The 132,010-nt window shown below is 38.2% G+C and overlaps 2 long non-coding RNA genes across 3 annotated transcripts; one reads left to right on the forward strand and one right to left on the reverse strand.

Moving 5' to 3' along the window:
* The first annotated feature begins 27,872 nt into the window (after positions 1-27,872).
* Positions 27,873-121,612, forward strand: LOC308341799. 2 transcript variants are annotated; one of them, XR_013966725.1, is made up of 5 exons: positions 27,924-28,124; positions 28,264-28,299; positions 84,366-84,463; positions 110,223-110,489; positions 121,493-121,612. It is a non-coding gene; the product is annotated as an uncharacterized lncRNA (long non-coding RNA). The 2 variants fall into 2 exon arrangements; XR_013966724.1 differs by lacking the exons at positions 84,366-84,463; positions 110,223-110,489; positions 121,493-121,612 and adding exons at positions 38,706-38,887; positions 58,265-58,470 and having other exon boundaries at positions 27,873-28,124.
* Positions 43,920-58,553, reverse strand: LOC308341800. Its single transcript, XR_013966726.1, has 5 exons — positions 58,404-58,553; positions 58,086-58,311; positions 53,517-53,734; positions 45,035-45,100; positions 43,920-44,754 (listed from the first exon to the last, which is right to left on the reverse strand). It is a non-coding gene; the product is annotated as an uncharacterized lncRNA (long non-coding RNA).
* Positions 121,613-132,010: the final 10,398 nt, after the last annotated feature.

Consider the following 132,010-nt stretch of genomic DNA (forward strand, 5'->3'; position numbering starts at 1 on the left):
TAAGAGCCTCCATTTTTTATTGCACCTCATTAATAGCTTTTTTGATTTTAATCAGGTTAGATTTTCATTCTTTTATTTCTCCAGAAAGGTTTTTATTTCTCCAGACAGGGTTTCTCTAATATCTTCCATGCCTTTTTTGAGCCCAGCTAGCATCTTGAGAATTGTCAGTCTTAACTCTAGGTCTCACATATTACCAATGTCCATATTGATTAGGTCCCTAGCCTTTGGTACTAGCACTTTTTTGTGGTGAGTTTTTCTGCTTTGTCTTTTTATCCATATAAGGATATATGAATGAGAGGATAAAATACTAAGGATGGCAAAGACCCCAGAAAAACTGTACACTAACCAAATCAGAAGAGACCCCAAATCAGGGGGAGAAGAGAGGGGGTAAAAAGAAATTAAAAAAAAATTTTTTTAAGTATATATGTTAGATTGGTGAGTAGAACAGAGCCACCCACTTGATTTGGGGTATATTTTGGTCTCTTAGATGAAAATACCTCCCAAAATTTTAAAGAAAGAAAAACTTAAATATATACAAAAATAAGGGTAAACATGATGGAGGGATGGAATATAACTATAAAGATGAAAATTTAAAAAAAATTCTAAAAAAGGAATTGGTAAGGTAAGTTGGTTGGAATAAGAAAGAAAAAGAAAGTGGAGAGAAGTTGCTCAGGCTGGAGACTAGAACAAAGCCCTGTGTTAGATTTAGGGTATATTTTGATCTATTAGAAGAAATTGTATCCCAAAATTTTTTAGAAGAACAAACCCTGTATGTATACAAAAAATAAATTTAGATACAATGAAGGATATAGTATGACTATAATAATGAAGGTTTAAGAAGATTTTTTTTAGAAAGGTATTGTTAAGATAAACTAGTTAAAAAACATTAAAGGTGGAAAGAGGAAAAGCTAAGAAAATTAGAATAAGAAAAAAATAAAATAAAAAAATTTTAATTAACTTTGCAAGACTAAAGAATCATGGGATAAAAACCATGAATTCCATGCTTTGCTTTCATCTCCTCTGGAATTTCGCTGTTCTCCTTCATCAGTGAGCTTGGTCTTGCCTGGATGTTCTTGCTGATCTTCTGGAGGAGGGGTTTCTTGTAGTGATTCTAAAATGTCTTTGCCCAAGGCAGAATTGTGCCGCCCTTGCCAGGGCTGGGCTAAGTAATCTGCTCGGGTTCACTCTCGGGAGCTTTTGTTTCCTGGATGCTTTCTGTAGAGCTCTGGAGGACGGGAATGAAAATGGTGGCCTCCCAATCTCTGGCCCAGAGGAGCCAAGAGCTCAGGGCCCCATTCCTCAGTGCAACCTCAGAGAAAAGCTATCAATCACTCCCATCTCCCTGGTCTCCGGCTGTGCTCTGAGCTCACCTGGCCTGTGACTGAGTGTTTCTGTCTCTGGCACACAGCCCTGTTTGGAGTCTTCAAACCCAGCAGATTCCTGCTGCTCTGCTCTTCTAGCAGAGGAAGGTGGATCTCCCTGGATCTGCCACCTTGGGGTCCCTGCTCCAAGAACAGTGGCCCAACTATACCACAGATCACAGTTTAAGGTAACCTCAAGCTGAGAGCTCACTCCTCTGCTCTGTCTCTGTAGTCAGCTTCCTGCTGTGATACCTGTGAGCTCTGCTACACTCAGATACTCCCAGTCCTTCTGTGACCCCATGGGACCTGAGACCACACTTTCCCTGTGGGGACCCCCGAGGGCTCCATCCTCGCTTAGCCTCTGGAGTGATGTCCCTCAGTGGAGCAGACTTCTAAAAGTTCAGATTTTGTGCTCGGCTGCTCTGCAGCTTGCCGGGAGCTGGCCACTCTCTCTGCGGTCTATCTTCCTATCACTTCAGATTCACTTCTCCACACGTCCTACCTTTCAGAAAGTGGTCAATTTTCTGTTTCTAGAATTGCTGCTCTTCTCTTCAATCTCCTGTTGGGTTTGTACGTTTTCAGAATGGTTTGATAACTATCTAGGTGAACTCCTGTGACCCGATGTCATCTCACTCTGCTACTCCTCCACCATCTTGACTCTCCCCCTGATATCGAGAGTTTGTCTTAATTAGGTAGGCAAATATCTCACAAAAAGACCTCATAGCTTGTGATCTTTGAATCGAGATGCACAAAGAAGGCCAAGCTTTAGGCTTCTCAGGCTCAGATAAAATACAATAACCTTGACTAATCTTATAGCAACAAATACTTTTGCTGTTATAGAGCAATGTTTATCCAATATAGGACATTTGTGTACCATCTTCACAGTGTCTGCCATGACCCAGGAGCAATAGTGCTGATATTAGTATTTTTTCTTATTGGCAATTCAGCATGAGGTGTCCAGGTCTTAGGACGTGGAGGCCAGCTGCTAGTGAAGACATGGATCCACCTTTCATTCTGGTCTGGGGTCAACTCCTCTTAACTCACTTCATTCAAGGTAGGCTTAGGGAAGTTACTGTCTTGGGGATCATGAATCTGCATCTGGAAATTGTTACATAAGCTGTTACATCTGAAGCAATGACTCTTCTGCAAGTTCACTGGCAAAAATTCCCTTCATGTACTTGACCAGCTGTGGAGTAGCTGTTCTGATTAAGACCTCCATGGTGGAGCCAAGAACTCCAGGAGAAGTTTCTGTCATGGTGCCTGAATACTGGACTGTACATCTCTACAGACCAATACTAGATGCCACATAGTTCATGGAGTCCTCATTACAACCTGAGGTAATTTTTTAAGTTGTCATCCTCCTTCTTGTTTTCTGTGATTGAGCCAAGTGCCATTTCCCAGTCAAATTTCTGAGCCCTTAGAGCAACAGGCTTTACAAATAGGCCCTGGCTATGAGGACTATAGCTTTTTAAACCTCTGATGACCCCCTCTCAAATGGAAAGCAATTTTTTCTCACATAGTTCAGCTGCCAATGGCCCAGTGTAGGAATTTCTTCTACAACACCTGACCTTCCTGTGCAGCCCCTGGTTGGACATTCTCAGTGATGGAGCATTTACCAGTTCTTCAACTCGCCCTTTCTGTTTCAGCAGCTTTCGTTACTAGAAAGTTTTTTCTGTAGAAAACTCAAATCTGCCTCCTTGTCCCTTCAAACTTTTGCCTTACTTCTGCTCTGTGGAGCTACAAAATATAGGTCGATTCCTTCTTAAGTTAGAATTTCAAAATATTAAAGAGTTTTCTTGTTCTCCCTAGATCTTCACCTTAACATCGTTCATTCTTGGAAAAATGTTTATTGTGTAGATACAAATGCTGGGTTAGACGGTGGGTGACAGAAAGGTGATTCAGATAACTCTTTCTCATGGACTTTGCTTACAGAACTGGCAACACACTGACCAACTTCTTGATGAACATTACTGTCCTTTGTTTCTAGATTAAAAGCCCCTTGAGGGAGACCATGGCTTCTCATGAATATCCTTGGAGCCTCCTATTAGACACATAAAAAGATGCACAAGAAATGCTTTCTGACTTCCTCCCTTTCTCTAAAATCAAGGCCCCTTATACCTGATCACAGTATCATTCCCTTGGTTTTACCAATACTGAGCACACTAGAGAGATGATATTGTTTGACCTGAACCTGACATAATGTGTGGGCTCACAAGACCTCTGCCCACACAGACTGCTATAAGATTTGGTCTCACATGTCATCTCATTTAAACAGCCTAACAATCTCTAGAGGTAGATAGTGTTATGCCTAGTTTTTACATGAGAAAACCGATGGAGATAAGAGAGTTAAATTGACTTAAGCCATGGGTGTTCTCTAATTCCGTATTCAGGACTTTTTTGAATAGAGACCCTAACTTCTGGTTTTCTACCATTTTCTGCATTTGCACCTGAGTTTTTATCCCAGTATAGAACTATATATTTTTTTCTTTTTCTTTGCTTCTCTCTTTTTAAAAAATTAACATATTATGTATTATTTGCCCCAGGGGTACAGGTCTGTGAATCATCAGTCTTACACAATTCACAGCACTTACCACAGCACACACTCTCCCCGATGTCCATCAGTCAGCCACCCGATCCCTCCCCCACCCCCACCCCCAACAACCCTCTGTTTGTTTGTTTCCTGAGATTAAGAGTCTCTTATGGTTTGTCTCCCTCCCCGGTCCCATCTTGTTTCAATTATCCTTATGAATTATATCTTATTAGTTCTGGCCTATACTTCTTGAGACCTTCTGGAGTCTTAATATGTTTATTTTATCATCTTTGCTATTCCTTTCAGTTTATGTACTTGTTACCAATGTGCTGGGCTTATTCTTTTATATAATTTATTGATGAGAAATGTTCCTGGTCCAAAGGCAAGGAGAAACCTTGCACCCAGATGACATTGAGCCATCAATGCTGTTTTGGGTACATGCCTTCAACTCTTCAATCAGGTAGCCCACAGTTTTCCATCTTTGTAAGCTTTATCATGTGTTTCTCTCCTGATATTTTCCATTTCCTCCCTACTGCCACACACCTTTATGTACTATATGTTTTAAAATATGGGGGAGAAGGTGTGTTTAAGAGAAAATGAAAGCCTTGATGCAAACTAATACATTTTCCCAAAGGAAACACTCATTTCAATGTATACATGCAAAACTTTAAAACCTGATTAAAAAATGTATGAAGAAGCTCTATCATGTGGAGGATGTTACTTAGGAGCTGAATTACAGGATTTGCCTGTCTCTCTTTTTCTCTTGCTTTGGGCAATCTAGTCTAATTACAAAACTTGCCTTTCATTCTGTTTAGTGTTTCTCAGCTATGCATGAGAAAAGTTAATCAAAAAATAAAATGAAAAACTGTGATGGCTAATCGAAGTCCCATGCATAGATTTCTCTGCTTTTGCCTTGCCCATCCGTGGGGATGAACTCTGAACTGTTATCTTTAAAGTATCATCAGATACATTGTGCCTACTGGTCTCTGCTTCTCTTAAAGAAAGAGAAAAGATTCCTTTAATTTCAGAAGTTTGAAAAATTAGAAGTGGAAAGAAAATCAGGGATTTTTCTATCTTTATTTATCCTTTACCTGTAATTGTTGGAAGCTTTTGTAATCATAGAAGACACTAGACCAATAACCTTAGCAATGGGTGATCTCTTTAGAGCAGATAGAAGAATGCCATCTACCAGCCCATCTTATCCTCTAATATGCTCTGTAGGAGAGTAAAATAAGTCTCTTTCCCTCTACCCATCTTAGGTTCATTGGTTGAGCCTTGCAAATGAGACTCACAAAAGACAGATTAACAAGAAAAAGAAAAAAAAAAAACCTAAAGGGTTTATTAACAATTTCATCTTATGTACATACGGGAGTACTTAGTAATGAGTAACTTGAAGGAGTGGTTAGAACCTGGGTATATATAACATCTTAACAAAAGAACAATACATTTTTCGAGAAGGCACAAGACTAAGGAAACCACTTTGAATGTCTAGGGTAGTAAATTGTTGTAAGGTTAATACATGGGGGAACTAATGACAGATAAGGTCTAGTTAGTGGAGTTTGTTATATAGAATCCTCTGGTGCCCTCTCTGGGCTGGTAAGGGTCTAGAGTTGTCTTCAGTAATGTCTGTCTTTCCTGGTAAAAGTGAACCCTTCTACGAATCCATATCCTGCTTTTAAGCAAATAGGGGAGGGCAGTGAAGTTTTCTTATATCTGTTTCTTCTCAGTTGCCTTCAGCTCAAAGTAAACCTGTGCCAAAAAGGCACATTTTGGGTTGGCATATTCTGCTCCCCATGACTGTGTGGCCATCCTCTTTCTGGCTTCCTCATCTAGAATGTAGCCCTGAACGTCAATCACTAGAACCAATCCTGGCTGTAGTTTTGTGTGGGTTTATGTCAAGGGCTGAGATGTCATCTGAGATCATTTCAATCACCTCTGTGACAACATTAATGCAACCAAAAACAACGTGACCAAGTTAGATCTTTAAATAAGTTAATTAACCCTGATAAAATCACAGAACCGTTTCTTTGTTGTTTGGGAGATGAAAGAAAAAGTATTGTAAAATGGTGGGAGATTGATGAAGAATTTGGAGAGCTCTGATATTGTTTGGAAGGGTTGATGGCAGCAGTAGTGGGTTGATGGTGGACAAAAATAACAGGTTATCAATGCTAGTCTGTGGCATTTTGTCAGATAAATGGAGATTTCTGGATGGTGTGTGTCCATTGCTCCTGTGGCCTAAACAACCCTATGTTTCTCCATTGTTTGAAGTGAGTAGTGTTGAGAAGCAACATATGCTTCTTCCCTTCCATGCAGAGCAATGAAATTTGGAAATATGTGCTAATAGAGAAAACATAGTTTTCTATGGCAATTTATCTCCAAGAAAGGACAACTTCCTGGGATAGTACTAATGGTTGCTAAAACCTCACTGAGAAAAATAATTCAATCGCCGAAATTTGGGCTTAGCTCATGCTGTAGCTGGCTCAGTAGAGTGGCAAGGGACCATCAGTCTGCTTTGGAGTGAGGTGTGCTTGGGAATCATGTGGATGGAGCCTCCCTTTACTGATACTGGGTAAGATAAAAGAAGCCTGGGGACTTTCAGAGTAATATATACCATTCACATAACACAGCATTGTGGAAGTCTTATGAAGTTTTTTTTTTTTTTAATGCTCTTTAAACTTGGTTTCCTAACAAGCATAACAACCTAAATAAAATGGAAGATATGTTAGAGTCCATTGAACAAATCTGTGAATGCTTTATCAATAACAACAATATGACTGAAGTCCTGTGCACTTTTTTTTTTCTTTTTGGGTAAACCTTAAAGACCAGGGACCTCAAGGCATTAAACATATGACCTCCTGTTTTAACTTCCTGGCTGACACAAACTTGGTATTCCAAATTTTGGCCAGCAGCTGACTCAACAATTGGGAAGCCAATTGACCAAAAGTTCTACCTTTGACTGTTTCAAGGTCATATATAGGACAGACAAAGTAGTTACAAATGTTTAAGAGAACCACCAACAACATGGAGTGAGAGGTAGAGTCTGGAGTTGTTTTGCACACCAAAAGAGACATTTTTCTTAATTGAGGTATAATTGACATACCACATTATATTAGTCTCAGGTGCATGACATAATAATTAAATATTTGTATAATTTTCAAAATGATCACCACAATAGGTCTAGTTAATATCTGCCACCATACATATTAAAGAATTTTTTTCTTGTGATGAGAACTTTTTTTTTTTTTAAGATTTTATTTATTTGTCAGAGAGAGAGCAAGCAGGAGAGTCAGCACAAGCAGGGGGAGTGAGAGGCAGAGGAAGAAGCAGGCTCCCCGCTGAGCTGGGAGCCCTGTGTGGGACTCTATCCCAGGACCCCATGATCACACCCTGAGCCCAAGGCAGGTGCATAACTGACTGAGCCACCCAGGCATCCTGTGATGCGAACTTTTAAGATTTACTTTCTTAGCAACTTTCAAATGTGCAATACAATATTATTAACCATGTTTGCTACACTATACATTATATTCCTAAGATGTACTTATTTTACAACTGGCAGTTTGTACCTTTTGACTCCCTTCACCCATTTTGCCCACCTTCTGCCTTGCACCACTGCCTCTGGTAACCACCAATCTATTCTCTGTACCTATAAGATCAGTTTTGGGTTTTGTTGTTGTTGTTGTTTTTGTTATTGTTCTCTTAGATTCTACATATAAGGGAGATTCTATAGCATTTGTCTTTCTTTGACTTATTTTACTTAGCATAATGCCCTCAAGGTCCATCTGGGTTGAAAAGGCAAGATTTTATTCTTTTTTATGGCTAAATAATATTCCACTGTAGACAATTGACCTTTGAGCAATGCAGGGGTTAGGGGCACTGATCCCACCCCTATCTCATGCAGTAAAAATCTATGTATAGTTTTTTATTCCCTAAAAACTGAACTATTAATAGTCTACTATTGACTGGAAACCTTACTTACGTAAGCTGTTGATTAACCATATTTTTGTATGTTAAATTATTATATACTGTATTATTACAATAAAGTGAGCTACAGAAAAGAAAATGTTATTAAAAATCATAAGGAAGAAAAAATACATTTATAGTACTGTACTGTATTTATTGAAAAAAATCTGTGTATAAGTGGACCCAATCAGTTCAAACCTGTGTTGTTCAACTACACATACACTGCAATTTCTTTACCCATTCATCCACTGATGAACACTTAGGTTGTTTCTATGTCTTGGCTATTATAAATAATGCTGTAGTGAACATGAGGGAGCATGTATCTTTCCTGGTTAGTGTTTTGATTTTCTTTGGATAAATACCCAGAAGTGGAATTGCTGGATCATATGGTGGTTCTAGTTTTAATTTTTTGAGGAACTTCCATGCTGTTTTAAAGAGGCATAATTTATAACTGAGATCCAGTGAGCTGTTCAGGACTCCACTGAGGTCTCTTGCTTTATTACCGTGAGCGTTTTAGCCACACAAATAGAGGATAGTGCTAAATTGCAAAATCAGCAATGTGGTGTCATGAAAAGATCACTGATTCTGGAATAGGGAGACCTGAGTCTTTGTGCTGTGTGATAATCATTAATCAGAATCTTCATTTGTGAGCATTCCTGTATCACTATATGTAGGCATCTTTGGATAGACTTTCTCTAGCCTGTGTAATCTTGCAGCCTCCAAAATATTATCCCATGTTCAAGTGAAGAAACAATTTTGGAGAGATTAAGTGACCCTCCTAAGGTCACTAAGCAAGTAAATAGCGGAGTTAAAATTCAAGCTCAAGACTGTCTCCCGAGGCTCTGTCTCTCCTGAATGTTCCATGTTCTTCCCTGTAGCGTTGTCTTCCTTCTGCCATTCCTCCTTCTTGGAGTACCCTTCTTGTTCACCTCAGTCTGTATGACTTTGGGTTATTCTTCAAGCCTGACTCCGGTCTAACATTTTTAGGAAGACTTCTAGGAACACTCCCATCCACTGGTCTCTCCCCATTGTAATGTCACAACCCTGCTTAGTGCCTCTCCCTTCTTGATGCTAGCTTACATCTCTAGTATGTTCTCTGTTGCCTTTGTCACTTCCTATTTATTGTGAATGGTGTTTTGGATGTGATACCTTTCCCTTTCTCTTCTCTTTCATTTATAAATTTGGAAAATATTTGGGGAAAATCATTAAAATACAGAAAAGTATCATATATCTTACTACCCCAAACTAAGAAAGTTTACCATTTAAAATTCCTGGCTTCAAATATTTTTCTTTAAATTAAGAAATAGCATCTTAGCAATCAAACTGAGGTTCACATCACACATTTACCAATCCCATTCACCTCCTCCTTCACCAGAAGTAACCACTAATCTGAATTTAGTACCTAACCTGTCAATCTCTTGTTTTTTATTTTTGGTTACACAATGTATTTTTGTAAAAATACATAATGTGATTTTGTAATCTGTTTTGGTAAAGAACATAATGTAATTATTGCATATATCTTTTGAAAATTTGCTTTTTCACTCAATATATTTTAAAAAATAGCCATATTGATATATTTAAATCTAGTTTATTCATTTAAATTGTAGTATTCCATGGGGTTATGGACATTGGGGAGGGTGTGTGATATGGTGAGTGCTGTGAAGTATGTAAACCTGGTGATTCACAGACCTGTACCCCTGGGGCTAATAATACATTATATGCTTATAAAAAATAAAAAAATTTAAAAAAACAATTAAAAATTGTCATATTCCATTTCATGAACATAAATGTCTATTTCTCTAATCCTCTGTTTATGAACATTAAGGTTCTTATAGGAAGCTATTTCAGTGTATTGGTTTCTCCTTTACTATTCGCCACTAAATTCTCTGATTGAGGGACTGTGGATAACGTCTCTTTGAACTTAGCACTGTCATTGCAACTCAGTAAATGAATGTTGTGTGTGTTGATGAAAATAGCGGAACAAGTCTTCAACTTTGAGAACATGACTGAAAGCAGGTAGAGAGTGGTCTCAAAGAATTTAGTTGAAAAAACATTTTTTCCTTGTATTTATGGAGATGGCAAAGTAGGGTAATAAAAAGCTACTTGAAATAATACTGAGGGGCATGTGGGTGGCTCAGTCAGTTATGCGTCTGACTCTTGGTTTCTGCTTGGGTTGTGATCTCATGGGTCATGAGGTAGAGTCCCATATCAGGCTCTGTGCTCGGTGTGTGGGGGTGTCTGCTTGAGGTTCTCTCCCTTTGCCCTTCTCTCCACTAATGGGTGCTCTCTCTCCCTCTCAAATTAAAAAAAAAATAGAAATAATAACGAGATGAGAAAGGGTAAGTTAGTAAATTTTTTTTGTGTGATCCTAATCAAATTTGTAAAAGAGTAGCAACGGAAAATATATAAAATAATTGATGAAGCTACAAGCAAAAATGCTTAGAAATGTGCTTAAGTATGTCAGGGCTGATTTATGACTGGACAGCAAAAGTTCTGTATCTACTTCTAAGTAGGCCATCTCTAATGATTCACCTTGGAGAAATCTAATTACCCTTGATCATTTGACCTTCAATGTGTCAACATAAACATTTCTCAACCTGGTTTCATGGAGATATGGCAGCTGTGCTTAACAGATAACATTTTTCTTTAGAAGTATTAAAGGCCATGGTCTATTTCTTTAGTTTTGTATCTTCCCTTCTGACCTATTGCACTTTTGTTACTTTCTGATTGTTGTCCAGAAGGATCAGATCCAATAATGGGGAGAAGGGTGTGAAGTCAGGAGGTAGGGGTTATTGCCAGGAAGAAATGAGTTTAAACTTGTGAAACCTTAGGGTAATATCTGTCACAGGCTTAGATCTCAATACCTGTTCATTACTACTCCTCTCTTTTCTATTTCTTAGAGCAGATATAAAATAGTTATTTTATAGGCTCTCTTCTAAGTCTGCCAGGATGAATATAGAGCTCTTCATGTTTCTTTAGCCCAAGATTATAATTTGTTCTGAGAATTCTGGTGGGTGAAGAGCAAGAATCTCCACAGTGAGAAGAAGTGAACTTCAAATACTCTCCATCCCTCAGGGTTATCAAATGATCAAGCAAGGACAGCAGGCTTGGCTTTGATAATTAGAATGAAGCTGTATTAAGCTGATTATCTCCTATGTAGTTTCTCATGATGTTGGCTGTAATCTGATAGCTATAGAACCACTCTCCCTTACTTGCCCATCACTCAGCACTCTACGATTCAACCTTTATTCGATGAATATAAAGCACTCATGTGGTGCCTGAGATGATTCTAGGTACTTGGAATACATGGATGAACAAACAGGAAAGAATCCCTGCCCTCCCATGGCTTACATTCTAGCTTGGGAGGACAGGAAATGAACAAAAAATAGGATAAGTAAATTGTATAGGACATGGGAAGGTGGTAAGTGCTGTGGAAAAAGAAAAGGTAGATCCAGATAAGGGAGATCAGGAGTGCCTTATAGAGGTAGGTGGGCCAAGGTTCATTGAAAAGGTGAGAAGAGAGCAAAGACTTGAAGGAGGTGAGGAAATTGGCTGTGCAGATGAGTGTAGGCAAACGAGCTCTCACCAAGGCTGGGACTGTCTGGATTAGGTTTGGGCAAGAACATCAAGAATACTTTTTTTAGAAGTCTATTAGCCATCTGCATATAACAATCTGGAGTTCAGGAAAGAGGTCTTGTTTAAAGATACAAATGTGGAGTTTGGGGCATAGAGATAAGAGTTTAAAACCAAGGGATTGGAGAAATCACCAAGGGAGTGAGCGCACGCAGAAGAGATGACCAGCGACTCAGGGGTGGGAGCACTCCAGCATTAGGGGCTTAGGGTGCAGAAAAGAAATCAGCCAAGAAAAATGAGGAGTGACCAGTGAGGTAGGGAGAGAGGTGGGTGAATCACAGATGCCCAACAGAGAAAGTGTTTTAATGAGGGAGTGATCAGATATACCAAATGATGACAATGAGTCAAGTCAGATGAGGAGTAGCAGTTGACTCATGGATCTAACTCTGTGAAGGTCATCTGGTAACATTGATGAGAGCAGTCGTGGGATGTGTGGAAGGGAAGGGTTAAGAGAGAATGGCAGGAGATGAGTTGCAGATAGCAAGTAGACTAATAGTCAAGACTAGTCTCCTAAATGGAATCTGAGCCCTCTGTCTTCCAGTACTCCTTCATTGGCTCGTTAATGTGCCCCAAATACCAAAGTCAGAATTTCCTTACTTCCCTTTAGGAGAGCCCCTGTATTCAACCACTGAAAATGTAAATGTCTTGAAATTGGTATCTCAATTACTAACATCGTGGTATGGATTTGTCTGTTTGCTCTGATTCCTGGGGTGACAATGATATTGTAGAATTTCAAAGCCATAAGTGATTTTAGGTATGACATAGTCCAGCCCCTATTAACAGAGGTCTATATAGTGACTTGCTCAAGGTCACATACTTGACGGATGACAGAGCTGACATGAGGATCCAGGATTTCTGTTCTAGTGCCTTATCTAGTGCCTTTAGTCACATATTTTATCTTGAATTTGATCCAACATGTGTGTAGGACAAGTGAAGACGTTATGTAAATGTCTGTTATGTGAAAGAATGAATGAATGAACAAATAGAAGAGCAAAGACGAGGCAAAGTTGTAACAGTGTGGGAAAACCAGTCGCGGGTTCATCAGGTTGATGGTAGGAGATCTGCTTCCAGGTTCAAGAGAAAAAAAGTCAGGGTGAGAAATTATAACGGCTAAGGGAGCCAGAAGTGAGATCTGCTCACTGCAGCATAAGTGCTTTTTACCTTGAAAGCATCGGAGATGTTTAAAATTATTTTAAAAATAAGTGCAAACTGTTAATGAGGGTTAATGGAAGGGACTGAAGATAGAGCAGCCCTTTATTAACAAGAATTGGGATGATGGCATTTTTTTAAATCCTTGCTGACAACATAACAAAACTACTGACTTGGAGGCAGCAAGTTTACAACTGCCTGAAAATAACCAGATACAAGAGGTTTTCAACTTGCTGGAACTCTTATTATATGCTTGAGTGACTCCTGGAACAAAAGAAAGCTGCACATGATTGTTTAGGAAAGTGTAAGATAAACAAAGCGTATGTTTTCTAACATCTACTGACTGTAATCTGATAGCCGTGTTATATCGGTCTCTGCTCATTTTAAGGTTCTGTGATGAAGACGACTTCAGTGGTTCTTAAGTTCAGTACATAAATAAATGATGTTAAGACTCTACTTTAACTTATGCCCCTCAATTTTTCATACGTATTTGCTGCTTTTCTTTCCGAAAAGAAAATATACATTACTTGTTCTGGAAACATTCCATCCTTTTTTATGCTTTTCCTTTCTCTTTTGAAAGATCCCCCTCACACTGCATAAATAGAAATGTCCCTGAGATTCATTTGATTTCATGGATGGCAGAGTACTCATTTCAAATATCTTTGGGAGAACCAGATAAAATAGCCACACTATACTGCATTACCTGATTTAGTGCCAGGGACCGTTAGAGGCCCAGATGGCTATGGGAAATTGTAATGGGAAACTCAAGTTGGTTTTCACTTTAAGTTCAGCGCTTTGAAACCAGTGGAGTTGAGGGTAGTCAAAAGTTATTACTATCTGATTTGACTGTTCACTGTTCCAAGTGAAATAAGCCAGTGGTGGCTCTGTTTTGCCGGTAGGAAGGAAAACGTTCCCTTCACCTTGGTGTTAAATGGCCGTTCTCGAGCGAGCAGTGTCAGCAGAGAACTGGCTGGGAAAGGTGACTTGTCCTTTCTCTCTCGCAGCCATCACTTTGTCAGGGTGAGGGCGTCCCGGTGAAACAGTTGGGGAAATCTTACACCTCTGTTTATCGGGCTGGATCTATTCTTGGGAGAAAAAGAAGCCATCCGTTTCCAAAGCTGTCAATCTGGTACCCCAGCCACCACTAAAAGCCACTTAGATTTATTTCTTCAGTTCTTTACACTTTGTGGCGAGTTTATTGTAAAGATGTATTAACCAGTAAGACGCCTTTAAGATAAATTGTGTTCAACTTTGGAAGGAGATAACAACTTTTGCAAAGTTGCCCACGGTAGTTTAAGTAGGAGAAAAAAGTAGAAGTGCTTGATCCTGCTGGAAGATCACTATGTCTATCTCAACCGTCTGCTCTCTTTGTATCAGCAGGTGGTTTGCTTCGCTTATTCCCTCTTCTCACTGGCTCCCTTCCCTTCGTATTTAACATTGTTTCTGCTCATTCACTCTTGCATCTATTTATTTATTTGTTTGTTTATTGATTTGTTTGTTTGCTTCTATTATATTATATTTGGCTAGTTAGTTCCTATTCCCCTGATTTTTGGCACCTACAAGGAGGAAGTAGACATTCAAGTAATACTGGACCTTTCCCTCTGTATGTGGTCATAGCCAGAGCAGGCTAGCATTCCCAGAAGAGGGACATAACTCTTGATCTTATTAGCGGAGATTAGGTGATTTCCCTTGGTTTCCAGCTGTTTACATAGAGTTCCAAGGGAAACCAAGGAGGGACGGTTTCCCATGGCAGCTAACCCTAGGTTTGAGGCAGGGGGATGGAAATGACCTTTAGTTCCTTTTTCTCTGCAGACACAGAATCACTCATGTGAAGTCTTAATATATAAGTTTAAATGAGCCTTTAACCATATTCGAGCTACTGACAGTATTCGGAGGTCTGACTAAGCCATGTCTCCAGCCTAGAGAATTACGGGTATAGGACATCCATGGATGGGAATCCCTGGAAAGGTATGACCAGTCCTTAAGAGCTCTGGATAATGTAGTCGATAACCGATTTCTCTTTTTGCCAGGTGGAACAACATAAAATTAGAAAAAAAAAAAATTCCAGCGTGCTCTGGCAAGCAATTTTGAGTCTGCTGCTTTAAAAATGATGGTAAAATTAAAAGATGAGAGAAATACATTCAAGCGACTTTAACAGTCGAATGCTGAGCAGTAATTACACATCAAGTCTGGAATCACCAAACTGAAACATAGGCTTGTCTCTTCTTTTTATGTGTAATCTGAGGTTTGTTGAAATTCTAAAGCCTTTTGTAAATTATTGGGAAATGACAACATGTGAAAAAGCAGAGGAAAACTTAAAATGGTCTATTTTAGGTTTTTCTTTATTTAGATTTTCTGTAGGTTCTTAGGGAACTTCTGAAGCATTTTGTTTATATTATTATTTCTCCCTATGTCACTAGATATGCTTACTAAGCTTAGAAAATGTCCAAGGGCTACATGACATGGGCATGACATTGAAGTCCTTTTACTACTATATCTCGTTAGACTCTAAAGCGCCATCTGGTAGACGTTAGTTTCTCTAATGCCCCTTGAGCAAGTCTCAACCCTAGGATGTTATCCACTAGCAGAGATCCTTTTCCTACCTTTGCTTCATGGATTGACATCTTCTGATCCTTTAGTCTTCATTCAGTACTTGTTTTCTCCAGAGAATACTTAATGAATGAGTGAATAAACTGGGTACCATTTTGTAAATAAATCTCAGCCCAGAATTATGACTAGATGCCAAGAAGCCTCTTTCTCTCCTAAATTTATCCTATATTTTTCCCTTAAATTTGGCTCTTTTTTCTTTTCTCCTTTCCTTTTTTCAATTCATGATATTAATTTTTGACCTATTATTGCAATTGGAATGAGAATGCAAAGCACATGGAAATAAAAGTATTCAACATCTTTTATTCATTAATGCAATGTTTTCTGCTTTGTATTTTAAAAGCTTCAGTGAATAAATGTAAAGTCTATCTAAAAGACAATCAAGAAATCAAAGACCATTTAAATGAGGCTGCCATGATTTAAGAATGAAAAAAAAAATGCTCAGTTTTAGTGGTGAGGAAGAGGAATAGGAAAATTTCAGAAAACTCCCTTGGTTTGGTGGAAAGAGCATGAACTTTAGAAGATAGTGGGAGAAGGTGAATCATATCTAAATATCTGTAATATTCAAGGCACTATATTAGGTAGTGCCTCTACCTGATACCAACCCTCTGATGGAGGTACAATTAATCCTATTCTATAGAAGGAAAACCGAGTCTCATAGACTCAGTACTTTACCTAAGTTTGCACAGCCAATAAAGAGCAGGACTGAGGTTTTTTTTTTTTTTTTTTAAGATTTTATTCATTTATTTTATGAGGTAGAGGGAGAGAGAGAGAGTGAGAGAGACTTCGAGCCAGGGGAGGGACAGAGGGAGAGAGAGAGAATCTCAAGCAGATTCTGTGCTCAGCATGGAGCCCCACATAGGGCTTGATCTCATGACCCTAAAATCACGACTTGAGCTGAAACCAAGAGTGTGATGCTTAACTGACTGAACCACCCAGGCACCCCACAGTAGGATGGAGATTTAAACATAAATATGGTCCCCAAACCCATATTCATTGTGGTGTATCATAGTCATAACTATATCAGAATATCTATAAGAGTGAGGTAGGCACAGGTTTGACTCCAACCTTCAGAGTTACTAACTTAGACCTGGTAGATTTCTCTGTATATTGATACCGAGTGAAGAACAGTTTTAATGTTATATATTTAATATTACATATATTTTACCAGAGGGAACTCCAGCATATGTCACAATTAGAAATTCTGCCAGCATATGCCACAATTAGAAAATTGAAGAAATTAGATATTAGAGTAATTCTCCATAGTCTCAGCAACAGCTAAAGGCAAAAAATGTCATATGAAGTTCTACCCTCTATGATGACTCTGCCCAGAGTTGGGTCTTTGTTGTAGAGAAAGCCTCTGGTCTTTACCACTCAAAGTTGTAATGTGTTATGTAAGTGATCTTCAGACATATCAGTAACCTCTCTTAGAGAAGAATCTTTTTCTCACGAATGGCTGTGGACTCAAATGAGGACATATCAATGAATATACATAGGAACCACATTTTATTAAGGTTATGGAATGGTATAAATTAAACATGATACAAACTTTGGAAGAAGTCAAATTGAGGTTACAACACTACATCAGGGACACTACTTATCTCTGTTTGGGCTTGGCTAACATTTGCTCACTTCCTGACTTTGTATTTAATCTGAGAAATCCTTGAGGGGAATGTTCTTAGCCTGGGGTCCCATTCTGTGGAACTCTTCTCTGTGAAGTTTAAGAACATCTTAAAAATGCTACCACTTGTGCTGTTCTGGACATTTCAGCTAACTGGTTGAAATCTTCACTTAGTCAAAAAATGTCAGTCTGTTTGGGAGGTCCATTTTTTGGTTTGGGATTTTAATCAGTTTTGTGCAAAAACATATGGGCTATCATGGGCCTGGTTCTGAGATGTCTTGGAGGGGTGATGAGGAATATATTCTTTTCTGTTTTCATGTTGATCTTCAGTTTCACTGTCTGCAAATTGAAGGATTTAGCCTACATAAATGATTCTTGACCTTTTTGGAGCCAGAGCCACCTTTTAGAAGCTGATAGAATCTATGGATACTCTTCTCAAAAAAATATCCATAGCTGCAATTCCAAGGGGTTGACATACTACTTAAAGGACTCCCAGGAATCCAAGGACCCCTGGCTGGAGATTCTATGGACTAAATTATCTCTTGGGTCTCTTCTCATCCATTATATTATTCATATTTTCTATGATGATTGAGATGATTGTTATGATGTTAGTAAAAATGGAATATGAACTATTTAGGTAGACATAACTTTTATAGCTATAAATGACAAATGTCATCTGATAATTTCCTTTTTTTAAAGTAGGCTGTGTTTTTGCCTGAATTTTTTTTTTGTTAGAGGATTTTACTTATTAATTTGACAGAGAGAGACACAGCGAGAGAGGGAACACAAGCAGGGGGAGTGGGAGAGGGAGAAGCAGGCTTCCCGCCAAGAAGGGAGCCTGATGCAGGGCTTGATTCCAGGACCCTGGGATCATGACCTGAGCCAAAGACAGACACTTAATGACTAAGTCACCCAGGTGCCCCCATCCTCCCCCCCCCCCAGTAGAATTTCTGAACCATTTCTGCTCTTTAGAATCACCTGGGAGAGCTTCTAAAAATGCCAGTGCCTGGCCACACCCCAAGTCACTTAAATCAGAGTTTCTGGAGGTGGATTCCAGACATCAGTTTATTAAAGCTCCTCAGTTGGTTTCATCGTGCAGCCGGGTTGCTAGTCAGTGCTCTGGCAGGATTAAAACATCTTCAGAGCTTCCAGATAATAGGAACATCAACCACCAGCTGAAGATGAAAGGGCATTCCTCTCTATCCCTGCTCGCAAATGTCTGGTATTGAGTACCATATTTCCAGCTCAAAATATGGGTTTAAAAACTCTTGCGTGTCATCACACCTCCCAATGTGTTCCGATCTCGTCTAAGCTAGGCAAGTGTTACAAATACTGAGTGGCCTTCCTGGTCCCATATATAGAGGTGGGAAGGACTATCTTAGGACCTGCTCTGCTCTGCCACAAGCACACATCAGTAGAGATTTGTTTTCAGCAGAACAATTACCATTGTCATATTCCGAACTGTGTGCAAATTGTTTTATTATAAACTCACTGTTGGTCCCTATTTAACTGGGAAATCATTTGTTCTAAATTTATCTACTCTCTCTGCATGGCATTGACATTTGCCGGCAATGCCAGACTTGCTTCACTTATAAGAAAAAAGATTCTATGGAGAACAGGCAGTGCTCTCATCTAACTGATTAATAATCTCTAGAGGATCTTTGGAACTGACATGTTAAACCTTGCTGCTCTCCTGCTAATTTTGACTTTCACTGAACTCAGAAACACAAACAATGGTTTTCATGAAATGGAGCAGTAAAAGCTTTCTTCATCAGACCAGCTCTCCAAAGAAAGGATGCTCACTGCCAAGGCTTAAAGATGAGAAATGAGATGTGTTGTGAAAAGTTGTTTGTTTTCAAGAGTTTACAAGTCAATTTGGGTTACTTCATCAGCCAAATTTTTATCTCTGCATGAGGCAACCATTACATGTTTTCAGCTTGAAAAAAAGTCCACCTTTGCTTTCCAGGGCATCTGTAGTATGTTGAAACCATTCTGCAATTTAATGCAGACAAAGACTTTCTAAAGTCACATGGTCTGTTTGAGTAATAGGAGTCCATTAAGAATGAACGGAGACATCCGGTATTACTGGGATTTCTCCCTTTGTGGGTCTCACAATTTTCCTACCAAGCTCTGGTGTTTTAAGATGACATTTTGCACATTGGATTTAACTACCTGAGAGCCTCTGCTACAGAATTGCCAATAGCCAGTTGATAGCCTGGAAGGACCTTACTTAGTCATGAATATCTGCTTACTACTTCTTTTTTATAAAGACAAACTCCTTCAAGAGGATGTCTTGATTTACAGACATCCTTTTGTTATTTTCTTGGAAATGTTATTCAAATCTAGAACTAAGGGAAAAGTCAGATATGAATCTTCAGAGTCATTAAGCGACACAATCTGAGTGTAAATTTCATGGCACCAGTGAGGGCTCCAGATCTTGATAGTGACTGTTGCTAATCCAAATATTGCCACAGAGGAAAGGACACCCATTAATAATTATTGTTCTAGACACATGGAAGCACCAGGAAAACCTTTGCGTTAGCCTTGGTATGTTTGACTGCAAACAACAATGGCATGCATATGTTTATGTGATTATTTCCTACACTTATTTCATTTGGAAACTGGCTAAAATTTATGTTGCCCATGCTTGATAAAGAAAAGAAGTAAACAATGAAAACAAAAGGCAAACTGGTTTAACATGGACTTGCCAAAAGGCTTGCTTTTGAATTGGTATCATTCACCAGAAAACAAAACTCTGATTATTATTTGGGCTTTGTTTATAGCTCAGCAGGTAGTAGGCTGTCAATAATAAACATAGACAGAATAAAATGAATGAATGAAAGGGTCTGTAATGTATATTTGAACATAAGAACCACATTTTGAATAGAAGATCATATGTGCTTTCTTTTCTTTAAAAATCTATAAAATTTATATCAAACCTCACAATTTTATTACAAGTTTTCATGATTAAATTATTGTCCCATCTACTCAGGCTGCTTTTAATATTGCCTTTGTTCATGTAACCATGGCAACAGCTTTGGTATCTATACTTCAGGTTCTGATCTCTCATTCCACAATGGGTCACTTTGCTCTGCATCATTCGTAACAGAAATCATCTGAGGGCACAGGCAGTCTTGGAAAGGGATTATATTTTTCATGTCCTTTCTGTTAAGGGCTGAGTTGTGTCCTCCCAAAATCCTTACGTTGAATCCTAACTCCTAGGACTTTAGTATGTGACTGTATTTGGAGATAGGGTAATTAAAGAGGTAATTATATTAAAATCAGAGCCCTATTAGGATAGGCCCTGATCCAATATGACTAATATCCTTATAAGTCATATTATTCAGACGCAGATGTGCACAGATGAAGACCATGTGAAGACACAGGTGGAAGATGACCATCTACAAGCTAAGGAGAGAGACCTCAGAAGAAACCAACTGCAACATCTTGATTTCAGACTTAGGTCTTTAGAGCTGTGAGAAAATAAATTTCTGTTCTTTAAGTCACCAAATCTGTGTTACTTTGTTACATGGCAACCTTAGCAAACTAATACAACTACCTTCTTTTCTAAATTTTTACTCTTCCTTCCCAAATATCACTAGCCCTTGAAAGTTTGAAATATATTCTGAGCTTCATGTTTATGCAAACTTTCAGGTTTGTTTGCTTTCCCTGCATCTCCTAGACCACCAATAAATCTGACCATATGATTTTTCCCAGATTATCTCCTTCTCTGATACTAACAGTCACATATTTCCTAGTTTTTGCAACATATCAAATAGGAGATCTTTTAGGAAGTTCCTGTAAATCAGAAAGGGTTTGTTTATCATAGTTTTAGCTAGGTCATCTGTAGAGGAAGGTTTTCCATCTATGACATGTAGCTGTATCATTTAAAATGGAGTTTGGGGAGAAAATACCAATAGATTCAGATTCATTTAGACTATGAATGTACATAGTTGCACATTCTTATTCTTCTGTCTTGTAAGCTTGCCCATTCTAACATTCTATAGCAATGAAAAAAATACAAAGACACTGAAACAGATGATTAAAACTTGGTATTTGGCCTGGGATGAGTGTCCACTGAGATTCAAGTTTGGGCTGGGGGGAATCAAGGTCATCCTGGTAGGGCAGGCAATCATCCAAATGCCGTGAAGAACTAAGGAAGCCCAGGGAGGCCTTTGTTTTCCAAATCTTTCCTCAACTCACAAGCCAGCGTTAGACAGGCTATTGTCAGAGAATTTATGTTTCGGGTCAGGAAGACTTTCAGTCATTAAAAATTCTTCAAAAATCCAAAATATGATCAGAGGAGCCGAGCAGTATTTGGCTCTATGGTGGTAATGCAATGAAAGTGACTTTATTTAGGGTTATCATTAGTCTGACAAATTGGAAAAACAAATGAAACAATCCTTTCCTTTGGATGATGTTGGGGGCTACTTGAGATCATTTCCTAATTAGGGATTAAAAGCGGTAGGTCTCTGGGGATTTGGATGTTAAGCCTGGACTTCATGTGCCACAAGGTTTAAAGGGCAAGTATGATGATGGGCATGTCATGCTCTGTTCATTGATAATTTCTAAAGGCTTCCTAGGAGGGCAGTGTGCAAACAGCTCTGTATAATCATGCTTAATGAGAAATTGTATTTTAATGTATAATCATGAAATGGTTACTTAGATAGTCTTAGAAGTCTGAAATTTGTCATGTTCCTATAGGAAGCAGGCACATGTGCGGATATATTCCTTGTCATTCCATTAACCATAAATCTCTGTTAATAGGCACTTCTGATATATTGATAATGAAAGGATGACTAATGTTTCTAATGATGACCCAAAGGCATGACAAAATTCTTAAATGCTTTTTGAATCTTCAAAGAGAATAAATTATATTTCTCATGGCCCAAATTTATTTTTATCATATTCTAATTCCCTGGAAAGTAGTAATTTGTGTATAGTCTGATACACATATTCAACATGGTAAATGCAAAAGTAGGGGCTCTGGAATCAAAGAACTTGATCTATGTCATGGCTCTTCATTTGCTAGCCCAGTGATTTCAGAGGAGTTCTGTAACATCACTCACCCTTGGTCTTTGCATCTGAAAAATGGGCATTTCAATATCTACCTTGCAGGACATTGTGAGAACTAAATGATATAAAATATAGTGGAACCTGCTTGCCACAGATAGGGGTCAGAAAATGTTTGATTCCTGTCTTCCTTGTCTAACACATTAGTCAAAACACCCCATTTGCTGACCACATCAGCTAAGGAATTTGCTCCCCATCTAAACAGATTAGGGGCATGGAAAAAAGCTTGTGATAAGAATAGTAGGAGAATGTGTCCATTGGAGGTGGGGCTGTCTTCTACCTAGGCTTGTTTTCAGGGCGCTGGCTGCTGTGGCTTTAATTTGCAGGCTTATTTTCTTTAGGATAATGAATTTTTATTTAAATTTGGTGAATTTCCTTTGAGCTCCTTTTAAGTCATCTGAACACAGGAAACACTTTTTCATGCTTTTAGAGTTTTTCTGATTGACTTTGTTCTCCAAAAAGGGCTGATTTTAATATTCTAAGTGATAAAAAGTGCCTTTGACACGATTGAAGCAATTTAATTAGTAAATCCGGAAATTATAAAGGATTGGAAATCACACCCTCCATGCTTTTAATAAAACAGAGTAGTGAAACTTCTGATAGGTACATACCACATGTCGAAAGAATTCTGCACCACACACATTGAAAGAAACGAAGAAATTGAGATAACTTGGGGAGCAACCTACTAAAGGAATTACATGAGTAGGCCATTATGTGATCAGTATACATCATGGGTCAAAACTTGTGGTTTCATAATTTAGACAAAGTACATGTTAAGCATTGAATAATGCAAAATCATTAAAGCCACACGTTGAGATTCAACATCAGGTAGGAAAAGAGGGCTAGCATAATCGTGAGACAGTCTAATTTTTGAATTAGTTGACCTCAGAGTATCTTAATCCTGGAAAAAGTAATATGCAAAGGATCATTTAATATTGTAGCTAATAGGACTTTTAGTATCAGGCTGTCCTTCTCATGATGACGGCGTATGAATTATTTCTAGTCAGTTTACTATGAGTACTTTCCTATAGTATGTCATCACTAAACAGGGAACATGGCTGTAACTGCTAGGCATAAACATAATAACATGTTCAACTGTAAAACTATCTACAGTATATAAATACTGATGCTGTACTCAAAAGCACCATCATTTTTTATTGCCTTGGTAATGGAGTGTTCCAGAGAGACATGTATATGGATGATTAGTGATTGGTGGATTCTGTTCTGGTATTTTCAAATATTAAAGAGCAACCTTGATCACTAGTGGTTGGAGGAATCAAAGAGTAGCTGATTCTTCCTAAGAAAACAAATTAGAGGGCCAAACTCTGATAATGTTTCATTATAAATTGTAGGTAATGATAGGAATATCAACAAGTACACTTCAAATACAGTAGGTAAAAACACATACTATTATTAGTATTGCTAATAATACTAATAATATTAGGGCATCCTAAGAAGAATTATAATGTAGTTTTTACTCATAATAGCAGTTTATAAATGATGGGGAAAATTGGGTAATTGGATCTTTTTCAATGTTATTTTAATGATATTTTTGTTCAAGATGATAGGGTACTCTAATTGATGGTAAAGTTTTTGAAATGTGAGATTAGTCAATGGCAGGGTAAGTTTAAGAGACACTTGGAGATTTGGAGAGCTAAAACTTCAACCAGAGGAAGTGAAGCATGTGCATGGGTAGAGAATCAGAAGAGAATCATACTAATGAGCTTAAGATATAGTAGGTTGACCTAATTCTTATTCACAATGATCTTTCCATGCTTTTGCTTTTGCACTGAACCAGTTTTTGCAAAATGTGAGTATCTGGGGATGGAGGATGTTTCAGAGAAACTCTGAAATGGGTGGATCTGTTCTAAGAGTTGAGCAAGGCTTGTGAGTCATGGTGCAACTCCCTAAAACTTGGTGAGGTCAAGCTGACCTTTGGGACATGCCTGCTGTATATCTTCTTTATCTCTGTTAGACACTGATAAAAGCTGGTCATGACTTGTTCATTTGAAGGGTCATTTTTGGTATCATCTGAGCAGAAAATTCCTTTGGATCTTCATTTTTGTTCAGAGATGCCACATTCTCTAGCCAATTTCTCATAATGTATGGAAATTGTGATTCCCGATAAATTATTACTAATATTAGAAGAAGGTAACTTTCGACCTATTACCAATGTTTCAAGCTTTGGCAACTCTGTGGTAATTACTAAAATCTCAGTTGTAGTCAAGATGTATATGCCACTACTTCATTTTTTTTTTTTTAAGATTTTTTTTTTTTTTGACAGAGAGAGAGATCACAAGTAGGCAGAGAGGCAGGCAGAGAGAGAGGCAGGCAGAGAAAGAGGGGAAGCAGGCTCCCTGCTGAGCAGAGAGCCTGATGTGGGGCTCCATCCCAGGACCCCGGGATCATGACCTGAGCTGAAGGCAGAGGCTTAACCCACTGAGCCACCCAGGCGCCCCATGCCAACTACTTTGAATATTCTTTGTAGATAGTTAAGTTTTCCAATATTGGCAAAATAAAATATATCATTTCCCCAAATTTCAAAGAGTACATAGAGTTTTGGGCACTGTTGAGAATAAAGTAGAGGTCTTTCACACATGTGAATATAAGGTCACTGTAGAAACTGCCTCTAAATCACTGTACAATTTTTGGGTACCTCACCTTGAGAATAGTTACAATCTGTGCAGACCACTGCTGGCATCTTTGCTGTAGGAACTAAATTCTCTTTAACATGGAGCTATACTTCCATTAATAAAGAAATGGGATGGCACATATGGTTTGCCTAGAGCTGGTTGTTTCATTACTTCCTTTCTTTCTTTCTTTCTTTTCTTTTTTTTTTTCCAATGAGTCTTAAAGCCCTAATTTGCTTCAGCTGCTGTAAATTGGTTTCTGATAATTTTCACATCTTCGTCTTGCATTGACATCATAAATATAAGGGCACATATTAAATCCTTAGTTGTATTTGTGGGAACCCATGACCTGCCAGGACTAAAGTCTGTGTTAAGGATATCTCTAGGCATATTTCTCCTCACATTATGCAAAGAAGTCAAGAAGGTCTAAGTAGGAATAAACATTGTCCAATCAGGAAGAGATCAGTTTCAGAGAAATAATTAGACTCTGTCTTATGCACTACCATGCGATTATGAAACAAATGATGCACCATGAAATGTCTTTATGTTATTTTCTAGAGTCCTGAGGGTACTAAAATGACATGAAGGTAAAGAGAAGAGAGTAACTTCTTTGTTACTAGGGGGCAGAGTTGACTGTCAGTAAACCTGTGAATTAAGGTAGTATTTATTTTTCGGCATCCTCTTACTTCTTCTTTTAGTGCCCCATTTCTCTTTCAAAGTGTTCTCTTCTTTGCTTACAGCTACAATCAATTAAGTTCCACCAAGAGTAGCTGGGAACGGTTTATATTGCCTTTTTGGAGGGCTTTTTTCTTGCAATTTGGTGAGAGAGTTTTGATGACAAAAAAAGTTCAAAATAGAAAAAAGAATGAATTTCTAATGGTGGAATTTCAAACTTCACACTTGACACTTAGATACAGAGAGCTACCTGTCAGAAGAAATCATTCTGAATACTACCTACTCCAAATGGGCTCTGCTTGGGTAAAGCTGCCCATGGGAGTGCAGCACACATGCTTTGGAATTGGCATGCCTAAAGAGGGGACTAAAGAGTTTCTTTCTTCCATGCTGATCATGGCAGATCTTAGGTAGGGCCATCAGGTAACTTATCATGCAATTAATGAAAGCCTGGCTATCTTGGCCCACCTGGAAAAGGTTTTGAGGGCTATTGTAGACCCAGAGCCTCTTTGAGTCTGCTGAGGCCGGTTGGGCCCGCATGACAACGTGACTTCTCCCTCTGCCTATTTGTGCTTGCCATCTCTCTTCTCCAGGTGTTGCTACTGTGGGAACTCTGTAGTCAACATCCTGCATGTGAAACTCTATCCCAGAATGTGCTTCCTGGAGATCTAAACTAACTATAGACAAGAAACTGATTTGCCTTCTCAGAAATCCTATAGAGTTTTCCCAGTGGTGGTAGTGATGGCCGTAAAAGGGGACACAGCATGGGACAAAGGGAGGGGCTCAGGGCAGATTTCAATGGCTCAGAAAGAGCCCTCAGGAGAAAGAAGTGGGGATGATATGTAGCCCCTCTAGAAAATCCCCATGCCCTGGAACCACCCTGCCTAGGTTAAAAAAAAAACTGGCTCTATCACTTATAAGTCTGGTTACCGGGCCAGTTACTTAATCTCTCAGTGCCTCAATTTCCTTATTAGTACAATGGAGATAAATAATAAAAATGATGATGGTATGAGACGTAGATGACTTAAGATATATATATAAAAGGCTGATAATGGTTCCTCATATATAGTAAGGGATAAGTAAAAGTGTTGATAATTAAACTTATTTTTCTGTAAGTGTTTGCACTGGGAAGTTTCACAGGAGAGCAATTTCTATTTTTTTTACTTTCGTATTTTTTAAAATTCAAAAAATATTTCACTTATTTATTTGAGAGGGAGAGAGAGAGAGACAGAGAGAGAGAAAGAGAGAGAGAGCACACGAGCAGGGGGAGGGAGAAGCAGGCTCCCCACTGAGCAGAGAGCCCAACATGGGGTTTGATTCCAGGACCTGAGCCAAAGGCAGATGCTTAATCCATTGACCTACCCAGGTGCCCAGGAAAGCAATTTCTAGGGGGTAGTTGATTTTCCAAGTCACTTACAAATGTTACCATTGTTATTTAAATCAGTAAACTTTTAAAACATCTTATGAAGATACAGTGTTGATAGCTTTGATGTTTTCCTCAAATGCTACCTCTACCTCTCAGTTACTGGTAGTGGTTTTAGGTTGAGTTAGACAGTCACCTGTGCGAGAAAAAGGAAAATTGATGAATGAAAATAGTATATTTTACTCCTAGTTCACTTAACTCATCTCAAAGGATTTAAGAGACTTGTGACTATACATTATTTTCTTTTTTAAAGCTGAAACCTATATTTTAGTCAGACTTCCTTAGTTTTTACCCAGTGTCCTTTTTGTGTTCTAGGATCCCATCCAGGATACTGTATTACATTTAGTCACTATGTCTCAGGCTCTTCTTGGCTGTGACAGTTCCTCAGACTTGTCTTGTTTTCGGTGACTTTGATAGTTCTGAGGAGTGCTATCAGGTATTGTATAGACTGTTTCTCAGTTGAGATTTGTCTTATGGTTTTCTTATAATTTGATTGGGGTTATGGGTTTTTGGAAAGAAGATTACAAAGGCAAAGTACCAGTCTCAACTCACCATCTCTCAGAGCATCATCTCAAAGATGTGTACTATTAACATGAATCATCACTATTGATGTTGACCTTGATCACCTGGCTGAGGTAGTGTTTGTCAGCTCTTTCTATTGAAATGTTATTCTTTTGCCCACTTTCCAAAGTCTATTCTTTGGCAGGAAGTTACTATGTATAACCCACACTTGAGAACAGCAGAGTTACATTTCATCTTCTTATGGATAGAATATCTACATGAATTATTTGGAAATTTTCTGCCTAGGAGATTTGTCTCTTTTCCCTCATTTATTTAGTCATTTATTTTTATCAATATGGATTCATGGGTATCTATTTTACCTTTTGGATTATAATCCAAATGTACTTCATTTATTTTGTTGCCTTAATTTTTCTTTATTTTTTGAATATTTATTTATTTGTTTGTTTGTTTGTTTGGAGAGTGTGTGAGGTGGGGAGGAGCAGAGGGAGAAGAGAGAGAGAAACTTCAGTAACCTCTGTGCTCAGCATGGAGCCTGACCCGGGGTTCCTTCCCATGATCTTGAGATCATGACCTGAGCTGAAACCAAGAGTCCAATGCTTAACTCACTGAGCCACCCAGCTGTCCTTATTTATCTATTTGAGAGAGAGAGAGAAAGAGAGAGAGAGAGCTTGCACGAGCAGGGGCGGGGAAGGGCAGAGGGAGAGAGAGAATCCCAAGCAGACTCCTCACTGACCGAGAAGAGCCCAGTGTCGGCTCAAACTTACAACCTTGAGATCATGACCTGAGCCAAAATCAAGAGTCCAAATTGTAACTGACTGAGCCACCCAGGTGTCCCTGTTTTTGTTTTTGTTTTTTTACATTTTAAGACAAAGTTGTTTAAGTGGAACTGAGATGATTTATTTTCTCTGTGGCCTGTGGGTCTCAAAGAACCTAGATAGAGAAGGTAATGCATATCAGCAAGTTTCTATTTAATCTCTAGACAACTAGCATTTTTAAATAAAGAAGATAGCTTCTTTTAATTGGTAATATTTCTTACTGAATTAGAATTACTCACAGAATTATTTGTTTTCTCTCTTGTACAGCTCCAAGGTGTTGCCTCTTTGACTTCAATTGTATTTGTAAGTAGCTTTCTTTTTATGCAGACATTTTTATTGTTTGGAAGAATTCAGTAGCTTAGGCATCAGTAAATATTAGGGTAATAATTATGAAGTAGTATGATTGAGTTGGTTATCACCCAGGGGTGACTTAAAGTTCAATGTTAAGAGGGATGCTTATGCATTTGATTATGCTTAGTACAATTAACTATGTTAAGCGGCTACTTTAGAAAGTGTATTATAAGGACTTCATTCTAGTCACAGTGGTGTGACAATTCTGACAGTCTTGAACGTTTGTGTATTCATAATGAAGAAAATATGCATATTTTTAAATGACCCAGGTAGTCACATGACCATTTTATCAATATCAATTTTTACTATAAACCCACAAGATATGTAGAACGCCTTTCAAAGCTGGTCTTTATGAAAATATTTTGAACATGACAGACAAATATTCAAGGGTACTTAAAATGAAAGACATATTCATTTATTTATTTAAAGATTTTGTTTATTTATCTGACAGAGAGAGGGAGAGAGGAAACACAAGCAGAGGGGAGTGGGAGAGGGAGAAGCAGACTTCCTGCTGAGCAGGGAGCCCGATGAGGGGCTGGATCTCAGGACCCTGGGCTCATGACCTGAGCCGAAGGCAGATGCTTAATGACTGAGCCACTTAGGCACCCCTATTCACAGGTATTTAAAATTAAATACAAAGGTCTGCTTCTATGCCTCTAGATCAAGCCAAACTCAGTTTGGGCACTTTAGATAAATACAGCTCACTGGCATTCTTTGGAAATTAACCGTAATTCTGCATAGTAAACTTCTTTTGGTTTTGCAGATATTATATTAGTTACAGGATTTCGGTGCCCCCAAACATTAATGAAAATGCTAATCACATTTACGTCTTTTGAGTGTCTAAGATATGCTAGGCACTCCTGGGGAACTTTGCAAATAAAATCTCTATGATAATTCTGCCAAATTAGCATCATTGCTATTTCCTTCTCACAACTGAAGATAGTTGTCACTCAGAGAGCAAGTGCCTGGCCTTATTTTTTTTTTCTGTCAACACACCAAACTGGCTTCAACTCAGGACCCCTGGGCTGGTCTCTTTGCTTTGATTAATCTGCTCCATTCCAGCCTTTGCCCGGGCCCTGCATCATTCAGATCTGCTCGTTGAGGTCCTCCCTGACTACCCAAATGTGCTATCCCACTGCAGCCTCCCTCCACTCACTCTGTACAGATTTAATGTTATTTAAAATTATTTTCTTCCTTTATTTGATTATTTTCTTCTCCCCACTGGAGGGAATTTAACTTAGAGGATTTTGCCCTCACCAAATGGGGACTGTAGTCTTGTTCCCCACCACTGCAGTCCAGAGTAGGTATATCATACATATTTGTTGGCTGAATTAACAGATAAATCCTATAGACCTAGTGAAGGCTAGAGCTGGGATTTGAATCCAAGTCTGTTTGGCTTCAGGGTCCATGTGCTTTCCGCTCTATTACTTTGTTTTCCAGCTGGGTCTAGTCTTTAATATCTGAATAAATATCAAATATCCAGGCCTGATCCATGATATTTGATCAAAAACACATTTAAGTTTTGGCAAATAATAGATTCTACTAAAAATAAAAGCCTATTGCCTCAAAGATTCCATAATATTGTGCTTCTCTCTGCCGGTGAGGAAGTGACCCCAGTTAACAGGCAACTGTCATAATAATGCTAAATATTTGTTATATTTTTATAGACTTACCATACATTTCACAGACTCTGAGCACTTCAGAAAGTGATTCTTTGTTGATTAATTTGAAGTGTTGTAGAGATATAAAAGTAGGAAAAAAACTACTTTGTATTAAAAAAAAAAAATCTTTCACCATCCAGAGTTTTTCCAAGTTTGGATTATCCTTCCCAATAGTTAGATGGAATTACTGAGGTTTCACTGAATCTCTAAACTCTTTTTCTCACCAACAGATGTGTACAAATGTCTCTTTTTGGGGGTTATGTAAACCATCACGATTTTAGGAAATGAGGCCATGGTTGAGACATTTGAAGGAAAACAAAGTGTTGCGGAACAGCTGACTGCATAACTAAGAAATCAATCATGGCCCAGGCTGCTTTATTGGCATAATTGGCAATGATTTATAGAATGATGGCAGGGGTCCAAATGGGCATGTGTATCCTTAATACCATTATAGCATTCTGGCATGGATCTTCGTCAACACAACATAATTGGACTGGGGAAGAAGTTTTAGAGACACCTATTTAAATTAGCTAATAACCAACAAGAAAATATTACCCAGGAATTTATTTTGTTGAATAGTGTGAACACTTGTGAGGTGATTTAATGAAGTCCTCAAACAAAATTGTGCAAATAAAGCAGAAAATATCTCTCAAGTGTTTGTGTGATATCTAGTGTTTTACATCTATCTGGTGTGATAATGCTTTACTAGCCAATATTGTCGTATGAAAAAAGTTCTGGACAGAAAATAATTATGTCCATTGAGCTCTGAGGACACGGAAAAGGACTTAGAGACAGTGAGTGTGCCATTGGCCAACTGATGGATTTGGTTCATTTCAAAGGAGTAATGTAAGGTTTATTTACTGTGCCGCATCTTGTAACTTACTTGTTAAATGTATTCAGGAAAGATGGCTTTAGTGATTTTTCTGGAAACTAACTAGTGGGTTGTGAGAGATAATTAACAAAACTTCCTGTTTCTTCTCTTGGAACAGATGGATATTTTTGAAATGCAGCAGAACACTGAGCTCAGTTTGAGGGCATGCATAGTTGAGTTGCTTCTATTTGTATAATGAGGTGCTACTTGCCTGTATTCCAGAGGTCTACAGCCTTTTATCTGCAGAGTCATACAACTGGTTTCCACGGGACTAAGCAGCTAAATGTAGCAGCCAATATTGGCTTCAGAACCAGACTTTTAAGGACACTGCCCCAAAGCAGCACCTTTTTTCCCCCCTCTGGTTTTTTTTTCTACCTGATAAAACACATCTCATCTACCTTATTATCCTAGCTATATGGGTGCCAGCATTTGAAAATGGCCTAGTTCTCTGGGTGTAACTTCCTGAAAGGGCAGATATGAAGCAAAGGTTCATTGCTTAAGTGTCAGGGTTTGGAATCTAGAATCAGTAAAATTGTTAAAAAAACAGGGCGAGAGAGAGAGAGAAGGAGGGGGGGAGAGAAAGGACAGCCCATGCACAAAAATTTCCCTGTTGATTGAATATTCAGATGAGAACTGCTCCTAGTGGTTTTGGCAAATGTGGATCATTATAACAGAAAGCAGGGGCTTTTAATGGCGTTTTCATGTTTCTGATATATTTCTTAGACCCAAATGACCAATGTAGGTGTAAATTCTATTGATAACTATTGAGAGAACATTGCATCTTTATCTATTTGCTCTTTATGAGGGGAGAATTTACCATGAAGCTAATAAAGCTTGGCCTTTTATTTGCAAGGACCCCTCCCCAATTCTTCCAACGAGGAAAGATAGGAATCTGTACGTAATTTTGTACTGAGTTTTCTTAAAGAGTCCCTTCCCTCCCCCAAAATGAATAAGGTTCACATCCACACAACCTAGATCAGCTCCTGTTTGGAAGAAGGAGGTAGAAAGGGCTTTCTGGTTTTTAGAAGATAAACGATGTCTCAGTAGTTTCTGTGGGAGAAGGAATGTGGTTTGACTTAGCCCACTGTCTTTAACTTAACTTGATTGCAAATGAAAAACCAGACAAAAGGATGGAGAAATGTAGAGGGAGCCATGAGACTACCATGAAATTTGAGAGCTATTCAATTTTTTACTGTCTTTGAGCAAGAGAGATAAATAATGGGGGCTTATGAAAGCTGCTTTTGGTTGTAACTTTGGATGGTGAGCTCCTTGAGGGCAAGCTGAAATAAATGTTCAATTTGCATTTGAATAGCTTGCTGAGCAGTGGTCTCCAACATCAATATTTAAAAGAAGCCATAGTGGCTCATTTAGATAGCTTGGGTCCTTAAATAACTAAAAGAGAAGTAGAGCTTAAATTGCTTCAAGCCAAGTGATATATTTTCTGACTCGTACACTATAATAAAGTGTAAGAATACACATTTTGGGTAAAATGCACATATAGTCCATTTTCTTCCTTACTCAAAAAAATGTGGATAGCATATTTATTATTTAAAGTCCATATACTTACTGTGATATTAAGCTCTAATATAACTTTTCAGTTTTATCTTCTACCACCCAGCATTCCTCCTATCCATGTTCCTTTCTCACCAGAACACACAGTACCTCCAAATATTCTGCCCTGTTTTCACACTGATTCTTGAGGTTGAATGCTTTCACTTCCTACTTACCAAATACAGTGTCTTACACACAGTAATCCTGTAATGAAAGTCTGTTACATTATTACTTCATCTATGGAAAAAAAAAAATAGCACTTGCTCCAGGCAAGCATGGAAGGATTTGCTCCTATACTGAGCATAATTTTTTAATGCTTGTTTCAGGAAGAAGTCCATATTCTTTGATACACAATACCGGAAATAGTTTTGAATCTAGTCTTTGCTTCCTTCTCCGGTTTCATCTCTTACCATCTTTGTTAGTTGTTCATGACTTGTCCTGCCTCCTGGCCTTCACACATATTGCTCAGAACACCTGGAATGTTTCTTTTACCCCATCTATTTCAACTTCCTTCCCTTGACTAATTTGTTCTGGTCCTTTAAGGATCACTCAGCTCAGGGGTCACCTCCTCGGTCACCACCTCTCACCCAGATTCCCCCCACCCCCAGTCCGCTGCCTCCATGGGGTTCACTGTTCCTTTTATAGGCTTTTATGTCCTCTTATGGTTACTCTATAATAGCAATGATCACATTTTTGGGGGGGGGAGGAAATTTGCTGTTTATTTAATTGTATTTCCTCATTAGACATAATAGTTCCTGAAGAGCATGATGTCTTATTTACTGTGGGATCCCTGGACAAAATATAGTGCTCAACCCAAATATTTATAGAATAAATATATTCCAGTTATCTATAGACAACTAGTTATGAGAGTTATAGATATAGACAAATGCATTTTGCTTACATATCCTTGAGTTCATTAGAAGAAGCTTGCTAAAGTGGAGAAGTGTTACTATATAGCACTTATACTGCCAAAAGTATAAGTTAGATGTCAAGAAAATTCTCATACAAAGTGTAGGCACATATCCCTTCTATCTCTCCTGAGGAAGAAAAAAGCTGTCTCCTGCTGTTACAACTCTTATAGTAATACGTTAATATCACAGTGGGTAACATGTCTTAAAAGAATCAGAAATTGGTCCAAGGACACAGGGAAAATTGCTACTGAAAATCATTTAAGTTTTTGTACAGAGAAGCTTTTACGATATCACCTAAATGAAAAAAAAATGTTTTTAAAGCTATATATCAAGAGCTACATTCTACATGAAAATGAAAAATAACAACAGAAGAAGAAGAATAGCACTCTGTTCATTTTATTTTTTTTTTTAAAGAAAAGAAAACCAGGGTGTATTTTGCCCTTTGAATCCTGTTTTCTTGTAATAAAATACTTAAATACTTAAACTTGTGTTCTGGTGTTACTGAATCTGTACAACATATTCTTATATTTAAAAACAGCATTGCAGAGAAATTGGTGCAGTTGTTGTGTTTCAGCTGGGTCACCCAAGGTCACTTCAAGCATTCTAGCAAGATGGCAGACTGAACACAAACCGTCTGGAAAGAAAACTAAAAAAAGGAAACAACCAAAAGAAAAAGAGGGATGTCATTGATAGATGAGTTATTTCGACAAATTTCTGAAAGATAGAAGGAGAATAGAAGCCTGTTGATGACTTGTTTCTCTTCTTAAATTGAGAAAATGGTAACCCAGGAGAGTGGAGCAGGAACAGTGACAATGGAAAGAACTGACCTGCCAGGAGAAACTCTAAAGGAACTTTAGTTCAGAGTTAACAAATAGAGCTCATCCATCCAGATATTTCACCCTCACTCATGGGTGTGCTTGAAAGACAGAACAGAGGGAAGGAAATTATCAAAACAATCGAAGAAAAATATCCACAGCTGAATAGAAAGACACAAGTCTTTGTTCCTGAAAAATCCCAACCAATGTTGAGATGAATGATTGCAAAAAGACCTACACATCTAAACAGCACCATGACACTTCAGATATCAGGAATAACCAGCATGTCTGAGAAGCTTCCAGAGAGAAAAATATATGTCAGAAAGAAAGGAACAAGAATTAGGTTGACAGGTGGCAATCCTAAGTATGTGGGATCTTGAAGACACCAGAGCAATACAAAACCTGCAAAGTTCTGGGGGAAAAATTAGAACCAATCAAAATATGAAGAGGAAAACAGCCTTTTTCAAACACCTAAGGACTTGGAACATTTACTTGCAGGCAGTCTTGCTTAGAAAATTATTGTGTACTCGGGAAAAACGAGGGTAAATATCCAAGAAAGAGAAAAATGATCATAAAAGAAGCTGTGGAACTAAACCAAGAGTCTAGAGAAAAGATATTGCAGTGACAATTGAGCTGAAAGCTTCTGAATTCCCCCTGGGAACATGACTCCAGGAGGAAAGGAATAGATTTTAAAGATTAGGTAAATGGGTTAAAAGGTGATGTCATGAATGACAGGGGTGAAACAGGCATTTTTCTTCTCTTTTAAGAAAACAACAAAGAGAATTAGAAAAGGGGAAACAAACCAAAAAAACTGTACAGGAAAGTCACAATCCAAATAGGAAGCAAACCAAGGTGTAGCATGAGTTTCATCTCTATAGCAATACAAAATAATAATAATAATAATAATACATGTGACTTGCATGTTAGAAATATTTTCCCTTGAGTTGCCTGGTCATATAATATTGGGTCCTGTATCGCATAAGGTTTGGTTACAAGTAACAGAAATCTCTGAATATCAGAGGCTTAAGGAAGATAGGTTTATTTTTCTCTTGCATGAAAGAGGGAACTTTAGAGTTGATATGATGGCTTCAAGATGATGGAGGATCCCAGGATCTTTCTATCTTGTTGCTCTGTCAGCCTCCACCTGTGGCTTCCAAATAAAGGTAATTGTTAGAAAAACCCACATAATAACTATTAAAAGAAGATGCTCTGGAAGTAGAGCTAGGATGGAGCCGGTCAGAGCAACAATTGTTTTTTACTATTCACTGGTTCAGTGTATATATATATTTTTACCATGTACAAGTATTATTTTGATTAAAAATAATACAAAAAATAAAAAAAGGGAAAGATTCATTTTATATTCCTTTAGTTCTAATGCCACTTTCTCAAAGAAACCATGCTGATTGCCTTTCTGAAATGTCACAATCACTCTTCTTATCCCTTAAGAAACTCTCCAGTTCATTATCTTGTTTTTACTTTTCTTCATTAGCAGTTGTCAGTATCTGCAATCTTGAAATTTTATTTGTTTATGTCTAAGTTGACACCTCCTCTAACGGTAATGTAAGTTCTATAAAGAAAGGGGTATTTTAAAAATTGTTCTTTTCTGTGTCTCCCATCCCCACAATAGTCCTTGGACTATAGTAGGCATTTCATACAGTTTCATTGAATAAATTAAACACTGAAACAAATATTTAGAAGTCACAAGGATCAGAGGGAGATAAATAAGAAGTTTGGACAGGAGCTTATCTATTTATTTATTTGACAGAGCACTAGTGGAAGGGGGCACAGAGGAAGAAGCAGACTCCCTACTGAGCAGGGAGCCAGATGTGGGGTTCGATCCCAGGGATCATGACCTGAGCTAAAAGGCAGACACTTAACCAACTGAGCCACCCAGGTGCCCCTGGACAGGAGATTTATCTGTAAGAAACCTATAGTGTATAGTGGTATTAAAAAAATATATTGTAAGAAATGCTTTAGATCTAAGTTTCACAAGATAGCATTCTAGTTTACTGAGGTATTTTTGCAAAATGGTCTCTATGATTGAAACAAATTTGGGAAATGTTACATGCTATATATACCCTAGAAGACTTATAATGGTACATTGGTATAGAAAAAGTTCTGAAGAGAATTACAATAAATAAATATATTTGCTTAACTCAGCATTGACATGAACTCTTATGTCATAATAATTTTACCAACATCTTTTAGAGCTAGACCTCCATGGAGCATATTTTCAGAAATGCTGCTAAATGTGTTACTTAAAGATCACATAGGGCTCACTGTATGTAAGTTTTAAGGAATTCAGAGAAATAGGAACAATAAAGATTCAAATGTGGTGGGGCAGTGATCATGGGGTTCTTGTCATAACATGTGAAAAAAAAAATAAGAAGTGTGAATTTGTCCTCATACTTCTCTCTCTGGACAAATGATTGTGCTTGGAGAGAAGAATGTTGGGATGGAACCGCATGGGTGAGTAGAGAAAATGGCTTGTCTTTTTCACACACACTGAGGGCCAGGCTGTTAGCTACTTATTAAACTCAGAAGAGAAGTTCAAGGTAGTGTACTTGCACAAATATATCCTCTCATTGTTAAATCACTCTACTAGAAGCACATGAAGTACGACTGAGGCTTTATAAAAAGACATGAGAAATTAAAGCAATCAGAAATATTTAACCATTCTGATATACTTTGTACTCCTCCAAAACATTCACAAAGGTCTCCCAATCCTATGTTTATTTCTAAAGATTGTCAAATGAATTAATGCGTTTTTAAATTATATGTCTCTTTAATTTTAATTTTCTTAGCATATGGTGGGGGTTTTTTGGTAACAATTGAAATAGGTAGTTACCTTCTAAACTCTGCCACAGCCTTATCATTATGTTATACTAATCATAATTCCCAATCATTTTGGTCATGTTTTTTGTGAGTATCTATTTTATGGATCATAATTATAGTATTAAGTGCTTATTAAGTATGCTTAAGGATTCTTTTCATTACTTCTAACTTCGGGGGTAAATTAAGATTAGTTTGTCCGCTTCACTGTTTAGGAAACAAAAATTTTTAGCTATTCCAGTTAAATTTGGTCTATTAAAAAAATCCACAAAGGATTTATCCAATAACATCACATCTATTCTTTTTTTTTTATCACACCTATTCTTAAAGACTCTCATATTTCAATTTTATTGACCAATTTTCAGAGTGGTTAGAGAACAGCACAGATAAACAAGGGTTTCTTATTTTTTTCCTACAGTTGGGCCCCCACATATGGAACTCAAGTGGTTGACTCATTTAAGAGTCAGTGATTCCACTTTGCTGGGCTTTTACATCAAAACATTATGTACATGGAAAAGCCATTTGAATCTTCAGTTAGGGCTCATTCTGGACTGGCCTCAAATCAAATCCCTGACTTGGGTTTTGCCAGGAAATTTCTCAATCTGATCAGTGCATACATATCGAGCCATTTGAAATTCCCATTTTTATTAGCTCAAACTGGTTGACTCTCAGCAATTTAATATGTTCAACCTAGTAGAGGTAGTAGAGCCCAAGAACCATCTTAGCTCCCTCTGTCCCTAGGGCAAACTAATCTTACATGCCACCTCTAGCTGCTACCCAGTCAGGTAGCATATTTAACTGTTTCAGCAAGAAAGAAGTGGTAGGACTTGCTCTGGTGTGAAGTGATAGTTAATTTTCCAAGTCTGGCCAAAACTAAGAAAACACTATTCTTTTGGTGGATGAGTGAAAATGGAAACCTAATGGCATGACCAACTATCAGATGCTTGATGAATATCACTTCTGCCTGTTGTGCTGAAAAATCCCACGTCCAACAACTTAAAGAACTTTAAAGAAAAACTTGCCATGGCCTATCTTGTCTTTCTCTGGGCCAAAAAATATTTTAAAATCTGATTTGATTGATGAGTTACATTGTGTTCGAATGTCTAGAGTATGGCAGAAATGCTGCTGTGCGAATTCCTCTGGACTCACCTGGGTTGCTGATAGGTCCGCACAGGGGCTTGGCACTAGGTGATATGAAATATGAATGTCTTGTCATGCTATTTTAGCTAACCTCAAGTAAAAAAGCATCTGAAACATCAATATTTTGGGTCAGACTTTCCTAACTTTAGGTCACAGAAGTGAACATTTCAAGGTTCCTCAATAAATTATTATATACCTTTGACTCCATGAAGACTTGCACTCTACAGAACTAATCGGTTGTGTGGGGTGAAGATTGGAGAACAATGTTCCTTGTTGTTGAACAAGAGAACGGCATGATCAGATCTCACTGGGAGCAATAAGAATAATAGATTGAGCAATGTTGCAAATTGTATTTTACACAGATAGAAGCAACATTATATTCCCACCCAAACTTCTACATGCATGCCATGCCCCCATCAAGAGGTAGAGTACACATTCCCCTCTCCCTAGTTTCCCATCCCCAGCCTTTGAAACTGGGTGGGTCTCTGCAATTGCCTGGACCAATAGAGTTTGGTGAAAATGACACTCTGTGACTTCTAAGGCTAGGATACAAAAATGTCATGCCCTTCTCCCATAGGACTCTCACTCTTGGAATCCAGATATGATGGCATAAGGGAGTGTCCAAGAAACCCATGGAGAGGCCCACAAAGGAGAACTAAGGATCATTGCCCAGGGTCCTGGTCTAGCTCTAGTCAATAGCGAGCACCAACTGGCTAGAATGTGAGTGGACCGTTGTGAAAGTGGATCTTCCTACCCCAGGTGAGCTATTACAGCTGCTGTGACACAGAGACATGAAGAGCCGTCTTCACCGGGGTCCCGGCCAAACTCGAGATTCATAAGCAAAATAATGAGTTACTATTGCTTAAAGCACTATATTTTAGAGTGGTTTGTTACATGCAATAACCCAAACAGCTAATTTTAGTCGGCCTTAATTGAGGCACAGACAGTACCCAAGGAGCAAACTGTGCCTCCTCCTCAATATATTCCCCCCCTCAGCTTTCTTCCCCTGGTCTAAATCATCCCAGTTCCCTCTGCCTTTCCTTATATCACTTACTTCTTCTTCATTGTTTTGATTACTCTTCCCTAAATCCCCTCTCAGGTTTTAAGACCCCAAGCTAGACACATTATGTTAATAAAGGCTTGATTAAAGCTGAGAGTAATTAGAGGATTAAGTGTAATTCCTACATTCTATTATCTTATTTATAGAACTTGATGGCAGGCTCTAAATTTTAACAGCAAGTGCTGAATTTAGGACTTAACCTGACACCGTATTCCTTCCAACTTCAACAGACTTTAACATTTTCTGTTTAAATTAAATATTGCCAGCACCCAGAAAGTTATACGGGAGACCACAACAAACGCCCACCCAGTATCTCTTGTATCAACTTTTCACCTTCACCATTTTTGCTATAGATTAAAAAGACAACAATAAAATGCAGATACAACTGACCAGCCCTCTCTGATTCTGTTCCCTCCCCCAGAAAAAAAATACTACTGTCCTCAGGGGGTTGTTCATCATTTCCATAACTGTTTCATACAATTATGATACATGTTTATATCCATAAATAGTATATAATATTGCTTTGTTTTAAACATTTATTATAGATGAAAATTTTACATATCCTTCTGCATCTTATTTTTTGGATATGTCCATTTTAGCTCCTATGTGGTATTTTATTGTGTGACTATAGCCGTAATTAATCAGATCCACTGTTAATAAACACGTAGGTAGAATCATATTTTTATTGTCTCAGGTCATGCTGTAATGCACATTCTTGTACATGTCTTCTTCTGTACATGTGAAGAAGTTTCCTTAGGGCTATACCTAGAGGATGAATTGAGAGTATTAAGGATACACACGACACTGGATTTAGAACATATTGACAAATTTTTTCTTTGAATGTGTTTCTGCCAATTCAATTTCCATCAGAATTGTTGAAAATTCCTGTTCCTTCAAATTCTTACCAAAATGTGGGATTATAAGACTTTCTGATTTTTGGCCATCAAATGAATATGAAATGCAATTTAATGAGTTTTTCATTTCTTTGTTTACTAATGTTGTAGAGTTCTTTTGTACATTAATATTCTTTTTCTATTTCTCTAATTGATTTTTGTCCTTTTCTATTCATTTGTAAGATTTACATAAAAATCTTGCAGATTAACTTTTTGTTAACTATGTGTGTTGCAGATACTTTCTGTCAGCTTCATATATTGCATTTTAACTTGGTTCAATGTCTGTTACTGAACTGAAATTTTAAAAACTTAATGTCAACTTTATTTATCTTTTCCTTTATGGTTTGCATTTTTTTCTGTCCTTACTAAATGGGTCTGTTCCTTCCTGGAAATCATTAAGTATCTTCTCTATGTTTTTTCCAAATGTTTAACCATTTACTTTTTACATTTGGATCTTTCATTTTTTTTTTCCTAATTTATTTTTGATATGATGTGAAGTAGGAGTTGATCTTTTTTTCTATCTGGATAATTCATTGGTTTTGACCATGTTTTCTTTTTTTAAGATTTTGTTTATTTATCTATTTGTCAGAGAGAGCCTGTGGGCAAGCAGGCAAAGTGGCAGGCAGAGGTGGAGAGAGAAGCAGCTCCCTGCTGAGCATGGAGGCCGATGCGGGGCTCGATCCCAGGACCCTGGGATCATGACCTGAGCCAAAGGCAGTGGCTTAACTGACTGAGCCACCCAGGCGTCCCTTGACTATGTTTTCTGAATATTTAGTCCATCTTCGCTGATCTGTAACACCATCTCAGACATAAACAACATTTCTGTGTAAGTGTTTGTTGATTCTGGTGTCTTTTTTCTGCTTTCCTATTCTGTCTAGACTTGTATCAAAGTCACTGTCTTAATTAATGTAAGTTTATTGTAATATATGATAGAATAAGTCTTTCCACCTTATTTTTCAGGATTATGTTAGTGATTCTTGTTTTTTTTCCTTTTCTCTGTGAATTTTAGGATCAGCTTGTCATGCTCATCAAAAATACTCTTTGGGATTTTGATGCAATTAATTTGTGATAAAATTAACATCTTCATAATTCTGAGTCTCTCCATTCATGACTGTACTGTATTCTACCTCCATTTATTTAGGTCTTTTTTTGTTGTTGTTCCCTTATAAGTTTTAATAATTTTATCCATAAACAGAGTTGATTCTCATTATTCATGGATTTCATATTTGTGAATTTGTCTCCTTCCTAAAATTTATTTGTGACCCTTGGTCAATACTCACCGTACTTTCATGGTCATTCACAAACATGTGCAGAGTAGCAAAAAATTTGAGTTGACCAAGATACATCCATGTTCCCAGCCAAGTTCTGGCAAAGTGATGTTTTGCTTTCTTGTTTTAATTCTCATATTATAAACATGAGTATCCTTTCTGCAGTTTCATACTTTTGTGCCCTTTTTTGGTGATTTTACTGTTTAAAATGCCCCCCCCCCCACCCCAAGCATAGTACTGAAGTATTACCTGGTGTTCTTAAGTGCAAGAAGGCTGGGGTGGGCCTTTTGGAGAAAATACATGTGGTATATAAGCTTTGTTCAGACATGAGTCATAATGCTGTTGGCTATGAGTTTAGAGTTAATGAGTCAACAATATATATTTAAGTGAGGTCTTTTAAAACAGAAACACACATGAAACAAGTTATATATTGATCAGTCAGTCAAAATGTGACCAGAAACTTTCAGGAACCCTACCTTGTATTTCCCCTAGGAGCAATGGTTCACTATTTGCTACTTGAGTGTTTGTGGCAACTTTATAGAACATAATGACTATAAATAATGAGAATCAACTACATCCTAAACATTTTTTATTATATTTATTTCAAGATACCTTGTATTTTATGTAATTATAAATAGTATCTGTTTTTACATTATATTTTCTAATTTGTTTTCACTGGTGTTGACTGTATTGATTTTGACATGCTAATCTTGTGTCCCAACTTTGTCATTATACTACTAAGCTGTGTGAGTCTTGGTGAGTTTATTAGCTTGCTGGGACTGCCCTCACGAAGTACCACAAACTGGGTGGTTCAGAACAACAGAAATTTATTGTCTTACAGTTCTGGAGGCTAAACATCTGAAATCAAACTCTTGGCAGGTTCCTGATCCCCCTCAAAAACTGTAAGGCACACTTTCCTTTCCTCTTCCTAGCTCCTTTTGGTTGCTGGGAATCTTTGGCATTCCTTGGTTTGTAGCTGCATGACTCCAATCTCTGACTTTGTTGCCACATGGCATTCTTTCTTGTGTGTGTCTATGTCCAAATTAGCCTCTTCTTAAAAGGGCATCAGTCACATTGGATTAGGGCCCACCCTACCGAGGTCATCTTAAATTGATTATAGCTGCAAAGATCTGATTTTCGATAAGGTCATATTCACAGGTTCTAGGGGGTAGGGTTTCACCGTATCTTCTGGGGAATGTAATTCAACCTATAACAGAAAGCTATTTTATCTTTCTGTACATCAGTTTTCTTTGGAAATAGTAACTGTGTTATTCTCAATCTAATAGCATTAGATTAGTTAATATTATTAGTTAATAATATATGGAAAATACCTAGCACTGTGCCTGGCCCACAGTAAGAATACAATATGTATTAGCTAACTAGGGTCACTTGGGTGGCTCAGTCAGTTAAGTGTCTGCCTTTGGCTCAGGTCGTCACCTCAGGGTCTTTTGATCCAGCCCTGGGTCAGGCTCTCTGCTCAGCGGGGAGTCTGCTTTTTTCCCTGCCCTTCCCCCTTTCCCTCCCCTGCTTGTGCACTCTCTCTCAAATAAACACATAAAATCTTAAAAAAAAAAATACATGTCAACTAGTTAAATTACTTTTATCTAATCACTTTTTTGAACACTGTTCCTGGTTTCAATAGTTTGTCTGTAGATTATTTTGAATACACTCTATAGATAATCCTGTTGTATTGAGATGGCAATTTTGTTTTTTCTGGTTTTTATACATTTTATTTTACTCTCCTACCTTATTATTGTAAGATGTCCATGATAATATTGTATAAAAGCCGTGATAATAGGATGATGGACATCTTGTTTTGTTTGTAATTTAAGTGAGAGTTATTCTATAATTTTATAGAATTTATTAAATACAATGATTGCTATAGATTTACAATGATGTCATTTCTCAGGTTAAGAAAGTTTATTTCCAGTTATAGTTTTTAAAGGGGTTTTTGTTTTTAAAGATTTTATTTATTTATTTGAGAGATAGAGAAAGAGCATGTGCTCAAGCACACACAAGCAGCGGGTGGGGGGAGGGGGAAGGGCAGAGGGAGAGGAAGAAGCAGACTCCCCGCTGAGCAGGGAGCCTGATGTGGAGCTCGATCCCAGGACACTGAGATCGTGACCTGAGCTGAAGGCAGAGGCTTAACCAACTGTACAACACAGGAGCCCCTAAAGGGTTTCAAAAATAAATTTTGAATGAGTATTAAATACTTTTAAAATGCATTTCTTGAGACAATTATGGTGTTTTTCTCCCTTCAATATCAAGTCCCAAATTCTAGGAACCAGCAGCAAATGAAAGTTTGGGCTATGGGTTAGGAGGTGAGTGAAAAATAGTTGAAATCAGACTGGATTGAGAACAAAGGAAGAAAACACAAATTAAATCTGAATGAGTGTCTTATTTTGCAGGTGCAAAGTGTTTGGATGTGGAGGACTAGCTTAGAGTTGGTAATAATAATTAGTCATAATAATAATAATAGCCACATAATAAGTAATAGTTCACATTAACATTCCTTACCAAATCTTTCCAACACAATGGAAATAAAAGGACATACGTTTCCTTTTGTAGTTTACAAAGTACATTTATTTTTTGAGCTCATTCTAAAGAAGCACAAGCATTTAAAAAATCTGAAATAATGGAAGAAAAATGTTTATAACACTTGGACACAGGAGACAATATAATTCCAATTTCATGCTTAGTCACAAAATCATCCTAAATAACTTGTTGAAATTCAGTCTGTAGTGTGGTATAAATTTTGTCGTGGCCAACTCAACCCCAGTGGCTCAGGCTCCATGTGAGTCACTGGGAGGTTGATCATTCCCTCCCCACCCACCCCTGTTCTTTCCTCCTAATCAAATAATTTTTATTGTTATTTGAAAGTTCCTTGCACTGTGATAGATCATCTCTTTGGTATACGGACAAGGTAAAAACCTGGCTCAGGTCCATATAAAACATTCTGAAACCTATTTGTGATGACCGTTTGGACAGGCTTTGTAGCTGATGTATCTCTTTAGATGACAACTGGGTCCTGGCCTGAACTTCTGTACTCCTCTTCTGTTTATACCATCAATGAGTAATCTCCTGTTGTTTACACCTCAGGGGCTGGTTGCCTCTTGACTTCAAATCCTCAGAGTGAAAAAAGCAGAGGGGAAGCGAGGAGCTCATGGTAATCTGGAGTCATTTCAGAGTTTCTGTGAAGTGAGAAAAACTCAGCGTAGTTTACTTCTTTACTTCTGAGCTATTAGTCCTAGTTGTTGGCACCAGAGTTATCCATGATTGAAGGCTATAAGTGCAAAAATCAGAAGGCAATTCAGGCATCTTTCTGGTCGGGTTTAGGACATGCTTCAACAAGTTCCAGTGGAAAAAGGAATATTTCTCTCTGCTTACAACTTGTTTTTCGGGTTCCTACAAAAAAGCAAATGCTCTGTTAAGAGTTACAGATTATACTGAACTTGTCTTCCCATTTTCTCCTTGCCCCTTCCTTCTTTCCTTCTTTCACCTTTCCTCTTTCCCACCAACACACACCTCGCAGGGGTCCATCCTGTATGTCAGAGATGGGTGATATGTACAAAGTACCTAGCACAGTGTCTAGCTTACAACAAGTACTCAGTCAGTGGCCACTACCCCTAATGAGAACATCGCAAATTTTGGTGCGATTCGTTATCACATGCAGTGAGCACCTTACCAAGGAGAGGTTTCCTCATGATGCCTTTTTCCGGTTAGTAGTTGATGTTTGTGATAGCACCGTTCACTGGTTGGAAAAAGGACAACGACAAAATTATGCAAAATCCAATTTCTAATGATGTTTCCAGAGGGTGGGTGAAACAAAATCTCTCTGCAAGTCTTGATCTGAACATTGGGCTAATGACGACATGTGGCCATAGATGATTGGAAGATTGTAAAAGGTTAATGGGTGACTCTTTAAAAATATATAAAGACTTTTTTCCCCCCAGTTTGGAGGACTGCTTTTTCTAAGTTCGCACACAAATTCCTTTTTATAGCGGGTAGGCTGCCTTTCTCAGCTGCACACTGTCATTCCTAAACAATCCTAGAGCTAAAAATTTTAAGTGCTGTCACCCCAAATTGCTAGACAGAACTTACTCTTTAATTTGTCTGTCACTCTGTCTGTCACTCCCCTTGCACTTTGTGGCAAGGCATTGGTTCAACTGTCATCCCTTGAGTTCCTTTCCAGTAAAAAGAGAGGGCCTGTTTTACTCCTGTGATGACCAGAGTGGTCACCTATAGCTGCCCATGGCTATTTTGACCTTCAGCTTTGGTGGGGGGGGAGTCCTGCTGACAAAGTACAAGTAACAAATCTTTATTCTTTTTACATGAATGATCCCTCACCTCAAAACTGTCAATTAGTTGTAAAGACTCAAAAATTGAGAAGCAATGATGGGGATAGATTTAGAAACTGGTCACCCCAACATTTAATTATGATTGTACTTTAAGCAAATGACTCACCATAGCGCTGAGCTCAGCAATGCTTCACAGAGGTAGGTAAGAAGTGCATCTGGCTTCCCTAATGGAGGATGTAAGGAACTTATAGATCAATGGGTGGGAAAGACCATTAAATAGCTAATTACTCTTCTTGACTTTCACTGATTTGGTATATCTAACCTGGGGGAAAACACTTGGAGGGGAATAATTTACTGTGTTCGCCTGCCTTTTTCTCACTCTCTGAGCATGGAATTTCTGGAGGCAGAACCTGCTAAAGGACGCTATCGGGTTCCACGGGGAAGGAGAGACTGTGTCACAGTCAAGGCTGAGTGATAGGGTCCCAAGAAAAGTCAAAAGTAAACTTTGGTTTAATCTCTACTTCCTGATAAATCCTTTCTGATTGTTGCAGGAAGTCTTTGGGTGAGTGTAGGGGTAAAGAAAAAGCATCTCCTGCAGTCCAATGTTATGACATTATCTCTTCCTGCTCCCAAATGGGGATCTTTGACCCCTGTCAATGTGGAGGTACATCTTCCTCTCACCTGCATCTGCCCTGGCACTAGGCCACAAAGCATGTTTGGTGTGTGTGTGGTTTCTTACAAAGACCTTAATAATGCAGGGTTTTGTTCTGTGGACTCTTTGTATACAGGGTTCTTCTATCTGTGATTTTGGATTTAGACTCGAGGGGAAGGAATGGGGTGCAGGTTGAGGATGATCCTGGTGCTCTTCTCTGTCCTGTTCAAAGACCACACTCTTCTCTAAGCCCCCTCCTTAAGGTTGGCACTTAGTTTGACCTCTGTGCCTCCTTGACCCTCTGTCCATATTGTCATGTTCTCCACTGAGCTCAAATTCTACATCCTGGGGGATGAGGGGAGATAAGGCTGATCTGCAGTCCCACTGCCCATGAGACAGAGCCCCAGATGGGTTTGATTTTGCAGTGAATGCACATCTTGGGCCTTTGTTCTGGGACCTCTGCAAATGACAGCCATCTTTTTTTAGTGTTATAAATGAACAACTTGATTTTTAAAACAAAATTATTCAAGGAAAGAATATGAGGAGAGTTTGGAGGACATAAAACATTTTAAATACTTCATCTACTGATGATTTCATTTAAAAAAATATGTCAAGTTTTGGAAATGTGAACAGGGTAACTTTTTCTGGATCTTTAATGGAAGGGTCAATAGTTGGAGAATACATACCTACCTCTGCAAAAGTTATTTTTCGGATAACTCTCTAGGAGGTGGCACTATTAATTTTATGTTAGTCTTCTTGTGTAGAATGTTCTAAAATAATGTTATTCCCACAGCTCAGTTTACATTTGTCCCCTAATCTCCCACCCATCCTCCCATGTGAGGAGCTAATATTTTTCTGACTGGCTTCCTTTTGTCTCCTTCTCCTCAAATTTCAGTCAAAGTCCATTTTGGGAACTTGTGCTTATAGTTTAGAAAACTTTATTGATGAGAGGCTTTGCTCGAATATATAATTAAGGAGTCAGAATTCTATGTCCAAGATGCTTTTTAAGTGCCAACAAAGTGTTTTAATTTACATACTGAAGTCTTTGTTTTGTTCTTAAACCTTTTGGACTTGCTTGATACATTTATCAAGTATGATTCCAAAAGTTCTTACGTGGGCAATGTGCAGTGTGTGCTTAATAGATAACGTTAGTAAACTCACACTCAATCATAACACTAAAAGCCACTTACATCTGGATTTACTGGCAATAAAAAGAGACATTACAGAACTTTGGGAATTTGATCAAGGCGCCAAATACTAGTCTTAGATTACAAAATTGTAGAATCTAACTACTTGGGAAAACAAAGCAATCAAGGACAGACTTTTGGTAAAAGCTTTGCACTGTAGATTAATAATTAATGTGTTAAATGTACTTTGTAATAAACTCTATCATCATGGATTACTTTTGATAGCTAAATTAGCAATGATACCCCAGTGTGGCTTCATTGACTCAGGCTTTCAATTTTACTTGCTAGATTTATCAGGTTAAATGACAATGAACCTATTATAGGCCTATTTTAACTTGTTTAGAAATCATAATTAATTTAAAAATATTGATGGCGACTGCAAAAATTATACAAAAATTGGCAAAGTAACAAATAACAGGGAAGGTCTTTAAAAGAGAAAGTGGCATAATCTAATTTTAAGGTAAATAAGTAGCATTCAGACGGGAAAAGCATTTCAAAGGAGATAATTAATGTTTTTCATTCAAGAGAGTGTTGAAGGTAGTGCTATCTGATTATTATATGTGGATAATAAAGATGAAATATTCAGTAAGTTAGTCTAAAAATAGTCAAAAGTTTCAGAAACAAGTAAATCATATCTTATAATTTGTGTATATATATATATATATATATATATATATATATGAATTATGTTACACCAACTCTGAGGTCAGAAATTAGAAGTAGCCATAAGAATTAAATGTTTGGGAGACTGAGAAAAATATCCATTGTGATGTGTTTAAGTCCAGAACTCTCAGCATTTTTTTCAGAAATTGAATATAAATCCCACCAGAATCCTTTGGAACACACAGAGAATGGCAAACCAAATAGACCATCTCTTAGAAAAGTGAATTTTATTTCCTCAATCTTTGCCTTAACCTTAAGGAAATTGCATTTATTTCTATTTTCATAGGGTACTCCACTTTCAGAAGAGGGATATTCAAGGGTCATGCTGGAGTTAAGGTACAGGGTTACTGCAAAAATCTGTAATTCATCACTTGTTTTGAGAGTCCCTTTTTCCCTACCCCCAAGAACAATAATATCACACACACTTAGAACTTTACTTGTTGCAAAGGATTTTTGTTTTTCCATTGTATGATGTTCATTATTTTAAAACTCATGCAAAGCAATACTATACTTTTATTATGGTATTAATAATACTATGTATTTATTATGGGTATATGTAAATAGATTATCTGAGAAATAACAACAACAGTGGGGACTTCCATAGAAGAAATAGAGATTGAAGTCTTTATTTGAAGATCAAAGGGGACTGAAGCCACAGCGCATCCTCACACACACTATTTTTTTTTAGACTGGAAAGATTTGTAAAGTCTTTCCTCTATGTTCATCTCAACTAATAGTTGAGAACATACTATATTTCAGCTACTTGGAATACATCAGTGAACAAAGTCCATGACCTCACAACTGATACCCTTGTGGGGAGCACAGACAAAAAATAACAGACGTAAAAACCAAGTAGATTAAATAGGATGTTAGAAGATGATAATTAGTATGGAGAAAGAAAAAGATAAGTGTGGAAGGAGGTGAGGGATTACCCATGGGGATATTTGGGTGAAGAGCTTTCCAAGATGAGAGATCAGTGAAGGCCAGATCCTCAGGGTTGGTGTGCCTGTCCCCTCAAGGAATTGCAAGGTGGCTCATGTGGTTAGAGCAGAATGAGGAAGAGATTAAGTAAGTCAAACAATACAAACCAGGGTGAAGTCTTTGGTTCTTCCTTGAAGGGAAACGTGGAGCTATGACAGGAGTTTGAGCAGAGGAGTGACACAATCTCACCTGAGTTTGAAAAGCTCTCCCCAGCTGTTGTGTTGAGGTAGAGTATAGAGGACAAGGTTCTCAGGGAGGCCAGTCAGGAGCTCAGGCACTAATCTGGGGAGAGCTGAGGTGGCTCAGACCCAGGAAGGTGTAGTGGAAATAGTGAGTAAAGGACACAGTTTGAACATATTTTGAAGGAACAATGGACAGGATTTCCTGAGATTGGATGAGGGTAAAAGAGAAGGACGTAAAAGTGAAGAGGAAGGTAAGGTAAGGGTAAAAGTGAAGAGAAACTCCAACATTCTTTGACCTAAACACCTGGAAGGATGGAGTTGCCATCAATGGAAATAAAGGGAAGGCTGAGCCACCCAGACATCCCCGAATATTGTCTTTAAGTATATCTAGGTCAACAGCCAAGTAGGAAATGCGATGTGAGAATCTGGAGTTTGGAAGAAGAGTCTGGAGTGGATATATGTGTCTGCATTTGGGAATCATCAACGGGATGATGGTGTTTAAGGCCCTGAGGTGGATGAGACTGCCAAAGCAGTGAGGGGAGGGAGAGAAGAGAAGATCAGGGACCCTGTCTCTCTTCATGCTGCAAGCATGAAACGCACACTTAGTGAGATAGCTATGTAATTGCAATATCGAGCAAGTGCTATGAAGGAAAACTTCATGGGGCTCTGGGGTGTAAGATGGTCAGGGTGAACCTCACACAGAATGCGGCCCTTTCAAGGAGACTGGAAGGAGAAGTAGGAAAGAGTCAGCCTGAAGAAGCAAGAGAGGTTGAGTGAAGAGAACCAGGGCAGAGCAGTTGCATGAGCAAGCGACCTGGGGCCATGGGGGCCTGTGCACGTGGAACAGAGCCCGGGTTGGGGGGGTGTGGGGGATAGGCAAATGTGGTAAGAATTTGGTATGCCAGGGGGTGGGTGACATGAAATGTGGTTGAAGGGGAAGGTAGGGACTGGATTGAGCAAGGGGCTGCAGGTCACATGAGGATTTTGAACTTCCGAGCAAATGCTAGAAAAAAAAGACTATAAAGCAATGAATCAAAATCCTTTAGCAGAAAAGAGGTGAATAATGAAGAGGACAGTGTAACCGAAGTTTCTGCTTAAAATGTGTGTTAAACACGAGGGAGAAAGCAGGATGAATGAACAGCAAAGTGGCAAAACAGGCTCTTCAGGTACAATGACTGAAACCAAAACAAGGTGGGATTGTGAGTAATATTTAATTTTACGGCCATTTCATTTAAAAAACCGAAAACCTCACAAAAGCTGGACAGGAATAATAGAAAGCAGGTATGGTGTGGCTGGAGATGTGACCCCCACATTGAGAGTTGTAAAAGCCTTTTTTTAAATTGGAAAGCAGAATGACACCGGGCGTGTAAAATAATGAATGATATGGAAGCAACCAGGTGGCCGGCCCCGTTTGTCCTCTGTTGTAATGTTAGAACAGGTCATGGTTAACGAGTGGTGACAAGCTGTTTTCCATCTACCCTGAGAATCCAAAAAGAAAAAAAAAGAGCCTCTACCAAGGATTGAGAAGAGGTTGGAGCAAGAATGTTTTGATATGACGATACGTGATAATAAATTTTGTGGGCTTGCCTTTCCTGAAAGTCTTTAGGAGCCGGACGGACTGCAGGTTGACAATGTTTAAAATAAGTTAAATACAGTGAATCTTAGGGTGCTTTGCTACTTGGACTTATTTGTTGTAACTGCCCCAAACTAGGAAACCGTTCCAGGAGGCTGGAATGAGGAGACTTAGTAGTTAGCACAGAGGGTGAGTAGGGGGAGTTTTGTAGGAAGAGTTACTGGGGCAACGAGGGGTACCTGCAAAAGCACCGGTGTATCATTCAGGGAGTTCTGTGGGTTCTCCCACAAAATATGCAGTTAAATTTGCCAATTTGGTAGGCGGAGTCTCATCTGCTTGGGAAAGTATACAAAAGCAGAAGGACGCAATTCTTCTAGCCCCGTGTTTTCGTGACTGTAATGGATAGCTAGTCCTGAATCAGAGGGAAGATCTTAAAAACCTTAAAAACCAAGTAAGATTACTTGACAACCAAATACTAAACAATCTTACAGAAATGTCTTAAAGAACAATCTCATTAGCTCCTTCCTTCCTCCTTCCCTCCCTCCCTTCTGGCCTTCCTCCCTTTGTTCAGAAATGGTAATTGAGTTCCTTCTTTGTGCCAGGAGCAGCACTAAACTTTTGACTGCTCCTTATCCTTATGGAGTTTCCTCTAGTGGGGAAAACAAATAGTAAACAAGGAAATGAACAAATCTGATGTGTCCTATGAAAGAGGGAGCAGTAACGATCAAGCTGGGGCAGGGGAGCCATGTGAGATCAGGGATTTAGGGAGGTTTTCTCTGGGAGTTTACATTCGAACTAACACCTGAGGATGAGAAGCTTACAGTCTGAGGCTTTAGATCATCCCCGTTCACATGCCCTGTGCTAGGTCAAGTGACTTGGATGTAATTTTGTTCTTTTAAAAAATCTTACGTGGTGAAGCTTTTATGTCAGTTTATGACAACTTTTAGAAAGCCTCACAGTCCTGTTACTTAAGTTATAGCTTCCATTTACTTGCGGGCATAATTCTTGATCATCTATTTTTAAACATCTTAATGCAATGGAAGCCTGGTACCTGTAACACTTAGAGTTCCTGGTACAGGCTCAATAGGAAAAGAATTGTTTGCTAAATAAAATGTTCACCAACAGTTTGCACGTTTAACTGTAGGGGGAGTGAATATTCCTAATAGGAAAAAGTCCACTGCAAAAAATGAATCTAATGGTTACTAGGGGTTTGGAAATATCATCAAAATATAAATATTGCTATATTACCAAGATTGCATATTATTCTGTATTATTAAATCATAAAAAACTCAACCTTTATAGCAATCAGGTTTTGAATGCTCAATGTTCTCATGCCATTTAACTGGAACACATTTTTCTAGATACAAATGGATATATTAACTTCTATAAAAGTGTTATCTTTTTACAGTATATTTAATTCAGATCCAGTTTCTATTTCCACTAAAATAATTGCTTATAATACACACATTCGATTTTATATGACTAATTAGAACAGTGTATGGGAAAAAATAGGTTTGCAGGTAATATTGAAATTAAATATGTTAATCTGTACCTCTGTGTGCACATTTTATATGAGCTTTAATTTGCCAAATAAATTATAGTTCTGTGTTTATAAGGTGCCCTTGAAAGAGTGTCCTATTTTTGAGCACTAATACCATGGGGAAACAAATATACAAAGCTTTTAGCTATAGGCTACACTTGCATAAATTAAGGCAAGAGCTGTTGGTTGGTAAGTAGAGCTATGGTATCCTTAGCTTTTTAAACACTCTGAATTGTTAACACAATTTTTTTAGTATGGTTACTAATATTAAGATAATAAATAATATTTAGTTTCAATATCGCACCCTTCAGCCAGGGCATAAATTCATTTTGAATGCTGTGTTGAATTAATGTATAATAAACATACTGCAGTTTGCTATCAGGAATTCTCAATGAAATGCAGGAAGTCAGTTCTTTGCTTATGCATTAGCACTGGCAGTCTTGCTCTGTTTAATTTTAGCTATTTATAAAATTGCTCTACTGACAGTCCTCTTTATTTTAATGTGATTGTTTTAAGGTTAACCAGAAATGGTACAGTGTGTTTTCTGAAGTAGGTTATAGTGCTGATGTAGGAATACGGGTCCTTCACAAAAATCCCTTTCACAATTAGCCACCTGCAACCAGGACACCCAGCTGCCTAATTGGGTGAATTGTGGGGTTTCCCGTGGGGCAGGCAGGGGCTTGCTAAGGAGCTGTTGAGTATCTCAGAAGGGAGCTGGAGCACGGAGGACTTGGGAAAACAATGTTGCTGATGGAATTAGATTCTGATAGCAGTGGCGGCAATTGCCAACTACTTCTGAGACAAATGACAGCTGTATTTAAAATGTTATTTATTATTATCTAATAGGTTGGCTCCTTTTTATGACATTTAAATAACTTCTAGGACTTTCTCTTTAAAAGTGGCTCCGGGGCTTGAATCTTGATGGAGTCCAGTGTATTCCCCAATTGGACCCAGGTTTGCAACCCAAGGGAGTAGTAAGGAAGTCTTCAAAAAGGATAAAAGCTTATGTTACTCTGTATCTGTCAGCTCAGATTACCAAGACAAAATATATAGATTGGTTGCCTTAAACAACAAGAAATTCATTTTCTCACAGTTGTGTAGGCTGGAAGTCCAAGATCAGGGTGCCAGCATGGGGCGGTTCTGGTACCAGCTCTCTTTCGGGTTTGTAGCTGGCTGCCATCTTGCTGTGTCTTCACTAGCAGGGAGAATGAATGCGCTCTGGTATTCTTATAAGGATGTTAATGCTCTTGGACCAGGGCTTTTCTCTTATGGCCTCCTTTAACCTTAATTACTTCCACAAAGGCCCCATCTGCAAATACAGTCACATTGGGGTTTAGGGTTTCAGCATATGAATTTTGGCAGGACACAGTTCAGCCCATAACATACTCTAAATTATTTAATATAGGATTTTTTAAAATAGGGGTTTTAAAATAGGGAATCAAAATGGGAGGCTTTTGGTGCCAAAGAACCCCTTGGCAGTTTGGTAAGCCTATCGACTCCCTCTCAAAATAAAGTGTTTAAATGCATAAAGTAAGTTACATAGGGTTACAAAGGAGACCAATTATATGGAAAGGCAGTTAGCAAAATATTAAGACGTGATTTAGAAATATGTTTCGTTTTTATTAACACATTAGTTAACATGCTCTAGTAGTTTGTCTAATAACTACCATAATTTTGATGTAGTGTTGGATAAAATGATATTTTGAAATATTTGTAGTAACTGTAATTTGAAAATGTTTGTGATTTTTATTGGTGACAAAATCACAGTCCTGGTAATACCATTGTGAGCGGTTCCTAACATCCATAATGGAAGGAAATGTAACATTTTAATCAGAGATAATGTGATAAAAGTAAAATTTTTGTTTCTGTACAAATTCAAAGACTTTCTTACTTTTATGTATGGACCACAAGTTAAGAACTCCTGGACAGGTCACTTTTTGAGACGTGTTTGCAATGTTAAAAATCTGTTTTTATATTACTAATGCTTATAATCATAAAAAAAATGTCAGCTATTATTATACTTAATAATAGAATTATTCATAGTTTTTGTTACAGTGTAATGTGGTTTTAAAAGAGTATTTTAAAATTTATGGTTTTCAGCTGGGACTAAAATTGGTGTAAGAAAAGGTTAAAATGGTAAAATTATTTTAATAACTAACTCCATTTATAAAGGAATTTTTACAGCATGAAGATCCATTTTTAAATTCACTTGCCAAATACAGGCATACTTCCTTTTTGTAAGTGACTGATTTAGGAAAGCCATATATTTTGCGGGCATTGCTAAAATTCCCATCAAAGAAAAATAAATCTGGGTTCACTCTCTATGAAATAGTGCATCTATGATTTTATCTCACGGTAGTTTCTCAGCTTGGTCCTTTCAGAAAAGGAAAATATGTAACCAAAAAAGCAAAACTATTTTCCTTACTGAAGACAAAAGACTGCTTCCCCAAAAAGCCAATATAAGAGGAGGCAGTATCTTCAAGAAGCATGATTGGAATGTTGAGAAGTCCTGCTTGAGTAGAAGCCCTGGACAAAATTAAGCTCCGGACACAGAATTTGGGGTACTTTAAGAAATTTTGAAATAGCCAGCCCACCTTACGGGACAGAAGTTTGATAACATAAATCACTTAAGAAATGCTTCAATCTGAGCCTAACCAGGCTGGGCATACCCAGACTGCTGTTTCCTTTAGTAAGTACCAATTACCAAGAGGGGATACGTTACAAGAAAAGGAGCCAGGTATATTTCAGGTCAAGTCTGAGGATGTCAGGTCTTTTCAGTGAAATGCGCATTTAGTATTTATGACTTCCTGTTCTGTGTTCTGTTCCCAGGATCCACAAAAAATATTTAGCTTCCTTATTTGTGTCTGTCTGTTTAGATATTTCATCATCTTACAGAAGACCCTGTAGTTGTCATAATGATAGTTTGTATGATGCCCAAAACTTGCTTAAGAAATGTATCTTTATTATATTTGCTGGCCAGATGATGAAATCGAGATGCCAGAGGTTTAGCGGTTTGTCCAAGACCACAGCACTGGGATATTGCAGTGTTTGAACTAGAGCCTAAGTTCTTATGTCTGACTCCCATGTTCTTTACACCAGACGATGTGGCCTTATTTTAAACCTCTTTAAGGAATGGACAGTGTCTCACATGAAATCACATTTCAAAAAATATCCAATAGACCTACTTCTTAATATTTGGTCAATAAGTGTAAATATAAATATTTGGTCAATAAATATCTAATAGCTACAGTGTGACAAGGTAATATGCTTGGCACTGACATTACGATGTGACCAAAACAGACATGATCTCTAAGTGAAGCTTACACACAAGTGGGATGGGATGAAATATAAAATTATAGTAATGACAATGCACTCCATGTGGGAGGGGCTGGGTTTGCTTTAGTGGACGTCAGTATCTGAGCATATTGAGTTGTGTCCTTCATGGTGTTCTTTGCACTGCATATACACGTAGCATTGTCACTCAGAATATGGGAATAGGTGGTTTTCTGCCTGGGTTGAATCCTTGTTCCATCATGTGCTTACTCGTGTGATCTCGGCCAAGCTTCTTACCCTCCATGTCCCTCAGCTTCTTCATCTATAAAATGTGATAACCACAGTAGCTACCTCAAAGAATTATTGTAAAGAGATAATGCACTGAATAGTCCCTGATACATAGAAGTGCTTCATAAATGATAGCTGTTATGATTTTTGTTGTGTTTTCTTCCCTTAGTGTATGATGAGTATTCCCTTAAACTTGCTCTTACAGCTTGCTCTGGGTTGATGTCTATAATTAATACATGCTAATCCTGATGCCATCGCCACTGCTGTGGTCCAGGCCCTGACGTCTTGACTTTGAAGAAGAGCATCTTTGCAAGTCTTGTATCAGTGGGATCTGGTCCATTTCATAAACCTCTGCCTAAGGCCTGTGTTAAGACTCAGCTTTTCACCTTTAGTCTTAAAGGAGATGGGCCTCATATCTTTGTTGAAATTCTGCAATATGCAATTTGAAGTTGAATTGACCTTCAAGCTGACGAAGTAAAATAAACAGTTTTATAAATGAAAATGGCTAATCTGAAATAGATCACAGCTAAGAACTTCATTTTTTATTCATTCTCTTCATACAAGGTTGATATCATACAAGTGAACATCTAATATTGTGCTTCATTGTAGGTCTCACTGAAGATGCAGTTAGAGGAAATTAAGGACACAACAGACCAGCAGAAACCAGAGAATGTGTCTGTAGTCCCTTATATCAAAGAGTTATTGAATTTAAGTGTAGCTGCGCTTAATTAAAAAAAAATAATTACTAAAATTTTACTGTTAGATTCTTTTTCTTTTGAACTGTTCTGGGTTCCTAGAAATTGACTTAAATTGACATTTTTAACTTTTTCTTCTTTTTAATGTGGCAGTGTATCACAAAGTTTAGGAAATCTGCCCGAAGGTGTAGAAGATTAGGTCCTTCAAACTCAAGTCTTTTAAAGAGTACTTTGTAGCAATTGAAAATCTATTATTGAGAGGCCAAATATTTACCAGAGAAAATATAGTAAAAGAAATTTGTAATAGTGGGGAACATAAATCCCAGCATCTGAACATCTCCTCATACTTGCCGACAACTAAACCTAGTGGCTTTGCACCAAAGAGAAGCTCCAATATTGGTCTAAGAGCTTGCTCTTGAGACTTACTGAGCAGTCTGGGCAACGACCCCGCTCGTTCTGGTTTTGAAGGTCAAGTTCAGGAAAGGCAGTGGACCTGGCTGCCTTAGCGGGGACAGGCTGAGGGTAATGAATAAGCACCATGCTTGCGGCTAGCTAGACTGTATGGAACCGTGCAGTCCTATTCTGTATGTTAACACCAAGACCGATGGCCTAGAAGAGGTGTCCCCTGCACATTTCCAGAGCAACCTCCAACTTGCTGCAGATCCTCACACATACACATATACATGTACCTAAAGCTGAGCTTGTGGGAGGGCATTTGCGTTGGAACGTTTTAAAGGTCTGAGACCCTGTCTCACTCACATGTTGTCCTCTTGGTTCTTGATTTTTTAAAAGAGATTTTGTTTATTTATTTGACAGAGAGAGATAGCAAGAGAGGGAACACAAGCAGGGGAAGTGGAAGAGGGAGAAACAGGTTTCCCTCTGGTCAGGGAGCCTGATGCAGGGCTCAATCCCAGGACCCTGGGAATATGACCTGAGCCCAAGGCAGACGCTTAACAACTGAGCCACCCAGGTCTGCCTGGTTCTTCATTTTTGGCTCCAGAAACTTACAACTCTGACTGTCCTGGGAAACATTGTTTATCTCTTTTTGCTATTTTTCTTCCGTGTGTCTTAGAAATGCAACTCTTCTTGATTTACCCAAGTGGTGCTCATGTCTAATCTTTCTATTAAGCTGACCATATCAGCACTTTTAATATGATAGTTCTGTGACTTTACATATAAAACTTACTAAATAAAGGTTTATTGAATTGAATTATACATCGTTTAGGGTAAAGTATGTTCAAAGGATGCACCCATCTAAACCTAGCAGTGTTACAAGTATATCTAACTAAATTAAGCCCCCAAATTGTGTAACAATTGAAAAAAAAGGGGGGGGAAATTCTAGAAATTGTATCAAATATAGATATGGATCCAGTTAATGACTTAAATTCTTATCTAAAGTCCTACCTTCTTATATAGTCTTGATATTCTTGGAACACTGAGTTCCTGTGATGTGTTGTTTTTTCCTTTCACGTTTTGTGTTAATGTTCCAAGAGGGAGACAACCAAAATATCATCGTTGATTTAAATCTCTCCGGAGACACCCAGTACCACTGATCGTCTCTTCCCTCTGATTCTCCTCTGCAGAAATTCAGTGTCCAGATGTTTCAGAATCCAGATGGCCTATGAATCCTCTATCACCCAGAAAGGAGGAAAATATGCATGAAAGTGGAACACTGAAAAGAAAAAAAAATAATTTAGTGTTGGCAATGTAATGGTGACATACAGGGCTCAAGGAGAAACTTCCTTTCTGAAAGCAGCAACTTAATAAAATGCATGTTGTAGGCTCTATCAGAAAGCCAGATTTTCATTCCTGCCTCTTCTTTCCATCACCATTAAGAGGCTTGCAGAGAGCCACACTGTTTAAAGGGCAGACAGCATGGAAGAACTATCATGTACAATTTAAAGTAGCAGCTAAAATTGGAATGGTCACAAGAAAGCCTGTTTCTTTGCAATTAAATTGACAAGCTGTCTATGATTACCCTAGGGAACTTGGCAGCTGAGTGATAAAAAGACTGCAGAGTGTTGAAAGGTCTAACGCAACATACTAGGTGGACAAAGACCACATCTGCTTAATATACTGATTGGGAGAGTTCTGGAATGTACTTGGCTAAATTAGCCGAGGAGGGATACTGATGATACTTTTTCCTCTCTAAGATCCTCTGCTCAGACTCATTTTAGAAATTACCCACAAATATTTGGAAGCATGCATTATAAATAGTATAGTAAAATACCTGATGTTATTTAACATGAACCTGTCCTTACAAATCACCAGAGGAGCTGAGCAGAAGTTTAGAAAGAAATAATAATAAAAAACTATTCCATCAAATATTTATGAAATTTATGTATATGTACTTCATATAAAAATTGGGTTCCCAGAAGAAGATTTATAGTGATATCAACACCCAAAGAGCTGAATGACCCTGGATGATTTAATGGAATATATTAGGTGAGGATTACATGGTATTTTCATTGTTGGGTGTCCCTTGAGTTGGGAAAGCTGAAAATTAGGTTACAAAGGGGAAAAGAGTAACCAGATTTTCTGTGATAGCAATTTGTGAAACACCCATTTCAGCAATGTCTTCTTAATTTTAGTTAGTGCATTCCTTAAAAGGGAAAATACAAAGGTAAAGGTTTCTTCTGATAAATTTCCTAGATATTAATAACACTCTATACTAAAGAAGTAAATGATGACCATATCTACTTGCCTGTTTTTTCTGAAGGCTGAGGACCATTTATTTCAGCAAACTTGGAAGATAGATTGTGAGTATTTCCAAAGTAGGATTACCCTAACAGGGTTTCTGAAGCAGAAGCATATTATATCCTACCTTGGCATTCACTTCAAAAACCAGAGAATTCCCAATTAGCTAGCTAATGTTGGCTGGTCTTTGAGACTGTGTGATACTTCCACAAAATTATTCAAAGCTCAGTCACTCAAATGTGCAGTGACTTCAACATTAGAAAAAGATTCTTAACATCACTAATTATTAGAAAAATGCAAATCAAAGCCACAGTGAGTATACTTCATGTCTGCTGGAATGAGGAGCAAAAAGACAGGAAATAGCAAGTACTGGAGAGGATGTGCAGAAAAGGGAAACTGTGAGCACACTTGGTGGGGTCGTAATTGATGCAGCTGCTATGGAAAACAGTATGGAGATTCCTCAAAAAAAATTAAAAGTAGAAAGACCATATGACCCAGCTATTTGACTTCTAAGTATTTATCTGAAGATTATGAAAACACTGATTTGAAAAGGTTTATGCACCCCTATGTTCATTGCAGCATTATTTACAAAGCCAAGATATGGAAGCAACCCCAGTATTCAAGTATTCAACCCAAGTATTCATTGACAGACAAATGGATAAAGATGTGATATATATATATCATATATATCACACACATATGTATACCATTGTATGTGTATATATATTTTTTCATTGTATATCAGTATACCATATATATATGATTGTATATCATACATCAATATACATTGTATATAGGTATACAATCATACATACATTGTGTGTGTGTGTGTGTGTATATATGTGTGTGTGTGTGTATATATATATATACACATATATATATATATATACATATATATATGTATATATATATGTATATATATGTATATATGTATATATATACATATATGTATATATATACATATATACATATATATATGTGTATATATATATATATATACATATATATATATGTATATATACATATACATATATATATATATATATGTATATATATACATATATACATATATATATACATATACATATATGTATATATATGTATATATATACATATATATATATGTATATATATATATACACACACACACACATAATGGAATATTGCCCAGCCATAAAAAGGATGAAATCTTGCCTTCTGTGACAACCTGGATGGACCTTGAGGGTATTATGCTGAACAAAATAAGCCAGAAAGAAAGAGCAGATAGAAAGAGAAAAACACTGGTTGACTTCACTCATAAGTGGAATCTAAAAACAAAAACCAAAAAGCCCTAAGAAAACAAATGAATGAACAAAAGAAAACAAAAAGAAACTCATAGATATGGAGAACAGTCCAGTGGTTACCAGAGAGGAAGGCGGTTGGAGGTGGGCAAAATGGATGAAGGAGGTTAACTGTATGGTGGTGGTAACCAGACTACAGGTGGTGATCATTTTGTAGTGTATACAGATGTCAAATTATAAAGATGTACTCCTAAAACTTAAATAATTAGCAAAAAAGAAGAAAAGATGCTACTTATGAACCGGTAAGACTCTGTAGAGCAAATGTCAATACAGGGGAATCCACTCATGAAATTGAATACGATTTGAATACCATATTCAAAGATAACTTATTATGACATAGATCTCCATTTGCTGACATATGGAAATTGTTACAAATAGTATGTATTGCTTGACTGCATTTTTATCAAGCTTTGTGTATATTTAAAAAAAGATACCTCAATAGGACATTTGGATTAACGAAACAACTCAGTAGGACATTTGGATGTGCAGTGACTGTACATCCAAAATCACCTTTTTGTTCTTCTCCATAACAACCTCACAGTGTAGATTATGTTGCTCCCATTTTAAAGATGAGGGAAGAGAAACCCAGAAATGTTAAGTGAGTGATTTTCCTAAGATCACAGAAAAATTGGCAGAGCTGTCTCTTTTTACTGCAAAGGAAGATTGAGACAAGTTCTGATGTGGGACATAGGATGAGACGTTTGAAAAAAGTCTTTCATTTGCAAAACCTAAGTCAACACATTTGTGTAAATTGAACATTCAAACTTCCCTTTTGGGATAACTGGGTGAGATGATACATGTCTGCTGATGCCTTCAGCCAGACTCCTAAGAACCTGAATCTAATTATTGAGGGAAAAAAATACTTGTACTCTTTCCTCCCATCGTGTTGAAGGTTATACACTTATATACTCATCACTTGCTTTTTCTAAGAAAATGTGCACAAGACAAGAGGGCTGCCGTAACATTACTTTTTTCAAATGTCCCTGGTGCTACCAGTGGTACAATGCCTTATACGAAAGTAGGGTGGAATAAATGTCTTTTGATGTTAATTATGATTTCTGACAGCAGCTAAATCTTAATCCAAAATGATAGTTTTAGATTCATCCAACTCTTGATTATCCCTGGAAACAGGGACAAGGAATGGCATGGATAATCAAAATCCACAAACATGAACCTCATTTTACAAATGGCTTCAATCTTCTCCCTCAGCAAACCTTTAACTATGGCTAATAACAAAATTAGGTTGACTGGTTTGAGGTTTATCATTTTCCCCCCCTGTGCTTGTTGATGTACTGCTGAGTGGAAAAAGGATTTCCAGAAAATAGGTAACAGGATTAATAAAATCAAGAGTTGATTGGAGTAAAACATCTCTTTGTTTTGTTTTGACAACTATGATACATGCATGTGGGTGTTTAACAAATGCTTTTTAATGAGAGGGATATATGATGATAAAAATATATCATCCTCTCTCTTCCTCTTCTATCACTGACCTAGATCACAATTCCTGGGGTTGCTCAGAAACCCTCATACTTGTCTTGTATATTAAAACAGCACTTAATGTTATCCATGCATTTACTATAAGCCAGCAAATAAACTTCCAGCAGTAAGGACACAAAGCCTTTAAAAATACAGCATCATGTAAGATTAAGATTCAGAATGGAATATATATCTTTGTAGTTTTAGTAATATTGGGTATCTTTTAAAAGGGGTCAGGCCACTTGACACATTTACAAAAATGCTTCCTCTGTACCCAAGGAAAATGTACTGAGGAAAGGAGATACGAAAATTATTTGATATGTCTATTTTATGACAGTGCTACATTGTATATAAATACAGGGACCTTGCATGCATCAGGATGTGGGGGGACATCTTCCAGAATTAGAAACACTAACTGGATCCACAGAGGTTCTCTGCAATATCTGTTTCTTCTTTTTTCCTTATCAAGATAACTTGGATTATTAAAATTGGGTAATTTTAATCAGTTGAAGTTGAAGTTTAATATCCAGTTTAACTGGATAATAACTTGGATCAGTTAAAATTTTTCACCTCCCCAGACTCTTTTACAGCTAAGGTCATGGGACTAGTTCTACCCAATGATATGTGAGCAAACTCTATGGGGGTTGGGGGGAGGAAGCTCTTGGCAACCTATTGCTGTCCCATTAAAAGGAGCAAACTCAGCTGGCACATACCTTTTGCCCTTCCTTCTTTTTGCCTGGCATGCAGACACAATGGCTGGAGATAAAGGGACCATCTTGTGACCATTAAGGTTAATAATGGGTATAAGGATGATAGAAAAGACAGAGGAGATTGAGTCTTTGATGAAATTCGGGGCTGCTGCCTCCCCCCACCCCAAATGAAAAATTCCTAATTGATTAAGCCAGTTGAGTGAGAGTGCAAATGGGTGAACAATAGAGTGTGATTCAACACCTTGGTTAGAGTACAGTCTCTGAGAATATAGGTTCCTACTACTCGACTTCAGCAGTTTCTTTTATGTTTTCTTCACATTTCCTGAAGTCCTGATGTGCCCCAGTCACAGTTTTTCCCAGCTAGTAGTCAGACTTTTGTTGGTCAAACTTTTCAGGTTACCATAATGTTTGTAATGTTATTCGTAAGGCTCAAGAACTTCCACCAGTTCCTAATTGCCTGGTAATTTTTATATTTGGTTTCTTAGACTACTGTCTTAATGGCATCTCAAGTCACCATAAAAGTTGAAGCTTAATATCCAGAATGAAAAATGTCTATATTTAGATGTACACATACACATATTTAAAATAGATCTTAGAAATCAATGTCATACAGGTCAACATGGAACAAGGTATGTTTGGCATGTTCTTAAAAACTTAAGCATTTCGGAAAGGTGCATTCTATGAGCTAATTTAGAATTAGAGCTCTGTTGCCAATAGCCCACTAGAACTAGAAATAAGTGAACTTTTTTTTTTTTAAGATTTTATTTATTTATTTGACAGAGAGATCACAAGTAGGCAGAAGACAGGCAGAGAGAGAGGGGGAAGCAGGCTCCCCGCTGAGCAGAGTGCCCGATGCGGGGCTCGATCCCAGGACCCCGAGACCATGACCTGAGCTGAAGGCAGAGGCTTAACCCACTGAGCCACCCAGGTGCCCCTAAGTGAACCTTTTTAATACTTGTTAGAGATGGGGAATTACAAAATCATGGTTGGAAAAAGAGGACCACAAACTTAACAAGGGAATCATGAATTAAGCCAGCATATGATTTCCCCCATTTTTTTCATCTTGTGAAAATATCCCAGAGTTTGGGGGCTGGACTCAGTGCTTTGGCACTTACCACATTATGTAACATTATCCGTGTCCAGGTAGGTATTCCCCAGGTGTCTGTAAGTTCCTGAAGGTCTGGGACCATATTTATTCACTTCCGTTTCTTTAGTGTTGGTTGCAGGCTGAGTGGTAAGCACACGCTGGTTGGGTGAGATAGGAAAAGATAGGAAGGATGAGTGAGATAGGGTGAGATAGGAAAAAAGCAGAGTTAAGGTACTTAGAATTGCAGGCTTTTCCTTGAATTCCTTTTTCTTTTTGGCTTTCCAGCTAGAGAGAAGGGTAGAGTAAATAGAAATAGGGCAGATGCAGGGGTTTTTTTCTATTTTATTTTATTTTATTTTATTTCTTTTCAGTGTTCCAAAATTCATTGTTTATGCACCACACCCAGTGCTCCATGCAATACATGCCCTCCTTAATACCCACCACCATGCTCACTCAACCCGCAACCCCTCCCCTCCAAAATCCTCAGTTTATTTCTCAGAGTCCACAGTCTCTCATGGTTTGTCTCCCCCTCCGATTTCCCCCAACTCACTTCTGCTCTCCATCTCCTAATGTCCTCCAAGTTATTCCTTATGCTCCACAAGTAAGTGAAACCATATGATAATTGACACTCTCTGCTTGACTTACTTCACTCAGCATAATCTCTTCCAGCCCGGTCCATGTTGATCCAAAATTTGGGTATTCATCCTTTCTGATGGAGGCATAATACTCCATTGTATATATGGACCATACCTTCTTTATCCATTCATCTGTTGAAGAGTGGCTTGACTCTTTCCACAGTTTGGAGACTGTGGCCATTGCTGCTATGAACATTGGGGTACAGATGGTTCTTCTTTTCACTACATCTTTGGGGTAAATACCCAGTAGTACATTGCAGGGTCATAGGGTAGCTCTATTTATAATTTCTTAAGGAATCTCCACACTGTTTTCCAAAGTGGCTGCACCATCTTGCATTCCCACCAACAGTGTAAGAGGTTTCCCCTTTCTCCATATCCTCTCCAACACTTGTTGTTTACTGTCTTGTTAATTTTGGCCATTCTAACTGGTGTAAAGTGGTATCTCTATGTGGTTTTGATTTGAATCTCCTGATGGCTAGTGATGATGAACATTTTTTCATGTGTCTGTTAGCCATTTGCACATCTTCTTTGGAGAAGTGTTTGTTCATGTCTTCTGCCTGTTTTTTGACGTGATTATCTGTTTTGTGTGTGTTGAGTTTGAGGAGTTCCTTATAGATCTTGGATATCAGTCCTTTGTCTGTAGTGTCATTTGCGAATATCTTCTCCCATTCCATGGGTTGCCTCTTTGTTTTGTTGACTGTTTCCTTCACTGTGCAGAAGCTTTTGATCCTGATGAAGTCCCAAAAGTTCATTTTTGCTTTTGTTTCCTTTGCCTTTGGAGACATATCTTGAAAGAAGTTGCTGTGGCTGATGTTGAAAAGGTTACTGCTTATGTTCTTCTCTAGGATTTTGATAGATTTCTGCCTCACGTTGAGATCTTTTATTCATTTCGAGTTTATCTTTGTGTATGGTGTAAGAGAATGGTCGAGTTTCATTCTTCTACATATAGCTGTCTAATTTTCCCAGCACCATTTGTTGAAGAGACTGTCTTTTTTCCACTGTATATTTTTTCCTACTTTGTCGAAGATTATTTGACCATAGAGTTGAGGGTCCATATCTGGGCTCTCTACTCTGTTCCACTGGTCTGTGGGTCTGTTTTTGTGCCAGTACCATGCTGTCTTGGTGATCACAGCTTTGTAGTAAAGCTTGAAGTCAGGCAACATGATGTCCCCATTTTTGTTTTTCAACATTTCCTTAGCAATTTGGGGTCTCTTCTGGTTCCATACAAATTTTAAGATTGTTTCTTCCAGCTCTTTGACAAATACCGGTGGAATTTTGATCGGGATGGCATTGAAAGTATAGATGCAGGGGTTTTGACACTTGTTTTGAGGGGACTGTAAATAAATCCTTAAAAATCCTTCACAAACCAGGAATGATAAATAACGTGTGCTTTTTAGCTTGGGAGGAGCATAGACAGAAAAATTATCATAAAAAAAATTAATAACCAGTGGGGGAAAAAGTCCCTAATTGTTTAAATTGTCTGTATATCCATAAATTATGCTTCCCATGGCTTACGGGTATCCTACTTAAATTTTGCCTTCTTTAGTTTATATGCTAATTTTTAAATAATTTCTCACTATTCTGTTTCTGTAAGAAAAGTTTAATTGAATGGGAAAACATTTAATAGTTGTAGATAATCATGACCAGGGAAAACTTGCTATTTGGACCCTGGACTCATAACAAAAGACATCATTATTCATTAGAGATAAATTATTTGAAGGAAATAATAATGCTAGATTATGTGCAAATTTCAGCATATAAACAGGCAGTAAACATCACACAGTATGAATTTTTTCATTTGCCCGATTACCACCAATTGCTGCCTATTGCTGCATATAAGGAGAGCTGGCATCTCCTTTAATAACCTTCAAAGTTTCTGCAAATCAGACGCTGGTTTCTAATGTTTGTGGTCACCATCAGTTAACTAGAGTATCCAGGCAACCAGAGCATTACATTTTCTACCCACATGGAACTCAGCTAGATTCCTGGCCTCATAAGGACAGCTCTCGAAGGTGATGAAGAGCCATAAAGTATCCCAGAGCCCAGGGTTTCAGAGACACTGCTGCCAAATTCATCTGCTTAAAGTCGTAGGCTCTTGCACAAACTCATCAGTCATTAAAAAAAAAAAAAAAAGAAAGAAAGAAAGAAAAAGAAAAAGAAGAAGAAGAAGAAGAGAAAGAAAGAAAGAGAAAAAGAAACGTCTGGAGGGGAGAAAAAAGCTGAGGAGTTGGAGTTGGCTGCAAACCTTACCTAATTTTTCATTGCTTCATGTTAGCCAGGAATAATTAGACTAAGGCATAACTGTTCAATTAACTTCCAAGACTGACAAATTGAAATGAATTTTATTGCCACATTTAGGTAGCTTAGACATTTCTAAAATGTGGATGTTTTCAAGTGACAACGAGGATCTTTCATTCCTTGCACAGACACTAATAGGAACTGAGGAACGCCATAGAACACATTCTTATTTTGTACGTTAGGGTGATTTGGAACCCGAAAGCACGAAGACCTGTGAGGGCATCTCTTCAGGGCCCTTCCAGAGTGCACGATTCCAGATCCCCCCCCAGAGAGTGGTGTGCTCCCCAGGCACCCATGGATGCGGATCCGGAAGCCTGCCTTCTCTCTGCCTGGTAGTGGGCTGCTGGATGGCACTGGGCGACATGCTTTTCACCCAAGGTCTGATGGTTTTAGGACACTCTGTCTCTGAGCAGATGAAGCACCCTTGCTATGGGTCAGGCTCTGACATTCTCATCATGCTCCTGGGGGGAAATTCTCACAACTGCCTACAATTCACCTTGACTGTGGCCATTCCTTGCGTCTCTCGGATTCTCCACTAGTTCATTCTCATGAGGCAGTTTGTCACCCTTTCCTCCTCAGAAGCACAGCACAGAAAGAATCTTTTGGACACCAAAGCACTTACCCTCTTCTTCTGCCTGTCTACAAACATTCCTGTGGACTCTTCCTTTCCTCTTTTGACCTAACTTTGACCCCACATTTGAGACTTCTTAATAACCACTTACTTTCGCTCCACAGTCCTTATTTTGCCAGATTATTTTTTACAGTCTCTGCCCCTTCCCGTGGTTCCTCTACTACCATCTGGCTCCTGATTCTTTGAAACTCATTTTATCACCTGGATTTATCATTCCTAACCTTTCGCACATCCCATTAATTCTGTTCCTGCATTCCCTTGGTTTCCCGTGCTTCCTGAAATACTGCCCTTGAGTCCCCTTCCAGTTTCCTTCCTTTGGCCACCCTGCAAGCCTGGAAGTTGGGAGCGACCCCTGGTCCAGGAGGAGGGAGACCTGGGGAGGGAAAGTAGAGCCTGTGTGTGAACGGGCAGTCACTTCACTTCTCTCAGCCTTCATTTCTCCCCCATGTGAAGTGAGGAAGTTTCCTCTGGTTCAAAAGTCCATGATTCTAGGATTTCTTTGTACTTTTAGAGAGGAGTCAGGAAAAATGACAGTGTAGTTTCTGCACTGGAAAAATTAACTGCAATATAATGAGCCCTTTCCTTAGCAAAATCAAGGGGGTCACAGGCTTATTGGCTGAGATGACACTGAGAAAGACCGAATTTGGGACTCGGGCTGGTATATTGGCTTTTTTGAATGAAAAGCAAGCTCATGGTTTATTAAATTGAATTAAAACTGGTCAAGTTAAATAGAGTCAATTGCACCCAGCGAAGGAAGTAAACAAGAGCTCTTCTCTATTTTTCCCAACTCAGCACTGGATTTTAAAGATGTGTTTCTCAGAAGTCTAGGATTGAAGTTTCCATTCTGTAATAATGGAAAAAAACCAAGGCCTTTATTTTAAACAAAAACCACTGTGGAGGTGGATTCAGGATGCGAAAAGAAATAATACATTATTTTACATAGCTGACATGGTACATCTGAGGGATAAAACACTGCACACACTGTAAACAAATGAAAAGCCCCAGTCAGTCCTGTTAGGCCCAAGCTATGATCGATTGCAAACCGAGGGTTGTAAAGTAAGTAACAGTCTGGAACCATGGTTTATCAACAGTTTTATTTTCCTGAGACAACTTTATCCGAGAGAGGTGGAAAAGTGCGGCGCCTCGGGTTCCAAGAGGATTGTGTGATTTTCGGAGTATTTTCATCTTCTAAGGTTTGCACTCGACAAAGTTGTTTTCACAAACTCCCGCACAAAACGTATTTGGGCACAACTGGTCTCAGGGGTTTTATTAGCCCCTTGGGTTGGCTCTGAGAAGAATACACTCGAAAACGTAAGTCGCAAACTGGAAAATGTTATTTTGATTAAAAAAAAAAAAAAAATCTGCAATGCCCAGCCTACCTTTGTGGGTTGCTTTCCTCTTTCTTTCTTTCTCTCTTCCTTGCCCGGCCCCCCTCCCTTCTTTAAGGGAAGGGAATTGGCAGGGTGGGAAGCATTTTTTATTGTGCCTCCTGATCTTTTCTGAATAGTCATTTAAAAGTGCATAATAAACTCATCCCTTTCAAGGCCCTTTCTTTTTGTGCTTGGTGATGGGCAGAGAAGAGGAGGAGGAGGAGTGCCTGCACGTTTACAGCGCCATTCCCGGGTTCTCCGAGAGCGGCTGCCCTCGTGGGCGGCGCCGGCACCTCTCACCTTCGTTTCCAAACAGAAATTCCCACCTGCTCAGCATCCCTCACCCGGCGCGGGGGCGCGGGGGCACGCGGGCCGAGCGGTCCTGGAGTCACCCACGCCTTTCCCCACGCGGCTAGCTAATGGCTTCTCATTTATTCCGCGTCTAGGTGGTGTGCCGGCGGGAAGCCCCAGGACTGGAGATCGGGGTTGGGGGGTGGGGATGTGGGGAAGCCCCCCCCCTCAGGGGGGGCTGGGCGACCGGGACAAAAGGCAGCGGCGAGGGGGTTTGGGGAGCTCACGCGGCTGCGGGGCGCGGGCGGGCCGGGGCGGAGGCGCGCTCCGGCTGAGCGGCGCCCGCGGCAGCCCCAGCGGCAGCTGCGGCGAGAGGAGCGCGGGCGGCGCGGGGAGCGGGCGGGACGCGCCCAGAGACACGCAGAGAAAGGGCAGCGCCGCCGCCTGCTGCCGTCCTCGGCGCGGTTAATCACGCGCTCCCCTCTCGCTGCTGATTTGCAAGAGCAGATTAATCAGAGAGCGCGGCTTGATGAAATTTGCTGTTATTGTGCCCATTTTTAGCAACATCTTTTATTATCTTCATTATTCATTTACAGGGGACCGGCATCAATTATGCAAATGAGTTCACAGACTTTGCAGATTACTTCATTTGCCGCTATTGTTTGTGGAAATTTAATTATTAAATATTATTAAGCTTGCGTTTTCTTCAATTTTCCAAGGCTTAGTTTCATTTGATTTTTCCTCCAGCTGCTCTTCTTTCCTTTCAGTGCCAAAACAGCTCCTCATCAAAGCGGTTCTGGCATGTGAAGACCAAATAAAATCTCCTCAATTTAATAATTTTGATGTTAGTCCCTTGTTCTCAGCTGCTTGCTCAAAGCAATGCAGAGAGGAACGCAGAGCACATTCAATTTAATGAGCAGAAATTGAATTCAAGTTTGTTCGGAATTGACTTCAATTAAGCAGAGTCTTAATGATAAATTAATCTCTTTTCTTTATTCCCTAGAATTTGTTTTTCAAAGTAGGAAATTGGACTACATTGAAAGACCAAATAAAGAATACCAATTTTAACTAGATCATGGAACTGATAGCAAAATTTAATTCTTTATAGTAACGTACTTGGACAAATAGCATTCTTTCTATGGCATGTATTATAATTTATATTCATTGTTACCACTTACACTTCCATGGCATGGATAAAATGGCAGTTGAATTAAATATGGGCTTGTAATAGACTTCAGAGTTTTAATCTTTATTAAGAAACTCTAATTGAATGCATAATTAGCTTTTCAGGCTTTAGGAAATTCGGTTTAGTATCTATGTGAACTGAAAACATTGATCAGGAATTTTAAAGCAATTTTTATGAGTTTATTTTTGAGGAGAAATGATCAGGCTGTATATAAAATGTCATTTTAAACTGAAGAGCAAGAATCCGAGAGGCAAAGAATTAGGTTCATCCCATGTTGTTAAGGACCCCGAGCCAGGACTTCCTTGGAACCAGGGCCAACACTGGCAATTTTAAGTTCCTTTTATTAAAACCTCTAATGTTCCTTCAGGCCACCAAATCCATTATTCCTGTCCAGACCCTGCTGAAAATCAAACTCACAGCTACTTGGGGATTTTAATGAGGGCGTCCATATTGATTGCGTGCTGATACTGTTTGGGTTTGCTGCCACTGTCAAAAATGTACCTGACATTTTTTTCCATCTGAATCATGGATCATCTTTTCTGGAACATGCAGAGCATAATTCTCCGTGCTCCAGTCTGCAAAGCGCTCCATCTACATATGCCAAATGTTATTACTGCAGTTCCTTCAGGAGTGACCTCAGAAGAGAGGATGTTTGTTCCAAAGAACTTCAAGCTGTTCACTGTGGTATATTCATAGGCACAAATTTAAAATACATCAGTGTGAGAAAATACATTTAGGCTGTGTACTGTTCCACAGAGCGTGTGGGTCCCCTCCCCTCTGCTTCCTGCTTCTTCCATGTGTGCGTTTTATTACTCCTGGCCACTCAGACATGGTGCGTGCAAATTTGACTTTGCCGTGAATTTTAAATTGAACGGCGTGTGATGGAGATTATCTTCTTTGTGTGACAGTACAGTAGCATCATTTCCAGTACTTTTCAGGGCCCACCTGCTCTATGTTGGAATGAAAGATTTATAAAATAATAGAATTTTAAAACTGACAGGGTGCTTAAAAATCGCCTGGTCCGACTCCCATGTTTTATAGATGAGGAAACTGAGGCCCGTAAATGTTATGTAATTTTCCCAAGGCCACAGAGTCAGCCAGAGGCCGAGCCAGGACTAAAACTTGGAGGTTTAACTAACTTCTGGGCCAGAGAGATTCTTTTTTCACTATTCAAGTCTGCTTCCAAGTGGTGTAGTGACATCTTTGAGAAAGTGGAAACTAGTTTAAAAAAGACAGGAATTAATTTATTGTCTTGTTCAAACCGGGAAATATATTGATTAAAGTGCATAAAAGCACACACAAACCCGGTAAGCCTATTTGTCTGGAACTTAGACCATTGGGAAGCTGAAATAACAGGAGTGCTTAGTGCTCTACTTTAGCGGGAAGGGAACAAATGAAAAGTTAATAAGGTAGAATTAGGGATTTTTTTTTTTTTAAACAAAAACCCAGGAAGCTTTATAGTGTGCCAGGCTCTGTGCATATGAAGTCCTATATTCTATAGTAGGGGTTGACAACATCTTCAATTAGTATTTCCAGCATTTATTTATTCCATCCCCCACGAAGCAGTGGTATCTCAAACCTCCTTCATTTCAATGCAATGTTTAATCTGTTCAACCTTAATGAGCTGTGAGTACTGGGCAATTTGCTAGATGTTGAAAATATGAAGAATGATAAGGCTGTAGGAAGTTACAGTGTAGCTAGTGGGGAAAACAGAAAGGAACCAATAATTATTGTATGAAACAGTGACAGTTCTAATGTGCACAGAGTGCTGGAAGCCCATGGAGGAGGGGCATCTAAAGCAGGATGGGAGGCTTGGGAAAGCTTCTCCCTGCAGTGTTTGCTTGAGCCTGACTTCCAAGCACAGGTCAAGGAGCAGAAGGTGTGGGTGGTATGGGGGTGGGGGGGCAAAGGAGGTTTTACCAGGTGGAAGGAAGAGCATGTGGCGTGGCGAGGCATGGACTGGAATGAGAGCTGGCTCTAAGTTTGTGCCAGGACATGCCTGGAGATTGAACTACAAAGCCAGGGTTAAGACCACCAGTAAGTGCTTTTTGTACTAAGGATCAATCATTTCTTCGTTTATTCTGGACGTCAACTGTTTATGCAGCTTCTGTGGGAGTATGAATATCCCTGGGATCATGGTAATCTCATCTGCATCTCTTTTTAACTAATATCTTGGTTATTACTGCAGCAGTGATTAGCTGTAGCAAAGAGCAGATTAGAAGAATTTGGAGGATGGAGAGGGGACAGGAATTGGGAAGAGGAAAGAAGAAAAGAAGGGACACGTTGATGAGATTGGGAAGGAGGCACCTGAAACGAACTTTCTATTCACGGCTTTGTCTACGACCCAGGTAGGTCTCTTTCACCAGCCGTGGCCCTTAAAAGTATCTGTGCACCTTCTGTCCATGGACAATGGCTAGAATTTTACAACTTCTCCCTTGGTAAAGCTGCATAACGAGCACTTGTAGTGATGATTTGTAATGTCTCTAATAATGATTTTCTAAGAACTCAACACCCAGTAAAATTAAAACGGATAAAATCTTATTAAGTCTTGTGAGAGTATTGTAGCAAGTTTTTGAGAATCAGTCTCCAACTTACGGTGACTAGGGGTAGTTCAATTAATTAAAGCATTGAGTTTACCAGAGTACCACATTTTCCCCACCATTCTAATAAGTTACCTTCTAAGAGTACATTTTATTTTCAGATCTATAAAATTGGGTTTTCAATCTTCTATATGAGAAAACTAACATAAATATAAACGTACCCTACACAAAAGCAGTTCAGATAAAATCAATGATATTTTCTTCCAAATTAAAAGAAAAAACCTCAGGCAGAATTACATAGAATTATATAATTTCAATAATTTCATCACCATGTGTTGAAAAAAATTTTTGAAAACTATTTTAAAGTAGCAGGAATCCAAACAAAAGCTGTAAGGGAAGTGATGGCATCATAGTGATACAGTGAAGGTTATAGTCTTTATCTACAGTTGATTGAAGAGAGTTTTATTTGAAGATCTGCTCAAACTTCAGTTAAGTGTGGAAAGGGTGGGGGCTTTGCTCTACACCCCTCAGCTGAAGCTGAAATAAATAAAATAAATATATATATTAAAAAATTAAAAAAAAACCACTGGCTAAAATCATTCACAATTGCCAAGATATGGAAATGAACTAAATGTCCGTCAATGGATAGCTGGATAAAGAAGATGGATATTCTTTATACACACACACACACACACACACACACACACAGAGAGAGAGAGAGAGAGAGAGTCTAAGTGCAAGTACAGTGTACTATTTTTCAGCCTTAAGAAGGAAATCCTGCCATTTGCAACCACATGGGTGGACTTTGAGGGCATTATGCTAAGTGAAATAAGCCGATGGAAAAAGACAAATACTATATGGTATCACTTCTATGTAGAATCTAAAAAAAAAAAAAAAAAAGTCAAACATAAAAACAGAGTGGCAGAGTGGTTACCTGGGGGGTGGTGGGAAATAGGGAGAGGTTGGTAGAAAAGTACAAACTTTCAGCTTTAAAATAAAGTCTGAGGTGCTAACGTAAGACATGGTGACTGTAGTTGATAACACTGTATTGTATAGTTGAAATTAGCTAAGAGAATAGTGTGCTCAATAACTAACTGGCTAAAATAAATAAGGTGATTGGATGTGTTAAGTAACTAAAGGATGGGAAATCCTTTCACGATGTATACATATATTAAATCACGATGTATACATATATTAAATATCTTATAATATTATATGCCAATTATACAAATTGTACAATTACATGAAGTTGAAGAAAATACTGGCTGAGAAAAATTGTATGTGTGTCTAAGGAATGTCGGAGTGCAAGATTATAGGCCTTTTAGAGGGCCAGTTTATTCAATAAAATGTTAGAGCCCCAGCTGAAAAATGTTATTTCTTCTCTACCTTTCCTCTGAGGAATTTAGCTTGACCTCATCTATCAACTTTACAATCCCAAATCAACTCACTGGGTTCTCTTGTCCTTGTATCTCTCATAGGTTCCTCTTGAAAACTTGTTTTTCTTGGCCTGTTCAGTCAATCTGAGGCAGCACAAGTAATTTTGGGGATTCAGTGTCTCTTTCCCTCCTGTGATAGCCCAACTGCTTTGCCATTTATTCTTTTAGAATCAGATAGATTTTCTAATTTACCATATTTTGGTGTTCGACTTCATTCAGTGCAACCAACATTTGTCAAACCCCTCTGTATAAGGCATTATATGAAAAAAATCTCAGGAGCTACAGAGAGGAAGAGGAGGCTTACTCTGTCCTGACACAGTTCCTATATGCATGGTCCAGGTAATGGAGAAGCAAATAAGTGGCATCAATGTAATAAATATGATAATGGAGATAGAGACAGGGCTCTGAGGGAAGAGGCTGAAGGATCACTTAGGTAAGAAGGAAACTTAACCTGAGTGCTAAAGAATCAGTTGAAGCTTGTCAAGGTGCAGAGGGCAACCAAGGAGTAGAGCAGGCAGAGCGTGGGTCTTGCAGCCAGGTACCTGGGTTAGAATCTGCCATATGCCTTCTTAGTCAAGTATTTCACCTCTCTGAAACTCAGCATTCAAGCATGAGAATAGTCAGCTTGCAGGGCAGGTGGTCAGAGACATCTGTCAGAGTATGGCCATCTGCATACCTGCATTCCTTCCCTGATCTTAAGATAGGGAGGGAAAGAATTTGGCCTTGGATATGGTCCCTCCCCAACCCCTCCAACACCCATCCCCTAGTTCTTCTTCTTCACTGTGCCTGGAAGAAAGGGCAAGTCTCAGGGTGAGGTCTACATAGTGGTAGGGACTATAGTCATAGTGGTAGGACATAGTAGCAGAGATATTTGAGACCTGGCTGAGTATGTGTGTGTGTGTGTGTGGTTATTCCTGCTCTTTTGTTTCTTTCTGCCCTAGTTTCCTCACAAAGAAAAATAAGGACTACATTTGAGAGGAAAATGTAGAAAATCTTCCTCCTTTCCTTATAATTCCTTCATGCACCAACCAATTGTTTGTATGCTTAAAACTTCCTGGCAAACATTAAGCACTCGGTAAATTTATGATGAGCAAATATTAAAAAAAACAAAACAAAACTGGGAAACAAGGCAGATGGAAGAAAAGGAATCTAGTTGGAAGAGGTTCTTAGAGCTTTGGCATTTTTTTGAGGTGTAAGGATCATGTATTTTTTTCTTTACCTCCTTCCTTCCCATCTTTGGCAAATGGCTCTCAAATAAACACGTATTTCTTATGAAAATAAAAAAGCATCGCAATTTGGTTTCCTTTCGTACTCAGAAAAAGTGGCTATAAAGGAGTTAACTTTGATTAAAAAAATAACAACAGGGAACCCAAATATGCTTACAGTAAACTTCCATGCAATATTGTGACACAGCACTGGAGGAGGGAAGTTGGAGGACGTGTAGGGAAATGAGAGAAGAAGGCGGATGCAAGAGACAAAGGCAGGGAGAGAGAGAGAAGCCGAGGAAGTAGAGAGAGAAAAACAAACTGGGGAAAAATGAACACAGGTTGGAAGACAGAAGGAAAGGGAGAGGTGGGGAGACAGAGGAGAAGATCATGAAAGGGAAAGGAGAGAGAGTGTATGGAGTCTGTCGTGTGGGAAACATTCTTTTCGTACTCAGGGATTTGTTTCTGTGGTGGGCTTCCCAGTGTCCTTACCTCATCATCTTTCCTTAAAATTCTCATTAACCACTGTTCATAGCTGTTTAACTGCTGCTTACCTTCGGATTTTCAGGGGCCTGACTCATAATGGGCTAGATAATCATAGTAGCTTGTCACAGGGAAATAATTATTCTCTTTGGAGCATCATCTCTGGCACATATCTGGGCCCCGGAGCAAAGGCTCTTCATGTTCCTATATTAGGAAGGTGGAGGTTTATTGAGATTGCCTCCTTTTAGGAGCAGGATTTGATTTTTTTTCCCCCCCAAGATGCCATGGTATCTCATAATTAAGTAAGCATCATTTTCTTTTCTTTTTGTTTTAAAGATTTATTTTATTTATTGGGGGGGGAAGCATGGGGATGGGGAGAGGCAAACGGAGAGAGAACCTTGAGCAGGCTCCCCACTGAGCACAGAGCCTGATACAGGGCTTGATCTCAGGACCGGAACAGAAACCAAGAGTCAGACACTTAACTGACTGAGCCACCCAGGTGCCCCATCTAAAGCATCATTTTCTTGTTTGCATATTTGAAAAAGTAAACTTGTGCATTGTGTGGTATTTCCTTCTGGAGAAACGTGTTCTTAAATCACAGGAAAGCAGCCTGCCACCAGCTTAGAACACGATCAGAATAAGAGCTGGGGATAAGGGCCTTGGCAGGAAATGTATTTATGGGAGGGTTATCAGCTTTTAGGGTTGGTTTTTTTTTTTTTTTAATATTCTGTTAAATTAACAAATAAGCTAAAGCAGAATTGAGAAGGGAAAATAATACTCAAAAAGTAAAAAAAGTCTGAACTTCTTGTTTTATGGAGTTCCATTAATTTTTAGGAAATACCTTGCAAGGGGAGGAACTGTGACTTTAATGCAGCTTTGAAAGATGAAAACATGGAGATTTGAAAGATGAAAACATGGAGATTTTTCTGTTTGTTCTTGCTTGTTTCCATTTCCATGAATAGCTTTCTACTTTGGGGACCTTTTCCCACTACAGCTTGTGTGCTGTTTCCGTTGGCTTTTGAATATCGATATCCAAAAGTGTTTACTGTCCTTTAATGAAAAAAAAAAATTGTGTGTTTATTTCTTAGGTGGGGAGGGGAGGGTTGCCAACATGCCGTTTTGGCGCCTGTATTTAAAAAAAAAGTCACCCTTCTTATTTAGCATCGTCCTTCATAATACAAATTGCAAATAAGGCAGCATGCCAGTGCTGAAAAGTAATTTCAATTAAAATTCCCAGGGCTTTTCAGGGGTGACACAGGAGTCAGTCTTAACACATTGTCCTTGAATCTGGGCACAGCTTACCTGGAAAGCTTCAAAGAAGGACAAGTAATTTTAGTGTCGCCTCCCTGTCCCTTTTGCCTCCCCCCACCCCTCAAGCCATAAACAAAGAAATGAATGCCCTTTCCACAAAAAAAAGGAGTTTAGGTGATCATTTGTGTGGAAAAGCAGGTAATGGACTATTAAATAGTTGTTTGTGAAATCATTGCACGGTCCACTGTTTACTTGTTTCTGCAGAAGTATTTCTGTTTACCCAGTTCTGGATAAAAAGTGGATCATGTGACAAGGCCCCAGAGTAAACAATGTTCCCATAGATAGATATTGGTCTTCTGGGTCAGGCCTCTGCATTTTCTGTTGTTATGCAAATGAAGGAGGGGAGGTGCTGACCTGCTGTTTTAATCCAGGCTGGTTGGGCTGCTTTGGTGTGTTGGAATAGCCAGTCCCAAGGGACCCTTTGCCCCCTGCCCTACAGTATTTCCCTCAGCACCTAGTCCTGGTGTTTAAAGATCAGACCCTTCTGCTCCCCTTTATGTTAAGACTGCTGGTAAAATCAGGAGCGACTCTGGAGGAGTGACATTAAACTGACATCATTAACATTTTAGATCAAATAAGACTTACATGTATTGGGTGTTTATTTATAAGCCAAGCTCTATGCCAGATATTTTATCCTTATTATTTACCTTATTATTCACAAGGATGCTATGAAGCCGGTACTATTATTCTCCTCGGGTTTCAGATGGGGAGACAAAGACACATGAGGGTTATTTGCCAAGTCTTAGAGTCGGCAAGCAGAGGAGCTCGGTTTTAACCTAGATTCCCTGATGGCCGGGCCCGAGTTTCTTCCGACTTGGCGTCAGCAGAGAATGGTGTCCAGAAAAAAAGAGAGCATGAGGTTAAATTCTGATGTAGTGAGTCTGGGAGGGTGTTGTCCAGCAGCTGGCCATGTGCATAAAGCTAAGACTAAGTGGAGGGAGGGCAGGTGTGGTGAGCTCCTCATCACTGCTGGGGACATGGAAGGGAAGGACTTGTGGAAATGAACATGGGAAAAGGGAGGAGCTAAGGAGGCACATGGTTAATTTCACAGATTTGCTGACGGCCAAACGGATGGACTCATTTTCCTAGCTGTCTCCTAGATCCTGAAAAGGCAGGACTTCTGCCCTTCTTTCACATTTGTCAGTTACATGGTTTGCATTATCATTCTGCAGCCATGAGGTCCCGCCAACCTCACAGGCATTTGATTCCTTGTACCGTTGAGGAACCCTAGATGCAGAGGTTTACTGGCCAAACCAAGAGTAGAACCCACGCTGTTGGCTCCCATCCCAAGACTCTCTCCAGTGCCCCCTGCTGGCAGCCTCCCATTTGCTGCCCTGGATTGTCCTGCAGCTCACTCCTCTGGTCTCATATAGAACCCTGGCATTCTCTGTTCAGTCTCTTTTATTCCTAAGAGATAGTACAAATTATACACGCACTCCTCCAACCTCGATTTGGTATTTGGGTTCTGTTAATTCATTGTTATGTGCAGAATGCCTTCAGTGAACACAACAAGCTGCAGAAAATATAATTCTCCCTTAATGTATATTTACTAAGTGTATTTATTATTCATCAGGATGTGCATTTTAAAATGTGAGTCTAGATTCCCTCACTTTTAATCCCAAACAAATGTTAAAAGATTTATTTTTATAATAATCCCAGAATGAGAGCTAAGTAAGCCTCCCTGAACACGGCTTGCCAAGTAGTGGATGTTAGCTCTATATCCACACTAGATGCTCGATCTGCGCTTGTTATTGTCTCTTAACCATTTCTGGTGGTGATGCACAGAAGCGTACTAGCACACCAGGGCCCGTCAATGGTTGCAATTTGTTGGCACGGACTCTAGGGAAGAAGTACTGCAAGGGAAAATGTTAAAGCCGCTGCCTTTCTTTGCAAGATATAGATAGATATGGTGGGAGAAATAAAGGCAGATGGATGAAGAAAAGGGAATATGTGGGCCAAGAGATAAGAAAATGCACAAAAATAAACTTCAAAGACCTCAAGGTGCCATCAACATGCAAGTGTTTGAATAGCGTATAAAGAATTTAACAGGAATGCATTAAACCTCCCAGAATGAGAAATTCCTTCTTTCCCATCCTGCAAGAAGAGAAGGCTCTAGGGGGCAGGTGCCAGGGTAAGGTTAGAACAGCAGAGGATTCCTAGTCAAAGGCCGGCATGACAACATGACAACACAATGACAACATGACAACTCAATGGTGTGCTTGCTGTCCTCTCTTTAGCTATGTTTGGAATCCATCTGAACAGGGCTCCTCAGCTGACTTTGGTAAGAGTCTTTACTCATGAGTAGTCTTTACAGTTGTAAATGGCATATATCTTACACAGTCCTCAAGATCAAGGAGTTTTCTGGTTACCAGTTGGAGAATCTTCTCTTATTTGGAAGTACTAGTGAAGAGCTTCATTTCCACCTAAATGTTCATGTGTGTGTGCGTGTGTGTGTGAACTCATAATACCCGTGATACATTAATAATCAATGTCGAAACACATGTTGAAATAGTTCAGTTAAAAAAAGTTCAGTTGAAGACGTCATTCAGTATAAATCTTGGAATATTTTCTTCTTTGAGGTTGAGCATCACTGCATGTAAAACACCAGCATGGATCACTGTAAAGCTAGAGTCATAAACACAGCAAGAAGAGAAGTTACTAAGAGAGTGATGCTATAGTTTTATCTGACAATTCTTGTTTCCTTTCATTGGGTGGAGTCAGTGAAACTAAAGCAGACATTGATCCCTCTGGTTTTGAATATACTTTCAAAAGAGTAGAGGTAAAGATAGAGGGAAGGGCATTCTCTTGTCCAAAAGATGGTTGTAGAGTCCTATAAACCTCATTCTGTGATAAATTCTTCAAACAGAATTTCAACAGAGAAAAACAATTTGGGGAAATATTTGCATTTCATGAAAACATTATAGTGTACAGTACAGGGAAGAAAACAGAACATGGTTTCTACCTACATTTCAAATGGAATCCCATCGTGTGTATAATGCCAGTATGCCAGTTAGATAATCATTAAGGTTAAAGAAGAGTCAGATTCATCCAAAGAATCACTTTTACTCATGTAATGTAACAATTTGACAAAAACAAATAAAACAGTTTTAAGGAAATTATAGAAAATAGCCACTTTAGAAAGTTAAAAGAAAAAAATGATAACAAATCAAACCAACTATTTGTACTGTGGTTAATCTTTAGCCTCTGTCTCAAGTCTCTGTGTTCAATGCCACTGTTCTTCTCTCAAAGGTTTCCTGTTGACCAGTGCTTTCCGAGTTAGCTCATCCTACTTGGAACAAAACCATCCTCCTCACTGTGAGATACTAAGTGACATGCCCTCTAAATTCTTGCCATAGCCTTTAGCATTTGAGAAATGAATTAAATAGAAATAATTGGGCATCTTTTGCTGAACTTGATGCCTGTAATAAATGTCACTGGTATCATACGAAACAATTTATAAATTATTTTGGAAAGAATCGTTTCAACTACAGAGCAGGCAGTGAAGGAGACAAATGGGAAGGACTTGCGAGAGGGCATTTCTACAATGACATCATAATACCCAAGAGGATTTCAGTAGCAATTCTATTTATGCCACAAAGAGGATGAAAACAAAGTAGTGGGCTCAGTGGTTCTAGAATTTTTTTAATCCTGTTTTTGTTTGGTTTTGTTTTACTTCTTTCTTACCCTTTATTGGGTGATTGGAAAGAAAATAAAAGGAGTTGATGGTACAGAGAACTCCAGTCAGCTTACGAATTAGTGTTGCTAATGTGTATTTCTTTTACCTACCCATTAAGTTTCATGAAACCCCTTTGCTAAGCAACAGAATGGTCTGGGATAAGATGACTTAGATTTTTACCATCCTTTGTTTCAAATCATGTAGACATGGAAATAACAATGGTTAGCATGACATGCTACACCAAACAGGTTTTATGTTTTTAGTAAAATTTCCAAATGAGCATGGTATCACTGAAATGTTGTCAAAGGTTATGTTTAGTCCATGAAACAGGCTCGAAAACAATGAAGTTTTTCTCTCATGCAAATTCCCAAGATGAGAAAAAATTTAAAAAGCAAATTAAGTGGAGAGAAGTAAATGAGACATTATTTCTCCAAAGTTGTTTTATTGCCTGCCAGGAAAATATCTTCAGGAGATGGACTGAATAGGAAAAGACTTTTGTAGTGAGCATCTGAGCCACAGCAGATTTGTGGGTATTATTGGCTTTTTCAGACATCAAAAGCAAACTGTGTGAAAGATGATGGAGGTGCTCAAACAGGAATGGGGAATGAAAATGAGCAAATAGAAGATCATGCTCAATAAAAACACAAAATGATAATCAGAATAAATGAGACTATCAGTGCACAAGTAGAAGAAAATCAGCTAGGAACATCTGTTCAGGTGAGGCTGAAATTAAGAGAATAATCAGGCTCTGGTCGTGTGCATTTGGAAAAAGTCTATGAAAGATATGATGAGTAGCATCTCAACCTTCACCCACGTGGAATAATCGTATCCTACCTTTGTACTTTCATTAAAATTGGGTTTTGTGGCTGTGAATGTTATACCTTCCAAGAAACATAGGTTTGCAGCAAAAATACAATAGGATGCACATTGCAGATTAAGAAAATTTTACCGGTGAAATGAAAATTTCTTAGAGAAGTATGCAAAGATATAGTAGTTATGAAAAGCATTTCTAAGCAAGTCTCCAGCTGAAGGAAATCACAATAGTGTCAGGCCACAAAAATCTTCAGAGAAATAACATATATATACCACAGAGAATGTTAAAATCAAATATATTGAATTCTGGTTCTGGAAAAGACAGGACACACACATACTTCTTCCTATTCTTCTTGCTAAATACTGTTAAAAACTCTGGATATTTCATACGAAACAAACGTGAGAAAATTCTGAAAGATGCACAGAAGGAGGCAGACCAGTTAGGGACCTTTGGACTGAGGAACAACAGGGCAGTGAGTCCCTGGTTTTATTTTTACCACACATACCTCACACCGAGAAGCCAGCGAACAAAGATGCCAAAATTGCAAGCAAACACATAAATAAGCCCCCATAAATGTCTGATTTGTTCTCTCGTCAGAGGAGCAAGGAGGTTCAGCCTAGCAAGGCAAAAAAACTTCTGGAAGATACTCCCCGACCCTACTCCAGCCAAACACTGTGGGGACAACAATGGTGGCCTGATTCCCACCCTTGTCAGCACAGGCTGAATGGGGAGCTCGGACTGCCACCCTCGCCTGGAGGTAACGACACATCTCTCTCAGTCCTCACTGAAGTTGTGTCAGAGAGGCTGAAGAGGAATCTGGAACTTGTACCTCCTCCCAGAGGTCGTGAGACACCCTCAACCATATTGTCCATGTGCGGAGCAATGATGAGGCCCCTCTGCCTCTCCTAGCCGGGGTGGTATCAGTGGAGGCCTACTAGGGAGCCTGAACTTCTACTTCTACCCAGCAGAAATGAGGCAGCTCCCCCTTCCGCAGCCACTGCTGTGTCAGAGGAGATCTGCCCAAACCGAAGACTTACCTAAGGTCCAGCCTCATACCCACAATGCCAAGAATACAATGAAGAAACTCAGTGTCATATCACGAACCAGAAAAATCTCAACTTGCATGAGAGGAGACAACAGAGCTGGCACGAGGACGACAGAGGTGTTGGAATTACCTGACAACAATTTTAAAGCAGCCATCACAGAAGGCTTCAATGAGCAACTGTGAACACCCTCGAGACAAAGGAAGAAAAGGAACGTATCAGCAAATAAATAGGATATGAAGAAGAACCAAACGGAAGTGCTAGAACCGAAAAATACAATAACTAAAACTAAAAACTTACTGGATGGGATCAAGAGTGGAATGGAGAGGACAGAAGAAAGAATCAACAAACCTGAAAGTAGAACAAATAGAAATCTGAACAACACGGAGAAAATGGATTAAAAAATAATGAACAGAGCCTCAGGGACCTATGGAACTCTCAGAAAGATCTGACAATTCTATCGACTAAGCCCCAGAAGGAGCAGAGGAAAATCATGGGGCTCAAAACATATTCAAAGAAATAATAGCTGAAAAATTTTCAAGTTGGGCAAAAGAAACCTACATATTTAAGAAACTGAGTTAATCTCAAACAATATAAATCCAAAGAAATCCACGCCAAGACACCTAAGGGGAGGTAGCCTCAATGAGCGGGTTGCTTAAGGGCTCATAAGCTTGTAGAAACATGAGCACATGCACAATATCCTTCAGGGACTTCATAAGCTGGAAATACTAACTGCTTCACAGGCAGATTTCTGAAATGTCTTATTCTTTCTCTTGTAAAATTGCACGTAATCTGTGTTGATCACCCTGACACAAATACTTGTTTTTAAATGACTTTTTAAATAAAAGGAACTACTTAAAGACAAAACCAAAACATCAAATAAATCATATTAAGTTATTGTATAGCTCCTATTATGTGCAAGGCTTTGCGATTGCTCTCACCTGAATGTTTGATCTCTCATTTGGTGGGGGGATATCTATTTTGCGAGATCAGGAAGTGAATACTGCTGGTGTTTTGTACTAGGAGCTAGAATAAAGTGGATAGAAAGAACAGAATTGAGAAAGAGGTCATAATTTCAAACTTTGCCCAACTGTTGTGCCTGAAAATTCCTGCTGCTGAACATGATCCCTGCAGGAAATTCTAAGTGGAAAAAAAAAAAAAAAAAGTAACTAGTTCACAAGTCTCTGAAAAAAAATCACCACTAAAGCTGTTACACAGTAGATATGCAGTAAATATTTGGTGAATGAATAAATAAAGGAAAGAACAAGTGACACACTTAGACCTAAGGATTTAATTTTTTTTTTTACAGTATAACTGTGAACAACAGTGTTGCCCATTGTGTAGGAGTACTTATTAATCTTGAGTCTTCTGTTTAAGTATATGTGTGTGTGTGTTGTTCAAAAAAGCCTTTCCTGTCCTAAGGTAACAGACTTTTTCTTCTATGTTTTCCCTTAGTTGAGCAGTTTGACTACTTACATGCCCAGTTGCAGTGTAAATCTTGACTAGCAACTTTCAAAGACCTCACTGAGAACTTTGAGAGTCCCACACAGCAGGTGAGTCTTGGAGTGACCCACGGTCTACCAACATGATTTTGTCAAGCCATTGTGGTGAATAGTAATTGCAGTAATGCTAACTTACATTGCAGAGTGTTTTCTAAAATGTTCTCTGAAGAATGCTAGTTGTGTGGGTTATTAACAAATATTACTCAAAACAGGATGTGAAATAATGGGATTAAAAGTTAAGCCCATATATTAATGTAAAAATTATCACCTTTAATAGAGTAACTTTAAATCCTCTGACATAACCATACATCAGAAGCCCTTAGGTACTTAAGAAAAAAAAGAGCTTTCTGATCCACACCCCGACAATGTATGCTCACCTCAGGGATGAGTCCAGATCTGGTTGCTGAATGTGTGGGGATGGGGGTTGGGATTGTATGTTCATTTTGATAATACTCTCTGGATGATTCTGAAATATTTCTACCACTCTCCACCAACCTCCTCTCCAATTTTGAGAATCACAGGGTTAGTATGTTCATGTCAGTGATTCTCTAACATGGGAAAGGTTTCCCAAACTCGGGTGAGCTCAGAACCCCATTTTCATGCAGAGCTGGGGCCAGTAGATAGTAAACATTATTTGAAAGACTCCTAACAGTGGTTTTACAATCGACAAAGTCTTGCTTCTATCTGAGTTTATTTGATTCTTACTATCCCTGTGATACAAACATTTTTATCTCCATGTTAGAAACAAGGAAACTAAATTGGAAGTGAGGGGGGCTAGGACTCCAATGTAAATCTTTGAAATTTAAGTCTGGATCTCCTTCAATGGCCAAATATCAGGCTGAGCTGAGCTATTAGCACAAAATTGGTTATGAAGGAATCAACAGTGTTAAAGAGATTTTAAAGATTTTATTTATTTATTTGAGAGAGAGACAGAGAGAGGGTGCACAAGCAGGGGCAAAGGGAGAGGGAGAAGCAGGCTCCCTGCTGAGCAAGTTGCCCTATGCAGGGCTCCACAAAGGGTTTCCATGTGGGGCTCAATCCCAGGACCCAGAGATCATGACCTGAGTGGAAGGCAGATGCTTAACCGACTGAGCCACCCAGGCCTCCCAACAGTGTTAAAGAGACTTTGAACCCACCTCTTCAAGATTTTCATGAAGTTAAAACTCCATGAGTGCTAAGGAAAAAAATGATATAAAAATATACTATAAAGGTTTAGTTTAAGTACTACAAAGCCCTATGTCAACATGAACTCTATAAAAATTCATGGTTCTCTTCTCAATAATTCAGATCTGTTTTTGAAAGTGTGTATTTATATAAAAAAAGAGAGGAACTCTAAAGCTGGCATAATACTGTCAGCTGTTGGCCATATGGAAAAATTTAAATTGTCATAGAAGCTGGCCAGTTATAAAATGTTTTAGATAGATTTTTTTTTAAAATCACATTTTAAGCATTTGAGCAATATGCTCAAAAATACATTGGTGAACTACAGTAGAAATTGCTTTGGCTGTAATGTTCATGGTCCTTCCATATGCAATTTTTTTTTAATCTGACCTGCATAACAGGCAATGAAATATTGATTTGATGGGGATAAAGATGTTAAAATGGAAAAATTTCCAAAAATACATTTCTTAACTTTCATCAAGAGATACCCATGGATAGCATTAACTGGATGTAGTCAGGTATCATTATTAGGTATAATTTATTGAACATCTACTATGTGCAAGAACCTATGCCAAGCCCTGCAATGCAGGTGTTCTATACATAAAGGGACAGGATAAGAAAATTATGTTCGAACTTAATCCCAAACCTCGCTTTGTCTGGTTTCAATTTTTTTGTGTGTGCATTTAGCTTTTAAATTTATATCATTAAAATCACCTTGCTTCAAAAGTGATGTCTTTTCATTGTAGCAGATTTGGAAATATTGAAAAAAGAGCAATAACCACGTATTGAAAATAGGTATCACCTGTGTAGGCTCACCACCAAGAAATGACTACCTTTAGTATTTTGAAGTGTTTTCTGTTCTTTTTTTAAATGAATATGCATTATTAAACTCTTTTTCGAAAAGGGTATCATGCTGTTTTGTGGCTTTCTATTTAATTGACAGCATTTTCAGAACATCTTTTTCATGTTACTGAATACTTTGACAATTTTTAATAGCTGCATAGTGTTTCATTTTATGGTGTTCCATAATTTAATCAATCACTCTATTACTTTTACATACATAAGTAATTTCAATTTTTTATTATTATCAGCAACTCTATTATCTTTGTCAATAAACATTTGTGCCCATCTCTGATGATTTTCATAGAATGAAGTGGTAAAAATAGACTTTTGGGATTAAAGCTTATAATGTATATTATAAATTATCATCCAAAAATGTATCAATTTACATTGGTACTGGCAGTTGATGATAGCTCCTTTTATTTTTCTATATTTTTGCTAACACTGAGTATTTTTAAAAAAATTTTATAATTTAAACTTACCGTTATTCTGTGCTGCCTCTCTGTGCATTCAGATTTCAGGAGTTCCCATAAAACATTCTAGATAGTTATCAATCATCCTGAACTTCATTTATTTATTAATTTACTATTAAGTCATTTATTTATTTAGTGTGCCTGTGATGAGCCCATGTTATGTGCCAGACTCTGTTTTAGGTGCTGGGGATTGAGTGGTGAATGAAACAAAGGTCCTGCTCACATACAGAGTACATTCTAGCAGGCTGATTTTGCTGAAGAATCACTACTATAATATAAAAGAGCAAATATTTAATGTTCAGGCATATCCCTGTCACATACCATATCATATTTACTTTAATCATTGTCTTGCTAATCAGAGAGGTTCATAGCCAAGTCTAAGGTATACAAATGTAGAAAACTAGTGTGATAAATTAGATTATCCTATGAGTTTAATATCAGATTATTAGGAAATGACAAGTCATATTAGAAACAGGTTTCATGCATGTTTAGTGGCTTTATAACATGTGGTTTAGTGTTACAAGTTATTTGATACATTAGGTGTGCAAGTTTAGTTAAAAATATACAGAATTAGTGCGCCTGGGTGGCTCAGTCATTGAGCATCTGTCTTCGGCTCAGGTCAGGATCCTGGGGTCCTGGGTTCGAACCCCGCATCGGGCTCCCTGCTCAGCGGGAGGCCTGCTTCTCCCACTCCCTCTGATTTTGTTCCCTCTCTCGCTGTGTCTCTCTCTGTCAAATAAATAAATAAAATCTTTTAAAAAAAAAGATTTTATTTATTTATTTGGCAGAGAGATCACAAGTAGGCAGAGAGGCAGGCAGAGAGAGGGGAGGAAACAGGTTCCCCGCTGAGCAGAGAGCCAGATGTGGGGCTCGATCCCAGGACCCTGGGATCATGACCTGAGCCGAAGGCAGAGGCTTTAACCCACTGAGCTGCCCAGGCGCCCCAATAAATAAAATCTTTAAAAAAATGTACAGAAATAACAGGAAATTCTAGACTCTTGCAAAAAGGCAACTTTTGGGGATAAAAAGGAAATAAACAGAAAGCGTCTTAGGGATAAAGAGAGAAGGGATAAATGAACTTTATGACCTCCTGGTCCTACCCATTGGAATGTCTTATAACTGAATCAGACCACTTATTATAAATAGCACCCTGGCATGAGAAGAAATCAGGTAATGAGAATGCCACAGTCTCAGGCTAATGTTGTCTGGCTTAACTAAATGTTTTAAATTCTACTTTCAAAATATCTTTGTGACTAAAATCACACAGTTAAAAGGGACAGTGACACTATGAATATGTTCTTTTTTCTCTAATATGGAAAAAAGAAATTGTCATAGACAGACCTCTCTTATAATTTGTTTTCTTGTCACTTAAAAAAATTTCCTTTTTCGAAAAGTTTGGTTCTAGAGTAAGAATTAGTTTGTTTTAGGGAAAGATATCTAACTTCAAGGAAATGTTCCGATGTATTTGCTACCTTAAAATGCAAAACATGTTTAGTCCTGTTTTCCTACTTTTCTCTACATGTTTGATAAATGTTAGATGGTAAAGTGATGTATTAACTTGGGACCGTATTTTCTATCCCAATGATTTGGCTTCACTCACCAAACATACTGTACACCAGATTTTACAAACCACAGGAAAACTGGCACAAATTTTGAGTATTTTGCTTTATAAAATGAGACACTGTATTTACTAAAGTTTAAAAAATGTTTTTTGATATTGTTTCAATAAATCTCTGGCCTTGAAACAAACGCAAATAAAATGTTTAAGCTTTAAGCATTTGCTATCAGTAAAATTTTCGATGCCGTTCAAATAATCAGAGAGAATGCGGAGATGGAATTCAGTTAAAGCCCAGTTAGGTCTTTCAAATTTCCAATGCAAAAACTGGGGAAGTCTTGTTTGAATTTAGAAAACATTATTGAAGTATTTGGTTTATAGATAGGAATCACGAAAAGATAAGATACAATTCCGGTGTTACATTTATGTCTCAAAGACACATCTAATCTGTAGTGGCATGAGAAATGTAGTGGAGGTATATGTTGCTAAAAATCATTGTAGCATCACACTTAAACACTTAGAAGCCAAGGCAGTTAATATAATTTATATATACATAAACTAAATTATATCTATACTAGAGACTTCTTGGATAGAAACACTTTTACCCAGTATTTTAATCAAGTATGCTATCATTTCTGCTCCATTCGATGCATACAGCACACAAATTTGCTGATATGTGTTTCACTTAATGGATGTAATATGTGTAATGTGCTATTAATGTCTATTAGAAATACATATAATAGTGAGAAGGCACTTTAATCAGAAATAGTTGCTATTTCTTGAAATCAGAAAGATCGCAATAACAGTGAGGTAGGTTGGTTCTATTTTTTAAAGCGCTAGTGCTCTTGTCTCTGAATTGAAATAGTAATGCACTCATATTCTTATTCTGCATAAATTTGCATGACTAATTCCCAAAGCTTTAATTTGAAGTAAGTAAAATAAAAGGATGCAAACCTCTTCTAGCTGTATGCATGCCTGATATTTAGAAAAAGCACTCGTAACAGACTTTGAAAAAAAATATTTATTTATTTTATAGAGTGGGGAGGGGCAGAGAGAAAGGGAAAGGGGGAAAGGGAGAGAAAAACATCTCAAGCAGAATCCCCACTGAGCTGGAACCCAATGTAGGGCTCAGTCACACAACCCTGAGATCCTGCCCTGAGCCCAAATCGAGAACCAGTAGCTTAACCGACTGAGCCACCCAGGTGCCCCATAACAGACTTTTTTAAAGAATCAATTTGATTACATTTCATGTCAAGGGATGAGGGAATAAAAATAGGAAAAGAATGGGTGAGAACAAGAGTGAGGGAGGGAGAGAGAAATCACAAGTGTACTTATTAATAAGTGTGTGTGTGTAATGGCTTTATTGAGCTGTATTTCACTTATATATTTCACCCTTTTAAAGTGCTCAATGTAATAGCTTTTAGTCTATTTAACAGTAGACTACAGTTGTGCAACAATCACAAAAATGTCTAAAACCAATTTTAGACATTTTTAAAAAAGGTTTTCTTTATTTGTCACGGAGAAAGTGAACATGAGTGGTAGATATCGACAGAAGCAGAGGGAGAAGCAGGCTCCCCGGTGAGAAGGAGCCCGACTTGGGGCTCGATCCCAGGACGCTGGGATCATGACCTGAGCTGAAGGCAGATGCTTAACTGACTAAGCCACCCAAGCATCCCAATTTTAGGGCATTTTTATCATATAACCATTAGTGGTCACTTTCCATCCCCTACTCCTCCCAGATCCTGGTACCCACTAACTTGCTTTGTCTCTATAAACTTTAGTATATTTGCAGGACAATATCCAATTTTATTTCATTTCATAGTAATTGGGTCTCAATGTTATGTTTTGTGTTTCATGATCGATTATATTGATCCTATTATGTTTTGGAAATTTAGTTTTGAGTAGAATTCCAGCTTTTTGATGTTTATGAAACTGAGAAAATTTCAAATAAATATCTAAAATTATTAATAATTATGTTGGAAAGGACCAACTGAGTTGTTTAATTAAATAGGATGGGGTTCAGTTCAAGCACTTGATTTGATATTTTTACCCCTAATCTCAGCTGAATCTAGGGAATGACAATATTAAGGAGGAAAGAAAGGCCCAATTCTCAAATTTCCCATGGTGTAGATTAAATTGTCATTGGAAATTTGCAGCTGTTTGTAATTTTGTCAATCACAAATTATTGTCCTCTCTCCCAAACACAATAATCAGACAAAAAGTTATGGAGCAAAAGATGGTTAGGCTTTCAAAGATTTTACAATCTAGGTGAATCTGATCTTACTTTCATTCTTAAACCTCATTTTCCTAAGAATTAAAAACAATCTTTAAAAAATTAATACCACCAATAACTCTATTACTCTGAATCTCCTCAGCGTTTATTTCTATCTATATCTGCAACCAAATCAGGGGGCGGGGGGTGGGTAGGAAGTTGCTTCTCTATTTCTCTGTTTTCTGTGTCCTTAGAAACTGCATTCATATTTTTCGAACATTTTATTATAAAATAAAATGCGAGAACAGGACTTGCCAGACACCCAAACACCAAAATATGTAGCTAGCAAATTGTTAGAAAGTGAAAACCATTGTGACCACCATCTGAGACAAGAAATAGAACTTTCCAGTCACCCTAGTGCCTCATCTCATTGCAGTCTCTTCTCCTGAAAGTAGGAATCCTGACTTGTGTGGTCATCTAGCAACTTCTTTATGGTTTGCTCACTTCCCTAGGCACTATAGGATAGGCTTGGATATTAAAAAAAAAAAAAAAAAAAAAAAGTCTTTTAAGTCTCTTTTAATACACAATTAAAATTTAACAATTAACCTGTCTTTAATTTATAATCTCTCTGTTTAAAAAAGCCCTGGGGTGCGCCTGGGTGGCTCAGTGGGTTAAAGCCTCTGCCTTCAGCTCAGGTCATGATCCCAGGGTCCTAGGATCAAGACCTGAATCGGGTTCTCTGCTCAGCAGGGAGCCTGCTTCCTCCTCTCTCTCTGCCTGCCTCTCTGCCTACTTGTGATCTCTGTCAAATAAATAAAATCTTTAAAAAAACAGAACAAAACAAAACCCTGGGCATTTGCTGAGTTGCCCACAGTCTGGATTTTTCTGATTCTACATTCATGAAGCAGTTCTACATATTTTTCTGTCCTCTCTGTATTTCTTGAACATTGGCAGCTGGATCCAGAGGCTGGATGAGATGTGGTTTTAATTGTTTAGCAATATTATAGGTGGATACTTACATATGTATTTTTCATTGGGAGGCGCATGTTATCTGGTGTTGTTTTTTTGCTGTTTTTGATTGCTACTAATGTTCAACATCTGGATCTATTAATTCAATGAGGAGTGTAAAATGGTGATATTCTATCAAGTTGTTTTTATTTATTAGCTGTAATAATTTTTTTAGAAGATACTTTTTCTTATCTATTATCTACAATCAGGGCACCTGGTTGGCTCAGTTGGTTAAGCATCTGCCTTCGGCTCAGGTCATGATCTCAGGGTACTGGGATCGAGCCTGGCTTGCTCAGCAGGGAGCATGCTTCTCCCTCTGCCTGCTGCTCCTCCTGCTTGTGCTCACTCTCTCTGACAAATAAATGCATAAAATCTTTTAAAAAATTATCTCTAATCTACTGATATAGAGCACATAGGAAAGACAGGATTAATTCTTGGTATTTTCCTTTTATTTGTTCGGTGTTCAAGACGATGAATTGATTTCTTGTCATTTACTGAAGATAGTTAAGTTTTTTAGTTCATAACATTTTTCTGAATTCATGGATTTAAGCATAATTTATAGATTTCAATCCATTGTATTCTTATCCTTATTAAATAAACTCATTTTTTCCTATCTTTGAACCATTGGGTTCTCCCCTTGTTTCCTGAGTTATATATATGTATCAGTCTGTAGTCTGCTCATTTCCTTGCTATGTGGTATATACATGTTCCAAGCCAACTTTGTACATTTACTATCCTTGACCCAAACAAAATTAGCCATGTCTCTAAACATTCATAGTTTCGTTTAAAGGGAAATTGTATGCTGAAGCTAACTCCTGGGCTCTAATGGTATTCATTGATTCTGGGTTGATGCAGACTTACTATCTTACAATTCTGGAAGTCCGAAGTCCAAAATGGATCTCACTGGGCTATTATCAAGGAGAGATTCTCTCAGAGGGAATCTGTTTTCATGTTCATTCCAGCTTTTAGAGGCCACCTGCATTCCTTAGCATGTGGCTCCCTTTCTCCATCTTCAGAGTGAGGCAGGTTGAGTCCTTTTCCCATTTACTCTGGTCTCCTCGCCTCCTTCTTCCACATTTAAGGACCCCTGTGTTTGCATCGAATGCACCTGTAAAACCCAGGCTAATCTCCCTATCCTAGGTCAGCTGATTAGCAACATTGATTCCATCTGAACTCTTAATGTAACATATTCCCAACTTCCAGGAATTAGGACATCACTAGGGAAGGGACATTATCCTCCATATCATATGATTTTTTATTAAAATTTTTTAAGGATTTAATTAATTTATTTGAGGGTTGAGAGAGGAGCAGAGGGAGAGGGACAACACAAGCAGACTCTGCACTGAGTATGACCTCAATGTGGGGCTTAATCTCAGGACCCTGAGATCATGACCTGAACTGAAACCAGGAGTCAGACATATAACCGACTGAGCCACCCAGACACCCCTATCATACAGTCTTAATTTATCTATGACAAGAGTGGTCAGGGAAGCTTTGTTTTGGTTTTGGTTTTGGTTTTGTTTTAGGGATTGACATTGACATTGAAGCTTGTGGAATGCATGGGGATAAGCGGGGTGAGGATGAAGGCCAGCAAGTGGGAGGCTGTGGCAATAGTTCAGATGGGAAAGGACAAGGATTTAGACAAAAATGGTGGCTGTGGAACAGCAGATAAATGGATAGATTCAAGATAGCAATAATCCACTTTAAAGCGCTGAAACGTGACCTCGTTATCTCCAGTTGTTTTGTTTTGATGTCAGAACATTCATCTGTGAAGTGTTCTTGTTTTAGAGACTCTGAAAGCTAATCCTAGAAGAATCAAATAGAATGTTCTCCAAAGGAGTTATCTCAGACACTTCTGGATGTAGTTAAGGACATGGGTTTCAAATTACATGTATGTTTCATGTCCAGTGGCCACGGGAAGCACAGCTTGGCTTCTGATGCTAAGGGACTGCGGAAGGTTTGGATCTCTGAGGTGATGGCTACACTTCTACATCAAGTAGTTTTGGTTTTCTTTGGTCAACCTCTATATGACAAATCTTTAAAGGGCCCAATTCACAGTTTGGTTGCCAAATGGTATATGTTGGGCCTAGAGTTGTTTAAAACTGAATACCTGGGACTTACAGAACAAGACATTTTTTTCCTTAGTCTGGAAGTATTTTGATTGGGTATTTCCTCATATGTGAATTTCTATACATTTTATTATATATCCAAGGCTCTAGTTGTACCCACATTGACTTTCTCCTATGTCTGGGTTTGTGTGATACATTGGTAGAGCCTGTGGCAATTTGTGTTTATTTCTACGAAGGACAGAGATTTATAAGCTACTTCTGTTAGAAGTAGAGTGGAGTAAGAAGAATGAGGGAACTGGAAAGGAGAGCATGCAGTTCTTAGAGGAAAGGAGTAGATCAGTTTTCTGCAAAGACTCCAGGCTATGAAGACAGAGGTAGTGTTGTTGGAGGCCCAGATGACAGAATGAAGGAGGAGTGCATTCTGTCCATTTTCGTGAAAGGCTAGGGAGGTTCACGTAGTGAGGTTGGAAGATAATGTAGCCTCACTTTAACCCTGTGGCCTTTGCAGTTTGGGTTATATGAATATAAATGGGACACAGCAGCCCAGGCAGGGAATCTTTATTTTTTAATGATGGCACTGGTAGCGATGTAGGTGAAAATTTCCCTCAAGTGACGTCCTGAACAGTAGAAACCTAGAAGCAGGGGGTGGGGAGATGAGGCACACTGTAAATATAAGCCACGGTATTGGGAAGAACAAGTGGGACAACCCCCAGCACTCCCTGAGATAGCTTGAGGAGACTGATTGGAGCCCGAGGTCCAGCAATGTGCAAAGGTGACAGTGACCTTTGGGTTGTGGTTCTTTAGGTAACCTCACTGTTTTCAGCAGTTTGGAGAGGGCTGGGGGAAACTTTGGATCACAATTGTTATATGTTGTCTCTTCTCGTTCAGAACAATATTCTCTAATATTCTACTGGAGGCATCATGGCTGGAGATTTGGAAAATAATTTGGAAAATAATTTGTACCGTTCATTTGATGCCTGACATACTGCTAAGACTACCTGGGTATTTGAGGAGTGGTGTTATTAAATTCAAAGATTGTTGGAATAGCCACAGCCTGAGACCTGCTTTGTTTGGGAAAGCAGAAGAGAGCAAATCTGATCCTCTAAGTTTTCTAGATGTAACGTGTTATCAAAAGAGTAGTGCCATACTCAAGTTACATTTCAGAGATCTGGCAGAAAATTGGAGCTTTATACATATTGTCCTTTTAATTTACACAACAGCTGCAAAGTAGGTGTTACCTCATTTTCAGATGTGGGAACTGAAGTTCAGAAATATTCAACAGTTTTGCTAAAAGTTACGTAACTATTAAGACAGGATTCAATCAGGTATCTGACTCCTTCCATTATTCCCTACTGCCTATTTTATTTTATTTTATAGAGAGAGACACAGTGAGAGAGGAAACACAAGCAGGGGCAGAGGAAGAGGGAGAAGTAGGCTTCCCGCTGAGCAGGGAGCCCCAGGCAGGGCCCTCAGGACCCTGGGATCATGACCTGAGCTGAAGGCAGACGCTTAACGACTGAGCCACCCAGGAGCCTCTGCTTCCTCTTTAAGGTAGATGGACAGTGATAGAACAATGCAGAAAATGACCCTTTCAGTTCTGGTTCCAGTGTTCTTCATGAGTTGTAAGACTTGCATTAAGAGACAAATGGAATTAAAAATCTCTCTTTCCTCCTCTCATCTTTGTTGGAGTTATTACTTCTTGGTAGTGTCTATATCTTCATTAGACACTGAAGCAAACATTCTAGTGCAATCATTGCAGATGGTTTGGAAACAGTGGTTTCTTTGCCCCCCCCCCTTTTTTTTAAATTGAGCCTACTTTTAATAGAACAGCTACTGAAGTTTTGAGGTTTATTTGTTATAGCAACTAGCATTATGCCAATTTAAATGCCTCCCTTTTAATCATGCATTTAATTTTGGTTCTTTTGACTATCAAAAACAGATGTCTACTTAGGCTGACTGAAGAAAAAGACTTTTTCCAAGTGGATTGAAATCATAACAGGAAAGCTCAGTTGTTTCTCTTGTAGAATCTCTACTTCCAATTGAGCAATTGTGTCTTTCTTAAATTTACCAATGCTTCTCATTCTGTGCTTTTTCTGAGCTCTCTTCTAAATCGCTTTGGCCTGCCATGGATCTTACCCAATCTCACGAATATTTTCACATGCAACTTTATTTCTAACTAATCATGTTTTTAAAAATCTTCTCCAAAATGGAATCTCATTTGTCTAGTTTATTTTTTCAGTCCCTGTGTCCCATTGGTCTTTGGCTAGCCTATGGAATTGTTTTTTAAAGATTTCACATATTTATTCATTTTAGAGATAGAGAGAGTGGGGGAATGGCAGGGGGGTGAGAGGGAGAAGGAAATTGAATCTTGAGCAGACTCCATGTTGAGCATGAGTCCAATAGCAGGGCTTGGTCCCAAGACCCCAAGATCATGACCTGTGCCAAAACCAAGAGTCAAACTCTTAACTGACTGAGCCACCCAGGTGCTCCTGGAGTTTTTGTTTGTTTGTTTGCTTTTTAACCTGGGGTAGGGGTAGAGGGAGACAGAGGCTTTTTTTTTTTTTTAAGATTTTATTCATTTTTTTGACAGACGGAGATCACAAGTAAGCAGAGCAGCAGGCAGAGAGAAAGGAAGGGAAGCAAGCTCCCTGCTGAGCAGAGAGCCTGATGAGGGCCTCGATCCCAGGACCCCGAGATCATGACCTGAGCCGAAGGCAGAGGCTTTAATCCACTGAGCCACCCAGGCGCCCCGGGACAGAGAGTCTTAAGCAGACTCCATGTTGAGTGAGAGCCCACTGCAGGGCTTGATCCCATGACCCTGAGCTCATGACCTGATCTGAAACTAAGAGTGGGATGCTTAAATGACTGAGCCACTCAGGTGCCCCAAATGACCCTTTTTCTGATGTATGATCAGAAGTTCCAGGGGCACTGGGTGGCTCAGTGGGTTAAGCCTCTGCCTTCGACTCAGGTCATGATCCCAGGGACCTGGGATCGAGCCCCACATCGGGTTCTCTGCTCGGCAGGGAGCCTGTTTCCCTTCCTCTCCCTCTGCGTGCCTCTCTGCCTACTTGTGATCTCTGTCTGTCAAATAAATAAATGAAATCTTAAAAAAAAAAAAAAAGAAGTTCCATAGTAGCCTAACACTATGTCACAACACCTATGCCCTTCACTTCACTTCATCTCATCACGAACGTATCATTTCACATCAACACAAGAAGAAGGGTAAGCACAGTATGATAATGCATTTTGATAGAGAGAGGGCATATTGACATAACTTTCATTACAGTATATTGTTATGGTTCTGTTTTGTTATTAGTTATTGTTAATCTCTTTCTGTGCCAAATTTATAAATTAAAGTTTATCATAGGTGTGTATGTATAGGAAAAAACATAGTATATATAAGATTTGGTACTATCTGTGGTTTCAGGCATCAACAGGGGTCGGGGGGTCTTAGAATGTATCTCCTCTGGATATGTGGGGTGGGGGAGGTGGCTGTTGGGGACCAGAAAGAGACAACCCAGAAATGCAAAATTGTGTGAAGTGCGGAATCTCTAAGTTTGATGTTAAATTTGTATTTAGTTCACAATTAAAATGGATCTCGGTTTTAGTAGTGTCTATCAATGGATTATACTGACAACTATTTACCAAGTGACATGCTATAACCCTATAAAGTTATTGGAGTTCAATGCAGAAAGAATTAATACCAAAGTCCCACATTGAGGATTGTTTGAATCACCCAGTCAACTAATATTTATTGGCGCCTATGATCCAGTTAGGAGTTGGGTTGCAGTGATAAATTTTAGGTAGCCTTTGTCCTATAATTTATCAGTGGGGGAGAGCGAGGAGATTACTGCAGCATTATATCTGCAGTAATTACCCCAAAGCACTGATGTTGAGGAAAGATAACCAAAAAAATACCCAAGAGAGAGTGGGTTTGAGTCAAGAAGAGCTTTTCAGAGCTTTGCAGGCCTGAGCTGAGTGTTGAAAGACGGAAGGTATAACCAGGTGGATGTGGAGCTGGAGAAGAAAGTGAATTGGCAGGACATTTCTGGGTGTGCTCTACTTTCGTGGTATGGGGTTTGAGCGTCATGGCTGTTACTCTTACCTCAGTGGCTAACAATCAAAAAAAATGAAGAGAGTATAATTTCTATTAAAGATATCAGTTCGGGCGCCTGGGTGTCTTATTTGGTTGGGCGACTGCCTTCGGCTCAGGTCATGATCCTGGAAGCCCGGAATCAAGTCCCGCATCGGGCTGCCTGCTCAGCAGGGAGTCTGCTTCTCCCTCTGACCCTTCCCCTTCTCACGCTCTCTCTCATTCTCTCTCTCTCAAATAAATAAATAAAATCTTAAAAAAAATAAAGATATCAGTTCAAAACCCAAGTAAAGCAGAGCAAGGTCTGGTATTCTACATATTTTCCTGGCCTCCAGTGGCAAATGCCGTATTTCATACCCAGATGTGACCATAAGTGACAATTGTAACCGCAGCATGTTGACTCTGAAAAAATTTTTGTATGCTCTTGGAAAATACCCAAAGGGACCTCTAGATCTTTCATATTTATTTATTTATTTATTTTACTTTTTAGTGTTCACTTTCTTTTCATGATTATTTCACTGATTTTTTTAAAAAGTCATGTAGTTTTAATAAAGTTTCCCAAGTACTTCTGAGTTCCAAATGGACTCAAATTCATTTCATTTTTATGGGCTGCTGGTCTTTAATCTCTTATCACAGAATCAGAAATGTACCTGTTACATACTGGTAAATTAGTTATCAATCCCTTGGGCAGTATATTTTAATATCAGTATTATAGGGAAGATGATATAAATCTTGTGTACAGTATTATTAGCTTAGGCAGCTGCTGACTTAAAAAGGCCAGTTTAACAAGTCACCACTGTATTATGTTTAATTAGGTACAGTTTATATAATGAGGTGTTCAGTTCTAATGGAAAGACATGCTGTGAGCAGCACATCTGCAGGAATAACTATTACAATCAGCATTGCAGAGACCCATGGAACTGCAAATTAGACTTACTTATCTAGAAATAAATTACATCCCAATGCCTTCATAAAGCTCATTAATTAATTCCACTGGCATAAAGGTCTTTTTCTTAATTTCATGTTCCATTAGCATAATAAACACAATTTGAGTTACAACAGTATGATCAGTTTAATGGATGCTATTTATTTTAGTTTTTTATTTAAAGTCCCGGTAACGTAGAATTAACATCAATATGCTGCTTGGTCCTTTATTAAAAATTCCCATAGGATAACCAACACAGATGTTCAATACAGCATCATATATTTGCTGCATTTTACGACTCTACTAATTGGCCATATGGAAAGGTGTTGCTTGGGTGTAATTTAAAAAAAAAAAAACCTGCTAAATTATATGGATTGTAATAATTACAATTAGTTTATATGTAAAGTTGGATAGGTTAATACATATTGCCTATTGCAAGCAAATAAGAGTAAACAAACTTTTGGTGCCATGTTTATTTAAAAGAAATCCATTTAAAAGAAACTTTGACAGTATCTTAAATTCTTTTTAAAATAATAAAGAAGGATTAACTTTGCTTACATTCTGAAATTATACAACATGGTCCCCCTTTGTGAAGTATGAAGTGTTAGACCCTTACAGTTTTTTTTAAAACTGATTCTGTGCACATTATTAATATATATGACATTAATATATTTATAATCATTATACTATGAAATTCTGGGTTAATTGAACCTGCTAATGTCTAGTATATAACTATCAAATGTACTTTTTGAGTGATCTTATATATAGTGTCTTAGTGATGCCCCACATTATATCTTACTATTGAAATAAAATGTGTTGCAAAACATATATAAAATTTCTTTCTTGAGTAAAAACCTTTATTCCTGTCACGTTTTCTTTTTTTTCTCAATGTATCTTTTCTTCTACAAAACATAATTTATGTTTTCGTTATTGTATTTTTACTTATGAATATCGACTTATTTTCAACATTTAATTAATCTGATATTTTTGTATAGGCTACTATATAGCTGTGTAACAAATTATTTTCAATCTTGGTTGCTCAGACAACAACAATAATTTATTATCGCTCCTGTTTCCTATGGAAAGGGCTCTAATGGGCATCTCTTGGGATCCCCCATGCATTTGCAGTCAGATGTTGGCTAGGACAGAAAGCTCGACTGGAGGTAGATGACCCACTTTCAGGGTGGTTCCCTCACCACTGCTGACAGTTGGCCATGAGTCTCGGTGTTCCGCATCTATGGATCTCCATGGGGCTGGTGGGGTGTCCTCATGAGACAGCAACTGACTTCCTCCAGAGTGAGAGATCCTGAGGCTAAGACAGACACCGAAATACCTTTTATAACCTAGACTTGAAACTCAAATGCCATCACTTCTCTCATATCCTATTGGTCATGTAGGCCAGCCTTAAGTCAATGTGAGAGAGTAATACATAAGGAATGAACACACAGAGACAAAGCCCTTAGGGGCTGGTAATCACAGTCCCCTCCTTAATAATGCATGTCCCTCTCAAATGCAAAATATATTTCTCCCTCTCAAACCTCCAGAAAGTCTCAGCTGTTGTAGCATCACCTTAAGCTCTAGGACCAGAATCTTGATATCTAACTTGGGTTCAGATACAAATAAGGCCACTTAACTAACAGTCCTTAAGTATAGTTTCTTATTGGAAGACCTTTGAGATAAAGCAATGGAGATAAAGCAATGTGTTACATGATTCTCCATCCAACCAAATACAGTGGTGGCGAGGATAGCAGGATAGCCACTAACTCTAATGTTTCATTCATTCATTCAGGGAAAAATGAGAGGCACACTGGTCCCTGCTCCAAAGGATTCTATCTATCTATCTATCTATCATCTATCTATCTATCCATCCATCCATCTATCATCTATCTATCTATTTATCTATCATCTATCTATCTACTTAATTTAAGAAAAAAGATTTTATTTATTTATTTGAGAGCATGAGAAGGGGGAGGGGCAAAGGAAAGGGGAGAAATAGATTACCCCTCAGCAGGAAGCCCAACACAGGACTAGACCCCAGGACCTTGGGATCATGACCCGAGCCAAAGGCAGACACTTAACCAACTGAGCCACAAAGGTACTCTGCTCCAAGTGATTCTGAAGCCCAGTCAGGCACACATTGCCAGTCACTGGATTAGGTCTCAGTTTTAAAGCCTAGAAATGATTCCCTTTGGCCTCTGGGCTTTTGGTTCTTCCCCCTGAATTCTCCTTCCTTTTCAACAAAAAAATGGCCTCCAAAGGCCTGACTCTATAGCAGGCATCTGACTGAAATTTCGTGAATGACCCCAAATGATAACTTTTCAGTGGAGACCTTTCTGAATTCATGATCCACAGACATCACAAGAGATAATAAATGATTATTATGGTGAGAAGTTATCATGTTTTTGGGAAACTTGTAGAACCATAATAACTGATACCGATTTTAGTACCAGAAGTGGGGTGTTGCTGAAACAAAACCTGAAAAATATAGCAGTTGCTTTGGGGCTGGGTGGTGAGTGGAAGTTGGAAGGGGCCTGAGACTGTTAATGGAGCCCTTCAGGAGGCTATTCCAAAAAGAAAGTGAGAAACATGCTATTGTAAGCTGGAGAAAGGGGATTATTGTTAGATCTTTATGGAAGTTTCAGCGCTGTCTCTTGTGGTAACATTGAAAGTGGAAAATGTACTTCACAAGCTGAGTGAGCTATCTAAGGATATTTCCAGGCTGAGTGTTGCCACTGCCACCTGGTCATTTCTTTTGTTTAGAGTGAAGCACAAGAGGAACAAGATAAGTTTAAAGAAGTTCAGTTAAATCCTAAAGAGCTGAATTCAAAAAATAAAATTTTTTCTCATGCCCAGGCTCTCCGAAGAGCAGACAGTGCTAAAAACAAGAAAAGGCTTCTGGGCAAATATCAAATCCAGGCACTGTCAGGGAAACATGGTGAAGCCAGTGTGTGTGACCATAAAACATTTTGTGAGAGAACTCAGAAAGATTTAAAAAAAATTTTTTTTTAAATTTAAAAAAAGATTAAAAAAAAAAGATTAAAAAAATTTTTTAAGATTTTTATTTATTTTTTGACAGAGAGAGAGACAGCGAAGAACACAAGCAGGGAGAGTGGGAGAGGGAGAAGCAGGCTCCCCTCCAAGCAGGGAGCCTGATGTGGGGGGCTCAATCCTAGGTCCTTGGGATCATGACCTGAGCCGAAGGCAGATGCTTAATGACTGAGCCACCCAGGTGCCCCAATTTTTTTGATTAAAAGAAAAATATCCCTGTACAGACTTTAAAAGCATTCTCCACAAACCATTTCCACTGGACAACAGAACTTCTAAGAATATTCAGTGTTGTTTTCTACAGCAGTATTATGAGAAACTTACAGTAGATAAGGACATGTTAAAACAAGATTTATAGGTGTGGCTTTTCTCTAGCAGAGTGAACCTTAAAAAGATTTGTAGAAGACCCACCAAAGTTTTAAGAGAATTGTATTCATGGAACCACTGCCAGCTTGATCTAAAAAGGACAAGGACATTTCAAATCAAAAAAAGCCTTTGGACTCCCAACCTACTCACATTGGAAGCAGAGTGAGGAAACTCTATTGCAAGGATAATTAAGGGTCATTTTGCGAGTGATCTTTGTGAATGTATATGATGCATTATCATTTAAAATATGTGTGCTATGACATTCACATTAATTGTACCCGTTAATGTCTAGTATAGAGTTACCAGCTCAACTTTTTTGTTGATTTCAAATGTAATGTACTATTAGAGTTCCATATCATATCTTGCTGCAGAAATAAAATGGAATTGCAGAACATGTTTATATATTTTTATTGTTTAGAAAAGCTAGTCATCAAAACTTTTCTTCTGTTTTTTCTCACTGTACCCCCACTTTGAAATGCAAAATTCCATGGTTATATTGGAAATTCTTCTTAACATTGTTTAAATGATCTATACTTAATATTTACTTAACCTTGTGCTTTTCAATGCAACCCTCAAATCACAAATTACTCACTGTTACCACTTTCCCCGAAATATGTACAAATATGTTACATTTTTTAAAAAATGGCTTGGTGATCTCTAATCTATGACAGAATTGCGTACGTACCCATCATGTACTGTTAAAATAGTAACTGACCACCAAATTTGTACACTTTGCTATTGAAGATCTTCTGTGAAATAGAGTGGTCATCTGAGTTTTCATTTAAAATGGAGTCAAATATTCTTACCCCATTCTCTCCGTGCCTTGACCGTAAATCTGTGAATGTGTGCACAGGAGCTGCTGGTAGAAATGTAAATGTTTCACTGTAGACTATCCAATTACTCTTCTTTTCTTTTGATATGCTGTATTCTGCAATTACAGATGGTGGGATTTTTTTAAAAAGTCATTTTTATGGGAAGTAAAGATAGATTAGGTGAGGTCATTGGATTATTTTCAATGACTTATATCACTGTATTTGAATAGCTACATTATCAAAATTCTCCTTGACATTAGTATCTTTTAGTTGCCAGATTCTGTGATCGGTGCTTAAAGTGTCTCATTGCATTTAATTCTTGTAACGAATTAATGTTCTATTGTTTTAACATTATGTGAAGAGACTAAATTCTGAAAACATTAAATGACTATCCCAAGTTCATGCAACTAACAAGGAAGAGAGCTGAGATTTGAATCTAGGCCTTCTTTTAAGTCATGTGTTCTTACTGGTATATTATAAAACCTGATGTTCAGAGGTGATCATCCAATGAAGTCTTTATTTTCTTAAAGTTTAATGAACAACTGTATATTTCATGAAACATGTCCTTCGTCACAGTGGAATTACCTCTTTCCTGATAGTATTAGAGGCATCATGTTGTATTTTATTTTTAATTTTTTAGCTTTTAATTTTTGGGGTCATTTTATTTATTTATTTACTTATTTGAATTTAAATTTTAGGTAGTTAACATACAGTGCCACGTTGCCTTCTGGGGTGGAATTCAGTGATTCACTTACATACAACACCCAGTTCTCACCATAACTAGTGCCCTCCTTAATACTCATCACCCATCAAGCCCATCCTCCACCCATCTAGCCCATCCTCCACCCCTTTAGCCCATACCACCCTCAATCAACCCTCAGTTTGTTCTTTAACCTTAAGAGTCTCTTACGGCTTGTTTCCTTTTTTTTTTTTTTCTTTCTTTCTTTTTTTTTACTTGTCTCCCTTTCCATATGTTAATTTGTTTTCTTTCTTAAATTCTGCATCTGTGTGAGATCATATGGCATTTGTCTTTCTCTGACTTATTTAACTTAACATGATACACCATAGCTCCATCAATGTCATTAGAAATGACAAGATTTCATTCTTTTTGATGGCTGAGTAATATGTGTGTGTGTGTGTGTGTGTGTGTGTGTGTGTGTGTGTATTACATCTTCTTTATTCATTCATCAGTTGATGAATTTTTGGGCTTTCTCCATAGTTTGGCTATTGTTGATAATGCTACTATACATATTAGGGTGCATGTGCCCCTTCAAATCTGTATTTTTGTATTCTTTGGGAAAATACCTAGTAGTGCAATTGCTGGATCCTAAGGTAGTTCTATTTTTAACATTTTAAAAAAGATTTTATTTATTTATTTGAAAGAGAGAGAGAGAGAACAAGCAGGGGAAAGGGCAAAGGGAGAGGGAAGAGCAGACTCCCTGTTGAGCAGGGAGCCAGAGGTGGGACTCTATCCCAAGACCCTACGATCATGACCTGAGCTGGGCAGACACTTAACTGACTGAGCCACTCACACGTCCTTATTTTTAAAAATTTGAGGAACCTCCATACTGTTCTCCAGAGTGACTGCACGTGTTTACATTCCCACCAACAGTTCAAGAAGGTTCCCCTTTCTCCACATCTTCAGCAACACCAGTTGTTTCTTGTGTTGTTAACTTTAGCCATCCTGACAGGTGTGAGGTAGTATCTCATTGTGGTTTTGATTTGTATTTCCCTGATGCCGAGTGATGCCGAACATCTTTTTGTGTGTCTGTTGGCCACCTGGATGTCCTTCTGGGAAAAGTGTCTATTCATTTCTTCTTGCTTATTTCTTAACTGGGTTATTTGTTTTTTGGGTGTTGAGTTTGATAAGTTGTTTGTAGATTTTGGATACTAACCCTTTATTAGATATGTCATTTGCAAATATCTTCTCCCATTCTGTAGGCTGCTTTTAGTTTTGTTGATTGTTTCCTTTGCTGTGCAGAAGTTTTTATCTTGATGAAGTCTCAATAGTTAATTTTTGCTTTTGTTTTCCTTGCCTATGTTGACATGTCTAGTAATGTAAGTTGGTACAGTCAAGGCCAAAGAGGTTTTTGCCTGTTATCCTCTGATGGCTTCCTGTCTCACATTAAGGTCTTAAATCCATTTTGAATTTATTTTTGTGTATGGTATAAGAAAGTGGTCCAGCTTCATTCTTCTGCATGTTGCTGTCTAGTTTTTCCAGCATCATTTGTTGAAGAGACCCTCTTTCTTCCATTGGATATTATGTCCTGCTTTGTCGAAGATTAGTTGACCAGAAAGTTGTGGGTCCATTTCTGGGTTCTCTATTCTGTTCCATTGATGTATGTGCCTGTTTTTTGTGCCAATACCATTCTGTCATGATGACAACAGCTTTGTAATATAGGTTGAAATCCAGAATTGTGATGACTCCAGTTTTGTTTTTCCTTTCCAGAATTGTTTTGGCTACTCAGGGTCTTTGTGGTCATATACAAATTTTAGGATTGTTTGTTTTAGCTCTCTGAAAAATGCTGGTGGTATTTTTATCAGGATTTTATTAAGTGTATAGATTATTTTGGGTATTATAGACAATTTAATAATGTTCTTGCAATAAATGAGCATAGAATGCTTGTATTTCTTTATGCCCTCTTCAATTTCTTTCATAAGTTTTCTATGGTTTTCAGAATAGAGATATTTTACTTCTTTAGTTAGATTTATCCCTAGGTATCTTATTGTTTTTGATGCAGTTGCAAATGGAACTGTTTCCTTGATTTCTTTTTCTGCTGCTTCGTTATTGGTGTATAAAAATGCAACAGATTTCTGCACATTGATTTTATATCCTTTGACCTTGCTGAATTCATATATGAGTTCTAACAATTTTTTGGTGGAGTCTTTCAGGTTCTCCACACAGGGTATTATGTCATCTGTAAATAGTGAAAGGTTGACTTCTTCCTTGCTGATTCAGATGCCTTTTATTTCTTTGTGTTGTCTGATTGCTGTGGCTAAGACTTCCAGTCCTATGTTAAATAGTAATGGTGAGAGTGGACATCCTTGTCTTGTTCCTGACCATAGGGGAAAAGCTCTCAGTTTTTCTCCATTGAAGATGATATTAGCTGAGGGTCTTTCATATATGGCCTTTATGATGTTGAGGTATGTTACATCTATCCCTACTTTGTTGAGGGTTTTTATCAGGAAAGGATGCTATATTTTTTCAAATGCTTTTTCTGCATCTATTGACAGGATCATATTGTCCTTATACTTTCTTTTATTAATATGGTGTATCACATTGATTGATTTGCAAATATTGAACCAGCCCAGCAGTCCAGGAATAAATTCCACTCAATCATGGTGAATAATTCTTTTAATGTACTATTGAATTAGATATTTGCTAGTATTTTATTGAGAATTTTTGCATCCATGTTCATCAGGAATATTGGCCTGTAATTCTCCTTGTTAGTGATATCTTTGGTTTTGTAATCAAGGTAATTTATCTGGCTTTGTAGAATGAGTTTGGAAGTTTTCCTTCCGTTTCTATTTTTTGGAACAGTTTGAGAAGAATTGGTATTAACTTTTCTTTAAATGTCTGGTAGAATTCTCTTGGGAAGCCATCTGGCCCAGGATTTTTGTTTGTTAGGAGATTTTTGATGACTGATTCAATTTCTTTGCTGGTTCAGAGTCTATTCAAATTTCCTATTACTTCTTGTTTCAGTTTTGGTAGTTTATAAGTTTCTAGGAATTTGTCCTTTTCCCTTCCAGGTTGCCCAGTTTGTTGGCATATGATTTTTCATTGTATTCTAATTGTTGTGTGTGGGTTTTTTTTTTTTTTTTTTTTTTGTGGTGTTGGTTGTGATCTCTCCCCTGTCATTTGTGATTTTATCTATTTAGGTCCTTTCTCTTTCTTTTTGATAAATCTGGCTAGGGGTTTATCAATTTCATTAATTCTTTTGGAGAACTAGGTCCATTGTACTGGTTTGTTTGTTTCTGTATCATTGATTTCTGTTCTAATCTTTAGTGTTTCTCTCCTGTTGCCTTTAGGCTTTATTTGCTGTTCCTTTTCTAGCTCCTTTAGGTGTAAGGTTAGGTTGTATGTTTGAGACTTTTCTTTCTTCTTGAGGTAGGTCTGTAGTGCAATATACTTCCCTCTTAGGACTGCTTTTGCTGCATTGCAAAGTTTTTGGGCTGTTGTGCTTTCATTTTTGCTTACTTCCATGTATTTTTTAAATTATTCTTTGATTTCTTGACTAATCCATTGATTCTTTCATAAGATGTTGTTTAATCTCCAGTATTTGATGTCTTTCTAAACTTTTTCTTATGGTTGACTTCTAGTTTCATAGTGTGGTCTGAAAATATGTATGGTATAGTCTCAGTCTTTTTATACTGGTTGCAGCCTGATTTGTGACCTAGTATGTGGTATATTCTGGAGAATGTCCCATGTGCATTTGAGAAGAACATATGTTCTGATGCTTTAGGATGAAATGTTCTGAATATATCTCTTAAGTCCATCCAGTCTAGTGTGTCATTCAAACCATTGTTTTCTTGATAATTTTCTGCTTGGATGATCTGCCCATTGTTATAAGTGGGCTGTTAAAGTTCCCTACTATTATTGTATTATCATTGATAAGTTTCTATATGTTTGTTATTAATTGATTTATCTATTTGGGTGCTCCCAAGTTGGGGGCATAAATATTTACAATTTTTAGATCTTCTTGATGGATGGACCACTATAGCATTATGTTATAATGCCCTTCTTCATTTCTTTTTTAAATTTTAATTTTTAATAATTTTTGAATTCATTTTTTGTTATTATGTTCAATTAGCCAACATATATGTGGGGGAATGGGGTAACAGGGTAATGGGGGAGGGCACATGCTGTGATGAGCACTGGGTGTTATACACAACTAATGAATCATTGAACCCTACATCAAAAACTAATGATGTATTGTATGTTGGCCTTTCTTCATTTCTTGTTACAGTCTTTGTATTAAAATCTATTTTATCTGCTCTTAGTATGGTTGCTCTGGCTTTCTTTTGATGTTCATTACCATGGCAGATTGTTTTCCAACCCTTCACTTTTGATCTGAAGGTGTCTTTAGGGCTAAAATGAATATCTTGTAGGCAGCATATAGATGGATCTTGTATTTTTTGTTTGATTTTGTTTTTTTAATCCATGCTGATAGTCTATGTTTTTTGATTGTCATATTTAGTCCATTTATATTCAGAGTGATTATTGAGAGAGATGAATTTAGTGCCATCATGTTACCTGTAGAGTTGGCGTTTCTGGTGATGTTCTCTGGTCCTTTTTAGTCTTTGCTGCTTTGGGTTTTTTTTTCTCCACTCAAAGAGTCCCTGTTAAAATTTCTTGCAGGGCTGGTTTAGTAGTCATGAACTCCTTTAGTTTTTGTTTTTTGTTTTCTTTGGAAAGCTCTTTATCTCTCTTTCTATTTTGAATGATAGCCTTGCTGGATAAAGAATTCTTGGGTGCATGGGGTGCCTGGGTGTCTCAGTGGGTTAGGCCTCTGCCTTCGGCTCAGGTCATGATCCCAGAGTCCTGGGATTGAGACCTGCATCGGGCTCTCTGCTCAGCAGGGAGCCTGCTTCCCCCCCTCTCTCTGCCTACTTATGATCTCAGTCAAATAAATAAATAAAATCTTTAAAAAAAAAAAGAATTCTTGGGTGCATATTTTTCCTATTCAGCATGTTGAATATTTCCTTCTACTTACTTCTGGTCTGCCAGGTCCCTGTGGACAGATCTGCTACAAACCTAATATGTCTTCACTTGTAGGTTAAGGATCTGTTTCCCCTTGCTATTTTCAGGATTCTTTCCTTGTCTGTGTATGTTGTGAATTTGACTATGCTATGCTTTGGTGATGGCCAGCTTTTGTGAATTTAATGGGAGTTTTCTGTGTTTTTTGGATTTTGATGTCTCTGTCCTTCCTCAGATTTGGAAAGTTTTCAGCTCTAATTTGTTAGAATAAACCTTTTGCCCCTTTATCTCTGTCTTCATCTTCTGGGATTCCTATGATACAAATGTTATTATGTTTTACTAAGTTGCTGAGTTCTCTAAGTCTACCTTTGTGGCTCATTACTTTTCTTTCCCTCTTCTTTTCAGCTTCCTTATTTTCGATAATTTTATCTTCTGTATCATTGATGCACTTCTCTGTTCTGTCCATCTTTGTTTTTATGGTCTTCATTTGTGTTTACATCTCAGTTATAGCATCTTTAATTTTGGCATAACAAGATTTTAGTTCTTTTATCTCTGTAGAAAGGGATTGTCTAGTGTCTTCTGTGCTTTTTTCAAGCCCAGCTAGTATCCTTATAATCATTGTTTTAAATTCTAGTTCAGATGCCTTATTTATGTCTGTATTGATTAAATGTTGGACTGTGAATTCAACCTCATATTCTTTCTTTTAGGGCGAATTTTCTCCATCTTGTCATTTTGTCCAGAAAAGAAAAGAAAAAAGAGAAAAAAGAACAACAAAAACAAAAACAAAAAAAAAGCAAAAGAGAAAAAAAAAAACAAGAAAAACAAAAACACAAAACAAGAAAACTAAAAAATAAAAACTAGACTCTGAGTATGTTTTGGTCTGCTTGTTAAAGGAATTTAGATCCCAAACTAAAAAAAAAAAAAAAATGAAAGTAGACAAAGAAATAAAAAATATATGGAAAGTCTATATGTATAAAAATTTAAAAAATTAATAATAAAAATTTTTTAAAAGGAATTGGAGAATATAAGAAAATAAATGAAAATGCAGTAAAAATAAAAGAAATAAAGAAGAAAAGTAAAATAAAAGTAGTAAGGATAATAATAATAAAGTAAAAGTGAAAAGGAAGCCTGATCCTATTTCCCCTAGATCTGAAGCTTTGCAGCACTCCATGATCAATAAACTTGGTGGGAGGTAGTTGTTTGCACTGGTCTTCTGGGGGAGAGTGGCCTGCTATAGGGATTCTCAGGCTGACTTGTTTCTCTGGAAACGCTTCTCCGGGCCCAGGGGGCGGGGCTTGGTGTAGGGCTGGGGTCTCCAGTAGGTGGCGCTGTTTTGCGGCCGGAAGGCTTTCAGCCCTGATGAGCGGGATGATGAGCTGCGCCCTGCTCTCTAGCCTTGGACCTGAAAGTTGGGACCCCCCTATCCTTCACGGAGCCCTCCCAGAAAAGCAACCAATCACCGTATTCGTTTCCCGGTTTCGGTTTGAACCCTGCCGGAGTCTGAGCCTTTTCTTCTCAGGCAAGTGACACAGTTTCAATGTTCCAAATTTCAGAGTCTCCAGAGGCGTGGACCGGCACTGTTCCTCCAGCGGAGGGTCTCCCCACGCGTGCCGCCGTGTCCCCGGAAGGCAGTCCCTCTACCCCGTCGCAGTTCGCAGTTTACGCCAGCACCAAGACCTGCTTTCTGCCAGCTTCCCGGCTTCCATGCCTGGGAACAGCGCAGCACCTTGGCTTTCCTTCTTGGACCCCCGGGATCCTCGGCGCACCCGGTCACTCCTCAGATTCCGTCCCTCTTCGCCATCTGAGCACTTCTAAGCCAGGTATGGCCCCGCCACAGCTAACTTAAAAGTTCAGATGTTGCACTCCACCGCTTCTGCTACTCTGCGGTAGCCTTCCTAAGCAGGCTCCCTCCCAGCCTCAGCATCTACAGGGGAACTTCCCCACGAGGCACTCATTTTAGGGTCAGCTCTCGATGGCCTGGAGGAATTCAGTCTCGTGGGTCATCCATGGTGCACTTCGCTTTGCAGTATAAACCCTTTTCTCCACCAAATCTTTTATCAGAGTAGCTAAGAAATGCCATGAATCGATGGGTTTGACTATCCCGCTCTTTGATTTTTTTTCCTAATAAGGTTCTGGTGAATATGTTAATACCTAGGAAAGTGGGAGGGAAGAATAAAAATGAAAGGCAATGGAGAGTCTGCACGGAGGGAGTAAGTTGAATGAACTTATGTTTTCTTGTCATCAAAAGTATCTCCAGTTTCTTTTTTGATGTTTCATGTTTCAGAAAATTTTTAAAAAATGGAAATGTCTTTTCATTATACTTTAGAAACTAAGGTTATTAAAGGACGTTTAACCCAGTATTTTGATTTATTTATCCTTAAGTTAAACATTCTATTTCTTTATTATTTTGAGTATCTATGAAGCATAGTCTTTCCCCTAAGGTATAGAAACATTTAATATACACTTTCCCATGTTTTTACTCATTGAAAATGGTTTATGCTGAATTTGGTGATTTATAAGTGGGTTCTGAAGTTTTGGCAAAACATAGTCATCTTGGCTTAGTTTATACTTGATACAGTAGCTTTTTAACTAGACTACTTGGGTGAGTAGAAAAAGTATCAGGTTTAACTTTTAATCCATTGTCCCATAGATTCTGCTTTTGAGGTTTCTTGTTTTTCACAGTGCTGTATGTCCCAAAAGTGCCTACTTTTAAATTTTGCAGAATACAGTTAAGTGGAGTGTAACTGATGGCTACAAGTTCTGCAGAATTTCAGAATCTAAGAACCACAATTTTCAAATGTCTAAATGCTACAACTCTTTAGATACAGACATCTGAATTTCTTTTCTTTTTTTGTATTGAATGGCAAAGTCAACATTACTATCCAGCTGTATTGTTTTCACTGTATGGTAACTGATGAAATGCTTCCATGCACCAAAGAACTACAATGCTGTAAAGTTTGAAGCCAAGTCACAATATGTGTAATCACAGGGTTAGAATGGAATAAGGCAACTCCATTATGTCCTGCAAATAAACACCCTTTGAAACTTTCAAATTCAGTACGTCTTCTGGTTAGCTAAGGGATCATATTGAGTTGAGTCAACGCCTAGGGTTGCTGGACTTGATTATATAATTGGTGTGTTTACATAGATTCTACTCCTTGCTGGTTGGATGATTTTGAATACCTTATGTAAACTCTTTGAGATTTAGTAATCTTATTTTCAAATTGTGGATAATATTACCGGCCTCACAGAATGAAATGAGATGATATATGTGAAGGTTTTATCACTCAGACAGGAATACAATAGATGAGCAACAAAGATTATTTTCTACACTTCCTTCCTTCAAGATTCATTAATACCTCTGCTATAATTTAGGTCAGAAAAAAATTAAATAAGATGAGTTAAAAATCTGTAAATTAGTAACACAATTGTGCATAAATATTTTGGATAAAAGCTTTGGAGGACAATGTTGATATTATTGGCTAAAGTGAGGCTTGGGAATTATCTCTGGGTTTTGTTAATTTAAATTATTTCTCCCTTCTACTTCTGTTGATAACTTGGAATTGATTATAATAACTGAATCACACAACTTAATATTAAGAAGCTTAAAAAGTCTATCTGACTCCTTATACCGGCTTACTCAATTGATTTGATATTAATTCAGAGATTATATCCTCTATGTAATTAATATACTGTTAGGGAATACAAGTCTAAAAGAAAAGTCAGTTTCAAATGTCAGAGCTCAAGCAAAGATTGAGCAAATAGTTTCAAAATATTTTATAGGGGACTTAGTTGCACAAAAATAAAACTTTTAAAATAAGCCATTGTTCAGCATGTCAGACAAGGTATTACATTTTATTTGTGCCTTAATAGCACATCCATCTAGATAAAAGGTTGTTTAAAAATCTTACAGAAAACTACAGGTGTCACTTTTCCTAATAAAAACTGCATTTTCCCTGTAGTTTATGCCTTTGATCCCTACAAACTCAGGAAAAATAAATGAAAATTTCTTTGCTTTCATTTGCAGTGATATGATGCACATTACTGACCTTCAGGAAACAATACCCACTGCCCCATTGGAGCTCTGCACCTCCTGGCACTTACTGTGGACTTGTTGCTTTCTGTGTGCTTATTTTCTACATTTGTTACTTAGAAAAATAGGTGACTAGAAGATAGAAACAATCATCAAATGGTAATGACCAGGAAACCAAACAATAGCATGAATATGTTGATCTGCGGGCTTGGTGACCTTTTGTGTTTGTTTAAACAGCTTGTTTTAATTAGTAATGGATATCGCTGACTCTTACGAGCGTTATTGACAATTGAAAACAGCACCTTATAAGCTGAGGAATTGGAGAAATTTAATATGAGTGTTTGAGTTTAGTTTCTTTAGGCGGTTGCTTTGTTCTTGTCATAATGCTTGAAGTTAATGGACAACTAAAATGGAAAACCTTCATGTGTCATACACTGAGTGAGGAGGACTGACAAAAAGCCATTAGTGTCCAGGGAAGAAAGACAAAGGCAGAAATTCTATCGTTTCCAGATGAGTCCTTATGATTCCCTGAACTCTTTATTAGCTTGACGGGCAAGAGGCAAGACTATTAATGCAAAGGTCAGATAGTGCAATTTTAGCCAGATTTTTTTCTTTCATTAAAACGGTAATAGGAAAGTATCTAGAATGCTAGTGTTATGGAATCTAAGAGATGATTCTCTTGAAAAACAGATTTAATGGCTTTGATGTTCTAAGTGACAATTTTACCTGTCCTACTAAAAGGAAAGAATATAACTTTTCTTACCATGGAAGATTAAGCAGTTACTAAAAGGAAAAGTTGGATTATGCTTATTTCTGGAGGTACTTTAAAAGACTTTAAAATAATTCTGAAAATCTGCAGTTTCTTCTCACTCTGAAATACAGTTACAATATTCCCTAATAAAACCTGATAAAAATGTCATTATTTTCAACCTGATGCACCATCAGGACCATCAACTTTGTTCTTGTCAAATTATTCTAATGTATATAGCAGAACCATCATCTTTCCTATATAAGATATTTTAAAGTAGCTCCAAAAATTACTTTTGTAGATTTTGAAAGCTATTTCTAATGTGACAGACATCTGTCCCTTGTTTTTTGCTCTGAACACAGAGTATGTTTCAGATAGGTGCTTGTGAGAGGTGCTGTTTTTTAATTTTTTTCCCATTAGTTGGTACTTGGTTAGAAATAATGGCAATGCTATTTTGTTAGAAAAGTCAGTCATCCTTTGGTACTGGCAACACTGAGACACTTTTTCACAAGTCTTGGATTTGTACTTGGCAACGTGTAGAATACCCTTCTTGACACTGACCATTCTTTGTCATGGAGGGATGCAAAGAGAGGGGAGACACACTGTGACCTGAAAAGTCATTTGGTCGTTAGAGGGCTGCTTGGTTGAGTTTTACTTTGACTTGATTTTCATTTCCTTTTGCCCAACAGTTTTACAGATGATGGTTATTGAAACTCTAGGTACACCTCCTCTTGTGTTATTTACTACACGGGGAAAAAAAAAAACAAACCTAAAAGAAAAACAAACAAGTCATTAAGCAAGCAGACAAAACCCCCTATCAGCTACTATGCCTTATCTTATAAAACACTGTTCACTTTTTTTTCTCTTTGGTTTATGTTGTGGACAAGTGGGATGCTAATATGTATATTCACTAAGATGAGGATTCACAATAGTACAGTGGAAATAGCACTGGATTGGTGGTCAGAACACCTAAGAATCATTTCTGGCTGGTCAGCTAATTAGCTTTGTGACCTTGGATAAGTAACTTAACTCTTCTGGATTCCCTATCTCATTGTGATATTGCCCCCAGGGGGACAAAATTGATTCAACGATTTTCACCTTGGGAGGATAGGGTCAAAAAAATCGTACTCCTTTTACATGTAAAGTATGGTTATACCCACACACACATGTGCACGTACATATATATATATACACAACACTTAACCTCACAAATGGCTAGATAGTAATGAACGTCTGTCTGTTTTAGCTATGATTTACTGTATCTTTTATAAATAAAGCTTATGTTTCCCTACTAACCCCTTTCAAGGACTTGAAAAGTGTATTTCAACCTTAAATATTAGTTATTGTATCTTCTTATGGAAAGATGTTCGGTATTCCCTTCAAAAATAAAACTTTAGTTTTCTCTGGTTTTAGCGAAGAGTATGCTTTTATGTAGAAAGAAAAGATCACTTGTAGTGGCATAAACTGTTAGTTGGTAACCAAAATCTGTTTCCCTTCTTTCTGAATACATGGCTATATTTTTGGTCTTTGCTGATAGAGGCACATGTGACTGATTTCTGGTCAATGAAACATTAAGTGGAACTACTCTGTTTCGAGGCCCAACTGATCAAAAACTCTGAGATAGCTTCCTCCATGTTTTCTCCCATTTCAGCTAAATGGAATGACAGTCCTTAGAACTGCCATGGAAGTCGCTAGAATCCTGAATTCCTTAATGACTACATAGCTTGTTCCTGACAAATGGGCTGATTAAGATTCATCCATTAGTATGCTAGTATGTGCATATTATGTATAGTATATACAATCTACTCTTCTATATATTTGAGTTTGATCTGTGGACAACTAGAACATTTGTATATCTGTGCCAACATGTGCTATTATTGTATCTAATAAAGATCTTGATCCTCTCTACCTGCTCTGTCTGATGTAGTAGCCATTATTTATCACGTATGGCTATTTAACTTTAAATTAGTTTCATATTTTAATTTAAAAAATTAAATTTTAAATTAACTTAAATTAATTTTAAAATTTAAATTAAAACTTTCATTTTCATTTAAGTGCTCATTCGCCGCAGGTGGCTAGTGGCCACCATATTGGGCAGGGCAGATATAGACCTTTTCCACCATCACAGAAAATTCTGATGGATAGCACTGAGCTGTATTGTTGAGGCTTGATGCTTGAGCAGGCATGTATGCATGCTTGCATGCACACGCACATGCGTACACGCGTGTATGCATATATTCAGGGAAGGGACACAGAATGGATCCAGATACGTGAGTTGTGTTGTGACTCTTCACAATATCTTTTCTAGTGTAGACCAAACAACGTGTTAGTTTGAAGAGAAATTATGGAAGTTCGGGGGAGTGGTGAGCACTTTTCCGCAGAAGATAAAGGTTAAGGGTGGAGCGGACCCAAGTAACTACAAGGTGTCTAGAGACTTTTTTCCTCTCCTTAAGTTGTCTCCCTCATTTCATTCTCTAAAAATTAAAAACTACCCCACAGGTAAGCATTTGGCTGCTTGAGGAGATTATCGATCAGTGAGAAAGACATTGTCGCTCATCAGTAAAATGATTCCTATCTTCCAAATAGGATTTCACCTTTCCCTCAAGACTGTCATGGTGCTTCCCTCTCAGGTAGAGGAAAAGTAGAGAAGAGTTTAGGAAATTTTGTCTGATGTAGTGGCTCTTAAGTTTGGGGTGGGAACATGACCCACCAAGGTGAAAAATTGTCCTACATGATTCTATACTCTGTCTTCCTTTGCCCTGTCACCCTGATTGTTGCCGTTCGAGTTATGAGTCAAGGATCAGTGGAATTTTATACCGTGTTACTCAGTAATGGGCCACAGGTCCTTAGACAAGGCTAGCCTGCAGGAATCTCAGAATAATGATGCCTTTTCTGGTTTTCATCATGGTCTGTAGAGTTTCACCTAACCTAGAAAAATAGAAAAAGAAGATGAGAGTGTATGTCCAAGTTACATGGACTTTTCAAATAACCGAAGCAACGTAGGATTTCTTTTCCATTTACGTTAATTCTCGGCTTTATTTCCAGGGGTTGGCAACTCACACACAAAATACAGAACAGTTGATTTAGTTCCCTTCCACCCTACACTGCAGTAATTAGGACTATATAAAACTTTTAGGTGTCTAGATAGCCGGCAGTTTTCTAGTGATATAAAATCAGTGCCTAGTGTTTTACAGGACCTACATATTATATAACTGTCAGGAAAACAAGAATCTAAACTTTTTCTTCTTAGGTTATTTACTGACTTAGGAGACCTAGCTGTCAGTAAGTAGGTATGAAAATGAACGTCTAGGAATTATAAAACTCACACACAGAAGTCATGATTTGGCTTTTCCTCAGGCTTTATCTGCTGACTTAAAAGAAAGCCTCTCTCCTCCTATGGAATGACATGAATATGAAATCAAGGGGCAGGGTCTGGTACCTTTAAATTCACACCAGAGCTTTCCACAAGGCAGTCTAAAAGCTCATTTATTTTTGTTCTTATTTTTTCCTGAGAAAACTGACAAGCCCTTTGGAGGTCCCTGCTGCTAGAATCTCTACCTAATGTAGGCTATGGGGCCCAATTCAATGATTCTTGAAAGGTTTTCAAACTGGTTTTTAAGGAGCTAGTAGTCCACTTTGTAATAGGAAGAAGCATCTGACATTTAGAATCCTGCCCCCCAACGTGCAAACAATAGAAGAAGAAAAGCCGTGCCCTTGCTTGGGCTTCTGCTGTGCTAATTACAGAAATGTAAAGCCCAGCTGTGGTCAGACTAGCTCATCAAGGAGTGATGTGTTAGACCAAGAAAGCAAAAGAAGGACTGAAATGTTTTTCATTCTTATTCCTTGCATATTGTCTGTTAGAGCATTCAGCTCTGCTTAATTATAAACTATTTCCTTTTCCGTTTATAAACACATTCTTTTCCCCTGCATTTAATGTGAATAAAGTTGCTTCTAGACTAGGGTATGGCCATGAGGTTGGAGCTCAAAGATTTCTTTCACATATCTATATGCAAATTCATATCAGTCTGTAAACCCTGTCTGTTTAAAAATGAAAGGTGCTTGTCCCTTGTTCCAAATCCTCAACAGCCCTCCTCTGCCCTCTAACAAATAAAATTAACCAAACCAAACCAAAGGGAACAAACAAGCAAATTTTAACTTTCCGAAGAAATTTTATTTCAGTTCAACTAGAGAACTGAATATAATTTAAATATATTTTGTTTCTCCTTTTTTATTTTTTTTTTTTTTGTGCTTGCTTTTCCTGAGAGACTATGTCCAGATTTGAACTATAAGCATACTATGCTATAGTTACAGTCTTGTTTCCTGTTAGTATGAGAAGACAGAGAAAAGGCAGACTAGAGTGGCATTGGTAAGTATATGGTGGCAATGCAAACATTTTGGATTGACTAAAAATTTTACCAGACTCTAAAATATTGCAAAGTGTTTAGAAAATGGTTTTAATGCTTCTGTTTGCATTTTTCGTTTAGAAAGTTCAAGTCATTTGTACAGTGGAACTTGATTATAATGTTGTTATATTATTGTCTGGGAAGGACAGTATTAATGTTGCAGGTTTTTGTATCATAGGTGTATAGGCTGCACATTACTAAATAATGATGATGTTGATAATAATAATAATAGCAGATATGAATTGAAATTGTTCTAAATGCTTTAAATGGCAAGATAAAATCTCAGTTACTTACGAAGAAGTGATTATCACCATACATGGCTTTGCAGGTGGTACACCACATAAGCTATAGGAAGTATCATTCACTTTGGTGGTTGATGACATTTGTATATATATACATGCATATATATATATATATTTATATATATATACACACGTATATGTGCATATATATATTATATATATGACAACTTTCTGGCAGTGAAGTACCTTAAGAAAAGAGTAGTTTTTTCTTTTTCCTTTTTTAAATAAGGATTTTTATTCATTTATTTGACAGAGAGAGACACAAGGAAAGAGGCAACACAAGCAGGGGAGTAGGAGAAGGAGAAGCAGGCTTCCTGCCCGAGCAGGGAGCCCGATGCAGGGCTCCATCCCACTGGGATCATGACCTGAGCTGAAGACAGATGCTTAACAACTGAGCCACCCAGGCGCTCCAGGAGTACCTTTTTCTAAAGGGCCCAGTGGGTTTGGAGTAGGGCTAGAGGTGGGTGCTTTTAGAGAAGCGAAGCAACCTGTGTGCAGTCACATAACTAATGAGTTATAGATATTCACATTTCACTGGTTGACTCCATATTCTTTACTCCTAATTATGGTTTGCTGATTTGACATGGAGTACCCTTGAGTTCAAGAGGAGAAGAATATCATATAATAGAGTTTTATTGTCTTTGTGAGCTTCTGAAAAACCTCTGGCACGAGACCTCTGAAGAGCTGCCTGTAGAAAATACATCTGAAGAATATGTCCTCCTTTAGCTAAAGTATTTATTGGGAATCATTGTTCATTTGTTAGATCTGTGGTCTGTAACTGGTGGTCAGTATAGTACTAATAGAGCGCCAGATTTATCCAGGTGGACTTTAGGGTTTTTATAACAGTTACAGAAATTTGAAAGGCTATGGCACCATTAAATACAAAACTGAATACACTTTTAAAATGTTTTAATATTGCTCAGAGGGGGACCCAAGGTTTGTGAGAAATTAACTGATATATACAAAATGGAAAATACTGAGACAGTGGCAGGAAGGGGATGTTGTGGGGTCCTCTGTTGTCTTCCTTATTTGCAAAGCTTGGTTTACCCAGTTGGCTAAGACTTTTTGAGTTTTAGGAAATAAGATTTCTGAGAAGTAACAACTGATGTTAGCACAGGGGGGTGGGGTTAAATTGGGGGAACAGTAAGCTCTTGGACACCAGAAGGACAATTTAAGGTCACTAAACAGGCTGTGGCTCATAGGGAAAACTAGACTGGTGTCACAATCTGAGTTTTCTCTTCCCCTGAAATGTGCCTCATGAAGAGGAAACCTCCCAATTCTTATTGTATAAGATGAATTCACTATTTTAAATGAGTGTATTCTAGTCAACAAACAGGTAGTGAGTGCCGTGAATGTTCACAGCACTGTGCTACTCTGGGGGACACAAGGATATACAATAGTAGTCATCAGTATTTGTAGAATGCTCTAGAATGTACACATTTATTTCTCAGACATTGTCTCATTTTAAACCTTAGGGAGTAGCTATATGGCTATCCTCATCTAGAGAGGAGAAAACCAAGCCTCAGAGACTTGCCTGCAAGTTCCAGTACACAAAAAGTGTCATATATGAAATTCAACCTCAAGTCTTCCAACTTTGGAATCCATCTTATTTCCATTACACTAGATTCCCTGCCCTAAACAACTTTGCAGTTTAGAGGGAGAGAAACATACGGAGCCACAAATCTGGCAAGAGTACAACTGAAAACTCAAATGTGATAGCATGGTTTACCAAAATGTTATAAACACTGGATTATAGTCCAGAACTGGGCTATAGATTCTCATAGTGTAGCCTTTACATTTTAGGAGCAGTGTATTTTGCCTTTTAGAAGTCTGAGTCCTGTTTTTCTGAGTATGTTTTTAGAAGCCATAGTATCTTAGTTCTATATACTTGGGAATTACACCTCTTCTTCTTTTTCAGGAATAGACAGCTTTCCACTCAACATTATAGTGCTTAAAAGAAGCCTGCATTAAATTTCTTTTGACCTCTATTTCCATGGATCCTGTCACTGGTAGCATATTAGATATTTTTGCCTGTCTGCAGTTTGATACAAGTTTCATCAATGGTCCTACTAAATAGATAGAGCCCATTAAATAAGGTATAATTGAGATATGTAAACTCATAAAAATGAACAGTCCTCTGGGGACCAGTGACAATAAACTCTTAAGTTTGAGAGGAGGTTCTTAACAGTTATCTATCAAGGCTGTTCTGATTCAAATATGATAAGCACTATAGTGGTAAAGATTTAAGCAATTTCATCTCCAAACAGAGACTGAAATTACTTGAGCTGGTAGAATTCCATAACCCACCTGCAGCTTTTGAGAGGTTGAAAAACATTTTTTTGCAGATACTTTTTTTTCAATGAAGTTTTTATGAGCATTTCCTACCTTTACTCTCTGTGATACACTACAAATCAGTATAACTTGTTTTTTACTATTTCCAAAATCAGCAATGTTTTTTTTTTTTTTTTAAGATTATTTATTTGAGTGAGAGAGCATAAGTGTGCAAGTTGGGGGGAGAGCAGAGGGAGAGAATCTCTAGCAGAGTCCCTGCTGAACATGGAGCCCTACAAGGCCTGGATGGGGTGTGGGTGGAGGGCTGGGTGGGCCTTGATCTCTTGAGCCATGAGATCATGACCTGAGCTGAAACCAAGAGATGGACCCTTAACTGACTGAGCCACCCAGGTGACCCCAAATCAGCAATTTTTCTTAATTAACATGTCATTTGTTGGAGAAGAAGGATGAATGAGAAAATCTGAATTTGTAATACAACACTTGGATAGCTTTTTCTTTTTTTTTTTTTTTTAAGATTTTATTTATTTATGTGACAGAGAGAAATCACAAGTAGGCAGAGAGGCAGGCAGAGAGAGAGAGGAGGAAGCAGGCTCCCTGGCAAGCAGAGAGCCTGATGAGGGACTTGATCCCAGGACCCTGAGATCATGACCCGAGCCGAAGGCAGAGGCTTAACCCACTGAGCCACCCAGGTGCCCGGATAGCTTTTTCTTAATCGTGTTTGTGATTTCCTATCAGTAGGATGCTCATGTAAAAAAGTACTTAAGAATGGAAAAGAGAATAAATTGTGGCTGTGTATAAAAATCGTTGGGGAAGCAGTCATCATATGACCTGTTACACACCTGGGGATTGCCCTGTCAGTGCCCTGGGCCTGGACTATTCCCTAATATGGAAGCTGGGTACCAAGCCATTGTTTGGCCCCAGATTCTTCTTCCTTATTAGGAGAAACCTTTCCCTGTCCCGAACGCGCAGTGAATTTCTTGTATTGCTTATTAAGTGTCTGTCATGTGGCACCTGGCCAACCCTATTCTTCTCTACTCTTCTGCAGCCCGAGAGGAGTATATGTGCAGTCATCGCCCTGCATAGGCTGTTGGGAGAGACCCCTTGGCCATGAGAAACTGACTTACAGTGCAGACACTGATCTTGCTGTGTCTCTTCCTCTTTTGGTGAGTAAAGCATTTTTTTCTGACTGGTGTCTTGTGTGTTGAGTTCTTCCCTGGGAGCTCTGAACCTATAGAAGATTGCAGTGGGCCAGTGTCCGTGGGTTCCTGTTTCTGGTGTTGGTTTTGCCACGGTCTTTGCCATCCTTCAAGCAGTGGGAACCCTCACCTGAGATTGGTAGCTTGGGTCACCCTATTTGACAAAAATGAAACCTAGTTTTCTTTTTTTATTAAAAAAAAGTCTTAGTCTAGGGACACCTTGGTGGCTCAGTTGGTTAAGCATCTGCTTTTGGCCTAGGTCAGGATCCCAGCATCTTGGGATCGAGTCCCACGTCGGGCTCCCTGCTCCTTGGAAGTCTGCTTCTTCCTCTCCCTCTGCCTGCTGTTCCCCCTGCTTGTGCTCTCTCTCTCCCTCTCTTATTGTGTCAAATAAATAAATAAATAAATACTTTAAAAAATTCTCGGTCTAGGAATTTTTGAAATAGTTATGAACAGGGGCTCCTGGGTGGCTCAGTTGGTTAAGCAACTGCCTTCAGCTCAGGTCACAATCCCAGAGTCCTGGGATCGAGTCCCACATCAGGCTCCCTGCTCCATAGGGCGTCTGCTTCTCCCTCTGACCTTCTTGCCTCTCATGCTCTCTCTCACTCTCTCTCTCTCAAATAAATACATAAAATCTTAAAAAAAAAAGAAATAGTTATGAACAAAAAAAAAAAAAGAAAAAAGGATAGTTATGAACTCCTGGCAATAATGCCAAATGCACATAAGAATATTTCCTCGCACACGTGAAACATATTGTTGAGAGATTTGTCATTAATTCTATTGACATTAATATCAATTTTTTTTAAGATTTTATTTATTTATTTGAGAGACAGAGATCACAAGTAGGCAGAGAGGCAGGCAGAGGGAGAGGGGGAAGCAGGCTCCCTACTGAGCAGAGAGCTCAATGTGGGGCTCGATCCCAGGACCCTGGGATCATGACTTGAGTCGAAGGCAGAGGCTTTAACCCACTGAGCCACCCAGGCACCCCTGTTAATACCAATTTTAATACAGTTTGTATGTTTCATCTCTGATTGGAATAAGGTTGAAGATGTCATGTGTGTGGTATGGCTGTTGTCCTGTTTTCACATGATTTTTTTTGACTCTTAAGAAGTTAGTCACCGTCACCACAATGGTTGCCGCTTTCTCTTCTAGAAACTCATCGTACACACGCAGTCACCAGTATTTACCAAAATATTTTGTGAATCTGTTCACTTTCTTCCATAGCCAACAGCAATGCTCCATGAGCTTCCTCAGATTTTTTTCTCAGTATCTCGATATTTTTAGTGGGATCAGTCTTAGGGGAGAGATCTAGAAGTTGTGCTAATTTAGCATCTTGGTCTGGTAGGTATTCCCATCTAATTTACTTATCTTGTTTATTTTCTGGTTTTCCTGCCACAAGATCTTTGAGTACAGGGATTTTTGTCAGTTTTGTTCACTATTGTATCTGTAGGTCCTAGAACAGTGACAATTATACATTAAGTTCTTAATACTTATTGAAGAAACTTTTTTGAAAAATAATAAGTATTCCTTAAATTTAGAAAGTCTATCCACTGAAAAAATGCAGCAAGGATCATGCTTCTTGCAGATATTAGATGTTTTCCTTTTGAGGGTGAGAGCAGGACAAGAATGCCAGCTCTCATTGCAACAAAAAGCAGTAACATCTCTTTAGAGCAACAACTACCTGGAAAATAAGGCACCAGCCATTATTTATATGCAATAAATTTTTTATATCCATTAAATTGGCAAAGATTAAAAAAATGTATAGTATCAAGTGTTGGCAAGGATATGGAGAAACAAGAACTTCTAAGAAGTGCTGATAGGGGTATAAACCGGTATGGCCATCCTGGAGGGAGATCTGACACTACTCAAAGAAATGAAGCAGGCAGATAAGTCCACAAGTGGGAATGTGTATCCACTGCAGGATTATTTGTGGTAACGAGGATTAGAAGGTATTAAAAAGGTGGCTAGGTAAATTATGGTATATTCATATGATGGAACACAGAAGTCACAAGTAATGGGTTATATTCACTCAATTACATGCAAAATGAACAGAAACCAAAAGCATAATGTTTAGTGAACACATAGAAAACGGTATGTGATTATTGGTATGTTTAGTAATTAAATATTACCTATATAAGAAAATTATGTTCTAAGTGTAAATAAACTAAGCCACATGCTATTTTTCCAGGAAACTTGTATGTCTAAGGAAATATATATCTAATATATTATAGCAAAAATAAAATGGGTGGGTTTTTAAAATTTTTTGTACAGACAGATAATAGCCATGTGTCATAAACTGGAGTGCATGATAATTAAATTTTATGTACCAGGGGTTTAAAAAAAAGTAAGAAGATGGGGATAAGGTTGAGAGCTTGGGTCTTAGAGGTAGTAGCAGGATTCCCAGAATTTCTGCTCCTGGACTGTTGCATAGGGCTCTATACAGATTGGAAATGGATATTTCTTAGGACTCAATTACTACAAAGTATTATTTTCGTAATGTTACTAGAGGTTGCAGAATAGCAGCTAGCCTGCCACCTGGATGGTGTTGTAGCTTTTTTTCATCTGAATTTTACTGCAGTGCTACATTCCATTCAATTGTAAGAACTAAAGAAAAACCTTCATATGGAGGTCTTGGGCTGAAAATATCCTGCCCATAGAGATTCATGCCAGGGATGGCGCTAGCCACCGGATGTGAAAAATTGAGTTAAGACAGAATCACGGTCTTCAAAAAGGTCATAGTCTAGTGGGACAAACAGAAACATAAATAGATCATAAAAATGAGATTGTATATGAGATTGTAGATACCAGTTGAAATTAAAGAACAGTGCTTGATACTTAAAATTCAAACTTCCCATATCTGTCCTTGAATGATATAAAGTGACTCATTGATACCCATATTCATGATCTTACCCATAGATGAAGGAGCGGAAAATAAACTGTTGGTTCACTTTTTGTTTTTATTATGTAAAACCAAATGTTTCCAAAATTTTCTAAGAAAAATAGCCTTATACATGATCAGAATGCAGATATAAACAGTATTCACTAAAATAAATTTTAAAAGTTTATATCTCAAATGCACCAGCCTAGGAGGCAAACCCATCACAGTCTTAGCACTTAAACTGTGTAATATGCAAATCATTTTCCCAGATGATTTTTTAATTTGAAGGTATGCAAGTTTAATTAAAAAAACAGCTCTGTATTGCTCTGTATACTGGTAAAGCTAAACTATTGGAATAGATATTGGGGTAAAACATTTAAATTTGTTTTTTGTTCTTTAGCATGCCAGTTATTTTCACAGTTAATGACATTTTAAATACAGATTTCAATTTTCTTCAAGTTTTGTTGATAGTATCAATGCTGGATGGGCAGTACGTTCCTCCCCTTTGGCTTTGATTCATGCCGGTGTCTTAAAAGACAATCAGGCCCTTCATCTGCAAGCTGTGGCTCATTTATATTTGTAGGCACTTACCTCTTGCTTGGAAATAGAAAAAAAGCGATGTCACTATCTTTGGAAGATAGGGAAAATTCACACTATCTTTGTGAAGGGTACTGAGTTGTCCCAACCTTGGAAAAACTATATTCAACTAAAAGAAAGAGCCAAGTCCTGGCTTCTAAGATTGTGGTTTGGTAGAATTAGTACTGCAAGGAATAAGCACTTTGTAATAAAAAACTCTATCTGAGAGTTCTGTTTTATGTTTAATTTTTAAATACTGTCGTTTGCCCCCTCCCTCTGGGCTGCACACTCATACACACTGAGCCACACACACCTGGAAGGGTAGAGTGGATTTATCATGTAGGGCCTGCTCGTCTACCCTAAAAAAAATCCAGAGGGCACACCTTTCACCACCACTGTGGAGAACTTGTGACGGGAGCCCCAGCATCCTGAAGACTCTATAGTCATTCTTCTTTGTAGTTCAGAAATTACAGTGGGAATTGCTGCCGCCGAACTGGACAACTAAATGCAGTGAGGATAACTGAATTCTAGGGTGACAGGGGCCATGTAGTAGCTCTTAATTGTTAAAGACAATATGGGTGTGGTTGCCATAATGGCCAATAGAGTCAAAGCAGTATTCAGAATAGTCTTGACTTGCACAGACTTGTGGTATTGTCCAGTTCATTGTGGTGTCCCTAGCAGTGAAATAGAAGGACAGGCTACTAAACTCTTACTTGATCTGTTAAATGAGAGAGTTCTAGGTCAAGTGAATAGCAATCTAACTGAATCATCAAAACAGAGAGTTAGGCGCCCTCTATCAATTCTCAGGCTTGAGCCAGTTTATAGACCCAGAATCCCATGAATGAAGTGGAGGCCAGGACTTCTTGATCAAAGGCCCTGCTCTGTTGCCTAAATTAATATTGTTAATCTTTCTTCCAGTCTTCCTAAAGGATCCCATGGCCTTTTACTAGGGTTCGTGTGCACTGAAAAAAGAAAAAAAAAACAGTCATACTTTTGGGAGCTGCTCTGAACTGACATTAATTCCAGAAGGTGCAAAAATGTCACTGTGGTCTACCAGTCAGAACTGAAGCTTAAGGAGGTAAACGATGAATGGAATTTTAGCCCTGGCCCATCTCACAGTGGGTTCAGTGGGTTCCCAAACTGCTATGGGCTGAATGTTTGTGTACTCTCCCCCTGCCCAAATTCATATATTGGAACCTAATGCCCAGTGAGATGGTATTAGTAGGTGAGGTCTTTTCGGGGGGGTGCTTAGTTTATAAGGGTCGTCCCCTCATAAATGGGATTAGTTCCCTTTTAAAAGGGGGCCCCCACTGAGCTCCCAAGCTCCTTCTACCATGTGAGGACATTATCAAGAAGTTGCCATCTATGAATAGGAAAGTGGGCTTTTGGCAGACATCCAGTCTGTTGGCATCTGGGTCTTGGACTCCCCAGACCTTAGAACTTGAGAAATACACTTTTGTTGTTTAGAAGCCATCAAGCTTATGGTATTATTGCTGTAGGAGCTTGAAGGGACTAAGACACAAATCCATCCTGTGGTTATTTCCCTAGTTTTGGAATATATGATTGGAAGAGACATACTCAGGAACTGATAGAATTCCAATCTGGCCTTTAAAAATATGTATCTTGGTCTTTTTGGACTGCCATTAAAAAAAATACCACAGACTGGGTGACTTAAACAACAGATACTAATTTTCTTACAGTTCTGGAGGCTAGATATTTGAGATCAGGGTGCAAGCATGGTTGGGTTTGTTGAGGGCTCTCTCTGTGGCTTTCAGATGGCCACCTTCTTGCTGGGTTCCCATATGACTTTCCCTAAGTGCATTCATGCAGGGAATGAGCAAGCAAGCTCTCTGGTATCTATTCTTTATACTATTATGAAGGTCCCACCCTTATAATCTAATAAGTCTAACCCTATTTCCCTCCCAAAGGTCCTATCTTCAAATATCACCACATTTGGGTTAGAACTTCAACATACATTTCAGTTCAGAATATTCCATTCCTGGCTCCCTGAAATTCATCCTTCTCACATGAAAAGTGCATTCATTACATCCCCTAAGCCCCAACATCTATATATTTATATATGCATATATATGTATAAATTATAAAAAGAGAGAGATTTCCATAAGGGATTAGGTAACCTGATTTTAGAGGCTGAGAAGTCCAAGATGTGCAGTTAGTAAGCTGGAGACTCAAGAGAGTTGATGGTAAAGTTCCAGTCTGAGATGAAAGCCCAAGAGCAGGAGAGCCAATGGTGTAAGTTCTAGTCCAAATATAAAACCAAAGGCAGAAGACTGATGTCCTATTGTGAAGACAGGCAGAGAGCAAGAGTTCTCTTACTCAGCCTTTATTAGTCTATTGAGGTCTCCAACAGATAAAGGAGGTCCACCCCACAGTAGGAAGAGCAACCTCCTGTAATTAGTCTTCTGATTCAAATGTTAATCTCAGTCAGAAATATCGTCGCAGACACATCCAGAAATTATGTTTAACCAAATACCTTGACAACCCATAATCCAGTCAAATTGACACATAAATTAACCATCACAAAACCACCCTGTGTTAACTTGGTGTTCACACACATACCCTTAAATTATACTTAATCTCCAAATAAGCACAATAACAAGACTGCAATTCCTATGTAACTGCAAATGCACTAACTCCTTTCCCAGTGGGGGAGATAAAGTCTTTGAGTGATGTTTACACTTACTCTTGATATTCTGTAACTTAAATCTCTGATGTAAAATTGACAGTACGTAAGTACTATGGTATATAGTCAGTAGATCCTGTAATACAATACAGTATCAGTTACTTGTGTTAAGGAGAGTATAAACATGTCCATGAAATATCCCTTATCTCAAAAACTAGGGGAATGGTACTCAGAACACTGGTTGACCTAATAAGTTCTAATTAATGCACTAGAAGAAAATTTTGTAGTATGCTTTCTTTCAGAAGGCACTGCTTGTTGTGAACAAGAGTATGTAAAATATGACAAATTGGAGAAATAGAAAAAAAGAGTGCGGTAAAATGGAGCGAGGGATAAGGTTCTAATTGAAAACATGGCACACCAAAGGAGCAGGGTGTTGAGCATACATTTGTTCCTAAGCTTTCTTTAACAGAATCTGGTTCACAGTTTTCATGAAACAGATATTCTTGGCACTAAGTCAGATGTAATTTTTTGAGTGATGAATGAATTAAAATGAGTTAAATTAGTTATTTGATGGCTTAACTAATTTGATTCAATCTTTCACTTTTTAAGTAATTTTTATGATGTTCTGGTAGAGTGAGAAGAAGCCTGGCTTCTAGAGCCAAATTTATTTGGTCTTTGCTCTTTTATTTGTCAGTTGTGTGATTTTAGACAGGTGCTTCACCTTTCTGGGTCTTACTTTTCCCATTTGTGTATAGATGTGGTAATACCTTTCTTATATGAGGTTAAGGTGTATATAAGTCTCCTTATACTATACTTAATCCCCCTTTTCTTTCATCTAGCGAATGTGGTGGTTAGTCATAGTGCAAACAAATTAATTCTCTGTGAAAACCTGTAAGTGGGGCACAGATTGCAAAATTGTTGGATCAGGTAGTATTAACACCATCTGACTTGTGCTGAATACATGCTTAGGACAAAATAACTACTTGTTTACAAATAGACACATTCAAATAAAGATAGGCAATTCCATATGTGTTCATGAGCGCATGAGTGCGTGCGCGCGTGTGTGCGCACGTGCGCGCACACACACACACACACACACACACACACAGAGCCAGCCCACTGTAGTTTATGTGAAAGTCATTTTTACATATTCGATTCTTCAACATTCTGGCTGACATACCCATTTTCTGAAGTATGAATCTTTAGATACATATGTCTTAGATACTGTAGTCTCAAGAAAGTAACTGCAACCTTGCAATTAGGTGAAGAACATTCTTTCTGTAGTGCACTTGTGTGCTGCAGGCTTCAGAGAGTTCTTCCTTTAGAACTGTTATGAAAAAATTTTTGCATGGAGTTGAAAATTAACAGGTCGTTTATTTAAGAAGTGTTATATGCCTGCAAGACCTCAATCCACTGTATTTTCTCACACCTATCCCTCTACTTTCCTTCACATTTTTATCTAGGTGAAATAGGATTCAAATTAGCATCCCAGAGACATCTGTGGGGTCAAGAAGTCACAAAGGCATTCACATGGTGTTTGAGTGGATGCCCTTGACATCGTAGTGGTGGAATTAAGTGAGTTATATGATTATATGAATAAAATCTCAAGTCTCTTCTAATCCAAGATGGTGGAACCATATCCTTCTGCCATTATCATTGCCTTTCTGCATATCTACCCTTCCCCTTGGCAGTAGTTGGCTTAATTTGCTATATCTTAGGAATGGCTCTGATAATTGTTATAGGTTGTATCTATTAGGGTAAACTTGAACACCAAACTATGGTTTGTTGGACTTTAATCACTGATGAAGTATCTTAAATGAAACCTGCTCTGATTATTGTGTGATATTTAGTCTCATGTTTTGGCTTATTTTTCTGTACATTTCAAAACACTATGACATTGATGTATTGCCTCAAAAAGGTAAAAAAGGATATCAGATACTGTGTCGAAGGTATCAATTTGAAAATACCACAGTACTCCCATATTTTGTAAAAACCAGCAAAAGAGTAAACTACGAAAGAAGTGATTCAAAAAATGTCTTTTAATAAAAGTTTAAAGTCTTCAAAATATATTTGCCCCTGGAGCAAACTTTTTTCATTTAATATTGTGTCTGTTAATTAGTGCTTCAAATTTGCAAATTCTTTATTGGTTTATATCAATGTAATACCCAAAGCTCATCTCATTGCCAGATTTGAATGAAATATGATCCTGTTTATTCTATTAAAATGAAGGCTTGAAATTGTTACCCAAATGCCACAGGAATTCTTGCCATTTTCTCATCAAATTCCTCATCAGATTTTTTGTTAAAGTCACATTGTTTTAGATTTTGTGCCTTGGCATTTAAATGAAATTCAATGTGCCCCACTGGAGGAAACATCTGTAGGGACATATTATGTACAATATCCATTCCAATCAAGCAGGAGTGTACTGAGTGCCTGAATGAGGAGCTTATTCTTGCTTCACTTTCCTCTGATGTGGCTATTGAGAAGATCTATAAGAGAGGGAACATTTATAAAAATTAAACCAGTGGAGCACGGTATTTTAAATGCTGAAATCAAATACTTTTTAAAGGCACAATATCAGTTTCAGTGAATGGATTCCTGCATCTTTCTTTTGATGTAACAGACTATATATATATATATATATATATATATATATATAGCATCTGATCCAGACTGGACAGTTTAGAGAGTAATTAGGTGATGATGATTTTCAAGGTTTGTGTGCCCCAGTAAGCTCGTGTTTACTTGATTTCAACAACCTACCATGTTCCTCAACAGCCAGCCTTAGTTCAGACATTCTGTATAACCTTTTATGTTTGAATCTGACACAAAACACCTATAACTAGTGCTGTGTCAAAGTGGTCAAGGGAGGGGCCAGTTCCTGTTCTCTCTATAGAGCCACGCATTAATGGAAAATTTCCAAAATGGTTCTTGGGAAATGATCAGAACATGTTGCCTAGAACTCCTATAAAATGGGGATAATTATTAAACTGACCCCATGGGGCTTTAAGGTATATGGAGATCAAAATAAATTATGTGTGCTAAGCACTTAGACCATGACACATGTTAAGTGCCTACTAAATATTAACTGTTATTGTTATTACTGTCAGAGATGACTTCATAGAAGAGATAGGAATCAGGCATTCAGGCATTCAGATACCAGGAATCGCTGGCACAATGGTGTGAATGTAGGGAAGCAGAACGTGTATCAAGAGACGGCCACTAGACCAGTTTAGTTTTTGCTGAAGGCTCATAGTTATTGTCAACATCAAGTACACAGCCTATTAATGTATAAGCCACTGAACGACATGCCTGAATACAAAGAGAGCCGTGTAGTTTCATCCTAGACAATGCTCTATTAGGTGTGTTGTATATAAAAGAGATATTTCATTTCTAGGTACTTCAGTGTATAATTAAGTAACTGAAACACTGTATCATAAACAACGTGAACCATTCAGCCACCTCCTGTCAAAAATGCACTTAGATTCCTGTTGGAAGACAGAGCTGCTTCTAAAAGAAATAACTCAATCTCCCAGTAAATACCAAAATGAACCATTCTCTCATCTTTTCACTGCTTTTGTCCCTGCTTACCTTTGCTATAGTTATGACTTGTATTATGGCATGAATATGGAATTATGTCTTTAGAGGTAGGAGGGAGGTCATGTGACACATTATAAAGTGTAAATTGTAATTCTCATTTCTTTCCTGCCTTTTACAGTTTCTTTCAAATCCAGGGCTGATTTTTATTCATTCTGTTCATTCAGCTCAAAACACTCTTACATGGTAAAATTGAGACAATGCTGGATTATATAGAATTATATTGGTTTCCTAACTTTAGTACCTAACTTTAGGACCTCTTAATATGTTAATGAACATTTTAAATCTATAAGAATAAGATGAAGTATGCATGGTTTCTGATACTCATTGGCATGGAACCCCTTTACAATGTAACATGCCAAAACCTTTGCTTTTTGGAATACCTTTTGGGATGGAATGCTAAGTCTTATGATCTTAGAGTTGATGGGATATTTATTTAGCAGTGATAGATGCAAGCATGTTCTAAAAATGAACAATATATTTTAAAATTATTTCAATTTAGTGGGAGCATAACTTACATAGCTTGGTTCACCCAAGAAAATATAGCATTTCCACTAGCCTTGTGAACTCCTGAAAAGTAGGATCACTCATCCTTGGAACCTCAGTATCACTCATAACAACTCTTTCCACTGGAAATACTCTTTATAGAATGTGGATGGCCAGCAGCCATTT

Source organism: Martes martes (assembly GCF_963455335.1).
Source record: "Martes martes genome assembly, chromosome: 4".
Taxonomy (NCBI): Eukaryota; Metazoa; Chordata; class Mammalia; order Carnivora; family Mustelidae; genus Martes; species Martes martes.